Below are 139035 nucleotides of genomic sequence, written 5' to 3'. Positions count from 1 at the left end.
GACAACGGCGGCGTTTCATTAGCAGGTGACACTGACCGAGCCTCTCTTGATCAAGATCTTGATTTTTTTCTGCAGATGCTTTTGCAACCAGCGTTTTCCAACTTAACGCTTTGCTATCCCTGGAGTTGGATATTTTAATTAACTAGAATTGGAAATTGTGGTTTTAGAGGGGGGTAAGGAGTGGCTTTTCCTTGTTTTTGCACTGCCCAATCCATTGAGGGGGTGATAAATCCGTGAGAGTGATGTCATGATGTGAACAATGGCACAGCGTGAATATTTAAATTAATTACCAAAAAAAAAAAAAAAAAAGGGAATAAATTATCTGAATTACTTATTTCGCCTCATAGTTGAGATGGACAAAGAAGAATTTGAATTGCTCTTGCCTTAGATAGGGGAAAACCCTTTTATTTCTCCTCAAGGAATTGTTTCTGGTGGGCGAGAAAGGTCTGATCCATGGATTCCCCATCCCTGAGGTGTCCAAGGAACACTGGACGTGGCTCTGGGCTGGGTGACAAGGTGGGGATCAGTCACAAGTTGGACTCAGTGATCTCAGAGCTCTTGTCCGACCTCAGGAATTCTGGGATTCCGTGATCTGGAGGTTGGGATGGAGGCGGTTCCTGCACATCCCATTTGTCTCTCTGAACACAGGGAATTCCTGTGTCACCACTGCCGTGACGGGGACGCTCCGAGCTCCCCCCACACTGCACTGGGACGTTTGTGGTGGCTGCAAATCCTCCATCTGCTCCTTTCATTTGTGTCCCGTTCCTCCCTCCCTGCTTCTTGTACCAGAAGAGAAAACGGCCTCAGCGATTTCCTTTCCAGGACTCCATTGGCTTTTCCACTCGGTGATGCCAATTTTCCTCTTCTCTTAAATATCTTGGCATTTACCCCCTCTTAAAACCTTATCTCCTCTGACCCCTCGTGTTTTCTGCTGGAGGAAGAGCCTGAAAAAAATAAAGGTGGAAAAAACACTGAAACCAACATCAGATGTTTTTGAAAGGCAGAATTTTGCAAATCGTTTCCCCAACTTGAAGCTTCTCTCAACGTTTCAATTCCCAGAAGGACAAAAGAGGGTTGGGAATGTTTGCTGGTGTCAACAACCACAGTCTCCAGTCTGAGCCTCCCCCGGTGCAATTTGAGGCCATTTCCTCTCATCCTTTCCCTCTGGAATAGGGACCCGACCTCCCCTCTCTGCCCCCTCCTGTGAGGTTAAAAAGAATCCAATTTTTAACTTCTTTTGCCTCTCACACCTGACTGCGAGTCCTCCTCTCGATGCCATACATTTCTCAGTTTTCTTTTTTACATTTTTTTACTTCCTCTATCGTTGTTACTGAAGGGTGAGCACAGAAGAAGAGAAACCAAGCGGCTGAAGGGTACAAAGAGTGAAACAGAGCCCCGAAAAACATCTGCCAAACACAGATATCAAATAAACTGAAAAAGAAAAAGGACTTCTGCTCTCTGTTTCACTTCTCATACACAACACATTTAAAATTCAGCACAGACTAAAAAGGCTTGTTTATTTAGAATCACTGAATGGTTTGGGTTGGAGGGACCGCATGATGCCTTGGGAAGGCTGACCTGGAGCAAAGACTGGACAGAGCTAGAGATTAAAGATGATATTTATTAAAAAGCCTTAAAGGATTCACCTTGGGCAGGACAAGAGCCTGGCCAGGGCTACACCCAATGTGGACACAAAATGGACACAAAATGGTCACAAAATGGATGATTGGTCACAAGGTCTCACACTTTGATAAGTTTTGGTCCATTTGCACCTTGGGGTTTCATTGTCCAATTCCAGCTCCGGGTTCTGCAGTCCCATCCTTCTTGTTTTCTCCCCTCAGCCACCATTGTTTGTGCTTTTGGGCTGAACACTTGTCCCAGTTGTCCTTGGTGTGCAGCAGGAACAGGATTTGTTTTGTGTGGCTGCTGTGTGCAGAGAGCTGAGTGAGCCTGAGTGTGAGCTCAGAGCTGCACCTGGGCAGCACACAACATGGAACACAGCAAAGATAAAAATTAAGGCATCACCCAAAGCCCACCCATTCCCACCCCTGCCGTGGCAGGGACACCTCCCACTGTCCCAGGCTGCTCCCAGCCCCAGTGTCCAACCTGGCCCTGGGCACTGCCAGGGATCCAGGGGCAGCCACAGCTGCTCTGGGCACCCTGTGCCAGGGCCTCAGCACCCTGCCAGGGAACAATTCCTGATTCCCAATCTCGCATCCAGCCCTGCCCTCTGGCAGTTTAAAACCATTCCCCCTCTCTCTCATTGCCTATCTCTATAAAAAGTCCCTCTCTCTCTTTTCTATGAACCCCTTTAGGCCCTGGAAGGGTCTCTGGGGTCTCCTCAGAGCCTTCTCTTCTCTAGGCTGAGCATCCCCAGCTCCTCCAGCCTGGCTCTGTAGGAGAATAAACAGCCACAAACCCCACTGGAGCGCTCTGGGAGCAGGAACCCCATGGGAAAAGTTCAAAAGAACACATTTCTTTTCTGGCTGATCTGCTGCTGGTGGCTGAACAATGTGCACTTAAATCTGCCAGTGCTGCCCGTGTTTCCATCAGCTTGTGTCCCATTGTCCATTCTCCAATGTCATTCAGCCTTGTAACATCTGAACAAAACCAGGGCAGCAGGAGTGACACGTTGGGGCTGCTGGTGATTAACTGCCCGGGCCTTGTCACCACAGGGAAAGCAGAGATTGAGCTCAGGGAATTTCTTTTAATTAATTTTAACCTCACTGGCGTAAGATCTGCCTCTCCAAGTGCCGTGGTTTGGAAGGGCAGAGCTGGGAGCCAAGGGTTGATGTGGAGATATAAATTTATGTATTTATACATGGGCACAGCACTGGCTGGAAATTTCTTGGGGCCTTTTCTTATTTCTTAGGGGAGTTTCTGACACCAGCACTGATCCTCTTCGTGCCTCCAGCTCACTGGGGATGAGATTCCAGCCAGGAAATAGCCAGCGGGAAGGACCTGAGCACCACCTGGCAGCCTCAAAATAAGGTTTGGATGGCCCTGATTGGGATGGCAAAAGAGAATCCCAGGATCCCTGAGGCTGGAAAATCCCTTCCAGCCCAGGCAGTCCCAGCTGTGCCCCGTGCCCACCTTGTCCCCAGCCCAGAGCACTGAGTGCCACCTCCAGGTGCCACCTGCAGGGATGGGCACTGCAAAGCTCCCTGGGCAGCCCCTGCCAATGTTTAACAACCTTTTCCATGAAGAACCTCCTGCTGAATTCCTCCCTTTTCCCTGCCATACTCATTAATGCAAATCCAGCCTTTAGACATCTACACCAAGAGCAGAATTTTCCCCATTTTGGAGGCCAATAATGTTCAGCAACCTCCTTGAAGATGAAAACCAAAGGCAGAGATTATGTCCCAGTAAACCTTGCCGCTTCTCCAAAAATAAACTTTCACAGCGGCAAGTTTTGCCCTAAAACCATGAGCTGGTGATGCCTTAAGTTCTAGCTTTGAGGTTTTCAGGTTCTGTGCTGCCCAGGGTGCAGCTCTGAGCTCACACTCAGGCTCACTCAGCTCTCTGCACACAGCAGCCACACAAAACAAATCCTGCTCCTGCTGCACACCAAGGACAACTGGGACAAGTGTTCAGCCCAAAAGCACAAACAACGGTGGCTGAGGGGAGAAAACAAGAAGGATGGGACTGCAGAACCTGGAGCTGGAATTGGACAATGAAACCCCAAGGTGCAAATGGACCCAAACTTATCAAAGTGTGAGACCTCGTGATTTGGGCTCCATTTTGTGTCTATTTTGTTTCCATTTTGTGACCATTTTGGATCCATTTTGTGACCATTTTGTGACCATTTTGGGTCCATTTTGTGTCCACCTTGGGTGTAGCCCTGGCCGGGCTCTTGTCCTGCCCAAGGTGAATCCTTTAAAGCTTTTTAATAAATATTATCTTTAATCTCTAGCTCTATCCAGTTTTTGCTCCAGGTCAGCCTTCCCAAGGCATTACTGGAACATCAGGGGCTGCCCAGGGAGCTTTGCAGTGCCCATCCCTGCAGGTGTCACCTGGAGGTGGCACTCAGTGCTCTGGGCTGGGGATAGGGCACAGCTTGGCCTCAGTGGGCTGGGGGGGCTTTTCCAACCTCAGTAATTCCAGAATTCCTTGAGTTGCTTCTCCTTCCTTGGACCATCCTGTTCGGAAACAAGAGCCCCTCGTTCTCAGGTCCCACAGAGCTGCCCAGAGGTGTCCAGAATTTGTCCCCTTTTTAAAGCCTGGTGCACATCCTCGAGCTGTACAGAGAATTTGAGGAGGTGACTGAGCACCAGGAGTGAGGCAAACGTGCAACACCCTCCCAGCAGCTGGGCAACGAAGGGTAATGTTCTCTAATTTGTTAATTATGGAAGTTTTGCAGTTCAATGCCTCATATTGACCAAATTGCCAGTTTGGCTCTGCACAATTACTGTCTGCCTTGATAAATATCCCTTTAATTGGCCAAGCTTGCGTGAGATGAACTTTTAAATCACAGCATTTCCACACAATGCAGTGTGAAATTTCTTTCCTCCTTTTTTTTTTTTTTTTTTTTTAATTTCCCTTAGAAATGAGTCACAAAGAACTGTATTTAAGATATATTGCTATCTCCTCTTTAAGTGGAGTCAGAATGGCTGCACCAAAGCCGAAATGTTGCCAGCGTTTGGTGCCAACACTTTGATCCATCCACATGAACTGGATATAGACATAAGAGCTTACTAAACAAACTGGACAGAGTCCCAGTGGGAACACTCAAAAATGTATTAATCAAAGTCAAGCGGCAGAGCAAATTGAACCAGTTCATTAATTATGAAAATTCTCTCACCGAGTGACATGTTGTTAACTGTGTGAGGACTTAACACGTTTGAATCCGTGGGCTCCCCTCCCTACATGCAAAATTTAGTTGGAAGTTGGAGTTTGCTTTTTTTTTTCCTTGCCCTCCTTTGGGTTTTTAACCAGGGGAAAGGGCAGAGTCAGTAGCACGGACACAGCGCTCAGGAAGAGGCTTTGCGAAGGTCAGTGCTGAAAGGAGTCGAGGAAAAATGGGATGGTCAAGAATTTTGAGAAGAAAACTCTTGAAGGAAAGGTTGGAAAAGATCTTTGGGGCCATCCAGTCCCACCAGCCTCACCCCAAACCCTGTCCCCAAGGGCCACATCCAGATTCCTCTGGAACACTCCCACAGACAGTGACTGGAAACCTCCCTGGGCAGCTCATCCCAAGGCCTGACCACCCTTACAGGGAAAAATAACTTTAAATCTCTAATGTGAACCTAATTAGAGGGTTTATCTGGTCACCTGTTACCTCTTAAATAAAGACCAGAAACCCACAGGTGCTCACAATACCCACCCACATTGTTTTTCCTTGCTCCCAGCAATGGAACAGTTGCCTCCAGATTAAAACCTGGGGGAAAAAATATATTAAAAAAATAAAATAAAATAAAATAAAATAAAATAAAATAAAATAAAATAAAAGCAAAAAATAAAAATAAAAATAAAAATTAAAGTTAAAAAATAAAAACTAAAAAATAAAAATTAAAAAAATAAAAATTAAAAAATGTATTTTAAGGTGTCTTTTTCTGAATAGGGTCTCAGACCAAATGACAAGAGACAGCCTGAGATTCCCAGCTGGGTTGTAAAGCTGATTTATTTACAGTCCCTTTAGAATAGGAGAGCAAGGTGAGTGGGAATTATCAGGTGCTGGGGAGGAATATTGGGTTTGGGATGCTGGGATCACTTATGGATGCTGTAATTATCAGCCCTATAATATTGACATTTTCTCATCCTCTGGTTTTTAGCACCTCTGTAAATCACAGATTTCAGGAAAAAAATGAAAGAAAGTGGTTTCAGAGCTTTTTGCTTTTCAAAACTATTTAAATAAACGCATCTTTAGAGCGGAAAAGAAGAGAAAAGCTCAATTCCAACCTTCCAGAAGCTGGACATGAGGCAGCCACTTGGGATTCCTGTGTAATCAATAAGGACTGGCAGGCCCCAGGTGGATTCATCTCCCAGTCCCACTCACCTCTCATGGAATGGGATGAATCCAGAGCCAGGGAGGCTGAACTGCTGCCTAAGATTAAGGCCTGAATCTCAAGATAACCAAAGTTTTTCAGGAGGATTTTCACCCCCAGTGAGTATTCACATGATGTAAAATATCCCTGAGTTTGACCAAACAACATTTAAGCAAAGGAGGTGGGCATTTGAAATTTGCTCCTATAGTTGATCCAAAATTATTTCCATAAATTCTTTACTCCACACTGACTAATTTTTAAAAATTGTTCCGGGGTTTTCCTGATTTTTTTTGCCTTCATCTCCACATTTAAATTAAACTTAAGGCTGAGAGTTGAATATTTGGGGTGAAATTAAATTCACTTTTGCACAGCGCTGTTGACGAATTAGTATCCACTGAAACCCTCCACAAATTCCAAGCCGCATCACTCGTCCACAAAGTGAGGGTATGGGAAATATTCCAAGAAAAAGCATGTCCAGGAGTTAAATAAAAACCGTTTGTCACTTGTAAATTCAATATTTAGGGGAATTACCACACAGGAGGCTGAGCTTTGTTTAAACATTGACTGAGAGCCTGAGCTTTGAGTGAGATTTAAGGGGTTTTTCTGAGAATAACTGAATTTTATCCCTACAGGTGTCTGGCCAGGGAAAGGTGATCATCTTTTTGTTTTCCCTAAGGAACAGTCAGATAAAAGATGTTTGGTTTTTTTTTTTAATGTGTCCATCACCCATTATCCCTAAATCCTCCCCAAACCCACAACATTCCTATAAAATCCCCCCCTTTTTTTTAACAGCAGCAATCAGGAGTTAAAGCGACTGCTCAACATATTTAATTTTTATCTATTTTATATTATTATATTATATTACTATCAATAATATATATTATATAATATTCATTGTGTATTATTATATATAATGTAGCATGCATTAAAATATATATGTAATAATTATTTTATATTGTTATATAGAAAAGTATATGAGATTTTGTATATTTTTTATATTTTACTATGAATATGTATTCAATATTATTCCCAATTAATTGTTTTAATCTGCTTTTTTCCAGCAGTTCCCATCCTGGGAATATTAAACATGTTTTTTCTTGGGAAGGCACTGAGGAGAAATCCCAGGAAGGAAAATTGACTCTCCAAGACCCTGGGGGAAAGGGGAGAATTCCCTTGCTCCCACTGAAGAGCCAGGGCAAGGTCGTGCCTAAATGACAGTGCTCTTTGCCTAAATCCTTGGGGTTTTTTTACAGGGAAAATGGGATTTTCCTAAATATCTGAAGCGTTAAAAATATAAAAATCGAGTTTGGGGCAACAGAAAAACCTGCTTTGCTCCATAGAGTCCATGAACAGGGAAGGGTTTATCCTGAAATGAGGGAAGTGGGGGCTGGTTTGTTCGTGGAGTTAATAAATTGGGTGAAATCTCTCTTTGTGTGGGTACGGAGAAAAATGTTCATTTCTTACACCTACAAAATCCTCAAAGCCGCTGCTAACACAGACACGCAGCAACATCTAGTGACCACAGCAGGATAAGGCAGGAAAAAATTGGGAATGAGCTCCTATGCACACATTTAAGTCTGAAGATAAGCAAAATACCTGGATTTTATTCCCTTATTTCATCAAGGATTTGTTCCAGCTTAAAATTTACCTGTTCCTACAAAAAAAAACCCAAAAACAAAACCAAAAAACCATTAGATGGACAATCTCTCTCCATTAAAAAAAAATTAAAAATCAATTTTAAAAAACTTTCCCAGATCCCACACAACAAAAAATGATGACAAAAAGAACCTGAAATCCTTGGAAATTGTTGCTGTGTTAATAAAAAAATCTGCATTTCCCACCTTGCTTTTAAGCAGGTGTAAAACCATTGAGATCGCCGTGGTACAGAGTGAGAACTATTTGTGTCTTTATTTAAGGGTTCAGAAATAAGTCTAAAACCTCTTAAAATGCAGGAAATTAGATTTTTTTAAAATTAATCATTACAGTTAACAATTGCTGTCTACCCTGCCTGAGCGGATGAAGTTCTACTTCAGCACAATTATTTTTTCCTTTTTTTTTTTTTTTTTTCTTTTCACCTTTAAGTATTGCTTTTATTTCATGGAAAAAGCTAAGGAAGGCAGAACTTTTCCATCTGCTTTTTTTAACCACTTCCACGCTCCAGCTGCTTCCCAGATGATTTTTATCAGGGACCCACGGGGCAAAATGCACAATTCCTTGGGTAAACAAATTACAGGCAAAGAGACCAAAGTGGCCAATTTGTGGCTGTGGACATCAGCAATTTCAGATCTAAACCCCTGGGGGCTAATTTGGATCCATGCCCACAAACCTGGGAAAAATTCAACCCAACCGTGTTTGGATGGAAGTTGGAAGCGGGGTTGTCCATCTTGGGTTCCCACCCCACGTGTAGAACTCAGAGCTCAGGGAGGAATTCTGCAGGAATTTGTGGGTTTGGGGCGTAGGGAGAGGTTTTGGTGGTGGGACTGGCGGTGGTTTCTTCATGATCAATGATTTGAGGGATCTTTCCCCGCTTTTGTGGTTGGGTGATTCTCTGAATCAGCCGGGTTTGGAACCTTTCAAAGATGAGTCTTCCAGGAGGAACCTGGAAACAGGGAGTGAGTCCTGAGGGAGCAGAATTAAAACCACAAGGGGAAGGCAGAGAGGATCAGACCAGGAATAATGAAATCATATGGATTTGGGCTGGGAGGGAACTTAAAGCTCATCCCATTCCAGTTCCACCTTCCACTGTGCCAGGCTGCTCCAAGCCCCAGAGTCCAACCTGGCCTTGGGCACTGCCAGGGATCCAGGGGCAGCCACAGCTGCTCTGGGAATTCTATTCCAGGGCCTCAACACCCTCACAGGGAGGAAATTTTGCCTGAAATCTTATCTAAACCTGTTATTTTTCAGTTTGAAGCCATTCCCTGTGTCCTGCCCCTGCAGCCCTTGGGAATTGTCTCTCTCCAGCTTTCCTGGGGCTCCTCCAGGCCCTGCAAGGCCACCCTGAGCTCAGCCCAAAGCTTCTCCTGGCCAGGCTGAACAATGCCAGCTCTGCCAGCCTTTGCTCCCAGCAGAGCTGCTCCATTCCTCTGCTCATCCTGGTTCCAAAGCCCCTCCAATCCACCAAGGGTTTCACGCCAATCGTCCCCCCTGGTTTTCCCAAAGGATGCTCCAGGAGGTGAATGTTTAATCCCATTATTTCCTATTTCGTGGGTAATTTTCCCTCCCAGACCCATGGAACAACTCATTGAATCATTATTGTTCTCTTTAATTTCAGGTGACGGAGAGTTCCCGTGAAAATTCATCTGATTATTTAAAGGAATTAATTGAAAAGAATGACATTTTGGGGATCCAGGCTCCCCCAGTCTTTAGAAATTCCTAGACATGGGAAAGGAGCTGTTTTGAGGTATTTCTGTTATGATTTTGCCTGAAAATCACTCAAACTCAAAGGCTGATCTGTTTGCTAGAACACAAGAAACTCCAGTTTTGGGAAAGCAGAAAGATTCCCCTGAGTATTTGAACAGAAAGAAAGTAGGCTTAGGAAGAAAAAACATTAATTAAAAATTCAGGTAAAAGAAGTACCTGAGTTTATAAATAATTCCCTGTTAAGCCACCTATTTAAATAATATATCTGCCACAAAAAGCCATAATCCTCCCCTCAGAAAAGCAAAAAAACCCCCGAGTTAATTCTTGTGATTTTTTTTTTTTTTTTTGAGGGCAGGAAGGTGAAACCTCTCAAATTTTCCCAGCCAGATGCTTTCCTGACAACGTGAGGCTGCTCCCCGCCCTTGCAAGCGCCGTTTTGCGTCCACATGTGCCAATTTTGGCTCTTTGAAAGCCTTCAGAAGTCAGGCCGAGCGCACATGAGCGCAGCTGATGCCTTTGATGGAGGATATTGCTGTTGCGCTCCTGTCACATTCGCTCGCCGGAGAGCGCCCTCGGAGGAGTTTCCTGCAGCACAGGCCTCTCCCCCTGCTTGATTTTACACAGTGTTTGTTCTCCTGAAAGGCTTTTAGCCCTCAGGTGAGGATTAGACAACGATTTGGCCGCCTTAAAAGACAGGAGAAAAATAGACTCTGCTGTCATCCTCAGCAGCCAGAGGCCTTGCGGGGTTTTTTTTGCTGTGCTGGGGGTGCTGTTCCTTCCAGAGGATGAAAAACGGAATAATTTTGGTAAACTGAGGCACAGAATCGCAGCTTATGAGGTTGTTCCATGAGGATGAACGAGTCCAGCTCTTCGGGGTGTGGCCCAAACTGGGATCAACCCCACGGCCCCGGTGTTTTCAGCTCTAACTGGGATTTCCACCACAGCGCTGAGGGGAAATCTCACCCGGAAAATTCAGGTCTGGGGTCCTGGACACAAGGAAGGTTGTGCAGCTGTGGGAGCAGTTCCAGAGGAGGGCAAAGATTGATCCCAGGGCTGGAGAGCTCTGGAGCCAGGCTGGAGAGCTGGAGGTGCTGGAGAGGAGAAGATCCAGGGAGAGCTCCGAGCCCCTGGCAGGGCCTGAAGGGATCCAGGAGAGCTGCAGAGGGACTGGGGACAAGGGATGGGGGGACAGGACACAGGGAATGGCTTCAAAGTAGGGTTTGATGGGAGATTGGGAATCAGGAATTGTTCCCAGGCCAGTGGGCAGGAGCTGGGATGGAATTCCCAGAGAAGCCGTGGCTGCCCCTGGATCCCTGGCAGTGCCCAAGGCCAGGTTGGACACTGGGGCTGGGAGCAGCCTGGTGATGCTTTGGGAAGGCTGAGCTGGAACAGAGACTGGACAGAGCTAGAAAATAAAATAGATATTTATTAAAAGTCTTCTAGGATACACCTTGGGCATGACAAGAGCCTGGCCAGGCCTACACCCAAGGTGGGCCCAAAATGGACCCAAAATGGTCACAAAATGGTCACACAATGGAGCCCCAGTCACGAGGTCTCACACTTCGATAAGTTTGGGTCCATTTGCACCTTGGGGTTTCATTGTCCAGTTCCAGCTCCAGGTTCTGCAGTCCCATCCTTCTTGTTTTCTCCCCTCAGCCACCGCTGTTTGTGCTTTTGGGCTGAACACTTGTCCCAGTTGTCCTTGGTGTGCAGCAGGAACAGGATTTGTTTTGTGTGGCTGCTGTGTGCAGAGAGCTGAGTGAGCCTGAGTGTGAGCTCAGAGCTGCACCTGGGCAGCACACAACATGGAACACAGGGAAGAGAAAAATTAAGGCATCACTGGGACAGTGGAGGTCCCTGCCCATGGCAGGGCTGGCACTGGTTTTTGTTGTCCTTTCCAACTCAAACTTCTCCACAATTTTATGATTCTGTCTTTGACAGCAGCACAACCCCAGCCCTGGGATCTCTGCCTGCACCAAATCAGGATTTTTGCAGAGGAAACCTGGATAGGAAATGACTCCCAGACAATTTGTACCTCAGGAGCAGCAGCAAGTGCAGGAGAAAATGTTCTCTGGATGAAACCCCTGACATGCCAACAAATGGTGTTAGAGATTAAATCTGTGATAAGTGGAGTTAATGCCCAGGTTTCACCAGAGGTGTGTAAGGAAGAAATTAAACTCCTTTAGGGAACCAGGTGACTAAAAAATGAAGCCCCCACTGTTGATCAAAGCATCAGCGCAGAGCTAACCGTGAGGAGGAACCATCTGGTTGAAAAACATTTGGTTTCAATATGGGAAAAAAAAAAAAAGAGAGTGAGAGAACTTGGGCTACTGATCAACAGATCTAGCTTTCCTTCTGCTGTTTTATTAGGAATTACAGCAGAGAAAATCAGAAAAGCCAACAAAGAAAGCAAAAAAGGAAGCACCAAACAGAAGCTGTGGCAGGGTGATGCAGAGAAAAAGCTGAGAGAGTGATTTTTTTTTAATGCCAGCACTGTCAGAAAAGCCTGGAATCTGTTGCAAAGATGCTTCTCCTGCTTCAGCCAGAGACATCAGACATTGATTCAAGCCTCTGTTTCAAACTGGAAACACCTGGCAGGGCTCAAGCTTCTTCCCAGATGCTTGAGGCTGAAAAGGGGACAACAGGGTGTTCTCACCCACTTTTGGGAGAGGCTCCAGAGCATTATTTTCCAGAGAACGTTGCTTTAGGTGTTGTAATAAATAGGTAGAGCTCAGTTAGGCCATAGAGGTGGTCAGGGAGTCACCCTTGGTGCTGTCCCTGGGGCCTGCCAGGCTCTAAATGAGCTCAGCAGAGCCTCAGTCCGGGATGTCCTGTTTTTCCACCACAGTGGTCGCAGTCCAACGTGTCACCGACAAAATCCGCAGAGTAAAAAATATTTAACTTTGTTTTTTCCTCAGCGAAAAGCAGGAAGAACCCTCTGTGCCAAAATCACTGGTTCTTCCATGAAGTTCAGCCACTTTTTGAGTTCTTTTAGCCTGGAAGAGAATAAGGATTTGTCTAGTGATGTTGCCACATTTTAGAGATAATTACATTGTTAATGATGATCTGATGGATTGCTGTTGAGGAGGGGAAGGAAATCTCAAATAATTCAGCTTGGAAGGACCTGGGGAAGAAGATGAAGTTTCAGGGAGTCCTCACTGCAGCCTTGCAGAACCTCAAAGGGGCTGTAAAAAGGAGGGAGAGGGGATTTTTATAGGGGCAGAGAGAGACAGGACAAAGGGCAAAGGTGGCTTAATGGTCTCGGACACTGCCAGGGATCCAGGGGCAGCCACAGCTGCTCTTGGGAATTCCAGCCCAGCCGTTCACCACCCTGCCAGGGAACAATTCCTGATTCCCAATCTCCCATCCAGCCCTGCCCTCTGGCACTGGGAGCCATTCCCTGTGTCCTGTCCCTGCAGCCCTTGGGAATTGTCTCTCTCCAGCTTTCCTGGGGCTCCTTCAGGCCCTGCAAGGCCACCCTGAGCTCAGCCCAAAGCTTCTCCTGGCCAGGCTGAACAATGCCAGCTCTGCCAGCCTTTCCTCCCAGCAGAGCTGCTCCATCCCTCTGCTCATCCTCCTGCCTCCTCTGGGCTCTCTCCAGCAGCTCCACGTCCTCCCTGTGCTGGGATGCCAGGTTTGGATGCAGCAGGAATTTGGAATGCTCTTGTTCACCTCAGTGGAGCTTTGGAAGCATCTGCAGCTGACAGGAATTCACACTGAATTAATATCATGCCTTGGCATAGCTGAAAATTCCTGTATTTCCACAATTAGCTGCCGGCACGAACTCCCCTGAAATGTTTTGATCCAATCACATCTCTTCTGGGAAACACCTCTACTTTCGTAGTTTCTGTGGTTGATTTTACTGCTGGGGCTTTTTCCTGCTCTGTGGCTCAAACCAATGAATTGACTCCACGCTGGGGATAAAAGCTTGGAGCTGGAGAAATCCCACTGTCCTGGTGGATCAGGGCAGCTCTGCCTCCCAGACTGAATGTAGTGGTTTCACGTTCACTATATTTTGGTCTTAGTACTTACTTTTTCTGTGGGAGAGAGACTAGGAGAAAAACAAAGCAGGCTCAGCCTTAAAATTAACAAATAGGTTTATTATTATACACTAAAAGAATAGAAAAAAGAAATTTGGAAAAAAAACCAAAACAGAATGAAACTTCAAAAACCCTCTTCCCTCCCCTTACCAAATGTTCACTTTCTTACAAAACAACATAAAGAGACAAAACTTGTAATTTTCAGTCAGTTTCACTATCTGACAATAGTCTTTCATCAATTCTTTAGGGGAAGAGTCTCTCTTAGAGTCATGGATCTCACTGACAACTTAGAACAGTTAGTGAGGGGAGGGAAGAGTGTTTTTGAAGTTTCATTCTGTTTTGGTTTTTCTCCAACTTTCTTTTTTCTATTCTTTTAGTGTATAGTAATAAACCTATTTGTTAATTTTAAAGTTTAGCCTGATTTGTTTTTCTCCCACAGAAAAAGTAAGTACTAAGACCAAAATTTAGTGAACGTGAAACCACTACATTAATTGGTGTTTCTGCCCTGTTTCAAAATTAAAACTATGACACTGAACTAATGGGAAAAGATGAAAGCAGCTCATTCCCATCCTTTCTACTTCCCTGAGGAGAAAATATCCCTGGAGCCTTGCAAGAAGTGGGTGTCAACCCTTATGAAAATCTGACTGTCATGAGCTGGCAAAGCCACTGCTATTGGCTGCATGAACAGCACAAGACTGACATGTAAACAAAACTGAACATTTTGATTTTTAAACCCAGATTAAAGTCGGTTTTCAGTGATCAGGACTCTTGGCACAGAGTGCTCCCAACACCACCTCAGACATTTTTCCTTCCCTTTCGTTTATTAAGGCATCAAAATGAGATTTCAACGTGAGATTTCTGGGTAAACATAACCTTAGGACAGCACTTAGGAGCCAGCCTTTGTTCAGCTCTGTTCTCTTGAGCTTCTCGCTCTGTTCTGGCTGTCCTTAGGGAGACTGAGGTGTTCCTTTTCTGTGCCCTGTTTGTTTTCGACCTTCAGGCTCCAAAGCCATAGCAAAGGTGAGATTTACTGTACCAAAACACCAGCTCGGCGTTGTTTGAGGGACACAATGCAGGGAGTCTTTGTACACTCAGCCAGTGACACATTAACCCTAATTTGGAATTATTCCATGTGCTTATTTCAGCCCCCAGGAGCCTAAATTTACAGATTTCCAAGAGTAGCCACAGCTCAATTGTTGTGTGGTTTTTTTGTCTTTCTTCTTCTGGGGTGTGCAGGATCAGAGTTTTACCTGTGCATTCAGATGCAATGTGATAAAAATCATAAAATCACAGAATGTTTTGGGTTTAATCCATGAAGTAAAAGAAGATATTAAAAAGTCTTTTGTGGAGAACAAATTCATCCATTCCTCATCTTGTATCCAAAAAATAAAAAGCTAAAAACATCTCAGAGCTGCAACGGGGAGTTGAGGCCCAGCTCAGTGTCTCAGTTGGCAAACACCTGAAAACCGATGCCTCAAAAAATTTCCTTTAAAACTGAAACCTGCCCTGTTTTTTAATACCATGAGCCCTGGGAGGAGGGCTACCCAAATTCAGATATTGCAGGAGTAGCAACTGACATCTGGCAGAATAAATTAATTCCTGCTTTTCTTCTGAGCCTCAGTTTTAAGCAGCTGGTCCTGGCCTGGAGGACGAGATCCTAAAATCCAGCGAGTCCATGTATACAAAAATAAAGTTGTCAGCCTTGAAAGTGATGTGAAGAGGATGTGGGGTGAGAGGAATCTCAGAGGGAGGCTTGATTTTTATTTTTCCTATTAAAAGCACAAAGCATTTTTGCCATAGCTCCGTTGTTTCTCACCGCGCTCCTCGTGCGCCCTCGCTCCGAGTTTTTCCTCATGGAATAATAAATTGCAAATTTTTTTTTTTTTTTTTTTTCACTCCCAAGATATTTCCAAAGAGAAAAAAAAAACGCAAAAAACCCAAACCCTGACATTTAAAATCTGCATGCTTAGCAGGTCATTAATTACCTCATTTAAGAGCTGACAGGTCTCATGTCAGGCTCGACGCTGTTTTTCAAGCTGTCACACCCACGCTCTGCCTAAAAGCTGTGCAGTACAAGCGTCATCATTTATAATGCAAAAAAAGGGGATCATTGATTATGCCCCGATTATTCATCATAATGCTTTCTTTCATGTCTACTTAAATCATTGTGGTTTCTTGGAATATGCAAACCTTTCAGGCAAATCTTACTGCAGGAGCAATCCAAACAGAGCTGGGAGCTGACACCAGCTGGGCAAACAGGGCAAAAACAGGGAACAATGCAGGGCACACACCCCACCTCTGCAGGAGGAAGGTGGGGTCAGGGAGGAAGGACCTGCAGGACCTGCAGGGCTGAGACCCAGTGCTGGAGAAATTCCTGCCTCGGGCTCCGTGTTGGCTTTGGGACGATTGTGGCAAATCGCACAGAGGATCAGCCAGCAAGAGTGAAAGCGTCGGGAGAAGAGAGTTCACAGGTGGGAAATCCAGGCACAGAAAATTCTCAGAACCTCGTGCAGAGGATACGGGGTTGGACTTGAGGCCTTGGGAAAGACTTCCAGCTTTAGGGACCATGAGCAGGAATGTGGGTTTGTAGTTCAAGCAGAGACACATTACGCTAGGTAGAGGAGAGTTTAAGGTTTTAAATTTAGGATATAGAAGTAGTTCTAAAGGCAATAAGAAGTTTTAGGGTGCAGTTCTGTAGGATTGTGTGTCACTGTATGAGTTGATTAAAACGTCCTCATTGCGGCAGGACGTGTGATACAGTTTAATTGGCCCTTGGTGTGAAAGTTCACACAATCTGTGTGGCAGCAGATTATTGGTTAATAAACCTTTAAAACCCCTTGGAACCTGTGGCCTTGCGAGCACTGACCACAAACTCCTGGCTTATGCAGTAAAGACATTCTCGCTCCTTGAGATCGAGGCAATAAATCACATTTTAAGATGTCTCCTGGTGGTCCCATCTCCCTTAAAAATCCCAAAAGTCACAGAATTCACAAAATCTTTTTCGTTAAGGTTGGAAAATCCCTCCCAGCCCAGGCAGTGCCAGCTGTGCCCAGCCCAGAGCACTGAGTGCCACCTCCAGGTGCCACCTGCAGGGATGGGCACTGCCAAGCTCCCTGGGCAGCCCCTCCCAAGGCCTGAGCCCCCTTTCCATGGGGAAATTCCTGCTGCTGTCCGAGCTGAGCCTCCCCTGGCCCAGGCTGAGGCCGTTCCCTCTGCTCCTGTCCCTGTTCCCTGGGAGCACAGCCCGACCCCCCCGGCTGTCCCCTCCTGTCAGGGGCTTGTGCAGAGCCACAAGGTTCCCCCTGAGCCTCCTCTTCTCTCTTTTCTCCTCCTTTTCTCTTATCTTTTGTCATTTCTAGATGTAACAGTGAGGTCAGATTGTTGCTTTGGGAAGGCTGACCTGGAACAGGGACTGGACAGAACTGGAGAATAAAGCAGATATTTATTAAAAGCCTTTAAAGATACACCTTGCGCAGGACAAGAGCCTGGCCACCCAAGGTGAACACAAAATGGTCACAAAATGGACCCAAAATGGACACAGAATGGACACAAAATGGAGCCCCAGTCACGAGGTCTCACACTTTGATAAGTTTGGGTCCATTTGCACCTTGGGGTTTCATTGTCCAATTCCAGCTCCAGGTTCTGCAGTCCCATCCTTCTTGTTTTCTCCCCTCAGCCACCGTTGTTTGTGCTTTTGGGCTGAACACTTGTCCCAGTTGTCCTTGGTGTGCAGCAGGAACAGGATTTGTTTTGTGTGGCTGCTGTGTGCAGGGAGCTGAGTGAGCCTGAGTGTGAGCTCAGAGCTGCGCCTGGGCAGCACAGAACAGGGAACACTGCAAAGAGAAAAATTAAGGCATTAAATAATGATTTCCACCACAAAATTCCCTTCATCACTATTAATATGTCATTTCTAGGAACAGCTGATGGAGCAGCCAAGTCTATCCATATCTGACCTCCGAAGGGTTTTATTCCACTAAGGAGTTTGGGGGTGGCCAACACCTTCCAGGAACCCTGTGGATTTTCTGGTTCTTGGGGCTGTTGTTGCTGCCAGGCTGATTTGTTGAGGCACTGGTGCTCCCCACTCGTGCTGCACACCAAGGACATGGGGCTGGCAGTGCCACCAGCAGTGTCCCCAGTGTCACAGGCCATTCCCACCGCCTTGGGCTCACGCTGAGCTGCCCCCAAAATGAGATCCACTGTGCTTGGAGCTCCAGCTTTGCTCCTGTGAACGCGTTCTTCAGCAGAAAGCTCAAACCTTAAAATATTAATCAGTGAGAGGAGCAGAGCCCTGAGGGCCCAAGCGCTTTGGAGCTGTTCTTCTCCATCTTCCAAACTTTGGAACTTCTCCTCATCCAGACTTTGAGGAGCCTGTTTTTCCCCATCTAAAAAAAAGGATGTGAGGGCATCTCCAAACTCTGGCTCTGGCAGTGCCTCAGCCAGCGGAGAAGGAATTCACAAAATCACAGAATGAAATAGCCTGGAAAAGACTTCTGAGATCATCAAGTCCAACCCATGACCTAACCTAACCCCTCCTCATCAACTAACCACATCCAGGCTTCTTTCAAACACATCCAGGTGACTCCATCACCTCCCTGGGCAGACAATTCCATTGCCCAAGGATTTATCCAAAGAATTATCCCCAGGGGAGCTCTGTTTCCCCTACTAAAACCTTCTGGCTTTTTCACCTCTGTGATCTCGGGCTGTTTGGCAGATGGACAACAGAGTCCTTGGAAAGGCAGAGCCTCGTTTTGTGGGATCCTGTGGGTTTTGGGATCACTGTGCGGCACAAGTCGGAGCAGGAGGCACCCAAAGCATGGGTGGAACCTTTCCTCTGGTGTGGGATGCAAAGAGGGAGGGGGGACTTGGAGTTTGGATCCTACAGAGCTCCTTGTCACCTCAGGCAGGTCCAAAAATGCAGCTCCTCCAAGAGTGGCCAAAGATGTTTTATGATGTAAAAATGTTCTGGAACATCTGCTGTACCTTTACTAAAAACAGTGGCATTTCAAACCATCTTCTTTTTCCTGAAGAGGCCACAGCAGCAGGAGTTTTAGGATTTGATTAGATGAAATTTAGATTAGATTAGATTAGATTAGATTAGATTAGATTAGATTAGATTAGACAAATTTCCCTGTAAGGGTGGTCAGGCCTTGGGATGAGCTGCCCAGGGAGGTTTGGAGTGTTCAGGAGGAGTCTGGATGTGGCCTGTGGGGACAGGGTTTGGGGTGATGCTGGTGGGATCTTGCAAAGTTTGTATTCCTTCCTTGAATAAAACCTGCTTATGGAAAGGAATATCCACCTACAATACATTTATTTTTCTGTGGGTAATTCTACACTCCTCGGAATGGAGTTTTCCAGTTCTACAAAGGAAAACTGAGGCACACAAATACCGAAAGGCTGCACAAAATCCATGGAGAAAAATCAAGGAGCTGAACAATCAGTGCCCAGTTTGCTGCCTGACCAACAAAACTTCCTCCTTTGCAAAATGCAGTTTTGGGGACAATGAGAAGCCGCTGAGGAGTCTCCCAAAACCTGCAGGCCGAGAAGATCGCCACCTTTAAACCCTGAAGTGCCTGAAGCAGTGTCAATGTTGAGATTAAAACCCAGAACGGCGTAAAAGTTCATAATGGCAGAAAAATTGAGAGCTGATAACATTATCTGTGAGGTTAATTAATGCATAATCATTCCTGGGAAGCCTTTTCCTTTTGTTCCAGAGAGGGTTGTTTGCCAAGCAAACGCCAGGAGATGTGTGAACCACCTACAGCAAATGTTCCTACAATGAATTTCTCAGCAGTGTGTGGGGATGTTTGCTCAGGTTTGGTTTCCACCACCTGTGCTGGGTTTACCAAGCGGGCTGGGAGCCCTGCCTATCTTTTGTGTTCCCAGCTTTTGTTGCTCGGCTGCCACAGCTCCTTCCCAACTGTGGGAATGAAAATGGACCTGGCTGGTTTCTCCCTCTGCCTGAAGCTCGGGGAAGGGGAAAGGGAGCGTGGAAAGGCGACTCCCTGCTTTGAACTCTGTCAGACGCTGTGGTTTGAGAGCCACGGCAGTGATTGTGGAAGGGGGGATCCCAGCATCCCGGGATTCCGGAATCATCAGGGCTGGAAGAGGCCTCCAGGATCACCCAGTGCCACCCCAGCATCACCCCAAATGCTGTCCCCAAGGGCCACATCCAGACTGTCACCCTAAAGCTCAGCTTAACTCCATCTCACCTCTTTGGCTTTGCAGGAACCTGACCTTTGGCTGGGAGGGACCATCCTGGAGACTCCTCACAGCCCTCGAGGTGCTGAGTCTGGGAGCAGATGAACTGTGAGTTGTGGCACCCTGGATATTTGCTGGATGTGCAGGTGCCTCCTGCTTTTATTTCATGGAATCACCAAGGTGGGAAGGATCCCTCAGGATCACCCAGTGCCACCCCAGTGCCACCAGCATCACCCAAACCCTGTCCCCAGGGGCCACATCCAGACTGCTCCTGAGCACTGCCACAGACAGTGACTGCAAACCTCCCTGGGCAGCTCAGCCCAAGGCCTGAGCACTCTGACAGGGAAATTTTCTGTCCCAGTCTCCACCCTGAGCCTGCCCTGGTGCGATTTGAGGCCATTTCCTCTCCTCCTTTCCTTTGGGACACAGCAGCAGAGCCTGACCCCCCCTCACTGCCCCTCGTGTCAGGAGTTCCTATCCATATTTTTTTTCTATTCCTTCAGAAGAGCAGTGCACCCTTTTGTTATTGTCATTTTATTTTATTGTCAAACGTGGTATTTACCAGAGCACCTTCAAAACAAACACACCCTCATGCTCAGCCCAATTCTCTGTGCCTGCTGCAATATAAAAAAGGATAAAGAACTGGCTGGAGCAGATCTTGGGGTAAATAAGTGCTGGGCTTAAGGTGAGAGCTGCTGCAGTGCTGCTCAAGATTTCTTTGAGCTTCTGGTCTTTATTTAAGGGGTAACAGGTAACCAGATAATCATCTAAATGTTCAGAATGGAGATTGGGACAGAAAATTTCCCTGTCAGAGTGCTCAGGCCTTGGGCTGAGCTGCCCAGGGAGGTTTGCAGTCACTGTCTGTGGCAGTGCTCAGGAGCAGTCTGGATGTGGCATTTGGGGACTGCTGGAGTCCAGGACATTCCTTTGGTTGCCCTGGAGGGTCAGAGACCTGGACAGGGGGGTCTTGGACCCCAGCCCAGAGCTCAGAGAGACACTGGCTCTGATCTCAGTCCATGGGAAAGGCTTCCTGCACTGAGAGATGAATTACAGGCCACAAGAGTGTGAAAGATTGTAGTTTAGTATATCACAGGGTGAAAAAACAGCAAGTTTAGATTTATAGCATTGAAGTGAATGGGGGCAAGATGGAGAATTTGGGGCATTGTCTCCTTCTTCTTCTTTCTTCTTCCCTCCCTCCATTTCAGCAGTGACGGTGGCACAAAGTAGTTTAATGGGGATTGGGTCAGAATAGAGATGGCCTGTTCAGTATTAGGGATAGACATTGGTAAGAAATGGTAAATAAGAAATAAGTAGCAATTAGTATAAAAGATAAAGACAGCCCTGGGATGGGAGGAGTCATGGGAAGTCCAGGCAGCTGCAAACATCTTTGTTGGGCACTGAGAAAATTGTAAGATAAGAAAAATAAACGAAGCATGCAACCTTGAAAAATCTAAACTTGAAGACTCCGTCTCTTTCATCCGTTTGGCACAGAGCTGTGCAGGAGGGCAAAGGACTCTAAAACCACCTGAATGCCGGGGAACAAACCTGACAGGGGACAGGGTTTGGGGTGATGCTGGTGGCACTGGGTGATCCTGGAGGGCTCATCCCACCTTGATATCTCTGTAATTCTGTGTGATTCTCCCAGGATAATCTCACCTGCAAACACAAATTAACCCTCATCCTGGTGAGTCAGAGATCCACCTCCCTAATCCAGGTCAGCTCCTGCTGCCCGAACACAAATCTTGCTGCACTTTTTGCAATCCCTTCACTGGTTTCTTGCGGCCAGCTCGACACCACGACTGCACATGTGGTCCTGATCCCATTCCCTGCCCCTTCCTGCCCTTCCTGGGATGCAGAGCTCCCCACAGCTGCCCCGGAAGGAGGATGTCCCGTCCAGAGAGCACTTCCTCAGCCAGGCTGGCAGCTGCTCCACGTGCAGAGCTGAGAGCACAGGACACCTGCGATCCTCCACTGCAGAAAACCCCCTCGTGTCATCAAAGATCTCATCATCAAGGAGGTTTTTGCTCTTCAGAGTGGAAACCTGCAGTTGTCTTCAAATATTCAGGAGGCGTGGTGCCCACATTCCTGCAGAAGGAGTGGAAACAGATGGAAACCTCAGCACAGGAAGAGGAGCTCTGGCCTGAGTTGCTTTTCCTCATCCCGACACATGTTCAGCCTGGTGCTCTGCAGGCTTGAAACACTGGGTGGGCCACAGGAGGGGCTGCTGCTGCTTCAGAAGTTGGCCAGGGTTTTTATTCCTTCTTCAGGCTGAAGAAGTTCGGGTTTTACAGTCCCGAGGTCAGAGCTGCTGCCAGCGACAGCCTGAAGAGCACAGACAGGACAGGTCCTGCAGGAAAGGGCGACAGAGCCCTGGGGGATGTTAAAGGCAGAGAATTACAGAGTTCCCAGGGTGGGAAGAGCCCTCAGGATCACCCAGTGCCACCCCAGTGCCACCAGCATCACCCAAACCCTGTCCCCAGGGGCCACATCCAGACTGCTCCTGAGCACTGCCACAGACAGTGACTGCAAACCTCCCTGGGCAGCTCAGCCCAAGGCCTGAGCACTCTGACAGGGAAATTTTCTGTCCCAATCTCCACCCTGAGCCTGCCCTGGTGCGATTTGAGGCCATTTCCTCTCCTCCTGTCCCTGCCCCTCCTGTCAGGGGCTTGTGCAGAGCCACAAGGTTCCCCCTGAGCCTCCTTTTCTCCAGGCTCAGCCCTTTCCCAGCTCCCTCAGCCCCTCCTGGGGCTCCAGCCCCTTCCCCAGCTCCCTTCCCTGCCCTGGACACGCTCCAGCCCCTCCAGGGCTCTCCAGAACTGGACACAGCCCTGGAGCACAGAGGGACAATCCCTGCCCTGCTCCTGCTGCACACACAATTTCTCGTGCAGCTGGACCAACCCTGCAGTGCTCAATGCCAGGTGAACACCCAGAGCCCCCAAATCCCCCAGATTTCGCACAAAAACCTCTCACAGAGTGAAGATGTCCCAGGAAAGAAAAACACCCTGAAGCGGTTGGTTTGTGATTCTCGCAGAGCTCCAGGTGTGTGCAACATGGAAATGCAGTGGAGTCATGGAATGTTTTAGTTGGGAAAACCCTCCAAGACCATCGAGCCCAACCATTCCCCAGCACTGCCAGGCCACCACTAACCCAAGATGTCCCCAAGTGCCACATCTGCACGGCTTTAAATCCCTACAGGAACGGTGATTCCAACACTTCCCTGGGCTGGATGATCCCTCCTCTCACCTGGCACGCTTGAACCCTGCACAGGCTGGACAAGGCAGAGCGAGGCTCAAGGCAGCATCTCCTGCAGATCCATGGTGTGATGTGTGTTTTGAGATAAATCCGTGTTTTAAGTGTGTTGTATGCTATAACCTATAAACTGGATGTGTGATGTGTGTTTTGAGATAAATCCGTGTTTTAAGTGTGTTGTATGCTATAACCTATAAACAAGCAGAGGTTTCCAAAAGCTGCGGGGACATTTCTGGCTGCCGAGACCAATTTGCAATTGTAGAGGTTCCAGACAACGGCAGGGCGAAATCCAAATTAACAACCAAAAGGAATGGCCAGACAGGAGATGTCCCATCCATTAAGGGATGGTCCACTGCCTCCTCCGGTGATTAACACATGGTACCAATCTAGAAGTGGAAAACCCGGAGATGCCGCTATCTGCATCCCAAAGCCGATTTCTCGGCATCCAAGCGCTCGATTCTGCCGGGAAGAAGCATTCCAGAAAGAAAATACATGAATATGCGCGGCAGATAGGAACTAACAATAAAACTGCCTCGGGGAAGGAAAACTGTATAAAACCTGCTCCCTGGATCTAGGAGAATGTGAACGGGGAGGATTGGTTCAGTTGTGGCCGTCCCTGCGTTCACCCAACTTCGACAACCCGGCATCGAGGTTGTCTCTTTGATTGTGGCTGTTTCAGATTGTTCTTTTTAAAATGGCAGAATACAATTGCTTTGTATCGAATTGGCTATTTATCGTCCATAACGATGGGATCATGAATATCCCGAATATCTGGGAAAGCATCCCGGAGCGGTGCTGCAGGATGCTCTCCCCAGGTATTTTTGGCAGAAAAGTCTCGACACACATCCCCTGCCTTATTCCCTTGGTGAGATTCCCTATAAATCAGTCAGAAGTGTAATAAAAATTATCCTTACAGGGGAAAAGCTGTAAAACTCCCGTCTTGAAGACATTTCTTTGGCTCTGCACCGATGCTGGGGGAATTATCCATGAGATCACCTTTGTTTTGGGCTCTCCAAGGTGCCAAAGGGAATGAGGCAGTTGAAATGTTGATTTTCTTTGGGCAAACCTTTGAAAACTCCAGCTGGATTTTTTTTTATTTTTATTTTTCCAAGCAGATACATCCCCCTGGGAGCATGACCATGCCGGGAAAACCTCCCAGCGTGGATTTGCAGCTCCTTTACACCTCTCAGTGACTTGCATTAATTCCTCTGCAGGAATGTATCAGCGCTGAGGTTTTCGTGGTGAGCTGGGAGAGGAGTTTGACAGCGCTATCAAACCTCGGTTGTTTTATCCCAACACGGCTGTGGTTTGGTCTTCAAACAAAGCCAAAGATAAGGAAATATCTGCTGTGACCCCTCTTGCATCATGGATATTTGATGAGAGCAAATAGCACTGTGTAATGGGTGATTCGCACCACAAAAGGTGTTTTTATCCCTCCTCCAGGGGGTTTTTATCCCTCCCCAAAAAGCGCTGGGATCAGCTGCCCGGGGAGGTTTGGGGTCAGGGTCTCTGGGATTGTTCCCGAGGTGTCTGGATGTGTCCCTAGGGACACAGTTTGGGGTGATGATGATGATGATGATGATGATGGTGGGGCTGGATGATGCTAACGGGCTCTACCAGCCTTGATTTTGGGAATCTGCTCTCCCTACAGCCACAAGAGCAGCCAGAGGATCCTGTACTGGCTTTGCTCCAATTCACACAGTGAATTCCTCGTGAAAAACCTGGGAAAAGTCAGCTTTTCTCATCCTATTCCCCTATTAGTTCCCTCTCTGGCACCCCAGTTAAAATCCCGTATCTGATGATTTGGTTTTGCCTTAAAACAACACCAGGACTACACGAAGAGGAGAATTTTATTTCAGAGGAATTGCAAAAGGATCCTGACAAGAGCAGGAAGAGGCACAAACCCCCATTCACGTCATGAATCACACAAGTCCAGATCCTAAAACAATTGCAATATTTCTCAACTCCCTCCAGACCTGACATTTAAAGCTCACATACATTTCCTGCAAGCCTCACAAGAGCTTTTAAAAATATTCTTGGCTTCAGATAAGTGGTGAAGCATCAGATCCAAGCCATCCACACCAAGAAATTTAACCCAAATATTCCTTAGCCTTTACTCTTTCTAAAAACAAAATTAATTAAGGAATAAAAAAATCAGCGTAAGACACAGAGTGAGCCACATCTGGAGGTTTATAAGGGAGTAATAAAACATCACTTGGTTTTGAGATGGATGTTAGGGATCTTAAGGTCCTGAAATGCCACTAAAATCCACTAAACAGATCATGGTTTTCTTTTAAACCCTCTAGGATTTTAAATTATGTGCAGTTGAAGGAGTAGGACACGGTGCCACTGCTTTTCCCTTAAAAGCTCGCCACGACTAAGTCAAACTTGCAAACCCAGAAAGGATTTGCCCAAGAAAGGGTTCCTAAGACTGAAATAATGGAAGTGTTGAACAGCTGTTAGGCCTGGCCTTAAGTCACAAAGTCAGAGAGCTTAGAACAGACCCAGGGATTTGTACCAGGAAATTCCCTGTGAGGCTGGGGAGGCCCTGGCACAGAATTCCCAGAGAAATTGTGGATGTCCCATCCCTGGAAGTGTCCAAGGCCAGGCTGGATGGGGCTTGGAGCAGCCTGCGATAGGGGAAGGTGTTGGAAAAAGATGAACTTCAATTTCCCTTCCAACCAGAACCATTCCGTGATTCTCTCCACTGAGGAAGTGGAAATCCCACCCAGTGTCCAATTTGTGGCTCCCAGGCATGTCACACACCTTTAGTGGGGACAGAACTTGTTAGGAAAATTAACCCACGAGCACCAGAGGTTTATGTCCAAGAAGGAGACAGAGGAGTCCTTTTGCTTTATTCCAATAAAGGGAGAGGCCATGGGGCATTTCCCCTGGGCTCTCTCAGTTTTTCGGAGGACGCAGCCTCCTTTTTATCCCAGTTTCCCGGCCTCATTTCCCTCTCTCTTTCCCCATGGGCTGAGGCACTTGAGGGGTGCAGACTTCCCGGAATGCCTAAGATTCCCCTTTTAATGTATAAACCCCCTAATTTTTAACTTTTATGGGATTTATGGGTTTTCCCCATTGTTGCTTTCACCTTTCAATATTAAATTTCATTCATCAAAATTCATTCAATATTAAATTTCATTTCATTACAGACAAACCTACAGTCTGTTTGTAAAGGCAAATTTCTTCTTTTCCATCCATCAATCAGTAGGATCCTTCCCGTTGTTTCTCTCATCTCTCAGTGCTGGTTTTATCCACCAGCAGACCCAGGGCTTGTTTGGAACGACAAATCTTGTCATTCCTCTCAAACTCGACGAGAGTGAGCAGCAAAAGCACCAGGGCTGAGGAAACCATCTGGCAGCTTCCCAGCACAGAGGGAGAAACGGCAATTCCGTATGGGAATGGAGAGGATCCATCGCAAACTCCAGCCAGGGCATTGTCCAGGACAGAGGCTCCAGGGAAAAGCCTAAAACAGAGAACAAAGTGATGCTCATGCTCCAGTGTGCATCCAGACCTTTGGCGCTGTCCTTGCCTCGACCCTTTTGGAAACCGTTTCTTCTTTTGGCCTCCAGGACATGTTGAGGCAATAAATCTCCGTGAGCCAATTCCACGCTGCTGGGAAAAGCTCTTCCCTTTTGTTTTTGGCTTTATAATCCCACCAGGCACCCCCCACTGCTTGTGTTTTGGGAAAGAAGATTTCAGCTCTCCCTGTCTGCCTTCTCTGGGCTATTCAGGATTTTATAGGCACCCATCGTGACCCTGTCCTACCCCATTTGTCCGTTTTCCCAAACTTTAGGAAATTTCTATCTTTAATCTTAATTTCTGCAGGGATCACTTCACTCTCTGCTCTTCTCTTTACTTCTGCTGGGTTCAAGAAGTGGTGCCCAAAGCAGTGTTTGTTTTATTATTTATATTATATCGTATCATATCATATCTTGGTTATATTATATTATATTATATTATATTATATTATATTATATTATATATTAATTCTATTCTATTCTATTCTATTCTATTCTATTCTATTCTATTCTATTCTATTCCATTCCATTCCATTCTATTCTATTCTATTCTACTATATTTGTTATATTTATTATATTTATTATATATGTTATATTGTATTATATTGTATTGTATTATATTATATATTTTTTTACAATTTATTTTATTTTATTTTATTTTATTTTATTTTATTTTATACCTGTCTAAAAGGCTGCATATCCATGAGTTATAAAGGGCACAAAAATTGCTCTCTTCATTCGTTTTTGGCTCAGCCACCACAATCCGACTATCCCAAGGTGACACCTATACCCTGCAGGCAGCCAAATCCCCAAATTAAATTGGCCAGTGAACTCCCAAGTGGCTCAGGCGAAGGATAAATGTGTAATGGGGTAAATCCATTCCTGAAGAAAAGGCTGGAATGTGGCCAGGGCATCTGGGCTGGATCAGGACAGGCTGGATCCATGGGATGGGGCCAGCGGTGTGAGGGTGAACCAGGCCGAGGGCCAGGTCCTGTCCCTGGGTCACAACAGCTCCGTGGAGCTCCAGGCTGGGCAGAGGGGCTGGAAAAGATGGAAAAGCCCTGGGGGTGCTGGTGGCAGGGGCTGGACACGAGCCCAGGGGTGCCCAGGTGGGCAAGAGGCCCCTGGCACCTGGGCTGGATGAGGAATTGTGTGTGCAGCAGGAGCAGGGCAGGGATTGTCCCTCTGTGCTCCAGGGCTGTGTCCAGCTCTGGCTCCTGCAGGAGAGCCCTGGAGGGGCTGGAGCGTGTCCAGGGCAGGGAAGGGAGCTGGGGAAGGGGCTGGAGCCCCAGGAGGGGCTGAGGGAGCTGGGAAAGGGCTGAGCCTGGAGAAAAGGAGGCTCAGGGGGAACCTTGTGGCTCTGCACAAGCCCCTGACAGGAGGGGACAGCCGGGGGGGTCGGGCTGTGCTCCCAGGGCACAGGGACAGGAGCAGAGGGAACGGCCTCAGCCTGGGCCAGGGGAGGCTCAGCTCGGACAGCAGCAGGAATTTCCCCATGGAAAGGGGGCTCAGGCCTTGGCAGGGGCTGCCCAGGGAGCTCTGCAGTGCCCATCCCTGCAGGTGGCACCTGGAGGTGGCACTCAGTGCTCTGGGCTGGGGACGAGGTGGGCACGGGGCACAGCTGGGACTCCACGACCTTGGAAATCTTTTCCAGCCTCAGGGATCCTGGGATTCTCTGATTTGCTGGATGCTCCATCTCCTCCCTGGGCTCCCCTCTGCCTTCTCTCTGACCATGCAGCCCTGCACACAGTCAGAATTAAGTGACACTCTGTGGGGTCTGGCGTTCCACTCTCTCCTTCTGGTGGAAAGACGTTTTTAATAAAATCCCGATCATTTCTCATCCCCATCACCGAGCCCTCAGCTCCTCATGTCAGCAGAAGGGAGAAAAACAAAGGGTTCTTTGTGCATTTAATGTTCTGCTGATTGGTGACAAAAATAAAGCAACACATCCCTGAATACTCTTAATAGGATTTAAAAGAAGACAACAGTGACTGCTGGAGGATAATGACTAAACAGGCCCCACAAAACTTTTGGGGAAAGAAGACTGTCAGAGCTTGTCTTTAATTTTCCTCACAATCTCACATGGTTTTGTTCACTAATTGTGCTGTTGGCTTAGGAGTCTCTGGTGTGGCATTAATTTGGGAGCTGTGAAAAAGTGACAGTCAACAGAGCCACGGCAGATGTGGCTCAATAGCCACAAAAATAAATTTAAAAATAAATACTTTTACTGTTGAATTCTGCACTAAGTGTGTTATTGCACCAAGTTATTCCATAGGCAACAGAATTTTAAAAATCCTCTTTTCCGAGGGGTCTGAATCCGCCAGATCCACTGAGATGGGGATTGGTGTCTCCTGCCAAGGGACAGGAGGAGAGGAAATGGCCTCAAATCGCACCAGGGCAGGCTCAGGGTGGAGATTGGGACAGAAAATTTCCCTGTCAGAGTGCTCAGGCCTTGGGCTGAGCTGCCCAGGGAGGTTTGCAGTCACTGTCTGTGGCAGTGCTCAGGAGGAGTCTGGATGTGGCCCTTGGGGACAGGGTTTGGGTGATGCTGGTGGCACTGGGTGATCCTGGAAGTCTCTTCCATTTTGATGATTCTGTGCCACTCCCAAGAGTCCGGAGAGGAGAAGCTCCAGGGAGAGCTCAGAGCCCCTGCCAGGGCCTAAAGGGGCTCCAGGAGAGCTGGAGAGAGACAATTCCCAAGGGCTGGAGGGACAGGACACGGGGAATGGCTCCCAGTGCCAGAGGGCAGGGCTGGATGGGAGATTGGGAATCAGGAATTGTTCCCTGGCAGGGTGAGGAGGGGCTGGGATGGAATTCCCAGGTTAGTTGTGGCTGCTGGCAGTGCCCAAGGCCAGGTTGGATATTTGGACTTGGGGCAGCCTGGAACAGTGCAAGGTGTCCCTGCCCATGGAACTGGCTGATCTTTAAGGTTCCTTCCAGCCCAAACCGCTCCACGATTCCACAATTCCACGGCAGCTCCGCAGTCGTGATCCACAGGGTTAACCCAACACTCTGCCTGTCCTTTCTCTGGGTGACCAAAACTCTCCGGGGCAGAGGTGACCGGGGCAGGGCCACACTTGTACAACTGCAATAGGGAAAACTGATTTATGGCCCAGGAATCTCAGAGCAGGACATCACCAGAAGAAATCCGTGTTTAAATCCAGACCCAGCTGAAATGCAATATCCACGGCTATCACTGAGACAATCTGCCACTTGCCAACGAGAAAACCACAATAAATGGCTAATAAAAGCCGACCTCTGCGGAGCACAGAAAGAAAATGTGCATTACTGTTATGTTGTGGTTAATTCCCAGACAATACTGCAAAATGAGGGCGAAGTGCTACTTCCTGTCACTGAAAGGCAGAGAAACCCAAACAGCGAGAATTCCTCGGGCTGAGGAATGCAGACATACATCATGTCTGCAGGAATCGTAAAAAAAAAAAAAAAAAAAAAAAAAAAAAAAAAAAAAAAAAAAAAGAAAAGATCAAATGCAATATTTTCTTTCGGCGCAGACAACAGCTTTGAGATTTTCCATCCAGACAGCCTCGAAAAGCGCCTCCAGCGTTGGCCAATTACTCCTGACAAAGAGCATTTGGTAGTGAGTGATGTTTTAAGTGAAATAAAGCAGCGGAGAAAACCGAACATGATGAAAGGGTTCTTTTCCTCCCTCTGAAGTGACTGGAAGTTCTGCGCTCACTGGGTTGGGTTTGCGCTTCCTGCCGGTGACAAATCCCACGGGATGCGAGCGGGGAGGTGAAGTTTGTTTGACAGTAATAGGAAAGGAACTGGTTTTCATGTTCTTTTAAGCAGCCAGAGAGTTTCTGGCTATAAACAAAGGAGGAGTTGCTGGGACCTCTGTTCCACATCACTCCTCAGAAATTTGAGTGCGTTAATGGAGGGAATGATTCCCCGGTGCTGGAGCGGGCAGAGGGCAAAAGAGGCTGGAGCTTTCTGCCACCAGCACTTGATTTACGAATCGGCTGCACCCAGTAACATTCCGCTTTTTCAAATTATTTATTAATCGTGGAGAGCCTCAAGACAGGTAAAAATAGCTCAGGCCCTCCAACTGTGTTTAAAGAATGATTTAAATAACTCGCTGTTCGCTCTCTCTTGACTTTTCTCCTTTCAGACAGCGGAGTTGGGTCCATTTAGCTGCACATTTATATCTCAGCTGTCAGGAGTGTTTGTCTCAGCCCTCGTGTCCTCTTTGCTGCCTGCTGGGCTCACACAGCGTCACAACCCTGCCGCCCCCGGAGCACCAAATTAGCAGAAATTTGCCTCTTCCTCCCGAGGGGAGCGGCATCTTCCAACTAACACAACCCAAGAGCAGCAGCTGCTTCGTGCATCACCCGAGGAGCGCTCCCATCTCCCCCTCCCTGACATTCAACAGTTGCATCCCGTCGTTGACTTGGGTCCAGACCTTGGAGCAGTGGGGAAGCTCCAGAGAATGTGGGTGCGTTAAGAACATTTTTTCACGCTGTTTCGTTTTGCAAGGCTCGGGGGTTTCTTTGTTTCACAACCCTCTGCCCGTTTTCTCCAACAAAAACATTTTATTTAGAAATTAGGAATGTTTAACCATCTGGTTTTTCAGCCTTGCTTCTCTTTTCTCTTTATTTTTCTTGCTCTCCACAGCTCCCGGACTGACTGTTCTAGTGGAAGATGTCCCTGCTCCTGACAGGGGTGGCACTGGATGGTCTTTAAGGTTGCTTCCAACCCCCAAAAATTCTGGAATTCTGGGATACGTTGATACAACAGAAACATGGAATGAGAAATGAGAGGTTTCCCACCTGTGGGAAGGGCACACAAATTCCCTGAAATTCCATCTGTGTCCATCCAGAGCTGACACAAAAAATTCCCTGAAATTCCATCTGTGTCCATCCAGAGCTCATCTCCTGGGAAGGACACATAAATTCCCTGAAATTCCTTCTCTGTCCGTGCAGAGCTCATCCTGTGGGAAGGACACACAAATGCCCTGAAATTCCATCTGTGTCCATGCAGAGCTCATCTCCTGGGAAGGACACACAAATTCTCTGAAATTCCATCTGTGTCCATGCAGAGCTGACACAAATATTCCCAAAATTCCATCTGTGTCCATGCAGAGCTCATCTCATGCAAAGGAGACACAAATTCCCTGCAATTCCTTGTTGGCTCCTTGTGGAGGAGCCCTGGATGCCAGCCCTGGCAGGCTGGTACAGCCAGGAGTGGCACCTCTCCTCTCTAGCCTCAGCAGGTCAATGTTCAATCCCATTATTTCCTATTTCGTGGGTAAATTTCCCTCCCAGACCCATGGAACAACTCATGGAATCATTATTGATCTCTTTAATTCTGGGTGACTGAGAGTTCCCATGAGAAGTCCATCTGACTCTGCCCTCTGGCACTGGGAGCCTTTCCCTGTGTCCTGTCCCTCCACTCCTTGGGAATTGTCTCTCTCCAGCTTTCCTGGGGCTCCTTCAGGCCACAATGAGATCACCCTGAAGTTTCTCTTCTCCAAAATCTCCTCAGTCAGAGGAAATGCTTCAATCCGCTCCATCCAAGGGCACTGTTGGGAGGGATCCGTGCCAAAGATCCATCCAGGCCCTGACTCTGAAGGAATAAAACACAGGAGCTGACGCTCCTCCCCTGCAATCCCCAAAATGAAACCGTCAGAGTGGAGTTCATGGAATCACAGAATCACCAAGGTTGGAAGAGACCTTCAAGATCATCCAGTGCCATGATCTGAACTCTGTCCTGAGTGACAATTCCAAAGGGAATGGCTGAACCTGAGAGAGGAACAGCTCCAGCAAAGTCAAAATCCAGTAAAACTGAGGGAAGACAACAGGCCACAAAACTTCAAGTTTCACTTGGAAGCAGCAGGAAGAAAATGACATTTTTAACTATCCGATCTATTTATCTAGATTAAGTCGTGGTGTAACATCGAAGACATTACTTTTTACTGTTAAAAAAAATGTAATGCAGTGAATTGGATTATAACCGGAACGCCTGCAATTCCTTATTTCTCTGCAGTACAGCTGCATCATCTAGTGGACAGCGCGGAGATTGCATTGCTTTTACGTTTCATACGATTGATTTGGGGTTAATTATCTTTGGTTTTCCCCTGAATGCACTTCATGCAGCGCTTTCTAAACCTGAATTCTGGGATTCTAGATATCCACTAGAACATACAGTGAAATGAGATGGAAATGTAATTTCTTTTTTTTTTTTTTTTTTTTTCCACTTTTGGAATGGTTTGGTTTGGAAGAGACACAAATTATTCCAAATTACTCCACCCCCTGCCAGGTTACCCCAAATTCCATCCAGCCTGGCCTTGGACACTTCCAGGGATCCGGGGGCAACCCCAGCTTCTCTGAGAAACCTGATCCTCTTACTTTTAAAGAAACCCATAAAGGTTTTTTTGGGATATCTCCCTGTGTCCCAGAGAACGTTAAATCCATCACCTGAATCACCAACCGCAAACAAACACTTCAAATTCTTCCCAAGTGTGGCACTTTTTGGGCAACATCATTTTCCAAATCTCGTCCTCTGGGAACGGCAATGTTTTCATAGCTTATTTAAAAGCTTTAATTATCAGGTTATGAAGTTGATATTCCCTTATCTTGTCCCAAACCAGACAGGCCTGAGGGCACTGGGCACTGATGGATGAGCTCCACACATTACAGAGGAAAACTCTCAACTGGGAGCCACTTTCTGCAGAAGATCAAAGAAAACCCACGTTTCATTGACTTAAATTGACACAGCAAAGGTCTTGTCAGGAGATTTCATGTTTATAATTTTTCAGTGACTCCAGTGACTGCACTCAATCAACACCTCTCTCAAAAAATACAAAAATCAAGCTGTGCTGTTTCTGCCTCGTGCTGTTACCACGTGGAATCTCGTGGCTCTTATTACCTGAACAAACCCAGGGTCTTTGCTGCAGCAGCTGAGTGCATTCCCACTTTGGCTTTCCTTGAATCCCAGAATCATCAGGGCTGGAAGAGGCCTCCAGGATCACCCAGTGCCACCAGCACCACCCCAAACCCTGTCCCCAAGGGTCATATCCAGACTGTCACCCTAAAGCTCAGCTTAACTCCATCTCACCTCTTTGGCTTTGCAGGAACCTGACCTTTGGCTGGGAGGAACCATCCTGGAGACTCCTCACAGCCCTCGAGGTGCTGAGTCTGGGAGCAGATGAACTGTGAGTTGTGGCACCCTGGATATTTGCTGGATGTGCAGGTGCCTCCTGCTTTTATTTCATGGAATCACCGGGGTGGGAAGAGCCCCTCAGGATCACCCAGTGCCACCCCAGTGCCACCAGCATCACCCAAACCCTGTCCCCAAGGGCCACATCCAGACTGCTCCTGAGCACTGCCACAGACAGTGACTGCAAACCTCCCTGGGCAGCTCAGCCCAAGGCCTGAGCACTCTGCCAGGGAAATTTTCTGTCCCAATCTCCACCCTGAGCCTGCCCTGGTGCGATTTGAGGCCATTTCCTCTCCTCCTGTCCCTGCCCCTCCTGTCAGGGGCTTGTGCAGAGCCACAGGGTTCCCCCGAGCCTCCTTTTCTCCAGGCTCAGCCCTCTCCCAGTTCAGCTGTTCCCTCCAGGATTTGTTTCCCAGCCCCTTCCCATTTTTTTTGCCCTTCTCTGGCCTCGCTCCAACCCCTCAATGTCATTTTTTGGGTAACACTGCACAAGCTGGAAGAGAATCCAACTCCTCGCCCTGCTCTGGATCAGGTTTGTACCATTCCTGGGCAGAAGCTGAGTTTATTCCCACTGTTGTTCAGATTTCCAGGTTCAGTTTGAAAGGGAATTTATACCAGGAGGGAAATCAAGCTTTTTTTTTCCCTACAGCAAGGTCCCAGCTCAATCTTTTCTCAGGGAACAGAGAGCCAGAGTGAAATGTTAACAGCACATCGCTGAGATGCTGTTTGCAGCTCAAAGGAGAGGCTGAGGGAGAATTTTGACTCTGAAAACTTTATCTGGTGTCCTGTAAAACAGGGAGAGCACTCCCAGGGCTGCTGCTTCCTCAGAAACCTCAGCTCTCAGCTCAGCCTGGGATCCCCTGTCTCGCACAAAGTTTAGGTTGAATCAAAAAGTTTAAGCTTAAGTTTAAGGTATATTTTTATATATACACATAAATTGCTGTGCTCTGCCTTCTTTCCTGCCCTTCCAGACCCCCTTTCCTGCTCTCCCTGGAGGGTGTGTAGGAGTTCCAGGAGCACAGCTCATATCCAAACCACCTGGAATAAATGTGGAGCTCCCAGAAAAAGCAAATCAGCTTCTGTCAAACTCATATTCACCTCGCCAGACACACTGGACAGGAGCTGTTCTTAAAATAACCATCCTCAAGAAAAACCAGAGAAATAAAGCAGCCAAACATCCTCATCTCCTTTAACTCTGGCACCACTTTGTGATAAAATGGTAAAATGGTAAAATTAGAAACACAGCTGGGGCTGGAGAATGAAAAGGGGTTTATGAAAGGAAGGTCAAAGAGTCACAGGGGCAGGGGCTGAGCCAGGCAGCGGCGCAGAAGGATCTGCAGGCAAACTGGTGAGAATCCCCTACAGAACAGCATCCCCAAATCCCAAAAAGGAATCTCAGGAGGCACTCCAGAGGCAGAAAGTCCCAGAATTCTTAAGGCTTTAAGCTCAAAGTCCAACCATCACCCCATGGTCACCATCAAACCAAGCCCTCAAGTGCCACCTGCACATTTTTGAACACTCCCAGGGATGGGTGACTCTTCCCCGGGTATCCTGTCCCATGTTTTACAACCCTTCCCATGAAAATAAATTCCTGATAGCCAATCTAAACTGATCAGGGCTTAATGAGACTGATTAAAGTGTAAAATGTGGCGGGGAGTGAGTTAAAAACATAATCCTGGAGGTAAACTGGCCTCAGGGATGTAAGAAATGGAGTTTCAGCTGCAGAAAGCATTTTAGAAAAATAAAAGAGACGAGTCTTGTAGAAAATGGTGTCATGTATTTACAAAAAATAAACACTGCTTAAAATCACGTCATGGAAAATAATCACAAGAGAATCACAATTCCAAATGGAGTTTCTGCAGTTTAAATAAGGGTCCTGCCCTGAAATGCCCTCTTAAAAAAAAAATTCTCTTTTATCCAAACCAAGGAGCTCGAGCTCTCCACTTCAGCAGAACCTTCTGTGTGAGGGTCAGCAAAGAACAAAATTATTCTGATGAATTTTTAAATTATTCCTTTGCTGCTCAGGTCCATATAAAGAGTAATAATCCGGCAATAATCCCTGACCAACCAGAGCTGTCATAGCTCCAGGGAGCTCAAGTTGCTCCTGAATTCAAGTTGCAAAGAATCTCAGCTGATTTTTGAAGGATCTTGAGGTCCTCTGAGCGCAGCATTTCCACCAAAGCCAGGTGGGATTTGAGGTTCTCTTTGTCCCTTTTCAACTGGGAAATCTGCAGTTGAGACAAGTGGGATGAAATGATTTTGAGTATTTAATAGGACATGAAGGGAATATTTGTGGAAATCTGTAAGGATTCTATTGATTACGTTGAAATAGTGGGGTTTTTTTTAATTCCACATGAGAAACTTTAATAGTAAAAAGGAAAGGAAAAAGAAGAGGGAATGGGAAAAATCATCAAAATTCTCACCCAGAAAATGACATTGTTCTGAGAAAGCAAAGAATCTGAGCTCCTTTGTTTTCCCAAATTACCTGGAGAAGGACACGCTGGGTCTCCTCTGTTAAAAACTGACAAATTTTTGCTGCTGTAGCCAAAGCCTGCTGCTCATTCCTGGCTGAAGGGACATCACCAAGCAGGATCCTCCTCCAGCAGGCACTGGAACCAAAATGTTTAAAGGACACAGAATTATTTGCTGCACTCCCCAGCTGGATGCCAAACGTGGTTCTGCTGCCCTGCCCCTCACCTGGGCTCGTAACCCACCCCAGGGATTTATTTTTAGCTCTTAGATCAATTTATTCCACTCAGCAATGAATCTTCAAAGCACAAACAATTTTAATTTATTCCCTCATTTCATTTCTTCCAAGCAAAGTGCAGGTAAGCATTTTCCATCCCTGACGTTTGAGGCAGATTTGCCATTTGGAATAAATGCTCCAAGTGAACTGACAGTCCCTGGAGATGAATTTCAGCAACTTCCTTGGCCCTGGAATTGCAGCCTGTGGAACACATGATTCAAGGAAATCAAGCCAGGCAAAGAGCATTTAAAGTTTCATCAAACCAACAGGAAAAAGGGCCTGGAGCTGAACCTTGAAAGAATATCTGGGGCTTGAAATAGAATGGGAAAAAAAAAAAAATACAAGAAAATCATGAAAGCAGCAATAAGGGAGTGAGTTCACAGGCAATGATGTTCTCTGCCTTTCTTCTTTTCACTTCTCACCTGGGGTCAGTAAAACAGACACAGGAGATCCAAAAATTGTCCCAGAATGTCACTCACAGCCAGCAGAGAGCAAAGAGTGAAGGGAAAGAGAAAAGGGTCTGGCAAACAAATCCTGGGAGGAGCAGCTGAACTGGGGAAGGGCTGAGCCTGGAGAAAAGGAGGCTCAGGGGGAACCTTGTGGCTCTGACAGGAGGGGCAGGGACAGGAGGAGAGGAAATGGCCTCAAATCGCACCAGGGCAGGCTCAGGGTGGAGATTGGGACAGAAAATTTCCCTGGCAGAGTGCTCAGGCCTTGGGCTGAGCTGCCCAGGGAGGTTTGCAGTCACTGTCTGTGGCAGTGCTCAGGAGCAGTCTGGATGTGGCCCTTGGGGACAGGGTTTGGGTGATGCTGGTGGCACTGGGGTGGCTCTGGGTGATCCTGAGGGGCTCTTCCCACCCCGGTCATTCCATGAAATAAAAGCAGGAGGCACCTGCACATCCAGCAAATATCCAGGGTGCCACAACTCACAATTCATCTGCTCCCAGACTCAGCACCTCGAGGGCTGTGAGGAGTCTCCAGGATGGTCCCTCCCAGCCAAAGGTCAGGTTCCTGCAAAGCCAAAGAGGTGAGGTGGAGTTAAGCTGAGCTTTAAGGTGACAGTTTTCTTCCTGAGACCCATCAGCCACAGAAGATCTCCAGCTTTGAGAGTGGTGTTTACAACTTCTCCATCTCTCCCAAACAGTGAGTTTGCTAAAAAACAAATAATTTTATTTTTTTTAGCTGGATTTTGATACTAGAAGCAAAGTTTGACTTCCAGAAAAACTGAATAAAAACCTCACCAGGAAACAAAAAACTCCAGATACTCACTCCAGGAAACCACGATCCTTTAGAATGGAAATTTTGGCCTTTCTCTGCTTGTCCAGTGGTGAGAAATATTTGAGGAGAGTATCTGCAGAAAAATGCAATTTAAATATTTAAATAAACTGTATGCCAGAGAAACCACAATCATCAATTCTGAAATAAGATTTCAACCATATTTCTCACGCAGGACTAAGATCAAAACCTGTTAATTTCTGGTGAACTTCCCAGAATTCTCAAAAGCTTTCAGCAATCTCCAGGATTGTGTCCTTATAACAGAAATCCTGGCTCAAACTGAAGTCATGAAACACTCCAGGCAAGTTCAGTTTGTGGAGATCAGGACTTTAATCCTGAGGTCAGCAGTGCAATCTAACACATCCAGCTGGAATCTCTACACAGATGTTGCTAATAATCATGATTTTTTAAAATAAAATGGTAAGGAAAAAAACCCCATTTTTGATTAAAAAAATTAAATCATTAAAGTCTATGCAACCAGGTACGGAACTCCTTGAGAATTTCTGTGTTCAGTTCTGTTATTGTGTCTTTCAAAGCGCAGAAAATCCATGAATCCAACCTGTTGAGACATAAACACTGCTGTGGGGGTTATCCGTGGCAACAAATCCATACTCCAGCAGCAGCCTCTGATTATCATGAGGTCCATAGCAGATAAAAACTTCCTGATATTTCTCACACCGTGAATTTGTCCGAATTTCGTAGCTCCTCGTCTGCTCGTTAAACACAGCCTTGACCTTCAGGGAGCGAAAAAAGAAAAGGTTTTTTGCTCTTGGCAGGGTGAAAAAGGAAACAAACCTTGGAATTTTGAAACCTCAGAGGATTGAACTTCTTTAACTGTGGGGACTTCTTGGAGAGACCCCAAATCTGCAAACAGAGGTGGTTCCATGCAGAGTTGGCCTCTCCTGCTCCGTGGTGGCACCCAGAGCCTGACAGAGGTGGAAATTCTCTCTGCATTCCCCTCAGGCTGCTCTGAGGCTTCAGCCAGAGGTGAAGTAACACAGGGACCGTGGAACTTGGAATTTGTGGCAGGACAAGGAATTTGTCTTGCTTTTAGGAGCAGATCAGGGGGGTGTTTGCAAGTGGCTCTTGCCAAAAGCTGCTCTGGATGCAAATCTCCCTCAGCCACTGCGGGCTCTTCCTGCACTTCGGCTTTGCTGCATAAACTGAAATATTTGAATTATAGAATCACCAAATGTTTGGGGTTGGAAGGGACATTAAACATCCTGTTACACCCCCTGCCAAGGGCAGGGACACCTTCCACTGTCCCAGGCTGCTCCAAGCTCCAATGTCCACTTGGACACTGCCAGGGATCCAGGGGCAGCCACAGCTGCTCTGGGAATTCCAGCCCAGCCCCTCCTCACCCTCCCAGGGCAGAATTTTTTCCCAATATCCCACTTAACCCTGCCCTCAGGCACTGGGAAGCCATTCCCTGTCTCCTGGCACTCCAGTTCCTGAGGATCTGAGACATTTTTTCCCCTGTGAGATCTCTCCCTGATCTCCCCACGCTCCTCATCCATCACAAAAATGCGGACGGCATTGACAGAGTGCACTTAAAAATAACAAAATTTACTGATCTGTTTTCAGCTTCCTACCTGAACGTTTGGGCTGTGGTTTAGCAAATCTAAATACGGTGCCAATGCATAAACATCTGGCTCCAGGGAAAAACACTCCCTGTGTGGATGTTTCATGTAGACTGTCCTGGTGTTTACAGTGCACCAAGCCCACTCCAAAGCACTGTAATTAAAAATTGTTCCCGTGCTCTCAGCAAATAAAGGCTGCAGCGAAGAGAAGAAAGCTTTGGAAGACCTGAACAGCTCTTGGATGGTCACTTTTTGCTCCTGAGCCTTCTTTTTTAAGGGTTTTGGGAGGAGATTTATTACATCAGGTTCCAAACAAGCAGGGCAAGTGTAAGTCTTGGGCAGAACATCCAGGTAGGGCTTCCATGGGGATTTCTCCCCGGCGTGTTTCTCTGCTATCAGAAACGTGCACAGAGCCAGCAAAGGAGACACGGGGGGCTTCCACCTGTTGGAAGATAAAATTAAAATTAAAATTGAAATTGAAATTGAAATTAAAATTAAAGTACCTGTGCAGCAGCCCTGCAGAGGTAAGATGGGAAACAGACACTGCAGTGTTTTACCTCTCTCAGAGCTCTTTAATTATAAATAAGTTTTGTTTGAAGCTCCTTTGTTGTGCATCTCCACGTCCTTTGGCTGATTTCAAAGGGGCAATAAAAGCTGGTTTGTAATAACAATTCCAGGTTCACCCCTTGGGTTGGGGTTTTTTTAGGATACACAAGGATTCAATGCCCAGCATGGGGCTTTGTTCCCAATTTTCCATATTTCCAATTTGTTCCAAATTTTCTAAAAGGCCCTGGCTTTGTAGCTCAGTTTTGTCTTCCTTCCCCTATTGAAGCTGACTCCTAAATTCCCAAAAAAACATTCCTAATTGACATTTAGGGCCAAGCAGGCTCTGAGGCAGCTCCAGCTGCAGCCTGTGCTCTCTCTCCAGCTCTGCCAAGCTAAAAGGGGAAGCTCAGTATTAAAACTTTTTCCCTATCTGAGCATTCCACATCCCTGAAATGCTGGCACCACTCAGGATATTCAGGTGAAAGCTCCACCACCCCTTCAGAGGATTCCTTACTGCTGAAAAAACCCCACTGAGGGGCCATCAAGTGTCACTTGTCACTTACTTCACAATGTGTCCTCCCAAGCAGCTGCTGAGCACAGTGTCCGTGGTGAGCAAACACTTCTCAGGCAATGAAATAATCAGATCTCCTGCCTTGGAGGGAGGAGGGAAAAAAAATTACACACAAGGAAGAGTAAAAATCAAGTGTAAAGGACTCAGTACTGTGGGGACTGGATGTTTCACATTATGGCAGGAGCAGTCTAAAAGTCAGAAATTACATCCATGACAGAATTCTGAGCTTTGCTTGTTGCAAAAATCATTAAATGTCAAAAAATCCCTGAAGAGCTCCTGCACTGGAAACAACACCACTCACCTGAAGAGCTTTTGTTGTCATCAATCCTCTTCCTGTCTCTGAAGAAGGAACAAAGAGCAGGAAATGTAAATAAATGTAGACATGGAAAATCAGCGATCAGGTCAGCAAGGAAAAGCTCCAAAAGAACAGACACCATGTCTTAAAAACATAAATTCAATTATGGGCTGCTCCAGATAGATCTCATCCCTTTGTTCTCCAATTCTCTTTATTTTTCAGGATCTTTTCCCTGCAGCATTTGCTGTCCAGTTCTAGCAATTATTCAGGGGTTTTTTTTTCTCCCACTTACAGCAATTATTCACCTTCTTTTTCTCCATTTTTTCCTCAAACACATCTTTCATCAGCAGCTGCAGCTCTTGGTTTCAGAGTTTTAGCTACGCTTTAGCATTTCCAGTCACAATATTTTTCTCCAATCCATTCCATTTTTTTCTACTCTGTCTATAGTATTACAAAATGTTTTAAATATAACCTACATCAAGAGAAAAAAGAGAAGTATAAATCTTTACTGTAAACATTATTAAGTAAACCTCAGCTCTCTGCTGAATTTGCTTGGGGATAAAACTTAAAGGTTAAATTCCAATAACTGTTTTATTACCACTTCAAATTTTGGCTTTTTCCGGCCTCCAGATCTACTTTTTCACATTAAATTGACCTCACAAGAACCCTTGGAAGAGTTATCAGTAACTTTTTTTTTTGCCTGATGCCAGACAGGTGCATAATTCAAAATAAAAGCAGGAATCTAAAATCCTTAGAAGATTCAGATTTGTACCATCATCAATAAATAAATAAAGCATTACCACAGAACTCTGCTGGCCTTAAATTACTGTCTTCAAATCCTCTCTCTTTTAGCCACTTCTTAAGTTTAATGTATTCCAGCTTGTGACTGCAGTTGACTAGAAACAGAAAAAAATAATTAATGCTATTAAAGAGCATTCTGTTGGGAAATAAAGGAAATATAAACATTTTACTGTATAATCAGAAAAACTGTATTTTGGACATTTTAAAGCATAACAGGATAGCAAGAAAGACTCCCACTGAACTAAAAAAAATTTGGGTCTCTGGGCACTGGGAGGCCTCAGAAATGTGCGAGTTATTCAGCATATCCAAGGAATTTTAGAATAATGTAATATTTGCCATTAGGCAGAAAAGAGAGCTCAGAAAATTCACCATGCACTGCTTGGAACTGTAAACTAATGCTCAGATATTTGCATATTTTAAAAAAAATAACATTTATGAATGCAATTTTCCAAGCACAAAGGCTTTTGAAAATATAAATAATAAAAAGACATCTTGAGAAACAATTGGTTATTTTATTATTTAACTTCCAGGTACGATGATACCTCCATCCATAAAACTCTTCAAGTGTTTTCTTCTTCTTTTTCGACTTGTCCGACCTCTGCTTTTCTTCATATTAAGCAACAGATTTCGCCTTGTTTGGACAACCTGAATTAAAAAATAAATTAAAAATAACAGATTTAGAAATATCTAAAGTCACTTTCAAATTTATTACTGTGAAGGTGGGGAAGCCTTGGCACAGGGTGCCCAGAGCAGCTGTGGCTGCCCCTGGATCCCTGGCAGTGCCCAGGGCCAGGTTGGACACTGGGGCTGGGAGCAGCCTGGGACAGTGGGAGCTGTCCCTGCCCGTGGAACTGGATGGGATGGGATGATTTTTCACAGACTTATGGAATATCCTGAGTTGGGAAAGGTCCACAAGGATCTTCCAGTCCAAGCCCTGTCCCTGCCCAGAGCTCCCAACAATCCCAGCCCGTGCATCTCTGGCAGCGCTGTCCAAAGGCTCCTGGAGCTCTGGCAGCCTCGGGGCCGTGCCCATTCCCTGGGGAGCCTGGGCAGTGCCAGCACCCTCTGGGGGAAGAACCTTTCCCTGATCTCCTTGCTCTTGCCAAAACTGCCCTGAACTGAACCTCAGAGCGCAGCTTTCCTTGCAGGAGGAGGGAGGGCCTCAGGGAGCCGGGATCACGCACAGGCTCCTCCAGAGCCCGGCCCTCCATCCCACTCAGCGGGGTTGAAAAGATCTCCGAGACCATCGAGTCCAAATCCCACCCCATACCATCCCCATCCCACCGCCAGAACTGGGAATCCTGCGCTAACCAGACCCCCATTCCCCGCTCGGCACAAAGCCCCGGGAATGGAAGGAGAGAAGCGGCCCCGGCAGCGCTGCGAGAGCGGGAACTTCCTGAGGGACCGCCCGAGCCCCGCGCACTCTCCCCGGGAGCCCCAACCGCATCCTCCCCTGCGAGCCCACATGGTGATTCCCGAGTCTCTCCCGGGCTGGAACTGCTGCCCGGTGTCCCAAACCCACCTCCTGAGAGGCCACAAGCACCGACATTCGCCCGCTGTCCCTCTCCGTGAGTCCCCGCCTGCTCTCCCTCCCCTGAGGCGGGGCTGCCCCGCCATCTTAGAGGCGTCCCCACCTCCCTTCCGTCAGCATTGGGAGTGGGTCTGCCTCGGTCGTTACGGGTCCCGTCCTCGCTGTGCGGAGCTGAGGGACCAGGGAGAGGCGCCTGCGGTGCTGGAGGTGGGTGCTGGGGTGCTGGGTGTCCCCCCGGAGCCTTCACCCCGCGTTCTCCCTGAGGGTGTCGGGGTTCATGGCGGCCCGCGGGTTCGCTCCCCGTGAGGGGGACGCGGGAAGGAAGCGGGGAGAGGGGGAGACTGGCGGGGAGGTGGGAAGGGCGCTCCTGTCCCTGGGGAGTCACTCTGGACATTCTTGGGGTGTTATATAATCGCTGGGTGCCTCCTTAGGGTTGCAAGTAAATTTGGGGGAGAGATGGTAATGATGCCTAAAGGGAGCAAATCCAGAGTTTAATTTTGCTTTTGTGGGGGAGATGGAGTTTCTTTAAATGCCCTATGTCTGTTAGAAAAGCAGCAAGCAAGTTTTCTGATGTGTTACACAACCAACCATTGTAGTCAGCCTGTGGTCTGCTGTTTTTTTTCCGAAAAGGCTGTAATTGCTCCTCCTGCCTGGCGCTGGAAGATAAAGCTACTCCATCCTTTTTTTTTTTTTTTTTTTATGGTTTGGGACCTTAAAGATCATCCAGTTCCAATCCTTGCCATAGACAGCGATACCTTGCCATACCAGCGATACTAGACCAGGTTGCTCAGGTTTTGAGCCTGAGGTTTTCAGCCAAACTTGAGCTGAACCGCATGAATATTCCCAAAAGATGGAAAGTTTTTCTGTGAGGTGTAAGTGCAGAAAAGCTTACTCCTACAGCAAGTTAATTTAGTACTGAAGATTAGTCACTGACATTTTTTGGTCGAGACATTTGTTTCTTCTTTTCGCCCATCACGGGTTGGCTTTTCTTCAGAACACTTAACACCAGATTTCTCTGTGAATACCTCGTGCTACCTCAGGAATTTACACGGCTTGCACAGGAATGTAATTTCAAGGTAATCCAAGGTGGAATTTTAAATAGTATTTTAAAGAAAGAAAAAGCACTTAACCAGGGAGGCTGTGGACTCCACGCTGCTGGTGACTTATTAAAGAAAATACGGGTACTGATCTAGTATCGATACCCAACTGAGACGGACAAAAACTCTCTAACAGTTTAAAGTTAGAAAGTATATGTTCATTACGGCGCTGGACAGTGTGCAGGATGGCTCCCAAATACACACCACAATTTACAGGTGATCACAGAGTCCTTTTATTTACAAAAGTATTGAATGCCCAAAACACAAATGGATATTCATAACCCTGGTACATCCCCTTCCCCTCTTCGTATGGTAATTAGCTCAAAAGCTATTAAGCACGCGTAGTTTGTTCTTTGAAATGGGTCGGTGGTCCTTTTCTTGGGGAGAGGTCCCCAAAATGAGGAAGTAAAGAAGTCTTCCTCGTTCTGACCTTTCTACCTTTTCAATGCAAATGTGATAAATGAACCCTTGGTAGGACTCCTGTTTCCTGTCTTTGTGACTGTTCAATGGGTTTCTGGGCAGGGGAGGCCTACACTTGTCTTATGTTCCTAAAAGCTGTTTCATCAGTTTCTGTATTCTTCATTATAAACACAGCTAACCAAACATAAAGTTGACAAGTAATCAGTTATTCTAATATGGAAGCGTGATCCCAAACCCAGTTTCTCTTAGTTAATTACTAACTTTTAATTTCAGCAAAGCCTACCCATCTACTTTAGTTAATTTCAGCAAAGCTTATCTCTAATTAAAATCTTAACTGTCACCGAGACACACAAAGAAATCACACGCAGGCAAGAGATTTTCGCAGAGGTTCTTCTGATCCAGCTCCCAGCTGAAAGAGCGGAGAGAAGAGACCCCTTTGTTTATTCTTTTACTTTTTATACATTTGTGGGTCTAGCAGAAGATTGGCTTTTTGGGGTTTCCACCCCTCAGCCTCAGTGGCCAGACGAATTGTCAGTTACAATTGTTTTCAGGTTAGAAATATGCAAACAAAAGACAAAGAATGAAAAACAAAGGATTTGTTTATATTACTTCTGTGGGAAAGGTAGAAAAACTGCTCTAATATTCTACAGTAACTAAAAGATCTGACTCCATTCATGAAAATCAAAAGGCTAATAAAGAAACTCAGAAAAACCAGGGTAACATCTTAACCCCTCTAAAAATCCTTAATTCTCTAAAGTTTATGTCTCCCTGGAAATGTTCTAGGCCGGGTTAGATGGGGCTTGGAGCTTGGGACAGTTGAAGGTATCTATGGCAGTGAGATGATTTTTAGCGTCCCTTCCAACCCAGACCATCGCACGGTTCCGATTCCTCTCCAAACAGCCATTTTGTCTGTCTGAGCGAACTTTTCCTTTGCTGTTTGCAGTTGCTGTGACCTCGCCTGGCGTTCCGAGGGGACGATGGCCGACGTGCCGGTGGCGGTGGTGACGGGGTCCAACAAAGGGATTGGCTTGGCCATCGTGCGGGCCCTGTGCAAACAATTCCCGGGGGACGTGTACCTGACGTCCCGGGATGCCGGCCGTGGCCAGGCTGCCGTGGCACAGCTCCAGCAGGAAGGGCTGCGCCCGCTCTTCCACCAGCTGGACATCGATGACCCGCAGAGCATCCGAGCGCTGCGGGATTTCCTGAAGGAGAAGTATGGGGGGCTCAACGTGCTGGTGAACAACGCTGGCATCGCTTTCAAAGGTGGGAGGTGCTCTCCTGGGATAGTTCTGTGTTCTGGAGAGGGAGATGGATGCATCCAGCGCTGCTGTGCTGCGTTTTCTCTTGGGCAGACTTCCTGATCTCGAGTGTGATGTGAGAACAGTGTGGCAGGGGAGGCTCAGCTCGGACAGCAGCAGGAATTTCCCCATGGAAAGGGGGCTCAGGCCTTGGCAGGGGCTGCCCAGGGAGCTCTGCAGTGCCCATCCCTGCAGGTGGCACCTGGAGGTGGCACTCGGTGCTCTGGGCTGGGGACAAGGTGGGCACGGGGCACGGCTGGCACTGCCTGGGCTGGGAGGGATTTGCCAGAATCAGGAATTCTGTAATGAGCTGAGGAAGGGGATGGAGCCCCAGGAGAGGCTGAGGGAGCTGGGAAAGGGCTGAGCCTGGAGAAAAGGAGGCTCAGGGGGAGCCTTGTGGCCCTGCACAAGCCCCTGACAGGAGGGGACAGCCGGGGGGGTTGGGCTGTGCTCCCAGGGAACAGGGACAAGAGCAGAGGGAACGGCCTCAGCCTGGGCCAGGGGAGGCTCAGCTTGGACAGCAGCAGGAATTTCCCCATGGAAAGGGGGCTCAGGCCTTGGCAGGGGCTGCCCAGGGAGCTCTGCAGTGCCCATCCCTGCAGGTGGCACCTGGAGGTGGCACTCAGTGCTCTGGGCTGGGGACAAGGTGGGCACGGGGCACGGCTGGGACTGCCTGGGCTGGGAGGGATTTTCCAGCTGTAACAGTTCCATGGTTCTATACACATGCTTCCCCGGAGGGTTGTCTTTGCACCACGTGGAAATGTTGAGGTGAGCTGGGTTGGATTAATTGCCTCCGTGCCCAGGAGTTCCAGCAGGGCCGGGGAGCCCATCTCCGTTGGGAATATCAGCCCTGTGCCTCAGGGAGCTGTGTTTTCTCTCTTCTCCACCCTCGTGCTTTGTTCTGTGCGTTGTCTGCTCAGGGATTCCAGCTGATAAAAAAGCACCTTTTCCCCTGGGTGGGTTTTGCTGTCTTGAACTTTCTGAGGCCATTCAGTCACCTCTAAACCAGTTCATTCCAATCCTGCTGTGCTGAGCAAAAATTTAACCCCTTCACCTTCCAGTGGGCAGAAAGGCAGGGAAAGTGAGAAAGGCACAGCAGTTTCAAGGTGGAAGGAAGCATTTTTGTTGTGGGTATGAAATCCAGAATCTTGTTAGCTCCAGGCAGAGCAAATGACAACTCTGGCTGGTGGTTTTGTGGAGGAGATTGTGCCCCCTGGGGTGAGAGCCCAGCTGCAGAGCTGGGACCCAGCACAGGGAGGACGTGGAGCTGCTGGAGAGAGCCCAGAGGAGGCAGCAGGATGAGCAGAGGGATGGAGCAGCTCTGCTGGGAGCAAAGGCTGGCAGAGCTGGCATTGTTCAGCCTGGCCAGGAGAAGCTTTGGGCTGAGCTCAGGGTGGCCTTCCGAGGGGGAATGGCTTCACACTGAGAGAGAGTAGGGAAGTTCTCATGGAGTGGGAATGCAGTGATGACATGGTGAAGCTCAGTCACTTCTACTGCCTGTTAACTTTATAGGAAAATTGCTTAAGATCAGCTTATTAGGAGGCAGCTCTTAATAGAATTGTCTGAGCTTCGGGGTGTGCTCAGGAAAGATTCCAGCAGCAGTTAAAATATCACTTCCAGATGTTGGGCCTTGGCTTTCCTCAAGCTGCCAACATCTGAGTCAGCAGTAGATCCCACCGTTTAAGATGTGATAAAGGACCCTATGAGTATCAAGCACAGAGGGTGTAACATCTGTGTAAGAACTTGCTGTGATGCTTCTCTCATAGTTTTAATTCTTGCTTCCCAGATTGGTATTGCTGTCCCAGCTTGCTTCTTGCCTCGCCAAGTTTTTGCTGCCATCCCAGAACTTATGCTTTCCTTTCTTAGTTTTAGCATTATGTGCTATTGCAGTCCGCCAAAGATTAAATTTGCCAATAAGTTTTGTTATTTTGGTTTTGTGCTGCATTTGTCCAGCAAAAACTTCCCGTACCAAGTGGTGGTGGAGCTGTGGTTGGCTTCTGGAAGAACCTCTCTGGGAAGAGCTGTCTGATAAAGCTTCTTAAATCAGGGAGTTCAGGATGTTACAATGCATCCTGTCAGACACGTGGGTGGGGTGTGGAGCGTAAGGAAGCTCCCTCTCACAAGGAAGGGAGGATGGGGAAGCCGGAGTTTGGGGTTCTGTAGGATTTCCGTTTTCCCCCTGCCATAACCCTGGCCATGGGTCGTGATCTGACTTCCCGTGTGAGATTTAAACACCAGTGAGTGATTTACAAATGATGTGGGTCATTAAATGTGTTCTGCAATAAAAAACCACACCAAAACAACCCTGTTACATTTTCTCTTTTGAATTCTCCTGGATTTGGAGACAAGTGAGCACCTGCCCAGTCCCTGCAGGCTCCATCCCTGCTCAGATGGAGCCTGGAGCAGCAGAGCAGCAATGCTGGGACTTCAACTCTTGTTCCCCCTCCAAGGAGGATGCAGAGCAGTGGATTTGCTGCTGAGCCCACAGCAATCCCACCCCACCTGTGGTGGTGCCAAGCTGCCACTTCTGTGTGATGAAATCATCCCCTTCCAGAGCAGTTCCATGCATTCCTTAGCTCAGCCAGCTCCTTTTCCTGCCTCCAGTTCCCACATTTCACTCTTCACTCGTATTAGCACAGGTCCCTCACTCAGGGTATTGCTCAGCTTTGGGCATAGTTGGGGATTTTTGTTTGTTAGTTTGGTCAGACTGCACCAAAATCCTGCCTCTGCCATTTCTTATATTTTTTAAATTGGTCATATGCCTGTTTTCTAATTATTAAAAACAGTAACTAAGATAAACTTCTGGGGTTTGGTAACTTCTATTCAAATTCTACAATTCTAATTTTGGGGTGTTTTTTTTCCCTTCCTTCCTACCTCTTTTCACCAGTTCATGACACCACTCCATTTGCAGTCCAAGCTGAGGTTACACTGAAGACAAACTTTTTTGGAACCAGGAATGTTTGCACAGAATTGCTGCCTCTTATGAAGCCTTACGGTAAGTGAAACACAACAGATAGAGAAAGAAGGGGTTTTTTGAATTTTGGCCCTTTTAAGTAGGAAATCCTCTCCAGTTGCAGGCACTGCACCGATGTTTCAGAGTTTGATGTGATGCTGGGATTGTGAAGTTGCTTCCTGGAGGTTCACACCTTAAACTACCTCTCATGGTATTTCCTAGAAATATGAACGTTGGGTTATTCTGATTTTCCAGGAGCTCTGCAAAACCACCCACCTATAATAATTTACAGATATTCAGCTGAGGAGTGAGTCCAGAACTGGAGAGCAGCCCCAGTTCAGTGTGTGTCGGCGATTGAGAGAGAGACAGGAAGACTGGGGGTCAGATTTCACTTCTACTGTGATTTCCAAATGCTTGTATATTCTAGGAGGGCTAGTAATTTTTTACTACAATCACACAAACAAACTTGTACTTTTTACAACATCTCTTGCAGAGATCGATTCAATCTTCTTTTCCTGTCACCAGTCTTGATCCAGTCTTCTTGTAACCATCAAAGCTCTGTTCTTCCAAGGCTTCTTGGTTATCAAAGTGATTAAATCCAGTGCTGATTAGATCCACAGTACCCTCTGTCCTATGCCCATACCTCCCCCGTTTCTGTTATTTTTTATTAATTTTTATACACTGTAAAGTACAAGGAATAGTTATAACAATACATAATATAATGCCTGATACCTATACCCCTATTTTAACTAAATTTCTCCTCCACCCATTGAGTCCCCACTCTCCCAGAAGTGGATTCAGCCAATCAAAGCCATCATCTGCTTGCAGTTTGTTTTTTGCACCCTCTTTCAGGGCTGATGCTTCAGCTCTCATCAACGATTCCTGCAACATAAGCTGAATCTGTTACTAGATTAAAAGGAACAAAAGATTTTTGAAAAGCTTTGACAACAGCAGCAAGTTCAACAATTTGGGGGGTGGATCCCTCAGCTGTGGATACATCTGATCTCTAGATCAGATCTAGAAGAGTGTTCTCTCCATAGTGTTACTGATTGATGAGAGCCACCAGAACCATCTGTGAGTACTGTTAAGGCTTGAAGTGGAACCTCACTTCTCTTTGGTTTTTGTATTAGTTGAAGTAAAGGTGTTAAAAGCTTGTTGTTTAGGAGGGTGCATTGAGATTTGTCTGTTGAGCTCAGCAAAGGCCATTTGAATAGCCTCAGATTCCTGAAATATCCAATTCAAATTAAAGGTGAAAAGAGGCAGGAGAACAATGGAAAATTCCACTCCTGCAAGAGAAGTGAGTCTCTGTGGGGCTTTAACAACCAGCTGGGCCATCATTCCATGCTGGGTACTGATGGGTTTGGCTGCTTGCTGTGGTAAAAAAATCCATTGATAAGCAGAGGGTCTGGTGCCTTGGAGTCCCACTGAAATATCAAAAGCGTGGGGCTGTTGTTGGACACAAAATTATTAAAAGGAAAGGCACTCAGGTGCCCAGCGTGCCAGCTAAGGCGTCAGATACACCTTGCAGCACCTGCTGAGCTTGTAAATTGATCCTCTGGGTGATCCAAGGTGTGAATCTCCCTTTAGCAGTTCAAACAAAGGACTAGGTTCTGGCTTGGGGATTCCTAACAGGGAGCACACCCAGTTAATTGCTCCCAGAAGTTTTTTGTGCACCGTGTAAAGTGCAAATGTTTGTCTGAATTTGCAGATTTTGGGAAGGGATTGAGTGGACTCCAGTGTGCCACCCCAAATACCTCCAAGGAGGGTATTGGGTTGTTGTGCCTTTTCAGGAGCTGTGTAAAGCCCTGCCTGCCTTACAGCTTTGGTGGCACGGGCTAAGGCTTTCTCAGACATTAGGGTTTGGTTGGTTAACAGGCTGTGTCTGAGCACTAGAAACAATTCTCAGTAAGTACCATAATATTTGGGAAATCATCATTAATCCTTATTCTCAGCAGCAATAAAGCCACTGCTCCGGAGTAATTTCCAATGGTTCATTAGACCAGACTTATACCCACGCATTAATTGTTGAATTTGTGCATTATTTCTGCTGTGTCCCAGTGGATCACATTGACAGCATGTACCTCATCTTTTACGAGATCCACAGTATCCCACATTTAACACATTTGCTTTTGACCCAGGCTTGATGATGCCCAGTATGACAAACTAAACAAGGGAAGGAGAGAAGCAGTCCTGCGTCAGGTTCTGTCTCAAAGGCAGTAACTGTTTGGCTAGGGTCTGAAAAGAGCAATTCAAGAAGTTGAAAACATAAAAGGGCTTTCTGCAGTCTCTCATCGCTGGCTCCCTCCCCTCCACTAAGAACTTAAAAGACATTGATGCACTCAAACTGGGGTTTTTTTGGCTTTCTAGGTTAGATTTAAAGTGCTGTTTGCTTCAGTGACCCCCACTGTGTCGAGATATCCCTCCCCACAAAGCCAGGACAGACAGCACAGAGGGTTTGGCTGCAGCAGTCTGCCCCTTTGCACCTCTGTAGGCTTTGACTGTTCCTGCCCACGCCTGAGAGCATCTGAGGCAGTTATTAATGGCCAATTGTTGGAGCCCCGGGCTCTGAGAATTGCAGAGTTCCTGTGCTGCCAGGCACCGAGCCCCCAGCAAACACTGCACTGAGGCCGTGGAACAGCTCCCAAAATGGAGTGACAGCACTGGGATTGTGGCTGTGGGGTTGGGATAGAAGTGTGTGACAGCACAGGGGGCAAAACTCAGAGCTGAAGGGTTTAGAACACAGGAATAGAGAGAAAGCAAGGTGGAGGATTTAGGGCAGAGGCTGAGTCCTTCTTTTTCACCTTCTTCATGGCTCTGGGTGGGATTTTGGAATTGGGTAGAAAAGTCCCCATTGCGGGCCAGGGGTGGTTGGTTATTGGGTTAAAAGTCAAAATAATTCAGGTGTCATTTCTTAATTGAACAATTTGGGCTTAAAAGACCTTGGAAAGAGATAGAGAGCCATTTTCACTTTGTTACTCACGGCTTGTGAGACTGTGCTATAGATAAGCATTAATAAAATCTGAGCCTGAACACAGAAACTGCCCCTCTCGAGCGTTTCACCCCAGCTCTAAGAGAAAAAGAGAAGATAAAAACCCCACAGCCAATCACTAAGCCACTGGCTTTTTGAGATAACAGTCACATTTGCACCAGTATCAATGAGAGATATGAGCAAGGCATTGCTTCCAAGAGTCCATAGATTCCTGTGGAGCAGGATTCCAGGAGCAGAGGGTAAAAGCAGAAGGGATGGTGTTGGGGAACGCGTGTGACACTCATCGTAGGAGCGACTTAAGGTCCTGCTTTAGGATGGGCATCCTTGCTTGCTCAGAAGGGTGAGCGTGGTTTCACAGACGTCTCTTTCAGACCTCTTCTGTCCCATACTTCGTTCCCCTGGCTCCCGTCACGTCACGGTGTGATTGTGGCCCCAAACGCGGTTCTCTCACCGTCACCATCAGTCCCAAGGCTCATCCACTGCCATCAGCTAGCCGGTCCTTCTCCTGTCACAGAGTACCATTGAGAGAGAGATGGGAGCACCGATTCTCCGATCAGAATTCAGTTTTACTGTGATTTCCAAAGCCTTGTATTGAAAATATACTTCCCTCTAGCCACCCCCCGGCTCTCGCTAGCTCAGTTATTCAGGGGTTTTAGGGAAATATATTTCAGAGAGACAGAATAGAGATTTCAAAAGACTGGCTCTCACCCCCAGCTTCCGTCCAAGCTTTATTCTCGATGTGATGTTCCAGGAGGCCGAGGAGAGAGAGAGAGAACCAGGAAGAAACAGGGGTTTATCTAGTTTTGGGCCAAGGAAAGATATTGGCCCTGAGCCAATAGGGTCAGGAGTAGGTATGATAGGGAAAAAGGGTTGAACTACATAGCACAGGTTTCAGGGGGACTCTGAGGGGAAAAACCATTCCTCAGAGGAACACAACATTGTATGTTATTCTAGGAAAGCCGGTAATTTTTTACGACGATGAGGTTAAACATCACACAAACAAACTTGCACATTTTACAACATTTCCTGCTTGCAGAGATCATTTCAATCTTCTTTTCCTGTCACCAGTCTCGATCCAATCTTCTCGTAATCATCAAAGCTCTGTTTGTTCTTGCCGAGGCATCTTGGTTATCAAAGTGGCTATGCTGATTAAATTCACTCTGGCCTGTGTCCGCAAGTGTGGTCTTAAAATGTGTGAAAATAATCAGCTTTTACTCTCTTTTCAGGTCGGGTGGTGAATGTCTCCAGCATGGTGAGCAACTCGGCGCTGCGAGGCTGCAGCCAGGAGCTGCAGCAGAAATTCCGCAGTGACGCCATCACTGAGGATGAGCTGGTGCAGCTCATGAACAAATTCGTGGAAGACACCAAGAAAAGCGTCCATGAGAAAGAGGGTTGGCCAAACACCGCCTACGGGGTGTCCAAAATCGGGGTCACCGTCCTGTCCAGGATCCAAGCCCGGCTGTTAAATGAGCAGAGGAAAGGGGATCACATCCTCCTCAACGCCTGCTGCCCTGGCTGGGTGAGGACAGACATGGCAGGTCCCAAAGCCACCAAGTCCCCAGAAGAGGGGGCTGAGACCCCCGTTTATTTGGCCCTTTTGCCTTCCAATGCTGATGCTCCCCACGGCCAATTTGTCAGTGACAAAACTGTCAGACCCTGGTGAGCTCAGGGGGTGGGGAAGGAAAGGGGCCTGAGCTCCTTTTCCTGGTTCCTCTCCTAATTCCATCGTTGCCAGCCCTTTTCCCTCTCCCCTGGCATGGAGCACAGACATGGAGCTGGGCTGAGGAAACAGGTGCCTTATCTCTCATCACAGGAGATTTTTCCAGGCTCCAGAGCTGTTCTGGAGGCTGCACAGGGTTTTCTAAAGAGGATGGAGTGGTTTTAGAGCTGCTGTGATCTGTCTGGGGGGAGACTCGAGACCAGAATCACTGTTGGACAGACATTCCTTGCTATCAGAACTAAATGGAATTAGGTGAAAATAAAAACAGCACTGATGCACCATTTATAGACAGACATAATCCGCTGTTGTTATTAATATATCAATAAATAATTACTGATTTATATTCTGGTACGAAATTAATTCTGGTACTAAAAACTTAGCTGGCAAAGATATTTTCATTTCCTGCACTAAGTTTGTGGCTGGGATTTGTGATGTCTGCATAGAGAGAAAATAAACTACAGGCCTGACACAGCAAAGCGTTCCTCAGTTCCTTTATTGCAGAGCCAGAAGTTTCCTTAATAAAATCTGAATTAAGTGCTCTCCATGTAGCAGCAGTAAGAACTGTAAGGGGTGTGGAGAGCTCTGCGTTTGTTTCAATGCTGCTTATTGCCTTTGATACTCTCAGAGTTGAAAAATTGCCCATAAAGCTGTTGTTAGCGATGACAAATCAACAGTGGGCTTGTTAATTGTTAATCAGGAGTCGGGGAGGTGATGCTGGCTGGCTTTGGCATTGGCCTCCCCCAGAACAGGTTGGCTCGGGAAGCCTTGCAGTGGAAGGCATTGGGAATAAATATTGTGGGGGGTTATTAATTGTTTATCAGCGCAGAACAAAGGGCTGGTGATAAATCAGTTTTTTAAGCATGCAGGAGCATTGTTTCTGCGAAGAATTGCCTCATCGGTCATGCACTAGAGCTCCTTGAAGGGAAAGCCAAAAGTTCTCTGGGAAGAAAAAAAAACACTCGGAGGTCTTGGGTTTAGGGGAAAAAAAAATTACAAACTGTGTGAAGTTTTGGCTGCTACGCTGTCACTTAACCCTCCTGATGTGCCACAGAGAAAAACCAGTTTGTGTTGTGCCCTTCCAGCTGTGTTACTGGGATCCTGGGTTTAGTCAGAGCTTTTAAGAGACTTAATCCAGCAGTGGGGAATCCTGCTGAATTCTTCATCCCTCAAGTGCTGCCTGAGTCACTGAGCTTCCCAAGCTCTGTGTCCATCTGTGTGGCATCTCCAAACATTCCAAACACGCCTTGGCCTGCGTTTGGTGCAAGGACCAGACTGGAAGGATCCTGGCTGGAAATATCCAGTGCTGAATACAAATCAGTTTTTAACTCTCCCCTGGGATCTGGAAAAGCTCCTGCTTAAGTCAAATTCAGGAGCTGCTCTGTTCGGGTTTTGCTTTAGCTTCACCCGAATTCAAGGTTTGCAAGTTTTACAAAAGGCCTTGGACTCATCCTGGAGAGTTTTGTTGGGCTGTAAAACTTTGTGTAGAGCCCAGGCTGGAGAAGAGAAGGCTCTGGAGTGACCTCAGAGCAGTTCTCAGTGCCTAAAGGGGTTACAGGGGAGCCAGAGAGGGATTTTCCGTGGGGCCAGGGAGTCAGAGCAAGGGGGAATGGCCTGGACTGGAAAGAGAGCAGGTGTTGCTTTTTACTTTCTCTGTTAGAGTCAGGATTAAATGCACGAGACAGTATTTGTTGTTTGGGCTCAGATGTTTATTAATTCTTATCTTTGTTACAGTCTCACAAGCTGTGAGATCTGCAGCACTTCTGGCTAACAAAGTAAAAATGGCTTTGTCTCTCTCTCTCTACAAGGCCTTTTGAGGATAAACTGTCCAATTATGAAATGACACCTAAATTATTTTGATTTTTAACCCAATAACCAAATCCATGACCCGCAATGGGGACTTTTCTACCCAAGTACAAAATCCCACCCAGAGCCATGAAGGTGAAAAAGAAGGACTCAGCCTCTGCCCTAAATCCTCCACCTTGCTTTCTCTCTATTCCTGTATTCTAAACCCTTCAGCTCTGAGTTTTGCCCCCTGTGCTGTGATAGGGACACGCAAAGCAATCACACGGAGACGAGAGATTTGCAGGGCAGAGCTGTTCCTCTGAGAGAGCTCAAGGCTGAGCCAAGCCCAGAGCCCCTCTGCCTGTTTATTTCTTACTTTTTATACATTTGTGGGTCTGGCTGTGGATTGGCTTCTGGAGCTTTCACCTCCCAGCTGAATGGCCAGAGCAGCTGTCAGTTACAATTGTTTTCAGGTTAGAAATATGCAAACAAAGGACAGGGAACGAAAAACAAAGGATTTGTTTATGTTACATGTGTGAGAAAAGGCAAAAACTGCTCCTAATATTGTACAGTAGCTAAAATGTCTGACTCCATCTTATGAACAATCAAAAGGGTTTAAGAACTCAGAAAAACCAGGGTGGCACTGTGCTGTCACACACTTCTATCCCAGCTGCACAGCCACAATCCCAGTGCTGTCACTCCATTTTGGGAGCTGTTCCACGGCCTCAGGTCAGTGCAGTGTTTGCTGGGGGCTCGGTGCCTGGCAGCACAGGAACTCTGCAATTCTCAGTGCCCAGGGCTCCAACAAGCAGGTTTGGATTGGATATTGGGAGGAAATCCTTTATGTGAGCATGGCAAAGGTTGTCCAGAGAGGTTGTAAATTCCCCTGGATCCCTGGCAGTGCCCAAGGCCAGGTTGGACACGGGCTTGGAGCAGCCTGGGCCAGTGGAAGGTGTCCCTGCCCATGGGGTTGGAATTGGATGATCTTTAAGATCCCTTCCACCCCAAACCACTTTTTCTGATAACTTCTGTACATTCCAAATCTTTAAATTAAGCTCTTTATTAAACCAACTTCCTCCGTGCCAGGGTGAGGAAGCAAAGTGGGAGGTGATGGCTGGGAAGTCACTGTCATTCCTCACGGAGGTGTTGATCCTAAACAGCTTCCCGTGGTTTGAGCAGAAGGAAGGAACAGGGGGCAGAGGTTTTTGCAGCTGTGCTGGGGGGCTCAGGGGAGGAGAAGCAGCAGCTGGGGGTGGGAACAAGAGGCAGAACGTTGGGTAGTCAGGAAAGAGCGTGCACCCATTCCCTGCCGCCCTGGAAGAGGGAACGTGCCCTGGGAAGGGGCAGAGCGCCAGGGCAGGTCATGGCAGCGGCTGTGCCAGGCCGGGGCTCTGCACAGGGCTTGCATTGTCCAACCCAAATGTATCAATTTTTTATTTCCTTCCTCTTTTTTTTTATTATTTTTACTGCCTCCCCGGCTTCTCTCCCAGGTCTGCTGCGTGGGAGTTGTTTCGTTGCTCCCAGATTCTCACGCCCGTGCTGAGTGTGAGGTTTAAGTGTTAGGAAGGGATGAAATAAAAATGAAATAACCGTGGGCTCCTGTCCTGTACAACACTTCTCCACGTGATTTACTGCTATTTTCATGGCATGTCAGTGCCACTGAAGGAGAATCACGGAACATCTGGGTTGGAAGGGACTTTAAAGATCATCCAGCTCTAACCCCTGAGAAAATAATTGGAAAACATCCTAAGAAATACTCCGTGCTTTAGGACATAAGCGTTATGTCTCAAGGAAATCATCCCAAATACAAATTCTTTGCTCGGTCAGGCACATGCTCAGTCTGACCAGCATTTCCGAGAGTAATTCTAAATTTTAGAAACTGAAACTTGAATTGGTGGCACTGCAGTTTAGAAAGGTTCAATTCCTAAAATCCAGCCAGGAAGGGGAGAGGCAGGCGCTACCAAGAAAAGAAAACAGTATATTAATGTACTTATTGTACATAATGTCATGTAACTTAATATTTAATGTGGTTCTTAATACTTAATGTAATCAGGGGTCATTGCTGAAACAGTATCCATCCAAATCTGAACAGTTCCTCTTCTCTCACCTTGAATAACTGAATAAATGCAGTTTCCTTGATTTTTTTTTTTTTTTTTTTCCCTTTTTTTCCCCCCCAGCCAGGATTTTCTGCCTGGCATATTAAAAAAGAAAAAAAAGAAAAAAAAAAGAAAAATAAAAAGAGAGAGAGAAGGGGAAGAGAGAAAAAAAGGGAAGGAGAAAAGGGAGGGAAGATAGGAAGGGATGGCAAAGGGAAAAAAAAAAGAAAAAAAGGGAAAGGGAAAGGGAAACTGAGGTTAAATAATATATTTCCACAGTATCGGAATCGTTGTCGGGCGCGATCCTGTGTTTTACTGCCCACGGGTATTTTGATGTTGTTTGGTTTGTTTGTTCCTTGGGTTTGCTGTCACGGGAATAAAAACCCTGCAGCACGATCGCTTCCTGCCGGGCACAGATGGCTCCTCACATCGAACTCGAGCCCGCCGTAAATGCCACACCCGACCTCTCGTAAAAACAAAAAAAAAAATCCCGAAAACTTTTTTTTTTTTTTTCCCACCCTAAATCCAGCTGGACCGGGAGCGAAGCTGGAAGCGCTGGCGCTCCTTTACCTGCAGGGCGGGTCCCGGCGGGGCGGGGACAGCGCCGGTGCATCCCGGGGTTCTCCCGGTGCATCCCGGGGCTGTCCCGGTGCATCCCGGGTCTCTCCCGGTGCATCCCGGGGTTCTCCCGGTGCATCCCGGGGCTGTCCCGGTGCATCCCGGAGCTATCTCGGTGCATTCCGGGGCTCTCCCGGTGCAACCCGGGGCTCTCCCGGTGCATCCCGGGGTTCTCCCAGTGCATCCCGGGGTCTCTCCCGGTGTATCCCGGGGCTCTCCCAGTGCATCCCGGGGTTCTCCCGGTGCACCCCTGGGCTGTCCCGGTGCATCCCGGGTCTCTCCCGGTGCATTCCGGGTCTCTCCCAGTGCATCCCGGGGTTCTCCCGGTGCATCCCGGGGCTGTCCCGGTGCATCCGGGGTTCTCCCGGTGCATCCCGGGTCTCTCCCGGTGCATTCCGGGTCTCTCCCGGTGCATCCCGGGTCTCTCCCGGTGCACCCCGGGTCTCTCCCGGTGCATCCCGGAGCTATCTCGGTGCATCCCGGGTCTCTCCCGGTGCATCCCGGGTCTCTCCCGGTGCATCCCGGGGCTGTCCCGGTGCATCCCGGGTCTCTCCCAGTGCATCCCGGGGCTCTCCCGGTGCATCCCGGAGCTGTCCCGGTGCACCCCGGGTCTCTCCCGGTGCATCCCGGGTCTCTCCCGGTGCATCCCGGGTCTCTCCCGGTGCATCCCGGGGCTCTCCCGGTGCATCCCGGGGTTCTCCCTGTTCGGGCGGCCGCGGGGGGAGCGCGGAGCCGCCGTCCCCGCCATCGCCGCTAGAGGGAGCTCAGCGCCCCGTTGGGTTCGCCGGCCTGTACCATCTCCCCGTAGCGGGGGGGGGGGGGGGGGGGGGGGGGGGGGGGGGGGGAGGCAGATGACGCGCTGCGGGCTGTGGCGCGACGCGACGGCGGGTGACACCGGGAGGAAGGTGACAGCGACAGCGCGCGTCAGCCACAGCGAGCGACAAGGCCGGCGGCCTCGGCTTGCAGGGATAACCGGAGCTCTCCCGCACCGCGATGCCTCGGCGCTCCCCGCGCGGCGCTCGGTGGCGCGGCCCCGCTGTGGGCCTGGCGGCGCGGGCGGGGGCGGCGTTCCGTACGACCGGCGATCCATAGGGACTGCGGGCTTCCATAGGGACTGCGGGCTTCCATAGGGCCGGCCATCCACAGGGTCTGCGGGCTTCCATGGGGCGGTGTTCCATAGGGCCGGCTCTCCATAGGGCCGGCTCGCCTTAGGGGCTGCGGGAGCCGCTCCCGCCCCGCCACCGCCCGGGCTCCCACACGAAGGCGGCGGGAGGCGCGGGCGCCCTGCGCAGGTAGGCGGCGGCGGGGAGGGGACGGGAGGGGACCCGGCTGAGGGGACAGCGCTGCCCCGGGACGGTGCCGGGATCCCCGAATGGCCGCGTTTGGGAAGGGATCACCCACTCCACCCCTGCCGAGGCGCCGTCACCCGCTGCAGGTGACACGGGAGGGGTTGGAATGGCTCCAGCCAGGGAGATCCGCGGCATTCCCAGGGAATGGGCACGGCCCCGAGGCTGCCAGAGCTCCGGAGGGTTTGGGCAGCGCTGCCAGGGGTTGGGATTGTTGGGGGATCTTCGCGGGGCTTGGACTGGATGATCCTTGTTGGATCTTCCCTAACTCAGAGTATTCCACGGCTCTCCCTGGGCAGCTGTTCCAGTGCTCCGCCACCTCCGCGGAAAGAAGCCGCTCTTCCTCATGCCGAGGTGGAATTTCTTGTTTTAATTTATGGCCGCTGCTCCTCGTCCTGGCACCATCAGTGGTGGAAGCTGATGAATAGTTATTTACATCAGGATTTACTGAGAAGGTTTGTGACCTGGGATTTGGGTTACCTCCCTAAAGGTCACTGGCAAGTGGCTTTTGTATGGCTTTTTAATAATTTTATATTGTTATTTCTTTTCCTGCTTTTGCGTCCAAGCACAAACGAGATCTACTTGCCTTATTTAGATTGTTGGATTTTATCAAACCTTGCTGACATCTGGCAGCCGAGGTGCAGGAAGATCAATCCACACTAAACCATTACTTCCATCCCTGCTTTCCTGCGTGGAAATCAACTATTTCCCTGTCTTTTCACTGAAAAAAAAAAAAAAAAAAAAAATCCAAATTAAATATCTCGAGAACCGATGTATCCTGTCAGCAAACCAGCTGCCTGATTCTAAGTGCTCCAGACAAATCTCTTCCTCATGGAAGTGGGAGCAGCCCTGACTTGGCAGAGAGCTGCTGGAAAAACTTCCCAGCTCCTGCTTTGTTGTCAGGAGTAGAAACAATCCCATGATTAAGATCCTTAGATGAGATGAAGGAATTTTTTTTGCCCAGTGTTTGTATCAGATTGCTCTTCATTTTTGCTGACGGTATCTTGCAGCTTTTCCGCTTTGTTGGGTTTTATGGGAGGCTTGACTTTGCTTTGATTTCAGAACGGGGAGAGCTGGATCCCAGATAAATGTCATTCCCTGATTTCCCTCTCTCTGCTGTGAGAGGCACTGCAAACATCCTGATGAAAGACAAAATTAAATCCTCTCTCGTAGCCAAACAAACCGACCCGATCTGGCCCTGATGGCATTGTGTGATAATTTTATTTTTCCACGGAGGTGGATCTGGCGTGGCTGGCACAGGGTGGTTTTCTTGGCAATGCCTCAGTCCTGCTCAGGGGAGTGCAAAGGTGCCTTAAACCTGCATTTAAAATCCTTTCTGTTTTTTCATTTCACCCGGCATTTTTCTGGTTTTGAGAGTTCCCTACCAAACCCCTTCTATTGGTGGAGTTAAAGCTGTTTATTACAGCATATTTAATGTTTTGAGGGACGTGGAGGATGGCTTGGGTTTATTTTCGTGTCCTAACAGGAGGAGACCGACTGCAAATGTCCTTCAGAAATGTAAAATACTTTGTAACAGATCCGTGACTTCTTTTCTGTATCAGTGATGCAGCAGGGATTGACCCAAACCTAAACCTAGAGCATATTTAAACTATTCCAGAAGAATATTTTTATGTTTTCTAACAGAACTGCTGCCAGAGGTGGCAAAGGAGAGAAGGAAGGATTTTTTTAAGTAGGGAAAATCCAACCGTGCTTGGATTCCATTGTTCCAAACCAGGTGCATTTGAATTTTTCGCCTGAATGCCTTGCAAAACACAGGGAAATCGGGTCTGAGCAGCTGATCTTTAAATATAAAAATACGTGGATGTGTTTTGCTGAAGTACGGGAAGATTACAATGCATGGCTTGGCATTTTGGCACAACACCTTGGACATGGACGCTGCCAGGTTGAGCTGCAGAGCTCCGAGAGCTCCTTCTGCTGCGGGTTGAGAGCCCTGGAGCAGGATTCCTCTAGGAAAGCAGTTTGCACAGGGAATATTTCTCATTCCATGCTCCAGGTGACCTTGCGGAGCACAGGGGAGGAGTTAGGGAGGCAATTCCCAGCTCCTTGTCAGTGCTCCGAGGGAGGCTTTGGGATCCCCCCCTTTGTTACTGTGGGACATCCACGTGCATGGAAAGGAAAAACACGTGCCAGAAATAGGAAAAAGCTGCTGAAAATCGTTTGGAAGAGGCACTGGGGAATCAAAGTCATGCCCAGGGGATTATTTTTAACCTTGTGTTGAAATTTTCATCTGGTGACCTGTTTGTCGTGCCGTCGGTGCCTCTCCGTATTTATTTACATTTATTAATGCCGAAATTCGGGGGATTTTTGTAACTCTTCGCATGTTTTAGTTCACCAGGAGGTTCCACCTTGCTATGAGAAGCCAAGATGGATCCAGAAGAGCAGGATTTACTTGGGGATTACAGGTACAGGAATTACTCTTCAGCAATCGAGAAAGCTCTGAGGAACTTCGAATCATCCAGCGAATGGGCAGATCTGATCTCTTCCCTCGGCAAACTCAATAAGGTAGAGTGTGAGAGGAATTTTCATCATTTATTTGTGATATCTGTAATGTCAGGAATTTTTCTGTCACTTCCAGCACTTGGAAAAATTGAAAATTCACTCAGGGAAAACAATGGAAGGAGCTAAGTCAGTGTTTTTTTATAAAGATGTGAGAAATTCTGGTGAAACCAGAACGATGTTTGCTGTCTTTATGCTGCTAAGCTAACTGAATTTTTGCATCAAAGAAACTCTCACTCTAGAGCAGCTAAAAAACTTTCCAAGAAAACAGGAAGAGACAAGTTTTGGAAAATTTCCTCAGTCAAAGCCTTTGTTTAAAGGTCACATTTACTTGGCTGTGCCCTCCCCTTGGATTTGGGGAAATTTGGTGTCATTTGACCGTGGAGAGAGAGAGAAACATTGTTTTTCAAGAGGAGCTCCACATTTCTGCCTTGACTCTTTCATCATGATCCTGGCTCTCATCAAGAGCCAGGGGCCTTCAAAATGTTTTTCTCCAAAGGGAAAATATGAAATAAATTAGAGTGAGAGTAGGCTTTGATCTTTTATCTTGACCTAGATGAGCACTGAACTGCTGAGCGCCGACCTGAGCCTCTTATTCAGGTACAGAATTGCCAAAACCTGTGCCAGCACAGGAGAAACCAAAGGGATCCAGCAGTCCATCTGCTGTGGGGTTTTATGGATTTAATCTTTTTAGGAGCTTAACAATTGGTGGAGCAAATCATCCCCTGTGTTCATCCCTGTCCGTTAGCTGAAAATCAGGATGCACGTGGCAGGGGAAGGTGTTTCCAGAAGGAAAACAAGGTGACAGTAACCATTCCCTGAACTCCTGGGGTTGCTTGGTCTCTGACAGCCTCAAATATAAATGTTAATGTGGAGTTTTAGCAGGGCTGGGGGAGGTGTTTCTGACAGAAAAACCCCGCTTTTCCTGCAGGCAGTGGTGGAGGTGGATGAGCAGGGAGGAGACCAGCGATAAAATTGTTTTTACAAACTGCACGTGGTTATATCAGACATCCTGGGGGTCACTTGTGTGCAGAGATAACTGAGATCACTCACACATCAAAGTGCTGAGAAAGGGAAGGGCAAAACACAAGAAATCAAGAAGCTGAGAAGTTCTTCTCCAGAGCGCTGTGAAATCTCTTCTTGCCCATGTGGCTGTAATATTTTTTAAGACCTTTTCTCCTGCGGGCATTATTGAGACACAAACACTCTCTTATTTCCACAAAGCTCGGTGGCATCACCCTCCAGGTAATCCAAGGTCTGGGAAAAAGCAAGGCAGGCTCTTATTCCTTAAAAATGAGCCCCAAAAAAATGGAGCTTGGTGAAGAGAAACAACCCTGCTGCTTCTCTGTTGCTCCTCAGCGATCTTAAAATTTCTTCCAGCCTCAATGATTCTGCTCAGGATCAGCTGGAGGCTGTTTCTGAGTTTCTCTGTTGCTTCCACAGCTCAAAATGATAAAATAATAATTTCCTGGTGACTTGTGGAACCAGGGAAGCAGCATCTGAATGCTCAGCTTGCAGAATTGCAGGGATTTGATTTTATCATTTGAGGGTGATGAGCTTTGTGTGATTTGACACCACTTCAGCACTGACAGCTTCACCTCGGATTGCTTTTAGACAGGCAGAGGAATAAAGGGGTTTATTTGTTTTGTTTTGTTTTGTTTTGTTTTGTTTTGTTTTGTTTTGTTTTGTTTTGTTTTGTTTTGTGACTCATCTCTTTGCTTAAAGTAGGTCAGAGGAATGTTGTCCTAAAACTGTGTGTGTTCCTCCTGGGTTTTATGGGGAGCCTGAGGAGCTGCTGCAGTGTTACCCAATTTTTTAGGGGCTGGTTTTTTTTGGTTTCTGAGGTCAGCAGAGACGAATCTCCCCTTCAGAGGTAAAAAAACAGCAGGTACCAGGTGTGAGCTTGAGAGAATTGGCATAATTTGCACATTTATTTCACACCCCAAACTTCTGAGGGAAAGATCTTGGGGTGGGGGGGGATTATTTTGAGTGATGTGGGTGTAATAATTCATTGTGGGAAGTGAGAAACAGTGGAAAGTATTATTTCTGATGAGGATAAAAACGGGCAGGTGCAAACAGGTGGATGAAACAGTAAATATGAATGTCAGTGTTCATTTCCAGTGAGAAATCACTTTCATATTTTGATTAAAGAGCTGCTGGGGTGGAGGGATGTTGCCTTTTAAATTTAAAAATAGCTGGTGGTTCAGGATAGGTGATTTTTGTCAAAGGAACAGGAGCTTTTAACATCGTTTTTATATCCAAAATGCCTGTCACTGTATTCGGAGCGTAAACAGAAAATACGTATAAAATGTTCATGTACAGGGAGCTTCAGGCAGTTAAGAGGATAAAAATAGGATGAAGTTAGGGAAATCCAAATGCACAGTTTGCTTTAGGGTTTTTTTAATCCTTTTTATAGATTTGTGTTCTCCATCAATTTCAGCTCTGGGTGTAGGCAAGCGGAAGATAAGTGGCACAATTGGCAAAATGAAGGGCTGAGGAGTAGAAAATACTGGATTTTGGGCTTGTAAGGAAATAAGGAAAGGAGTGGTTTCAAAAAATCCCTGAAATTTGTGGTGGTGAGGCCTTACACAGAATTCCCAGAGAAGCTGTGGGTGCCCCTGGATTCCTGGAAGTGTCCAAGGACAGCGTGGAAGGGCTTGGAGCAGCCTGGGACAGTGGAAAGTGTCCCTGCCATGGCAAAGGTTGCAGCAAAATAATCTTTAAGGTCCCTTCCAACCCAGTCCATCCAGGAATTTTAATATTATTTGCTCTAAAAGAGCATTTCCAAACTGTTTTTTGTCCTTGGGTATAACACAGCTCTGTAAATCCAAGCTCTAACCTTTCCTCTGCAATTTCAAAGCGATTTTTTTTTTTTTTTTGAAAATCAAACTTTCCAACAGAAAAGAAATCTGGGATTTTTTTTGGTTCTGAAGGTTTTTCTTGCCTCAGAAACTTCGAGGTGAACCTGATCTCACCCAAATCCTCGTTCTGTTTGGAGGGGGAAAGGAAAACAAAACCCCAGGGCTCCTTGCAGCTGCACACCGATTGTGCGAGCAGCAATTGGGTGTCACAATCTGGCTGTTCTTGAGGGAGAGGAGGATTCTTCTGCAAAGGGATTTAATGAGTGCAGCCATTAATTAACCTCTTGCTCCTCGTGAAAACTCAGACATGCAGGGCTTTCTACCAGCTGCTGGCTCAGTTATAGATTTCTGCTGGAAACAAACCTTATTTCTGCTTTTGAGAAGTTCCTTTATTTTTTTTCTTCTTTTTTTTTTTTTTTTTTCCCCAAACCCAATGGACAAATGCAATGTGCAGGATTTGGGATAATTTATACACATTTCCTCCCCTTTTTTAGTACAACTCCAGCTCCTACTTTCCTTACACCCAGCTTTAAAATTAATTCTCTTCCTCTAAAATTCATTCTGTTCATGGTATTTCTGTGGAAGCTGGAGCTCTGTTTGGAATTTTTTTCTTTACCTGGAAAAATGAATCAGTGGAAAATGGAATCACAGGTTCTTCTTCTCCCCCTCTCCTCACAAGCACTGTTGTTTGAACAGGAATTATGGTGTCTCCTAATTGAAGATCATCTCAGAAACTGATGCTGCCTTTTCCTGGAATTCTGGTGATGGAAATAAAATAGATTTGCGTGGAGGTTTTTTTTTATCATTATTTTTAACAGATTTCCAGTGCGGAAGGAATTAAACCAGGAACTGAGGAAATGCAAATATTCCTGTGTGAGTGTGGTTTGCTTTTAAGGCAGAAAATAGCAAGTTTTCCTTTTGCAGACGATTCTGTACTTTTATAGCCCAATTTCAGAGAAATTCTGAGCATCCTTAGGTGTTAGTGTTGGGGAAAAAGGTGTGGGATGGGATCTTGAGCCAAAGTTATAATCCCAGCACTCCTGGATCCTGATTCTCTGTTGTTTTTTCTCTTGTGGAAGCTCAGGGTGTTTAAAAATCCAACTTCTCAACTTTGCCTGTCAGCTCGAGGAGATCAGTTAGCATTTAGAAATCAGTCTGTTATCACCTCACTTTTATTCCAGTGAAATAAGCTTTTATAAATTGAGTGATCTTAGAGTTCCCTTCCAAACCATTCCACGCTTCTAAATATTCAATTTATCTCTCCCTGATGTTTGGTTTTTTTTGTGATTAACTCCTTTTACATCCATAAATATACAGAGAGGGTGTGGGCAAACACATGCCAAGTAATAGAAAATAGAAAATTTCAAAGTCCAGCTTTGCAGAAACGTTCAAAGTTCTTACAGCTCTTGAGGATTTTGATGCTAAAATGACATTCCTCACGTAACACGCGGGTAAACGCCTCCAGTGTAGAAAACTAACTCCACAAATGCGTGAAATGCTGGTTTATTTTCTGGATTCTGGTTTTTATCAGCCATTAAATGCTGCTCTGCCCGTGCTGCGGGAGGGAAGGAAGGCAGTGAGGTGGCTCTGGGTGACAGCTGCGTGTCTGCCAGCATGGGGTGACATTTCTGCTCGCTGTTGGCACCAACTCTCCGCCTTGTTTTTTCCTCTCCAGTAAATTTCCTGCTCTTACTGGAAGGTGTGGATTTGATCTCCTCCCCTTCTTGCTCAGGGTTAAGTGACCAGGAAGGGTGATTCCACTTTCTGCTGCTTTTCCAAGCAAAATGGAAGAGCCTCAAGTTGAAAATAATTCCATAGGATAAGACCACGTTTTAATTTGGGGAAGAGACAGGAATTTGCCTGATCCTGAAAATATCCCAAATGTCCACGTGCTCTGGAACATCTCTTTGTGTTTGCACATTGAGCAGAGCCTGAAGTGCCCTTCACTTGCAAATTTTCTTTTTAATTGTCTCCGACTCGGAGAGAAAACTTCTTTATTTCCCTGCTGAAACGCTCTGGTGGCTCAAGGAAAGGAGTTTCCTTTCCCAAGAAGAGAGGCACAGTTTCTCCTAAAACCTGAGCCGGCAGCAAATCTTACTGAAGTTTATTTATCTCCCGTCCTAAACATCTTTTACTTGCACGTGGATGCAGTGAGTTATTCATCTCAGTGAATGTAGCCACAGAGAATTCCACATCAGAGGCGTTTGTCCCATTTCATCACCTCTGCTTGGGTTATTTCAGATATTGGGAGAAAAATTGTTCCCTGTGAGGGAGGGGAGGCCCTGGCCCAGGTTTTCCAGGGAAGCTGTGGCCTCCTCATCCCTGGAAATGTCCGAGGCCAGGTTGGAGAGGGCTTGGAGCACCCTGGGGTGGTGGGAGGTGTTGGAACAAGAGGATCTTCAGGGTTTCTTCCAAGCCATGCCACGATTCCATACATGAGAGAATTTATGAGGAAACAGCAATCTTTAATTCTTTCTTTATTCCATAAAAGCTGAGATGCTCTTCTGGTCACTTCCCTTTTTCCCCTGAGATGGGATAAGGATCCCCTGTCCCAGTCCTGTTCTTTGACTTCCTTTTGCCTCAGACTGGGCTTCTCTAAATTTTCCATGGCTGATCCCAAATCAAAACTCAGCTGCAGAGTTCTGCTGTAACTAAATTCAGTTAGGAGTTAAAACTCTTCTCAACATTCTCCTCAACCTTTTAACAAACAGCCATTAGATATTTTCTATTTCCCATTATAACTGTTTTCTTCTCCTCTCCTTTCTCGCCCAGGCTCTGCAGAGTAACCTGAAATATTCTCTGCTGCCCAGGAGATTGATCATCAGTAAAAGATTATCGCAGTGCTTGCACCCAGCCCTGCCCAGTGGGGTGCACTTGAAAGCTTTAGAAACCTACGAAATCATCTTTAAAATCATCGGCACTAAATGGCTTGCCAAGGATTTGTTCTTGTACAGGTAATGGGAATTGGTTTTTGGTTTTTCTAAGCCACGAAACTGCTCACTGGTACATGTGATTTGAATTTTTTTTTTTTTTTTTCCCTAAGGCATAACCGTCTCCATCTATTTCAATTAACTCTCATTTTGTCTTTCTTTTGGATTCAAAGCTCTGGTTTGTTCCCTCTGCTGGCAAATGCAGCGATGTCAGTGAGACCTGTTCTCCTGGGCTTGTATGAGAAATATTTCCTCCCTCTCCAAAAATCCCTCCTGCCCGGTCTCCAGGCCTTTGTAATTGGGCTGCTGCCTGGCTTGGAAGAAGGATCAGAAATTTATGACAGGTAATATTAATTATTCCATATTCATTGAAGCAATATCCAGGATTTTGATTTTTCTAGGGAATCCTCAAGGAATTTCTGTCCGATTTCCAGAGATAAAAGAGCTTCTAAAGCGGGGGGGATGAGTGGTGGGACCTGGAAAGATGTTGAAGTAAAAAAAACCCTTTGCCCTCTATTTTCATCCCAGGAGGAGATGAGAAGAGGAAAAGGAGGATTAAAAAAAAAGAGGAAAAGGAGGGTTTAAAAAAGAGAAGAGGAAAAGGAGGGGTAAAAATAGAAATGCTGAGAGAAAAGAATAAAAAAAAATTCTTAAAACTCCTCTGACTGCTAAATAATTCACCTGACTCCCCAAACCACTGCTCTGGAGATAAATTCTGTTTGAATTCTGTAACATGAGAGAGCAGCTGAATTCTTTGCAATGTTTCTGTATGAGCTGACAAAAGCACGGAGCAGGGAGTGAATGGGAGCTGCAGGTGAACTCCCAAGAGCTGACCTCTGGTTTTACACCTTTTTTTTTTCCTATTTTTGAAGGCATCATTTTCCTCTTCGCCTTCAACAAACAGGATCTGACAGGGAAAATATATTTCATAAATTCCATAGATTTATTACATAAATGCATATATTTCATAAATCTTGGGAAATATTTATGTTCAAATGAATTTAATGGGGTTTTTTTTTTGTGAAATACCGATTTGCATGAGGGAGTTTTCCTTTTGTTTGCTTGTTCTGTGTTAAGAATGTCTTGTCAGAGGATGTGTTAGGTTAATTTTCAATTCTTTTTCATGAGATGCTCTCCACTGAGTGTTTTCAGAACCTTCAATATTGAGGGCTGAAATGAATCCATCTCCTGCTGTTCCTGCAAGAGAACAACGTGCTGAGGCTGTGCTTCAGCCTAGACACTATTTCCAGCTCCAAATTTCCCTGACTTCGTGCACTCACACAGAAAATGAAAAAGGAAAACTGCTTTGAGGGTTTTTTTTTTTGTATAAAGAAATGACAAAAAAGCATCACGCTGAGAGGGGGGAGTTCTCTTTGGAGCTGGGCTTTTTCCTCTTTTTCTCAATCTCAAATTCTTCAGGTGAGGTTTGAATTCCTCCTTTTGTGGTAAAATGCCGAAGTATTCCAGAGCAGGGAATGTGCTCCAGTCACAGGATTTTCAGTGGGATGCTCTGGAATTCATCGCAGGGTCTCCTGTGTGCAGTCTGTTGTTTTATCCCGTGGAATTATGAAATGGTTTGGGTTGGGAGGGACTTTAAAGCTCATCCAGATCCATGGGACACTTCCAACCTGGGACTCTTCCAGGGATCCAGGGGACTTCACATCTCTTTTTTTTATTCCTTCATCCACTGCCTTAAAAATGAACCCTGTTGGCTTGAAAGCGGGAATTTTTAGGATAACCTCCAGCTCCCAGACTGATAAAATTAGCTTTCAGACTTCAGCACCTGCTTAAATGTCTTGCCACTGAGCTTTTCACACCTCTGGCAATAAACATTCTGCAGTCAGGGGTGCTGCAGTTGTTTGGTCAGAGCTGAATGTTTGCAGAGAATTTCCCAGCGTGGGGACAGAGACTTTGTGTCTTGTGGGTTTGATTATTTTTGTACACTGAGATTCATCCCTCCCCACCTGGGATAGGGGAAGGTTCCCTGCTCGTGGCAGGGGGTGGAATGAGGTGATTTTTTAAAATCCCTTCCAACCCAAACCATCCTGAGATTCTGTGAAAAAGGGAAACGCTGACGACGCGAAGCCGCAAAACGTCGAATAAATTATATTTATTTATCACTCCATCTCTTTGGTATAAAATCAGCTAACAGAGGGGTTTTTTTTTCTCTGTCTGTGTACAGAACAGATGCTCTGCTGGTGAAGCTGTCCCTGCTGATGGGTCAGGAGGTGTTTTATGGAGCTCTGTGGGGCAGTGTCCTGGGCAGCCCCTCCATCAGGCTCCCTGCTTCCCTCTTCGTTGTCAGCCACATCAACAGGGAGCTCTCGGGCAAACAGCAGAAATTCATGCTCGGCACCGATTATAAACTCACAGTGAGTTCACTTCACACCCCATCATCCCAACCTCCTCTGGATTCGGTCAGGATTAGAATTAAAATTGATGTTTTGAGAAGGGAAGCTGCCGGCTCAGTGCTCTGAAATGGTTTCACCCATTTAATTGGAGCAGCAGCTTTTCTGGTTTCACTGTTTAAGGTGCAGCTCCCAAAGTTCTGTTCTGAAATTTGGTGTCTTTTTTGGTTTTTTTATCCTTCCATTCAGATGGAAATCTTCTGTAAATTTGTGCTGAGTGATGGAATAAATGTAAGGCTAAATTAGAGTAATGTCTGCATTTTGGGAGGTTTTACATCTCCTAGCTCTGGAACATTCTGTACTGTTACAAACCCAGTATTAACAATTCTTTTAAAAGCCATAAAAATTGGTCTTAACTCACTTTGGGTGCAGGAGTTTAATTGTAATTATCCTCTTATTTAAACAAAGTATTGTTCGTAGGTAACCAATTTTTCTTCCATTCCTTCCCCTGAATATTTGATAGTGAAATCAAATAAAAACGTTGTGTTTTCCTTTTCCAGATAAAGTCTTTGTGCGTGTCAGTGCTGGATTCCAACGTCCTTGTGCAGAGGAACACTCTGGAAGCAATCCTCTTCTTTTTCCCGTTTTATACAGCTTTGGTAAGGGGATTATTATGGGATTGTCCCATGGAAGGTGTGTTCTGTGCAAGCAGCCCAGCTCCTGTTCTTGCCAAATGGCTGAATTTTAAACCTTCAAAATCCATGAATTTTAGGGTTTTTTGTGCCCCATCATCAGTTTGAGGAGTGGAGGAGACTCTGCAGCTTCTCAGAGTCTTTACAGCTCCCAAAGCTGAGGAAATGATTTCACAGGGGATTTTGGGGGATGTTTGGGATGTGCTTGAAGTATTCAGGCCTGAGCAGCTCATGTGGAAAAAAAACACGGAGTTTATTCGAGTAGGATTTTAGAATTTAGAATTGTCCAGGTGAAAGAACAATTTGTTTCTGGTAAAGCCCAGGGGGAAAAATCTTACTTAAAACAAAAGTTGTTCCCATTGTTTCCTCACCTCCCTGTAGGACAGGCAGGGTTTAGGATGGAGGAAGGATTTTTAAGTCTTAAGGAGAGGAGAAGCTTTGGGCTGAGCTCCGGGTGGCCTTGCAGGGCCTGAAGGAGCCCCAGGGAACCTGGAGAGAGACAATTCCCAAGGAATGGAGGGACAGGACACAGGGAATGGCCTCAAACTGAAAGATTGTAGCATTAGGTGGGTGTCCTGGTTTGGGACAAATTTGGGAGAAAACCCCTGTGTAGGATCCCTCTAAGGAAGCAAACCCAAGTGACCCCTCCCTCCAACCGGTCCGGTAAAAAAACCTCTTTGGAGAAAAGTGGAAAAAACTATTTTACTAAACAAATGAAGTGCATACAAGTATAAAGAATGAATAACATGAAACAATAAAACCTCTCGTTCTGAAGTGAGATGGCAAATTGAGAAAGTCCTTGCCGTGGGTGTAGCTCGGCTCTCTCTCAGTCTCTCCTCAGTCCCAGTCTCTCTGGCGCTGCTGAAAAATGCCGAGGTCCAGGCCCCGGTGGGCCGCAGGTGCAGCCCCCAGTGCTCCCCTGGGTTTTCAGTCCAGAGCAGGTTTAAACAGTTCCAAGGAAAGGGGAAAAAAACCGTCCAGGGAATTTCTCTGCCCTAGCTAGCTGAAACTAACTGAAAGCAAAAAAATAAATCTCTGTCCTGCAGTCTCTCCAAGCCTCCGCCGAACACCCCATCCAGAGGAGAACGTGGAGGAGTCAGGCAGTTTTCTCAAAACAAACTCCGCGCTTCTCCTTGCTCTTAGAACCAGTCTTAAAGGCACAGGACTCAATATACAGCACAAACAGAACAGACAATTGGGGATACAAGCATCATACAGTTACCCTAGGACAGTGGGATAGTGGGGGGAAAAAATCATCCCTGGGAGGGTGGGGAGAGGCTGGGCTGGAATTCCCAGAGCGGCTGTGGCTGCCCCTGGATCCCTGGCAGTGCCCAAGGCCAGGCTGGAGCAGCCTGGGACAGTGGAAGGTGTCCCTGCCATGGCAGGGGGAGGAACTGGATCTTTCAAATCCATCCCAACCCATCTTGCGACTCCATGATCTGTGAGGCTGTGTCACATTTCTTGACATTTTTTCTTGATGCTTTGTTAACCTTTTCCCCAAAACATCGATATGCCCGGTTCAAAAAACCCAACCCATCACCAATTTGACTCCTTTCAGTGCTGAAAAACCTCTGTGTGTTTCCCACCCTAGGACTGCAAGGAAAGCACCATCCTGCTGAGGAGGGCTGATCTGGTTTATATCCTGTCAGCAGCCACGCAGACACTGCTGAGGAGAGACATGTCCCTCAACAGGAGATTGTATGCATGGCTGCTAGGTACTGTGCAAAATCCGGGGATTTTCGACAGTCTGGAGACCTGAGGGCAAAGCAAAAAGTAAAAATCAGTGTTTAAAATTGAAATGCACTTCTTTAGCTGTTAAAGACTGGCGATAAAGTGAAATGGTGTTTGTTTGTCACGTGCTAAGTGCCTTAATCCAGTGAAACCTTTGGCTTCTCTTCAGAGGTGGGTTTATTTCTCTCTGAATCCCAGGGTGTCTGGTAAATTCTGGTTCCGCTCACAGCTTTTTGTGAAGTGCTTCAGTGGAATAAAAGGACTAAAAGTTACTATTTTAACCTTAGTTTTGTGGAAGAAACAGTGATTCCCACTGTGTTTGGCCTTGGTTTTGATTTATCTGCTGTGCTGAAAATCTGGATGCCTTCAAAGTGGTCATTTTGTGGAAATGCCAAAGGTCAAAAATTCAGTGTGATTTCAGTACAAACCCCTCAGTGCTCTGTGCTGCTGTCTGAGCTCCTCCTGCCTCTGTTTTTCTCGCAGGCTCTGATATTAAAGGTGGCACTTTTGCTCCAGACTCCACCACTTCTGAAGACCATGCTGTTTATTTCTTTGGAAAATACTCTAAAGATCTTCTGGTTGAGGTTGGTGTTCATTTCATACAGATCCACTCCAGATAAATTCATGATCCTTTAAATTTTAGCTCAAACTGTGTCCAGAATTATTCCCAATTTTTGGTTTGTCCTTCTCTCTCTGTCCCTGTGGTTACATTTCCATCTGTCTCAAAGCCTCTGTGCTGTATTGATCCCAATATTGGACTGCTTGTGGAATCTTAAGGAAACCAAAGGGAAGCATCTTGGCTGAAGTACCTGAATTATTTAAAAATGTTTTCCCCTTGAGCAGAGATGATGGGAAGATGGAATTGATTTGTTTACCCTGGATGGGAAATTGGAGTTCATTTGTACTCGGTCCTGAACAAAATCAAATTTAGAAACACTTCAGCTCTTAATAAGATGACAGTCCGTCTCTGATGGATAACACTGTGATGTTTTCCTTTTCCTAGAGTTTGATTGTGATTCTGCATCAGAAATTCCCAGAGTCTGACCCAGAGGAAAAGCACCAGGCTTATCTCAAACCCTTCCGGATCCTCATCAGCCTCCTGGACAAACCTGAAATAGGTGAAGTGTTTGTCCCAAAGCTGAGCGGGACTTAACAAAACCCTGCACAATCCTAATCCTGACTCTGTTGTGTGGGAGCGTGCAGGAGGCTGTTCCTTGCCTTGGCCCTGCTCTGGAACAAATCCCTTCTCCAGGTTCCCTCTGGCTGCCCCACGGAGCACGGATGGATCCCAGGGAGGGAAATGCAAATCTGTGCCCTCCTGCAGGGTCAGCACAAGCCAGGCTGGGAGCTGTGCCAACCCCAACCCTACAGCCTGGGGACAGAGAGTCCTGAGAGCTGCTCAGGCAGGAGGGGCCCTGGGGGTGCTGGTGACAGGGGCTGGACACGAGCCCAGGGGTGCCCAGGTGGGCAAGAGGCCCCTGGCACCTGGGCTGGATGAGGAATTGTGTGTCCAGCAGGAGCAGGGCAGGGATTGTCCCTCTGTGCTCCAGGGCTGTGTCCAGCTCTGGCTCCTGCAGGAGAGCCCTGGAGGGGCTGGAGCGTGTCCAGGGCAGGGAAGGGAGCTGGGGAAGGGGCTGGAGCCCCAGGAGGGGCTGAGGGAGCTGGGAAAGGGCTGAGCCTGGAGAAAAGGAGGCTCAGGGGGAACCTTGTGGCTCTGCACAAGCCCCTGACAGGAGGGGCAGGGACAGGAGGAGAGGAAATGGCCTCAAATCGCACCAGGGCAGGCTCAGGGTGGAGATTGGGACAGAAAATTTCCCTGTCAGAGTGCTCAGGCCTTGGGCTGAGCTGCCCAGGGAGGTTTGCAGTCACTGTCTGTGGCAGTGCTCAGGAGCAGTCTGGATGTGGCCCTTGGGGACAGGGTTGGGGTGGCACTGGGTGATCCTGAGGGCTTTTCCCACCCTGATAATTCTGTGATTCAGTGCCTCTGAGGGGCATTCAGAAAGAAGCACTTCCACCCTTGTCTCAACACTGAGCTCAATTTGTCCCTTGGAGTTTTTCTGCTCCTCCCTCTCCCGTGTCTGTCCTGCTGTGTCCCTGCAGCAGCAGAAGGATGAGGCTCTGCCCATCCTTATTTCAAGGGCAAATTCACCTTTCTGCACTCAAGATTTAAACCAAAGTGACTTGACAAATTTTTTTTAAAATATTTTGGGTGGGGAGCGATGTTGCCAAAGAGGTTGTTCCCGTTATAAATGCATTGATTAATCTAATTTGGAAAGTAAATGAGAGATGTGGAGTGGCTGTGGATGTTTAGCTTGGCTGCCTGACAATCTGCATTAATCCAAAGTACAAATAAAGGGATAATAAATCCCTTTTAAATCAGGGATATTTAGCTCAACTGCATTATCCAGTTTAATCTTTCCAGTCAGCACATAAAGTCTGACTCCTTGTGCCTTAAGCCATTAAGACTTTTACTCCCTGTAGAAGTGGATTTAACAATGTAACAATTATTTAAAGGTATCAGATCAAACAAAACAAGCTTTTCTGCTGTTCTTGGTCACTTGAACTTTTATATTTTCATTTTTTTTAAATCCCTCATTGCAATGCTTTATACACTTGTTTTTAATTATTCCAAGTTTAGGGCACTGAAATTATTGTTTCTTCCCCTCTTCTGTAGACAACTCCTGGATTCTTTTTTTTCCCTTTCCTTGCAGGGCCACAGGTTGTTGGGGATCTGTTCCTGGAAGTCCTTAGAGCTTTTTATTCCTACTGCAAAGACACCCTGGGTTCTGATCTCAAACTCAGCTACAATCAAAGTGGCAACACCCTGGCAAGGTAGGACAGATTTCCAGCTCTGAGCTGAAACTGGATCATTTTTTTTTTTAAGCTAAATGGTTAAAATGAAGGGGTTCAATGAAGTTTTGGGTTGTAACAAAGTGACTTTCTGGACAGAGGGTGAAGTTTTTTTTCTCTGGCTTCCCCTTTCCCTGTACACAATGAATTTTCTCTTGGATTAGCAGAGAAAAAAAGAAGTTTGCCGCATGTGATGGGTGTTGAGTAACCACAGGGACGTCAGGCTGCTGACAGAGCTCAGCCTTGTGATCTCCATCATCTGAAAGACGCTCCAGCTGTTCCAGAATGATTTACTCTTTGATTTAAAAAAAAAAAAACAACGTTTTTTTTTAGTTTGTGGAGAAAAGGGAAAAGAGATTTTAGAGTCCCTCAGCTCATGTGATGTGAGTCCTCGCTGACATCCGCTTTTCTTTTCCTTCTCTTTCCCTTCCAGTGCAATCAAAGAGAACAAAAACGCTTCAGAAATTGTCAAAACGGTGAATTTGCTGATCACGTCCTTAAGCACCGATTTCCTCTGGGATTATCTGACCAAATGCTTTGAAGATTGTTTCAGGTGCTTATGTTGTGCTCTCAAAAATGCCGTGTGTTCGGGATAATAACATTTACTGAGGCTTTTAAGGGACATCACACATGGTAGAAGCAGCCAGATCTGTAAGTTGTGTCCACAAATAATTCAGGAAACCAACCAGGTAAACAATCAGATGGAAATTTCAACCTGGGAACAAAAGGAATTCCTTTCAGAAGAAGGAAAAAGGGTTGGGAAGGGAGGTGGAGAGGTTCTTTATAGAAGAAAAAAATAAAGATATTAAATGGGCTTTAAGGACTCTTCCAACCCTCAGATTCTATAGCTTTTTATCACTTTCTAACTCTAAGAAAGAAGATTCTGCCATCTAAAAACCAACAGTTCTTCATCTCATCACGCAGAGTCGAGGTTGTTTTGACAGAATGTTTTCTCCTGCTCTGTTAGAAGCCCTTTGCCTCAGAGCTGTTCAGTATTTTGCGCTGATTTTTGTGAAGCTTTTTGCTTGTGACCGGAATTTCGCCGTGAGAACCGAAAGAACCCCGCGGCTTACGTAAGAATGTTTCTTTCACTCCAGAAACAAATCCACGGGGATGAGGTATCCTCTGGAAAATGTGAGCGCTCCTCCTAGCATTTCAGAGCTCTGCACGCTGCTGGTGTTCCTGCTGGACGTGATCCCTCTGGTAAGGCTGGCTTTAGCAATCCCTGCTCAGTGATGGCGTGGGATCCGCTCCTTCAAAAACGTTCCTGATTTCTTTCAGGAGCTCTACTCAGAAGTGCAGACTCAGTACCTGCCCCAGATGCTCAGCTACATGGTGCAGTCCCTCCTGGAAAACCTGGAAGTGTTGGGATTGCCAGAGCTCACTCATGCCTTAAAAACCTGCTTTAAGGTGCTCAGCAAGGTGCAAATGCCCCCTTCCTACCTGGACACCGAGACAGGGAGTGACAACGGGGTAGGTGATTTTCAACCCCTCAGGGATGGGTAAAACCCTTTAAAACTCTGGGTTTAAAGAATTCTGGGACAGAATTTGAAACGCTAATCCTCCTTCAGCTTAGATGGCAATTGCATCTTCGAAGGGAGCCACAGGAAGAATGGAGAGAGGAAATTTCCAAGGGATGGAGGGACAGGACACAGGGGAATAGCTTTAAACTAAAGCAGATGGAATATTGGGAAGGAATTCATCCCTGTGAGGGTGGGGAGGGGCTGGGATGGAATTCCCAGAGCAGCTGTGGCTGCCCCTGGATCCCTGGCAGTGCCCAAGGCCAGCTTGGACAGGGTTTGGAGCAGCCTGGGACAGGGAAAGGTGGCCCTGCCCATGGCACTGGGTCATTTCTAAGATCCCCTCCAACCCAAACTTAAAATTCTAGGAAATTTTTAAGTACAATAATCAAGATTTTTCTTTTAAAATTCCCTTCTTTGGCTCCTTCCTGAGCACTCTGCTGCCTTGTTACTCTCTCTGGGTGTTCAGTTCTGGCCTGTTGGAATTATTTGTGGCACTGAGGGGGCTTAGCCTTGTCTGCCCCTCAGAAGGATGGGATCTAAATGGTTTTGGAAACAGAATGCAGTAGCTAAAACCTGGAGTTGCCGAACGCAGCCCAGCTTCACAGCTGGTTAGGTCTGCAGGGTTTCCAATTAATATTTCAGTGGAGCACAATGGGGCATTGTTGGTGTGCAAAGGACCATGCTGGGGAATGAGGAATAAATGGGATAAAGCAACCCCAGGAGCAGAGCCTGCCAAAATCTGCCAGCAGAACAAACACCTGCATTGGAGCAGAAATAATGCAACAGATGGAGCACTGCTCTGGGGGGAGAACTGCTTTGTAGGGGGCACATGCCTCTGTTTGGTGGGTCAGTCTGTGAGGTCTGTACAGAGATTTGTAGGGTTTTAAAGGGAATGAACAGAGCTGTTTATAAACAACTGTGATCCCCAAAACTGGAAATCACAAACAGGGATTTGGTTTTTTTTTCCTTTTTCTGTCGTTGCCGCTCTCCAAGTTAAATCTCCCTTGGCAGTGCCACGTTAACTACATCCCTATTGCTGTTGCAGAGCCCAGTGCCAAAGGAAGGTGTGGACATAACCCTGGAGACCAAACCTGTGCTGCAGGAGGAGGAGGAGGAGGAGGAGGAGGAGGCTCCATTCCCTCCCCTCAAGTCAGAGGACAGTGGCATTGGCCTGAGTGCCTCCTCCCCAGAGCTGTCCCAGCACCTGGGGGTGCCCACGGTGACCCTGGAGAGAGATGATGTCTGGAAAAAGGGAGGGAGCATCCAGAAAACTCTCTGTTGCATTCAGGAGCTGGTGGCCAAGTTCTCCAGCAAATACATTTTCGGGGTGCAGCTCCAAGAAATGAGTCCTGAAAGGATTGCAGCGATCAAGGAGAAGAAAGAGAATGGCTACAGGTTACCTGAGAGTGGCAACAAGAAAAAGAGTCCCTGGGATGCCAAGCAGATCACTGTGCCTCAGGTCAAACAAATGCTCTCCGAGCTGTTCTCAGCCCGGGGCTCGCCCTTCAGGAGCAAGAATTCCACCCCTCTCCTCTCTGAACACAGCTCTGGTCACAAAAAGGAGAGGGAGAAGGAGGAGGAGGAGGAGTGGGACCTGGAGCTGGTGTTGGGACCCCTCAGAGGGGACTGCAGGGAAGCTTTTTCTGCAGCTTGTCACCTGCTGCTGGATTGTACCACGTTCCCGGTTTACCTGTCGCAGGAGGAGATGGAACACTTGTACCTCTCTCTGTTTCAGGGGCCTGGTAAGAAAAGCTTCCTTTCCCCAGCGTTTTTAGGATGCAAAGAGTCAGAGCTTGGCTTTTTTCGAGGCCAGAGTCAGTAAAAACCCTTGGACAGGGCTGAAGGCAAATTGTGAGTTAAAGCCTCACTCGACTCAGCATCTGGGGTGTGTCTGGCAGCTGAGTTTTGCCAAGCTTTTTAAATTCAAATTTTTTGGGGGGGGAAAAGTTCCACTAGAAAACTTGGGGCTGAAGAGATACAAAGACCTCCTGGCCTGCACAGTCTTGTGTGGTTCAGGATTTTCAGGATATCCATCCCTCTTTGTCCATGGGTTGTGTCCCTGAAAAAGGATGTTTCAGATGGGTGTAGGTGGCAAATTTGAGCTCTAAACCATAGCAGAGGCAGAACCATCTCTTATCCCAAACCCTCAGGATTCAACGGAGTTCAGTGTAACAAATAAGAATAATTTGGTATAACTGCAGGGCCTGTTTGTTCTTGGATTTCCAGTTCATTCCTTAGCTTTAGCAGGAGCTGTTAATGGACCTGAAGGTTCACTCACAGATAGGTTTGTGGGGAATGGAGAGGTGGGAAACTGGGAAATTGGGTTCTGTTCCTCGCCTCTCTCCACGTTCCTGCTGTCTGATGAGATTCCCATCATCTCCATGGCTGAGCATGGCATGGACATGGAACAATTCCATTGTTCCCTCAGGAAAAGATGGCTTGGACTGATGTCACTTATAAATTCCTAAATCCTGAAACGAGGGGCCTCAGGTGCTACTGGAAGAGCATCCATGGATCCCAAGCCCTCTGGAGCTGACAGCAGCTCCAAAGAATGGTTGGGAAGGAACAGAGAGGAGAAAGCAAAAATCCTGTAGGTGCTGGGCTCCTGCAGGAGCTTTCTGCTGGGAGAAATAGGGAAAACATGGAGAGGTTGTGGCTGCCTCATCCCTGGAAGTGTGGGAGGTATCCCTGCCACCTTCAAGGTCCCTTCCAGCCCAAACCTGTGATTCCAGCTGTCTTTTTGGTCCTGTGACCTCACGTAAAGGATTTTGGGGAGTGTGACCCCAGCCCTGAGGCTGTCTCAGACCCTCTCTGTCCCTTCCCTTGGGAGCAGGAGGTGATCCCAGCTTCCCTGCGTGGCTGAAGTCGCTGATGACGATCTGCTGCTGTGTGGACGACTGCCACGTGCAGAACGTGTCCATCTTCACCCTCCTGGAGGTCATCAACCACTCCCAGTCCCTGGCACTGGTGATTGAGGACAGGATGAAGAGGTACAAAGTGTCTGGCCACAACCCTTTCCTTGGCAAGCTGCAGATGGTCACCCTTCCTCCCATTGCTCCTGCAGTCCTGAAGATGATCTCAGAGAAGACAGATTTCTACCAGGTGTCCGTTTTCTTTTCCTTTTTTACTGCCCAGCTACACTGACCCTCTGATTCATACAATCCTGGGATTCTGAGGCAATTTGGGGGATGCCTTCTGAGTGACAGGAAGCCAAGAAAGAAATTACTTATTGTTATTATTAATAGAATTCTAATTCTCTTTCCTCGTTTGCTCTTTTTCCCTAGAGAGTCGCCTGTGTGCTCTGGAATCAGCTGAACAAGGAGACTCGGGAGCACCACATTGCCTGTGTGGAATTGTTCTACAGACTTCACTGCCTGGCTCCCTCAGCCAATATCTGTGAGGACATCATCTGCCAGGCCCTTCTGGATCGGGATAAAGTGAGTCCTGGATGCACTGCAGCCCCTCCAGCACCGTGCAATTGTTCCAGTTGTTCCCCAGGTTTCCTGCTGTTCCCTTCTCCATGTCTTCACTCCCGTGGCTGTTGTGTTTTCCAAGAGTCTGACAGGCTCTGTCCACGCTTTTCCAATTCCCTGGGATTTGTTCAGCGTGGGATTAGTGCTGGGCTTAATCCCTGGATACAAAATCTATCACTTGATGTTAAGCTCCGGCCCAAATCCTGGAGTTTTTGTGGGTATTTCCCACTGCCCCGGCTCCACCAATATCTGTAAAATCGCTTTCTTTTACCTTGATTTTATAATATTTGGTCTCACAATGAGCTGTGTTTTAAGTGAGCCAGTTGCTAATTATTTTCCTACCCTAATATGATGACAGCACAGTTCTGTAACAGCTGACAGTGCCTTTTGCACCGTAAAACTCTACCCAGGCTTTGCTCTCGTTTCCCTGCCCTTGCAATTTTACAACACAAAAGTTTGCAAACCTTTTTAAAGCTTTCCACCAATAACCTGAAACGTGTTCACATTTTCATCCAGCTTGGAAACCTCTCTAAATCTCCCTTTTTTTTTTCCTTGCCAAGGGGACAAGGCTGGAAGCTCTGTACAGATTCTCTGTCATGTGGCACCTGACCAGAGAGATCCAAGGCAGCAGAGTGTCATCCCACAATCGCTCCTTTGATAGGTATTTCCACTTCCATTTGCATTCTTATGTTTATGTCCTGCTTTATTCTCTTTTCTGAGGAGGGGAGGAGTTCTCTGTAAGGACAATTTCACCAAAAAAGGAACAAAAGGAACATTTTCCACTTCCTTGGAGTTTATCTTTGCAGGGCACTCTGTGCATGCTGTGGCTTTTTTGGGTGAGGGAAGCTGCTGTAAAAATAGAAGGAGAAATAAAAACAAAAATAATAAAGGAGGAGCAGCTTTTCTGGAAAGCAGATTTTTTTTTTTATCTTGGAGTGAATTAAATTTCCCTTCCAAAGAAAATAACACCAGCTCCTCGTAAAAATAAAAAAAAACTTAGTTTTCCTTCCTGTGGGATAAAATGAGATAAAAGCAAATAAATATGGGAAAGAACTTAAAAAGTGGGAGGATTTGTGTGGCCTTGCTTGTACAGTTCCTGAACTCAGTCCAGGAGAAGCTGCTTGGCCAAAGCTGCTGTGAGCAGACCTGAGCCATCGGCTGACGCTTCCTCGAGCGCGCTCTGGGCGAGTTCCCTGCCAGGGTTTTATTGCCTGATTTAACTTTTATTTTAGGGATTTCAGCTGTCCTTGGTGCTGGTGGTGCCTTGGAGTGGCTGCCTAGAGCAGAGACAGGATAAAGAGAATAAGAGCAGGGATTTATGAAAGGCTTTCCACAGAGGCACCTCGGGCACTCAGAGGCCTCTGAGGCTCCACACAAGTTGGACAATGGTCACGAGTTTTTCTGACAATGAAAAGTTATGTCCATTCACATATCAGGGGTGAGTTAATCCTCCAATTACAGCTTCAGGTAATGAAGTCACATCCCTCCTGTTTGCTCCCCCCCAAGTCAGTTTTTGTTCCTTTTTTATCTTTTCTGCTAGAGTTGGGATGAAATGCTCGAGAGACGGTGTTTTGTGTTCGGACTCTGAGTTTATTAATTCTTATCTATGTTACACTCTCACAAGCTGTGAGTTCCAGCTAACAAAGTGAAAAATGGCTGCGTCTCTCTCTCTACAAGGCCTTTTCAGAACAAACTGTCCAATTGTGAAATGACACCTAAATTATTTTGACTTTTAACCCAATAACCAACCACCCCTGGCCCGCAATGTGGATTTTTCTACCCAAGTACAAAATCCCACCCAGAGCCATGGAGAAGAAGGTGAAAAAGAAGGACTCAGCCTCTGCCCTAAATCCTCCACCTTGCTTTCTCTCTATTCCTGCATTCTAAACTGTCCTGGTTTGGGACAAATTTGGGAGAAAACCCCTGTATAGGATCCCTCCAAGGAAGCAAACCCACGTGGCCCCTCCCTCCAACCGGTCCAGAAAAAAAAACCAAAACCCTCTTTGGAGAAAAGTGGAAAGAACTATTTTACTAAACAAATGAAGTGCATACAAGTATAAAGAATGAATAGTATGAAACAATAAAACCTCTCCTTCTGAAGTGAGATGGCAAACTGAGAAAGTCCTTGCCGTGGGTGTAGCTCAGCTCTCTCTCTCAGTCTCTCCTCAGTCCCAGTCCCTCCGGCGCTGCTGGAAAATGCCGAGGTCCAGGCCCCGGTGGGCCGCAGGTGCAGCCCCCAGTGCTCCGCTGGGTTTTCAGTCCAGAGCAGGTTTAAACAGTTCCAAGAAAAAGGAAAAAAAACAGTCCAGGGAAATTCTCTGCTCTAGCTAGCTGAAACTAACTAAAAGCAAAGAAAAAAAAATCTCTGTTCTGCAGTCTCTCCAAGCCTCTGCCGAACACCTGTCTGCAGAAGAATGTGGAGGAGTCGGGCAGTTTTCTCAAAACAAACTCCGCGCTTCTCCTTGCTCTTAGAACCAGTCTTAAAGGCACAGGACTCAATACACAGCACAAACAGAACAGACGATTGGGGATACAGGCATCATAAAGTTACCCTAGGACATAAACCCTTCAGCTCTGAGTTTTGCCCCCTGTGCTGTCACACACTTCTATCCCAACTGCACAGCCACAATCCCAGTGCTGTCACTCCATTTTGGGAGCTGTTCCACGGCCTCAGGTCAGTGCAGTGTTTGCTTGGGGCTCAGTGCCTGGCAGCACAGAAACTCTGATATTTTGAAAGTCTGAAGCCCAGTGCCCAGGGTTCCAAACCCTTTTGTTTACACTTTTCAGGGCTGAGGCTGTAGGGTGCTCTTGGTTTTCAGGCCTAGAGAAGGATTCTTTGCCTGACCAAAACGTGAGGACGTTAACTAACGCTTCATGAGGAGTTCAGAGCTATGCACTGAGGCAGTGCAGGATTTGAAAAAGATGAAAGCTGAAATCCTTAAGGCATCACCTTCTTCGTCCCTCAGGTCTCTGTTTGTGGTGCTGGACAGCCTGAACTGCTCGGACGGGGCCATCGGGGCGGCGGCTCAGGGCTGGCTGATCCGGGCGCTGTCCCTCAGCGACGTGGCGCGGATCCTGGAGCCCGTGCTGCTGCTGCTGCTGCACCCCCGCACCCAGCGCACCTCCATCACCTACATCAAGCACAGGAGCCCCCCAGGTAGAGCTGGGCCCTGCTTGGAACTTGCCACAGCCGCTGGCTCGCCCTCCCCTGCTGCGGCCGGGAAAATAATTAGCGAGGGTTTTGTGGGTGAGATGAGAATGGGGAGAAGTGTTTTAGGGGGAAAATAGGCTCAGCTTAAGCTGCAAAGGGAATTTATTGCTAACGGAGTCAGAGGAGGATAATGGGAAGCGAAATAAGCCCTTAAAAACCACTTTTCCTTCCCCAGCCCCTCCTTCCCACCGACAGCACGTGGGGGTTTTGGACAGTTCATCACTGAGATTTTCTTCCACTGCCCAGGGAGAGGAGCCCTTCCCCTGCTGCACCACGGGTCCCTCCCACAGGAGACAGTTCTCTGTGAACTTCTCCAGCTTGGCTCCACTCTCACAGTCCTGACAAAACTATGGGAAGGGGAATTCTCCCCACGGGCCAGCAGTCCTCCAGAACTGCTGTGGCGTGGGTCTCTCTTTCCATGGGGTGCAATCCTCCAAGGACAGGCTGCTCCAGCCTGGAAGCAAAGGCACTCTCTCTCCACTGGGTCTAACACTGGATCAGAGCCTCCTCCACTGGCTCTGGCATGGGCACGTCTCCCAGGGGCTGTGCATGGATCTGTGCATGGACCTGTGCATCCCCTGTGGATCTCCAGGGGCTGTGGATGGATCTGTGCATCCCCTGTGGATCTCCAGGGGCTGTGGATGGATCTGTGCATGGATCTGTGCATCCCCTGTGGATCTCCAGGGGCTGTGGATGGATCTGTGCATCCCCTGTGGATCTCCAGGGGCTGTGCATGGATCTCTGCATGGATCTCTGCATGGATCTCTGCATCCCCTGTGCATCCCCAGGAGCTGTGCATGGATCTCTGCATCCCATGTGGATCCCCAGGGGCTGTGGATGGATCTGTGCATCCCCTGTGGATCTCCAGGGGCTGTGGATGGATCTGTGCATGGATCTGTGCATCCCCTGTGGATCCCCAGGGGCTGTGGGTGGATCTCTGCATCCCCTGTGGATCCCCAGGAGCTGTGGGTGGATCTGTGCATCCCATGTGCATCCCCAGAGGCTGTGCATGGATCTCTGCATCCCCTGTGGATCCCCAGGGGCTGTGGGTGGATCTCTGCATCCCCTGTGGATCTCCAGGGGCATTTATTTGTCAACTGAGACATTTTTTGGTGTAAGTTGACAAATAAATATCACAACATTACAGCATCCACAGCGCCACTATAGAAACACAGAGCTCATCTGTTCCCTCTTTGTTCCACAGCATTTCATCAAGGAAAACATTTAATCAAGAAAAACATTTAAGCAAGGAAAACATCTTCAATTAATTAATAATTCAGTCCCTCTGTTGTCGTCCTTCTTACTGCCCTCCCAATCTCCACAAATATTTGTTGTTCAGGAAGCACAAAAAAAAAGCCAATTGTCACTCCTAGGGAGTCTCAGCCTAAAGGTGCTTTGTGTTTTGATCCTGTTCTTTTTGCAGTAGGTCAGCACTGCTCTTTAACCGCTTCAAAAGAGAAACAATTCTTGCCTTAAGAATAATTCTTGCCCGTTTTTTCAGCCCCAGTCTTTACAATTAATAGTGGACTGGAGCAAAGTAGCTTTATGAACTTCTTTTAAAATTATTTATTGAATGTAAATTTATATCGAATATAAATTATCCTTTATAATTTTAAAGGATTTCATTGACTGTGTATAGTTGTGTCGACTGAATGACCCTTGAAGGTCCATTTCAAGCCAGCCTGCGACGTGATTTCACGCGCCAAATAGAAATTAAATGGAAACAATCTTCTTTTCAGACTACGTTCGTGATTGGCTTTGCAAGAAAAAGACCCCTCTGAAAGAGTCCGGCATCTCTGAGAGCAGTTCTGAGGAGAACCTGCCCCTGAGCCAGTTCACGACTGTGGACAGGGAAGCGATTTGGGCAGAGGTGGAGAACGACCCGGACAAAGCGGAGCCGAAAGCCGAGCAGCCGGAAAACGACGACGGATCCTGCCAGGACGCGGAGGGCGACCGGGACGCCAGCGAGCACACGGAGTCTGCGGACAGCAGCACGGGCCGTGACAGCGACAACACCTCCTCCTTCTCCCCTTCCCTGGAGCTCCGCCGCGGCGAGGAGGCCGCCAGCCCCGGGAATTCCCGCAGCGCCTCCCTGTCCGACAGCTCCAGGTGCAGCGCCGGGCCCAACCTGGCGAGGGCCGACTCGGAGAGGACTCAGGCCTCGGAGTCTCTGTCCAGCGACGAGGAGGCGGACTTGGAGCTGCAGGAAATCGCGCACTGCAGGCTGCTGAGGCGGCAGAAGGAGAAGCAGGAGGTGGCGGAGGCCCTGTTCAAGCACATGCTGCTCTACCTGCAGCCCTACGACTCGCGGCGGGTGCTCTACGCCTTCTCCGTGCTGGAGGCCGTGCTCAAAACCAACCCCAAGGAATTCATCGAGGCCGTGGCCACCACCAGCATGGACACCAGCTCCACGGCGCACCTGAACCTCATCTACAACCTCTTGGCTCGCCACCAGGAAGCTCTGGTGGGGCAGAGCTTCTACGGGAAGCTGCGGCCTCAGTCGCCCGCGGTGTGTCCCCACTCGCTGCTGATCGAGCTGCTCACCTACCTGTGCCTCAGTTTCCTGCGCTCCTACTACCCCTGCTGCCTGCAGCTCGGCCACAGGGACCTCCTGGGCAACAGGGACGTGCAGGTGAAGAGCGTGGAGGTGCTCATCAGGATGATGGCCCAGCTGGCCGGCGCGGCCAAGGCCGGCGAGCCCAAGAGCGCCGAGCTGATCCGGGATCTGCTGGCGAGGTGCAAAGTGCAGGAGTTCGTTCTGCTCTCGCTGTCGGCCTCCATGTACGTCAGCCGCAGGCGCCGCGCGCTGCTCGTGGCCGACGGGCCCGGCCCCGCCGAGGAGGAGCTGCTGGAGGAGAGCCTCATCAACTTCGGCCACGATCAGATCTGGAGCGAGCACCCGCTGCAGATCGAGCTGCTGAAGCTGCTGCAGGTGTTGATCGTCTTGGAGCACCACCTGGGCCAGAGCCCCGAGGAGCAGGAGAACCAGCCCGACCTCTCCAAGGAGTGGCAGCGGGCTCTGAACTTCCAGCAGGCCATCGGGGCCATGCAGTACGTGTACCCACACCCCATCACCTCCCAGGGCCTGTTCGTCTCGGCCGTGGTGAGGGGGCTGCAGCCCGAGTACGGCCACGGGATGCACCCCACCTGGGTGGCCTTGGTCACCGGCTCCCTGCCCTATTTTGGGAAGTCCTTAGGCTGGACCGTGGCTCCGTTTGTGGTGCAGATCTGTAAGAACCTGGATGAGCTCGTCAAGCAGTACGAAAACGAAGCCGTCAAGGCGTCTGCCAAAACATCTGCCGGGTAAGAGCCGCCTGTCGTCCCAAAAATTCCCCTTTCCACGGAGCACTGAGCCTGTAGGAGCTCCCTGGGGTCAGCACTGCGGCTCCCAGAGCTGGAGCTTTAATTCCTGCTGCACCTGTCCCTGGGGTGAGCTGGAGGAAGAGAGGAAAGAGGAGCTTTGATATTTCCACCCAAAAAGCTCCCAGTTTTATGGATCCTTTTGATATTCCCGATATTCACTCCAATTTTAGCTCTGGAACAGAAACAGGGTTTTTTTAATCAAGGAATTACCACTTGGCTTATTAACATGTTTGGGTTTGTTCTCCCCTTCCAAAGCTTCACTTCCAAAAGAGAAAATGTGACTCCTGATTACCCCCTCACCCTTCTGGAAGGGCTGACAACCATCGGGCACTTCTGCCTTCTGGATCATCCCAATCCAACAAAAAAGGTAACGTGGCAATCCCCTGAGGAGAGTCACATCCCTTTTCCTTCCAGGTGAATATAAACAGTGAACTGTGCAAGAAAATCACCTTAGGGAGGCTTCAGAGCACACCCACACTCTGAACTGACTCAAAGTGAGAGGACTGAGCTTAAGTTTTCTGTATTTGAAGCCTGCAAAGTGAATTTTAAGTGTTCATGAGGATCTTGAGATGCAAACATCGGTCCTCTGTCCTTAGTGAACTTGTTTATTTTCTGTTGAGTTGATAATGTTTTGATGTGTTCCATACAATTTCTAGGCTCTTGTGCATAAGAAATTATTTTAACATTGATATTTTGGGGGTTTTTTTTCCCCCCAGTCATCCTGTTCAGCTGAACCTGCCAACCTGAGGAACGCCAGGAATGCCATCCTGGAGGAGCTGCCTCGAATTATGAACACCATGAGCCTCCTCTGGAGTGTCATAAAGAGGGAAGACTCCCAGAAAAGACCAACTGACTTCTTTGGGACAACTAAAGGCTCCTCTTCAGTCTACTTCAAAGCAACCAAAGTAGGAGCCCTTTTAAAATGCTGATTTTTTTTCTTTTAAATCTCCTCATCCTCCCCAGCGCATTTTACATGGAGCTCTTTTATTGTTATTTTCTGTATATCCTGGGAGAAGAAATATTTTACAAACTAGGAGATGGTCTTTGCCTCACATTGATGATTCTTTTCCCCCCTTTACAGACACTAAGAACAAAAATATTGGAATTCCTAAATCCCCTGACGGCACCGCTTGGAGTCCAGCTGATGGCAGCAATTGCAGCAGTGTGGAACAGCAAGAAACCTCACAGGAGTCACAGTAAAACCAAGGTGAAGCTGAAGAAAGGCACCCTTTTATTTCCTTTTATTTCCTTTTATTTCCTGTATGAAGGCAAATGTTACATTTATATGGACACTTCTCAACTCTGTCTGTAGAGTCTTTGGGGATTTTTAAATAGCGCTGAAAAATCTGGAATCTTCTTAGTTGGAAAAAGCATCAGGACTACAATTAATCCTCAATAAATGATCAGATAAAAGACACGTTGTGGGTTTAAATCTGAGAGTAGAAGCCATTTTTTATTCAATACTGGATTGCAATTGGACAATGATATTTTGAATCAGCTCAGTTTCCAGAGAAAATCAGAGCTGTATTCTCTGGAACTCATTGTTGATTCTGGGGAGAAGATTTTCCTTTGCTGCTTTAGGGGGAGCAGAATCCAGTTGTTTCCATAAGGTGTTGGGAAAAGATCTTTAAATGGCAAGGGCTTGATTCAGATTTACATTTGTACATGTAATTTACATTTCATTTGAGGGGTGTGTCTTTTGTTTTGGTTGGGGTTTTTTTTGTCAGATTCTCCCAGTGGCCAGTGCATCCCAGCTTATCCTCGTGGACTTAATTTGTGCCCTGGAGACCTTGAAAATTGACACCATATTGCATCTGGTCAAAGAGGTGGTCAGGAAACCGGCACAAATCAAGGGGGAGGAGGTAAGCAGGATGAGAATTCCATGTTCTTCTCGTGTTCCAGCCTGGATCTGTTTCAGTGTGTCTTTGAAGCATTGTTAGAAGGTTTTGCTTTTAAATGTGGGATTTACTTTGCTCCTGAATAAGTTTTGGTGTCCAGATTGTGCTTGATGCACAATAAGTAGATTCTTTAAAATACATCAGGGAAAAAATATAAAATGATGATGGGACAAGGGGAATTGTGTTAAACTATCAGAGGGCAGGGTTAGATGGGATTTTGGGATAAAATCCTTCCCTGTGAGGGCGGGGAGGGGCTGGGATGGAATTCCCAGAGAAGCTGTGACTGCCCCTGGATCTCTGGCAATGCCCAAAGCCAGCTTGGATTTTCTTTTTCCTTCAGATGACAAATGAGCGTGAGTTTGCTTTTGTTTTTCAGAAATCTTCTCTCGTGGATATCCCGGTGCTGCAGTTCAGTTATGCTTTCATTCAGAGGTAACTCAGTCCTTCTGAAAGAGAATTTTCTGTTTGACTGCAGGGAGGGAACAGCCACTATTGCCACCTCGGCTTTGCTTTAATCTCCACGTCCCAGCACACTGCTGTGCAGGAAATGTGCTGTCCCTTGGTTGTTGACACACACAGGGTGCCAGGGCTGTGACACTGGAAGGGGAAGTGACTCTGACAGTCAGGAAGGGCAGGACTGATCCTGAAGCTTTCAGGCCACCAAGTTCCTCTTATCTGTGGGGTTTTGTTCTTTCCTTAACTCTGCCTTCGCTCAGGTGTGCTTTGGTTTTATTTTTTTTGGCAGGCTCCCTGTGCCAGCCCTGCAGGAGAACTTCCAGCCCTTGTTAGGGCTCCTCAGAGAGTCTGTGCAGCTGAACTTGGCTCCTCCCGGCCACTTCCTCCTGCTCAGGTACTGCGTGGCAGAGGAGAGCTTCCACTGAGGTTTTACCCTCTGCAATTCCTAACTGAGAGTGCTCTCATCCCCCCACAGCACCCTGAACGACTTTGTGACAAGGACACCCACCCTGGAAAACAAAAAGGACCAGAAGGACCTGCAGGTACAGCGGGTTCAAAGGCACCTTTTAGTTCCTAAACCTGGCACTGTTCACGTGAGGCCAAGTGGAGATGTCCTTTGGATCCGAATTCCTGTGCTTTTGGGGATGTCTGGATGTGCATCCACACTTTTTGGCTGAGGCCTGGTGAACAGGGGAGGCTCAAACATGAGAGTCCCAGATGCTTGGGATCTTTTCAGAGCTGTTTTTCTCGTGCACTGTCTGGGTTTTTCTCAGCACTGAGCTCATAACACGAGTGGGACGCCGTGAGTTCATGCCCTGTGTGTGAATATTGAAATCTCCAAGCTGTCGAGGGAAATGAATTCACCCTTGGAGCTCCCAGCTGGCTTTGGCAGCGGGAATGGCCCTGAGCTCAGCCGTGTAAAGGAAGGAGCAGAGCAGGATTCTCCTGTTCTGCCTTATCTCACCATATTTCACCTTCAACACTGCTTACCTGCCTGGTTTTGGGCTGTGGCTACAGGACTTCATGTGCCCAACAGAGAAATTCAAACTCCCCTTCTGCTTCAGAGCAAAATGCCAACAGTGACAGAAAATGTAATTTCACAGCCTCTGCTTTGCTTTGGCTGGATGGGGTTTGGTTTCACTGCAGCTCCTCATTTCCCTGGGAATTCAGAAATACCAATTAAATATCTGATGCCACTTTGGCTACCTTACAGGAGGTGACCCAAAAGATCCTGGAGGCTGTGGGGACCGTTGCTGGCTCTTCCCTGGAGCAGACCAGTTGGCTGAGCAGGAACTTGGAAGTGAAAGCTCAGCCTCAGATTTTACCAGATGAATTCAACGTGGAGGATGCCAACGGTAACGTGGCTTTCCCTGACTCCTGCTGAAGGCAGCACCAGGGCTTCGGTGATGTGTGGTTTGCATGATTTTATATTTCAGTGCAACATGAACGTTCTGTTCAAATGTTCTCTTGGAGCAGCAGATTAGCAAACGGCCACATTTAAACCTGTCTGAAAACTCGGTTATTTTGCCTCTTTCAGACACGTCAGTGGCCCCGTCCTCGATGGTTTCTGCCTCTGCTCCTTCCATCTACAGCGTCCAAGCCCTTTCTCTCCTGGCAGAGGTCAGTGGGGTTACTGGGGTTATTAAACTGAGGAGGAGAGGCCGTTCCACTGGCCAGACTGCCATCCTGAGGCGTGGCGGGCTCTCCCCTTTGGCAGCGGTGCCAGCTGTGTGGCTGAGGAGCCCTGCTGTCGGTTTTGCAGGTGCTGGCCTCGCTGCTGGACGTGGTTTACCGCAGCGATGAGAAGGAGAAGGCCGTGCCCCTCATCTCCCGCCTGCTCTATTTCGTCTTCCCCTACCTGCGGAACCACAGGCCGGTCTCTCCCTGCTCCTGACGTTTTCCCTGCATGAGCCTTTCGGTTTTTCCCGTGGTTCTCCGTTCTCTGCTGCCGTTCTGATGGGTTTGAGCTGTGTTTGAGCGGTGTTTACCCAGGAGCTGAAGCTGTTGTTGTTCGAGCTCTGTGACAGTTTCTGCTCAGCTGTGGGGATTCCCTCACCTGGGATTTTTTGGGGTTTACTCAAATCTCCCCTTTCTGTGCCTGTCAGGGAATGGGGATGGGGCAGCAGAGCATGGGCAGGTCCCAGGATCCACCAGGAAGCAGGAAAAGCATCATCCATCCCTATCCCCTTCCTAGTTTTTCTCACAGATGTGGGAGAGAAGGATGATACCCAATGGACACGCAGGACATGGAATCCTGGAATGGTTTGGGATGGAAGGGACCTTAAATCCCACCCGGTGCCACCCCTGCCATGGCAGGGACACCTTCCACTGTCCCAGGCTGCTCCAAGCCCCAGTGTCCAGCCTGGCCTTGGGCACTGCCAGGGATCCAGGGGCAGCCACAGCTGCTCTGGGAATTCCAGCCCAGCCCCTGCCCACCTTACAGGGAACAATTCCTTCCTGAAGATCTCATTCAAACCAACCCTTTTGTGAGCTGGGATCTATTCCTGAACTATTAAAAAGCTCATATTGATCATTTCTGTCCTTTTCCCGCAGTGCCTACAATGTTCCCAGTTTCCGTGCTGGTGCTCAGCTGCTCAGCTCCCTGAGTGGATACGCCTACACCAAGAGGGCCTGGAAAAAAGAAGTGCTGGAATTGTACATGGATCCATCATTTTTCCAGATGGACACTTCCTGCACTCAGTAAGACGTGGAATTGCAGCTCTCCAAGCTCATATTCTGAATGTGCAAGGAAAGGCCTTAAAGGAGGAGAGTAACATTGGGAAGGAAATTCCATTTAGTGCTTTCTTTAATGTTAAAAATGGGTCCCACCACTAATTCTGCTCCAGACAAGAGTCTGCAGCACAAATCCCACCTGGAAACTGTTTCCTTGTGTGAAAAGTTTGGCCCAATTAATTTCTGAGGTGAATCCACACCACAGCTTTCCCTGGGTATCTAATAATTCCTTCTTTCTCTCCTGCAGCTGGAGATCCATCATTGATCACCTCCTCACACATGAGAAAACCATGTTTAAGGATTTGATGAGTAAGTATCAGCTGCTGATCATTTATTCCTACCCCAGTTTGAAACCTCTTTCCCTTTGAGCCATTTGAGTGCATTTTTATTCCACTGATTCATCCACGAAGTGCGGACTGTGCATAATCGACCGTTTTATTGACTTCATTCCCAGGTAAAACTGAGCTAAATCTGGGTTTTGGTCATGCCTAAAACACACCAGAGGAGGTTTTTGCTGTAGAGGTGCTTCTTTTGGGTTCCCACATTGACATTTTGCTGTAATTTTGAGTTGTCCACACGTGACCTTTCCCAGGAGGAGGCTTTGGCAAACTCTGCAGGCGTCTGCCGTGAGCAGTGCAGCTCAAACCTTCGGCTGATGTGCTGTGCCCTCCAATTCAGGCATGAGGAGGGAGTGCAAGAACAAATCCTGGGGGAAGGGGTGAGATAGAACCCCTTACGTTGGCCTCAAGCAGCTTCACTCTCTTTCTCAGCCTTTCCAAAAGAATAACTGAACAGCTACAACCCAAGACAGATTTTATCACACAACACGAATTCGCCATCGATGACCCAGAGAGAGCTGGGATTTTTTTTTTATTTTTTCTTTTTTTTTTTTTTTTGTGGGGGATTTCAGGACGCAGGGATTATGTGCAGCCCCAGAGCAGGCAGTTTTTGTGGGGTGGGTGATGGTGCTGTGTGTTGCAGCCATGCAGAGCGGCGCCCTGAAGCTGTACCCCAGCTTTGAGCAGAAGGCCATGCTGCTGAAGCGCCAGGCGTTCGCCGTCTTCAGCGGGGAGATCGACCAGTACCACCTGTACCTGCCCCTGATCCAAGGTGAGCACCATCCCTGCCCCTCCCCTCAGCTGGGACACAAAATCCCTTTGCCCACAGAAGCTGTGCCTGCCCCTGGATCCCCGGGAAGTGTCCAAGGGGCTTGGAGCAGCCTGGGCTAGATGGAGGTGTCCCCTGCCCATGGATCTGGCTGATCTTTAATGTCCCTCCCAACCCAAAGCATTCCGTGATGTAAATTCTGTAAGAGAGCAAAGTCGCCTCTTTTCCAACAAATGCTTCTGGTTTTTTGGTTTTGGTTTGGTTTTTTTTTTTTTTCATTTTGAACAAAGTTTATAAATCTCTGAATTCCAACAGGTAAATGATCTCAGCAAGGAGAGACAGGGATCTTGGTTCCAAGGGCTTTGGTCTGGAAATGTGATTATTTCATCACAACCTTCCAGCCACTCTTGACCTGTGGTTGTTTTCCTTAAATGCCAGTTTTGGTCACGTTCTGTGCACCATAAACCCACTCAGGCTGTGCCTGAATTACAATTTAATCAATGCAATGGGAGGAACTCAGCCCAAAACTGATGATAAAGTAAAAATTGTGTTTCGCCACTTTCTACAAGGTGGAGAGGGACCTTTCACAAGGGAGGGAGGGGCAGGACAAGGGGAATGGCCTTCGACTGAAAGAGGCAGGGCTGGATGGGAGATTGGGCAGGAATTGTTCCCTTGGAAGGGCTGGGATGGAATTCCCAGAGCGGCTGTGGCTGCCCCTGGATCCCTGGCAGTGCCCAAGGCCAGGTTGGAGCAGCCTGGCACGGTGGAAGGTGTCCCTGCCATGGCAGGGGTGGCACTGGGTGGGATTTAAGGTCCCTTCCAACCCAAACCATCCCATGATTCCACGCTTTAATTCCCAAACCAACACAAATCCAGGGAAATGCTGCCTTCATTTTGCTTTTTCCCTTCCTTTCTGCTTCCTCCAGAGCGCCTGACTGAGAACCTGCGCGTGGGCCAGACTTCTCTGGTGGCTGCCCAGATGTTCCTCTTCTTCAGGGTTCTTTTGTTGAGGATTTCCCCTCAACATCTCACCTCTCTGTGGCCAATCATGGTCACAGAACTGGTAAGAAAGAAGGTTTGAACTTATATTTGAAAAAAAAAAAAAAAATAAATCAGCCTGTGGTTTTTCCCAGCTGACCTTTTTCCTCTTCCCTGCTTGGAAATGTTTCCAGAGTTTTACGTTAATGTGATAATTTGAGGGGTTAAATGGTCATTGGGAGATTCCTTTTGGATTAATTTTTGTGTTTCAGGGAACCTCTTGCCTGAATTATTAATTTGTTACAAGTCATGAGGGTTCCTTTTCGATGTAAATCATCACTTCTAGTTTGGGATTGAGTTGTGGGAACATTTCAGCATCTCCATAATTATTTCTTTAAAGATCCAGACGTTTCTACAGCTGGAGGAAGATTTAACTGAGGAAGAGGAACCAGCAAAGTAAGAGTTGCCATTTGAGAGAATTCCTTAAAATCAATTGATTTAATTAATTCTCTGGCATAGGGAGGAGCCAACAGGACATTTTGCTATTGCACTTTTACATTTCTGCTACTAATAAATCTAATAAATCGTAATAAATCAATTCAGATTTTTTTTCCCTACAAACTACAATGGCGAGATGCTTAAAAATATACGTACTAATTAGTGGCTGCGTACAAAAATAAAGTTAAATGTTAAGTTGGTGTTGGAATCCTAGAAACTTAGAATTTGGGGTTTTGGTGTGTAGTGGCACATGTGAGTCAAGATGGAGGATTTGGGGTGTTGTTGGCAGTTGAATATTTTAATGTGGTGCTTTTTTTTAAAAATATTTTCGATTATTTTGCTCCTACAGAGCAAAAATTAAATAAAAATACTCGTACAACAGCTCCTTTGTGGGCATTCCTCTTGTGCTGACTGAAAAACCTTGGCTGGATTGGAGTTTTAATGGCTTTTTTTTTTTTTTTTTTTTTTAATTTAAACACAGGAGCAGCAGCAAAATCAGCAAAGCCAAAGGCTCTGGGGACGGCAGCGGGGCCGAGATCCAGCCCAACGAGCTGTGCCTGTACCTGGCAGCCTGCAAATTCCTGGACACTGCTCTTTCCTTCCCCCCTGACAGGATGCAGCTCTTCCAAATGTGAGCCCCTCTTCTCCTCTTGCTCCCTTCTCCTTTAAAATAATTGTGTTTTCCCTCCAGGTTTCGTTTTGCCTTCCGTCGGCTCCTTTTAGGAGCGGTGGCGTTCAGAGAAATGGGATTTTTGGTTCTTGGTGTAGGAGGATTTCACCGTCCTCTTTAGCTGGATTTCTTTAACTTGGAAAGTTGGGAGGGGGAGAAAATTGGAGGTTGTTTTCCATCTGCACGCACCTGGGAATGGATTGGAGCTGGTTGTATTTAAATGTTGACAAATCAGCGATGGAATAATTCATCGATAGCAAAAGACAACGTTTAGGACAGGTTTTTGTAGAAACAACCCGTGCTGCACTAAACTAGGCGTGATCCAAATGAGGATTTGCATCTTTTTTAAGGAATTAATCCATTTATTCCAGGTACAAATGGGCCTTTGTGCCAGAGGTGGACACAGAATCACCTCCTGTCACCTCCCACCTGGTGGAAAACCACCAGGAATGCCAGCCACACATCGTGAGGATCATGGATCTGCTCAAGATGAAATACGGGGTAAAGAAACTTCTCCTTTTCTTTGAATCCATTCATTTCCTTTTCCAAACACAAGATTCTAAATTATTCAAGGGATTTTTCGATATCCCCTGTGAGGAAAAGGAAAAGGCTTCCCAGAGAAGCTGCGGCTGCCTCTGGATCCCCGGAATGCCCGAGGCCAGGTTGGACAGGGCTTGGAACACCCAGGGATAATGGAAGAGCTCATGGATGAGCTGGATGATCTTTAAGGTCCTTCTCCAACCTTTACCTTTAATAAACCCCAGCTTTTTCCTTCCCTTTCAGGAGCCAAAGCCCCCCGAGGGAACTCCCAGGAATCCCAAATTCCCCCTGCTGAGCCTGCGCTCCGTGTCCAGCATCACGCAGCTGATGCCTTTCTTCCAGACTCTGTGCTGGGCATTCACAGCCCGCGGCAGTGACTCCCAAAATTCCCAACCCTCCGCAGCTGCCTCCGTGGATTCCCTGGGCAGCAACAGCATCAGGATCCTGCAGCAGCTGGAGGACAGCGTGGAATGTGATTTCCTGGAAAATATGGAAAGCTGAGCTTCGCCTGGGACACTGGTGCTGGATCAACAGCAAACACAGGGAAAGCTTGGCTGAAATTCCTTTTTTTTTAACCCCCCAGATTTCCAGCTCCAGTTTGGGATTTCTCCCTGCTGTTGCAGAGTGCTCTTCAGTTATTCGGGAGCTGGTGGTAAAAAGCGGGAATCTCCCGTTCCTGTGGTGGGGGAAAAGGGCGGTTTGGTGGGGATTTCTCAGAGTTGCTGTGTTTTATTTGCTTTCCATGGGAAGGATTAAAGACGTTTTGTAAATAAGGGAAGAATATTTTGGACCTGGTGGAAGTAGCGGCTGCCCTGGGACTTCTCCAGTACTTTCGAGTGCTTTTGGAACCGTGTCCTGAGGGAAAATCCAATATTGCATGTCGGTGTACAATCACTTTGCAGTGAGTCATTGCCTGAGGTGAAAGCCCCTTAATTTGGCCTAAATTGATCAAATTCTAAACAAATCCCCCAAATTCCTCACAGATGGATTTTCTGTGTCGCAGCTTTGCCCTGGCTGTGATTTCAGCTCTGTCCTACATCAGTATCCTCAGGCTTAGCAATTCCTAATCAGTCAGAAATGTGCATAAAACACAAACCTGTGCAGGAACACTCAGTAATTAGCGTTACTTGAGGGGGTTTTGATTTTAATTCGTCGATTAAAAGGTTTCAATTCAGATTTTTTAAAATTAAAACCTTTGGTTCTTTCAGTGACTCAGGTGGCTGCAGCTTCTGAAATGCATCTAAATGCAGATAATGCTGTAAAAATAGAAGCTGCTTAACTAAAATGAAAATATTATGGGGTTTGGTTTTTTTTTGTAAGAACATTTTTTTTGTACAAAAGAATGTATTTGGCTGTTCCTGGATGCTGAGAGAGGCAGGGGGATCACCCCGGTGCTTTTCCTAAATTAAAAAGGACGTGGGAAATGTTTGGTTGGGAGTCAGGGATTTCTTTTTCCCAAACTCCCATATCAAGCACAGGAGCTTTCTCTGCATTGGGTTTTAGATACAGATGGGTGAGATTTTCATCTTGGGTTTATAAACTAAAAACTTAAACGTCCTTTACTCTCATACTGTACAAAAATAATACCACAGCAGGCTCGTGCTAAACTTATTTAAATCCTCTGCGTTTTTACAGTGAAGTAATGGGGCGGACTGAGGCGTGGTCATTAAGAATGTGAATTATTTCTATTAATGTAATTTATTAATGGTCTCTAATGCTGTCGGAATGAGCACAAGTGAAAAGGCACCCTTTGAAAGCATTACTTGAATTATTGGAGCAGGCCACTTTTAAAATGTTGGGTGTTCATTTCCTGTTATCTTCAATAATTTTTACGGATAAGCCGAGTTCTCAGGATGGTTTGGTACTTTGACTTTCGGTTTCCTGCTGGTTGCATTCCATGCTTGGATATTTCCCTTCAAATGCTGATAAAGGAGAGTGAGATGGGATATTGGGCAGGAATTCCTGGCTGTGAGGGTGAGGAGGGGCTGGGCTGGAATTCCCAGAGATGTGGCTGTCCCTGGATCCCTGGCAGTGCCCAAGGCCAGGTTGGAGCAGCCTGGGACAGTGGGAGGTGTCCCTGCCGTGGCAGGGGTGGCACTGGATGGGCTTTAGGGTCCTTTCCAACCCAAACCATTCCAGCATTCCATGATCGTGGTATTCCGTGATTCTGTCAAATAAATGGCTGTTAAAATCTAAGACAACAGACGTTTAAAGGACTGGCATAATCCTTCCACTTCAGAAAAAAAAAAAGTTCTTTAAAATTCAGTATTGCAGCAGATCTTTTATAATTATAAATAACCCGTGAAAAAGGAGGAAAGGGCTTCAACGAAAAGTCCTGCTTGAGTGCTGGAGGGGCACAGTTCCACAGGCCCAAAGGGGAATATTTTATTCCTGTATTTTATCCCTTTATTTTATCCCTTTATTCCATAACTTTATTTACTTTTCCACGTGGGGCTAACTGTGGTTGTTTCCTCCTTGCGCTCCTTCTGCTAAATCCTCTGAGGAAGCACAGCAGGTTCCGTCCTGCTCCAAGCTGGTCCTGCCAAAGCAGAGCAGCCTCGCTGTCCATGAGTCTGGAAATGTTTTTGCCTGGAACTCCAGACGTTCTCTCCTTTTCCAGGAGAGGAAATGCTTTTGCTTTGCTGTGTTTTTGCGTTTCAGTCTAACCAAGCTCAGCTTTATCTTTCGGATACTTCAGCTCCGATACAGCAGAGCCGCAGTGCACGGAGGGAGGCTTGGAAATATTCCAGAGGATTTCATTGTCCTGAATGAAAAAATCAGGAGGTGCAACCAAGGTAAATGGCTGAAGGGCAGCAGGACTTGAAGTGTAGAGCATTAAGTGATGGTTGTGCATCCTGTACCATACATGAATGTAATTCTTCTAATATTAAATGTTATTTTGCAATGCCTTTTCAAAACGCAGCTCTTATTTTTCAACCTGCCTTCACTGCTCACTCGCCAACTTTAATTTTTATCTGACTCTGGCAAAGCTGCCAAATTCAATCACGGAGTAATTGAGGTCGGAAAAGATCTCCGAGATCATCCGGTCCCAGCTGTGCCCTGTGCCCACCTTGTCCCCAGCCCAGAGCACTGAGTGCCACCTCCAGGTGCCACCTGCAGGGATGGGCACTGCAGAGCTCCCTGGGCAGCCCCTGCCAAGGCCTGAGCCCCCTTTCCATGGGGAAATTCCTGGTGAAAATCCCGTGTCAGGGGAGGAGGGCTGTGGATCCCAGCAGGACTCGCTGCTGGCCCCTGCCTTGGGAGAGGCTGTGCTGCTGCCTCTCCTCCCCTCTCACCCCACGGTCCTGCTGCTCCAGCTCCTGTATCCCGGCTTTCACAGCCCTGCAATTCCCACACTGGGATCCCTGGAACACGGAGCTGCTGCTGCAGGGATCTTGGCTCGACCCTGGATGGAGGCAGAGACTCCCCAGGGAATCGGGAGCTGCTGCTGCACAACTCCAGCCCGGACATTTTCACATTTCCAGGGGAATGTCCTGGAAGTGCAGCTTTTCATCCAGAGGGAAGAAAACTCTCCTGTAGCACAAGCTCTAACACCTCAGGCTGGAGGAGTGTGGTTTAAATGGCTGGGGAAGCTGCTGCTGACATTTCACCCCTCCCTGGAACACGGGCTGAGGGATTGATGTGGATGTGCCGGGAGCTGTGGAGCCATCCAAGGATTGTGGCGAGGACACGCTCTGAGAAGGGCCAGGATGTGTCTGGGGAAGAGGCCACGAGGAGGCGGGACAGCAATTTCTGGGACAAACGTCCTTGTTCTGGCACGGGGATGAGGTCAGGGAGTGTCAGACAAAATTCCCAGACGCTCCTCCAGGGTCATCCCGCTCTGCTCCAGGAGACAACCTTGGCTGCTGGGGTCAAAGAAGAGAATTGAATCATCAAGGCTGGGAAAGACCTTCAGGCTCTGCCAAGATCCAGTTATTAAAGTTATTAAAAATGCCTCTGCCTGAATTAAGGTGTAAACGAAACCATCTGCCAGTGACTACCGTATGGGTTTTATTGGATAGTAAATATGAGAGAGAGGAAATACAAATAGAAAATAGGTGAAGGGGGACGGGGACAGGATAAAGAAAATATCAGCCCTCCATGGATCCCAGTGATGTTCTGCTGATCCTCTCCAGCTGCTCTTGGTGGAGATGATCCCACAAAAGCACAGAATCCCATGGGTTAATGCAGCTCCGGTGGGAATGGCCAGTGCTCTCCTGCAGCACGCTCTGGATCTGTTGCATCCTGTGCAGTCCTGTGGTTCGGGACTTCGGGAATGACCCTGGGGGGCACTTTGGGGGGTCTTGGATGGATTATTCTGGCATCCCCTGAGGTGTCCCTCCTGTGAACGTCCCGTGGATGTCACCTGTTGGCTTGGGGGTTTGTGGAAGGTGTCCGGTGCCTCTGAGCACCCCAAACCTCCTCCCCTCCTGGTTTTGGGGGAGGCTGTGGGAACCTGGCCACCGTGGGCTGAGGTCTCCACACCCCAAACCCAGCCAGGGCAGGATCTCTGTTGTGTTTGGTTCTTTTCGTGGGTGCGTTCCTCTCCCTCAGTCCTGTTTGTTTATCCCTGGGCTGGGACAGTTGAACAATAGCACTCCTAGGGGTTCAGCTTACAGTCCAAAGTCCCACTCGGGTATCTTCAGGGAGGTTTCTGTGGTCGTGGCTTCTTTACACAGTTTTTGTTATAATGGGCAAACCCCTTTCATAACAATGTTCAAGGCATGAATCATTTCAGTCCCTGACAGGCTCGTCATGTCCAACCATGACCCTGTCCTCAAGTGCCACATCCACCAGTTTTTGGAACATTTCCAGGGATGGTGACTCCACCACAACCCCTGGGCATCCTGTTCCAGTGTTTTACCACCATTTCCAGGAAGAATTGTTCCCAGTATCCAAGCTGAGCCTCCCCTGGCCCAGGCTGAGGCCGTTCCCTCTGCTCCTGTCCCTGTTCCCTGGGAGCACAGCCCGACCCCCCCGGCTGTCCCCTCCTGTCAGGGGCTTGTGCAGAGCCACAAGGTTCCCCCTGAGCCTCCTTTGCTCCAGGCTCAGCCCTTTCCCAGCTCCCTCAGCCTCTCCTGGGGCTCCAGCCCCTTTCCTGGGCACCTGGACTCAGCAGTAAGGCAGAAGTAGAAACTGTGCTGGGGAGCCAGACAGGAACACTCTGAGTGCCTGGAGTGCAGGAACGCTGTGGGGAAGGGCCTCAGTGGGAAAAGCCCTGGGGGTGCTGGTGACAGGGGCTGGACACGAGCCCAGGGGTGCCCAGGTGGGCAAGAGGCCCCTGGCACTGGGCTGGATGAGGAATTGTGTGTGCAGCAGGAGCAGGGCAGGGATTGTCCCTCTGTGCTCCAGGGCTGTGTCCAGCTCTGGCTCCTGCAGGAGTGCCCTGGAGGGGCTGGAGCGTGTCCAGGGCAGGGAAGGGAGCTGGGAAGGGGCTGGAGCCCCAGGAGGGGCTGAGGGAGCTGGGAAAGGGCTGAGCCTGGAGAAAAGGAGGCTCAGGGGGAACCCTGTGGCTCTGCACAAGCCCCTGACAGGAGGGGACAGCCGGGGGGGTCGGGCTGTGCTCCCAGGGAACAGGGACAGGAGCAGAGGGAACGGCCTCAGCCTGGGCCAGGGGAGGCTCAGCTCGGACAGCAGCAGGAATTTCCCCATGGAAAGGGGGCCCAGGGAGCTTTGCAGCGCCCATCCCTGCAGGTGCCCAAGACAGGGCTGGACGAAGCACTCAGTGCACCGCGCTAGGTGACAAGGCGGAGACCGGGCACAGCTGATTCCCAAGCTCTTTTCCCATATAAGCAACCCCCTGAGGCCGCTCCGCCGCCCTCCCCTCACGGCTCCCTCAGCCCCAGCCCCGCCCGTACCGGCGGGGGCGTGGCCCCGCCCCCAGCCCCGCCCCCCGGGGCGCGCGCCCGCTGCCGGAAGCGCGAAAGGGCCGCGGGGAGGCGGAAGCGCGCGCGGGGCCGCGGCCCGAAGATGGCGGCGAAAACACAGGGCGGGATCCGGCTGAGCGCGGTGAGTGTGAGCGGGCGGCGGGGCCGCGGCCGGCCGGGGGAGCGCACCCGAGGGACCCGACCCGAGGGACCGGCTCGGTCCGACCCGCTGCCGGGGGCAGGGACGCCTGCCGCCCTGCCGGGCTGCTCTGAGCCCCGTCTGAGCTGGCCTTGGGCGCTCCCGGGGTCACTCCCTCAGCGAGGGCGGGGAGCGCCGCCTCGTCTCTCCCGGGGGAACGTGGGGCCGGGGGCTTTGCCGCTCTTATCCCGGCTCACATCCTGGAAAATGAACTTCTCTCGGTCCGGCCGGGCTGTGCCGGGGGGAAGGCGAGGGCTGGGGGTGGGCTCGGTGTTGAGGGCGGGATTTGCCAGCCTCTGGTGAGCGCCGTGACCTCTAATTGCCGGCTTATAACTTCGAATCTTAACTACTTTTATTGCAAGCGGCCTAATTACATTTTAACCCTGATTACATCTGTGTGGGATGAGTGTTCGCGCAGTTAAATGCTGCCGTGTTGTGCTTTTCGGTCGCGGTGTTGTTGCCGAGCTGTTGTGGCGATCGCTCGTTTGTTTGTGCTGATGTAAATGAAGTTAAAGCCGCTTTTCCAGGTGAAACAGGAGGGGTTTTATAAAGTCAATGCCTCTAAACCTCACCTAGAGCTACACCTGGCTCGTTACCTTGCTTATAGAATAGTAGAAAGAAGCAGGAGTACTATGATGAGTAACTTGGCAAATATTTGAGTGAAAAAAGGTGTGTTCGAATTTGCTCAGCACTGCCGGAATGACGGAATCATTCAGGGTGGGAAAGACCTCCGAGATCATTGAGTCCAACCTCTGGCTGAAATTATATCACAGAATATCAACTTCTGTTACCTTAATATGAATTTATATCGCCCTGATAAAAGTTGCCGTGGTTCTAGAGGTGAGCCCTAGACGTCACCTCCTCAAAGTTCCAAAACTGGGTTTTGATTTTGATTTCAGGCCTTTAATTCTTGCAAGTGCTTGAAATCCACAGTTGGCGTGGTAATTTGTTGCAGCAGGGTTGTCCTGCTTTTTAGATGAAGATTTGGATTTGTTGTTACTTTTTGGACATAGTATTGGTCTTCTCGGGAAGAAAAAGTATCCAAAACTCAGCCTTTGCATCTGGCAGATGAGAGTTTGAAATCATTCTCAGCTTGAAATCACTTTGCCAGGCTGAGCTCTCAGAGGCAAGAACGAAACAAGACACGCTTGGTCACTTTCTGAATTATTTTCAGGCTCCTCTTCAGTTTTCTCCTGTTGCAGGCACAGAGAATTTGCATTCAGTGGCTTTCCAGTGAAAGCTGTGAGTTCTGTAGGGTTTTTCTTTTTCTTTTTTTGGCTCAGGTGAAGCAGCTGAGTCAGCTTTGACCAGGTCTGTAAAAGGCTTCTTAATGCAGAGAATGGTGGGGAGAGCTGATGGTCACAGCTTTTTGGGAGTATAAAGTACTTCCCGTGCTTTCAGAGACACTGGGAGGGCCTGGGAACTCCTTCCCACGCTGGAATTTATCTCCTGCTGTTGCTCTGGCAATATTTTTTTATCCAGCTGAACAATGAAGCAGCTCGGGGAAGTGATCCAGGTTAATATTTTAAGAGTGGTTTTTAATTTGGATCGGTCCCTTGATGTGGTTCATTGCACAGTCGTGGAGCTGGGATTGTGTAGGTGGGAGGAGAAATTTCGGGAAGTTTCAGGAGGAATTTTCCCGTGGATAGGGGGCTCAGGCCTTGGGAAGAGCTGCCCAGGGAGGTTTGCAGTGCCCATCCCTGCAGGTGTCACCTGGGCTGGGGACAAGGTGGGCGCCAGGCACAGCTGGGAGGGATTTTCCAGCCTAAACAATTCCATGAAAATGGCAGCGTTGTTCCCAAGAAGTTGTTAAATAAATGCAGGATAAACCAAGATGTGGTTTTTTGGGTTTTTTTTTCCACTCAAATGCACGAATCAGTGCAACGATGATTGGTAACACAACAAAAAACTATTTTGTGCAAGCAATCAGTTCCTAAGATGAGGGAAACTCTGCAGGGCTTTGGGATTTGTGCACTCCCGAGGATCTGCAGGGGCTGGGACAGTTCAGGTTTGCTTGGAAAACTGAAGTTCCCGAAGCTGCCTGCCGTTTTTGAGAGATAAACTGCTTTATTCTTCAGTATTTGCTGGTTATAACTGCAGGAGGTGCTGCTCTCAAGACAGCTGAGTTTCAGACACGCTCAGCTGGAAGAAGTTGGGTTGTATTTGGCTGCGCTTGGTCTCAGCAGAAAAAAGGAAATTACTAAACAAAACCCGCTTAGTAACGAAATGTTTTTGGCTGAGCGAGCAAAACAGCTGGATTGGCCAAGTGAGTGCTCAGCTCTTACTGAACCTCAATTAATTATGAGCTAATTAAAGCGGCACATTGATGAATGAAGTGCAAGGGGACAAACGGACTCGAATATTTCTTGATGAGTTCATCAGGAATTAGGGAGTGGTTGCTGACAGCTGGATTGCTCTGGAGGAAACTACAAAACTGCTGGCCTTAAAGCACTGTTCTCCTGGTTTTAATCTGGTTTTTGTGCTCTTGTTTCAATGCCTGGCACGAGGAAGGCCAGGCTGGATGGGGCTTGGGGCATCCTGCTCTGGTGGCAAGTGTCCCTGCCCGTGGCAGGGCTTGGAACTGGGTGGTCTTTAAGGTCCCTTCCAACCCGGTCCAGTCTGGAATCCTGTGATCAGGTGGTGCTGTCTGCTCTGAGGTAACTTTCCCATCAATTTCCTCTGGCAGACTCGTTCACCTTTTGGGGTGGGAGCTGTGAGAGCCGAGGCCCCGTTTGCTCCAGTTCCCATCTTCCAGCCCTTCCTACACCTGCTGCAATTCCCAGTCCTGTGAACACTCTCCAGCCTCTCTCAAACCCTCCCCAAGCAGTGATCCAGAGAATAAAGGCAGGATTCCTGCGATGTTTTCAGAATCCCCAGAGGTTCACAGCACTGACACGAGGGGGGTGGAGCTGTTGCCTTACACAGGCAAGGTTTGGTTGCTGTGCACACAGAAGGATTTGGTTCACGGGCAAAAAAGGACATTTATTGCTGATGCTGCCACTGTGGGCGACACTGAGGTTCTTTCTGTCCTTCCTCAGCGTTGTCTGATGGTCAGGGGAGCTGCTTCTTCCTTTCCAGAAGGAATTTTCTTCCTGGAAAGAGTGCTCAGGGAGGTTTGGAGTGCCCATCCCTGGAGGTGGCACTCAGTGCTCTGGGCTGGGGACAAGGTGGATCAAGGATTCCATGAGATTCCCAAGTGTGAGTTGATGCCTCTGTCAAAGCCACAGTCAGGACTTCTTGGCAAGTCTGTTTTCCAGGGAATCCAGCAGGAAATCCAGCATTTCCAGCCTCCTGTGTGGCTGGAGCTGTTCAGTGTTTCAGCAGGGAGCTGAGCAGATGCCAGATCCCTGAACGTGCAGCCCTGTGGTGGGTTGGGATTTTATAAATACCGTTTTGTTTTGCCGGGGAGGGGATTTCAGGTGGGACAAAACCCCACCAGTTGTTTCTGGTGGATTTTGATCCCAAAGCTTAGAAAACAAAGGAGCAGATGCTGCCGGCTCTGTGCAAGTGAAGAGAATCACGCAGAGCTCTGAGGATCCCCCGAGTTCCTTACAGCAGAGGGAGAGATCCAAAGATCCTTTTTGCCCACGTGTCGTGGCACATGAGAGCTTTCCATTAATAGCCCAGAGGAATTTTCTTTTGGATTCAGGATTACTTGGAGGTGTTTGGGAGCACTCTGCTGGCTTAGGCTGACTCGGTGCACCAGGCTTTGTGAACCTGGAGCTCTGGAGCGCAGATGGCAGCGAGGAGCGCGGTGTCTGTTCCCCCCGGCGCTCCGTGGAGAAGCGCAGGGATTAAGTTGCAGTTGGGAGCGAGAGTCATGTGCTGCTGTGACCTGAGCATCGAGGTGACGCCTCTTGGCACTTCGTGTCGCTCTGAACCGCGGCTGCTGCTTCTCCCTGTGCCTTCCTCCCGCTCTGGTGCCCTCCCTGTGGCTCTAGGATTTGCTTTTAGCATCGTTCCTTTTCACCTTGGAGCTTTGAAGTGGCTGCTCGCTTTTATTTGATTTGCACTTGACTTTTTGTTTGCACTTCATATCTTTACAAAAGCGCTGGTCAACGAGTAGCCCCGTAAAAATTAGGCAATACTGCCTAATGGATCTGTACAGAGCATTTTAAAGTACCTCTCAGATTTTCTCTGTCTGTGTTCTGGTGTCTGTGTAACTCAGTGGTTCAGGGGCTGTTTTCAGTGTTGTGTTCAGAGGTGCTGCTTTTTCCTGCTGTCACCACAGCCCTGGCAGGGGGGCTTGAGCAAATCCCTGCGGGGGGTTTGTGTTAAAGGCTTTGTGGGAGTGTAACCGTGGATTTCCTCAGGGATAATGCGAACACAAGTACCAGCTGCAGCAGTTAAAATTACTCCAGGTCCTTAACTTACATGGATATTTAGTTCTGGTTTTCCAAACCTTGAAGTGAATATATGTGAGCCTGGGCTGGGGCTGCTTGGCAGTTCTTTTGTCACTGACATCTCCAAGTTACATCCCATAAAGAAGTGCTTTATTTGTATACTTTCATCTAATTCTGCGCCTTTGGGTCCATCAAATGTGTGGGATCCATCTGCTAAAAGCACAAAGCACCCCTTGGGAGGGTCTGAGAGGGGATTTTAGTCACTGTGAGCACAGAGGGTGTTGGGTGCTGCTCACTCTTCACGTGAAGTTTGAATCCTCCTGGTTGAAGATGGGAGTTTTTAACATCTGGGAGCTTCTGTTACTGGCTTTGATGTTTTCTGTAGCCTCTGGCATCATTAGATAGCAATGGTTTTTATGCTCAGAATACGCTGAGACTGTGCTGAATTTCCTCTTCAAGAGCTGTGTTAATGTTCCCTGCCAATACCCAGAAATCATTTCAATCACAACCTTTGGGGAGTGTTGTCCAAACCAGCTTCCTGGAATCTTCCTTTATTTAACAGAAACAGCTTTCTGCCTTGGAGAGCACAAACTAATGCCCCTGCTTGTGCTTTATTCCAGCTGTGCCCAAAGTTCTTGCACACCAACTCCACCAGTCACACCTGGCCCTTCAGTGCAATTGCAGAACTCATAGGTAGGTGATCAACAGCTTGGAATAATTCTTGTTTCTCGTTACAAAACCTTTTTCCAGCAGGTAGGGGAAGACCTGGCTCAGCACCCTCAGTGTTTTCTCTTTGTTCTGGTCCTGTTCCCTGCGTTACCTGGGGCCTGTGCAGCTGTTCATTAGCTCCTGTTGTTCATCTTGCCTTTCCCTCTCCTTTCCGCCCCCCAACAGAGGAAAACATGGATTTTTCAGCTGGATAAACCCGAAGCTGTCCCACAGGAGGAAACCAGAGCTCTGTGGCTGTGGGAAGGCCTGGCTGTTTTGAGAGTACAATCTGTTAAATCATCTCATCTCTTTTCACACTCCAAATCCTTCCAAACTTACAGCTGTACCTGTATGTCCTCTTTTGTGACGCTGAAATACATTTTATGAAATATTTCGCTGTGATACACTTTGGACTTGAAGAAACCTGCCGAGCTCTGGTTCCTTTTATTGGCTGGAGCTATTTTCTGTCTCTCAGCTGAAGCTGCAGAGAGGCAGAGGTGCCATCACATCCACCCTTCCTTCCCCTCCCAAATCCCAGGGGATGGAAGGAAGGTGCTGTTGGGGCAGCTGAGGCTGGGCCTGGCCAGGATTCTTTGCCAGGATCCTGGGCTTTGTGGAGCCCTGCTTTCTCTTTCACATCCTGTAAACAGAAAGTCGTGTCGAAAGCATTTTGCAGCTCCCTTCTCTAAGGGCTGTAAGGGAGAAAGAAGGCATTGCACCAGCTGCTCTGCAGGCAGGAAATGAAACTGGAACCTTGGCTTGCTTTCATTTTCTGTTCTCCTGTGAGCTGCTCACCTCCAGCTACATTTTTGGTCTCTGTGTTGCTGTCATTGATAATCCGGGGAATTTTGTGTTGTTTTGTGTGAGGTTCTCCTGGGTTGGATGCAGCTGTTCCGCTTGAGAATGTGTTTGCACTCAGTTGGTTTTTGTTTTCTGTCTCCCACGCTGTTCTGCTTGCCCTCAGATAATGCCTACGATCCGGACGTGAGCGCCAAGCAGATCTGGATCGACAAAACCGTCATCAACGACAACATCTGCCTGACATTCACCGATAACGGGAATGGGATGAACTCAGAGAAGCTGCACAAAATGCTCAGGTGAGCGCCCTCTTCACCTGTCCTGCACAGATCCCAGCTCTGGTTCTGTCAGTGCTCCGTTTACTCCTGTTTCTCCTACGTAATTCACTGATTTTGCCCATAAATTCAGCCTTTCTGAAGGTCCTGAATGTCCAGGTGAGACTCCAGAGCAGGCAGGTGCTGCTAAAGCTTCCCTGTGACTTTCAGGGAACTTTTACCACATCATTTCCTTTTATCCTTTCTCTCAGCCTTCCCTTTACACTGGAAACTCTCTGTAGTGCCTGCTAATGGAGATAAGAAGAATTCAAATATTTTATTTTTACTGTCACCATAATCATTATTATTATTAGTTACTTTAGTTTAAGTTAGTGAATGAGAGGAAAAGGGAGATTGAGCTCAAACCCACTGGAATGTTAATAATAGAATGTATTGTAGAAAAATCAATGAATTTTCTATTTTGTAAATAATTGTTTATCTTTAAATATTCTGTAAGGTTGGAACTGATTTTTCTCTTATTTCTACTGTAGCAGGAAGCTTTCTGTGCAGTTTCTCTCAGTGTAAAAAATTGCTCTGCCTGCAGATTTAAATTTGAGCGAGCTTGAATTCAAACTGTTATTTTTCTGTTAGATGCCATAATGAATAGCTTCCTAAATTCCACGTGCAGTTCCCTGTTTTACTTGAAGTGTGATACGGAAATGGAAAACTTGGAGATTAAATATTTTCTAGGAAGTGGAGTGGAGAAAAATACAGGGTTGGGGGCTTTTATTAGTATTTACTGTGAGACTACAGGATAACTATCAGAATCCCATAAGAATATTTTTCACCTAATTCCAGATTCAATATTTTTGCTCCATACTTAAAAGCTGGAAGCAGATTTTCCCGAGTGTGGTTTTAGCAGTGTTGTCCAGGTGATTTTAGGATTTAATTGTTGAAGAGTCCCTGATCTCTTAAACAAGAGGGTTGGATTAAGTAACTTGGCAAGTCCTGCACTTGCATCCCTTGAACCCTCAAGTCTTCCAGGGATTTTTTCCCCACCCTCCTCTCACGTTTTCCACGTTGCAGCTTCGGCTTCAGCGACAAGTCGGTGATGAACGGCCGCGTCCCGGTGGGGCTGTACGGGAACGGCTTCAAGTCGGGATCCATGCGCCTGGGCAAGGACGCCATCGTCTTCACCAAGAACGGGGACACCATGAGCGTGGGCATGCTGTCCCAGACTTTCCTGGAAGTCACCAACGCAGAGCATGTCATGGTTCCCATCGTGACGTTCACCAACCAACATATCCTTTCGGCATTCCCGGTGAACAGGGGATGGGTGCATGGATGGGCAGGGTCTGACAAGATGAAGTTTAATAAGTCCAAGTGCCGAGTCCTGGATTTTGGTCACAAGAACCTCAGTGTTATAGGTTGGGATGGTGTGGCTGGACAGTGCCCAGGAGGAAAGGGACCTGGGGGTGCTGGTGACAGCAGCTCGACGTGTGCCCAGGTGGCCAAGGTGACCAATGGCACCTGGCCTGGATCAGGAGTGGTGTGGCCAGCAGGAGCAGGGAGGTCATTCTGTCCCCTCCATTTAGGATGGACACTGAGTGCTGTGTCCAGTGTAGGAAGGACATTGAGTGCTGTGTCCAGCTCTGGCCCCTCAGTTCAGGAAGGACATTGAGTGCTGTGTCCAGTGTAGGAAGGACATTGAGTGCTGTGTCCAGCTCTGTCCCCTCAGTTCAGGAAGGACATTGAGTGCTGTGTCCAGCTCTGGCCCCTCTGTTTAGGATGGACACTGAGTGCTGTGTCCAGTGTAGGAGGGACATTGAGTGCTGTGTCCAGCTCTGGCCCCTCAGTTTAGGATGGACATTGAGTGCTGTGTCCAGCTCTGGCCCCTCAGTTTAGGATGGACATTGCGTGCTGTGTCCAGCTCGGGCCCCTCAGTTTAGGATGGACATTGAGTGCTGTGTCCAGCTCTGGCCCCTCAGTTTAGGATGGACATTGAGTGCTGTGTCCAGCTCTGTCCCCTCAGTTTAGGATGGACATTGAGTGCTGTGTCCAGCTCTGGCCCCTCAGTTTAGGATGGACATTGAGACACATCCAGAGGAGGGAATGAGGCTGGTGAGGAGCACAAACCCTGTGAGGAAGGGCTGAGGGAGCTGGGGTTGTTCATCCTGGAGGAAAGGACACTCAGAGGTGACCTTATCACTCCCCACAGCTCCCTGAAAGGTGGCTGTGCTCAGCTGGGGTTGGGCTCTTTCTCCAGGCAGCACTGACAGAAGGAAAGGACACAGCCTTAAGCTGCACCAAGGGAAATGCAGGTTGGATATTAGGAAAAAGCTTTTTACAGAAAGGATGATAAAGTTCTGGCGTGATGTGCCCGGGGAGGTGGTGCAGTCACCATTCCTGGATGTGTTTAACAAAGCCTGGATGTGGCACTGGTGCCGTGGTTTAGTTGAGGAGTTGGGGCTGGGTTGCACTCGATGATCTTGGAGGTCTCTTCCAACACGGTGATTCTGTGAGAGTTGTGGGTACAACCCAGATTTGGGGAATAACATCACCTGAAGGAAATCCTTGGCTGCTTTTTTGGATGTTGATAGCAAGATTCTCTCCTTGGAGGGGAGACATAAGCCAGAAAATTCTGGGAGATGCTGTAATTGGTTAAAACCTTTAAATTTGAATGAGAAGCTGGGAACTGAGTCCAGAAACTTCCTCACTTTCTGCAATCTTTACTCCATTCCAAGTCCCTTGCCTTAACACAGAGCCCACGGCAGATCAGTGATCTGGCAGAATCCAGGAACAGCCTCAAAGCCATCCTGACACATTCCTTGTTCTCTACTGAGGAGAAATTACTGGCTGAGCTGGATGCCATCATGGGGAAAAAAGGCACCAGGATTATCATTTGGAATCTCAGAAAGTAAGATAAATCCAATCTCTTACCTCTCATTAATTTCACATTTTCTTTCAGTGTGTGCAAACCTAGAAGGATTTGGGGGTTCTTTGCGTGTAGAATGACTGGAACAAGCTGTGTGCAATTAAAAAAAAAAAAGGGAAGCTGGACTCAAATGTGTGTATTTTAGCAAATCTCTGAGGAATTCCCCTTTTTTTCCTTCCTTCCTGGCTCCACCACAACACCTCCTCTTGTATTTGTTTTTTTCCCCCCCTATAATTCATACATTTCCCCGTCTTCGTTCTTAGAGATAAAAACAACAGACCAGAATTTGACTTTGACAAGGATAAATACGACATCAGAATTCCAGAAGACTTGGATGAAACAGGCAAGAGAGGCTACAAAAAACAGGAGAGACTGGACCAGATTGTTCCAGAAAGCGATTATTCCCTCAGAGTACGTGTTGGGTTTTTAAAATTGGGTTTGTTTTTGGGAGCTGGAGGGTTGTAAATGTTTGAATTTTAATAATGTGTGTTTTATAGGCTTACTGCAGTATTTTGTACCTGAAGCCAACCATGCAGATCATCCTGAGAGGACAGAAAGTGAAAACACAGCTGGTTTCCAAAAGTTTGGCCTTCATCGAGAAGGATATTTACAGACCCAAATTTCTCAGTGTATCCTTTCATATTTCCATTGCAGAACTGAATTCTGGGACTGGATTCTGTTGCTGTTACATTCATGAATTTGGGGTTATTTTTGTTGTTTTTTTGGGTTTTTTTTAAGTCATACTGAAGGAATTATCTCAATATAAGAAAAGAAACCTCAAGGACCTGCTCAGAATAACTCTTTATTTTTTGTGTTCCATGAGATTCACTCTGGTTTTCCTTAATATCTGCTCAAAGGCCAAAACAGTCAGAATTACTTTTGGATTTAACTGCAGGAACAAAGACCATTATGGAATAATGATGTACCACAAAAACAGGCTCATCAAAGCTTATGAAAGAGTTGGCTGTCAGTTAAAGGTAAGAAATTGAGGCTTCAGAATATTTTGACATCTTGACAAATTTCATTCAAACACTGATTTTAAAAAAGAACTGGGATGAAAAGCAAGATATTGATGTGTACTTTATAAAAATCACCTTTTTTTTGCTGTATGCAGCAGTTTAAAATTGTATTAAATTGTTTGCTTTTGAGTCTTTTTGATACAAAAGTATGAATCTGAGCATCTCTTACAGGACTGGAACAGAGGATTTATTTGGGGGGTTTATATCAAGATCCTCTCCTTGGAGAGGAGTCAGAAGCCAGAAAATCCTTTTTTACCCAATGCAGATACAGTTAATAATTACCTCCAGCAAACTCTTGCAGTATTGGCATGGATTTTGTGTTGGTTTTCCTGATAAACTTTAATTCCTCGCAGGCAAACAACATGGGTGTGGGTGTTGTTGGGATTATTGAATGCAACTTCCTAAAACCAACTCACAACAAGCAAGATTTCGACTACACCAATGAATACAGGTATTTTTTATCTGCATTTTCTACCCCTGTGTTGTCATTTCCTGGGAAATACTTTGATAAAGCTGCTTCTTTTTAATAGGAAAAATAAAAGTATCAGGTGCTCTGGCCAAACCTGGTTTAAATGCAAAAATGCAAACAGCTCCTTTTAGACACTTTTTTTATCTGTCCTCTCTTTGTCTCTTTCCTTATAAATATTTTTCCCACAATATCCACACCTGCCTTTTCCCCATGTTTTTTCCTGGATATTCTTTTGTGGCTGTTCAGGAGGAGGCATTTTTCCACGTGCCCAACCAACAGTGCTTTGAATGTGGATTTTAATGTGGAAATTTTGGGCATGGATTGCAAACGTTGGTGATGCTGAACCATTTCCTGCGTGTGGCACCACCAGTTCCTTTGGCAGAGGGGCAGGAATTGGGAATGCCCTTGGCAGGCACAGTGAGCAGGGAATGTTTTCCACTTGTTGGGGTTTTTTGAACACTTCACGTGAAAAAAAGGGGTGTTTCCTCAATCCCTTGGGTTTGATTTGAATGTCAGCACCCCAGGAAATCTGGGAACTTTGTGCCTAACCAGTCTGTCCAAAAAAAATATAATTAAATCAATATCCAGACAAGTGGAGGATCACAGGATCATTAAGGCTGGAAAAGGTCTCCAAGCATTTGAGTGCCACATCCAGCTGTTCCTGGCCATAGCTTTGGGGTGGAGGTGTGAGTTCGTCTCACAATTAAATTGCAATGAGCCAAGTTCATCTGAGGAGAGGGATTTCACCCCAGCAAAACAGCTTCTCCTCTCCTGGCTGCTGTGTGTTCTATCAGCTCCATGGAGTTCCCATTCCTGCAGGGATTCCAGCAGGACCTGGCTGTGCTGTCTCCACTCTGCTGGATGTTTTATCAGCCAGGAACAGATTCCCCATAACTGCATTTCCCCTCTGATTTCAGGGCTGTTACAATGGGAATGTAACTTCCCAGCTTCCTCTGATTTTCCCCCCCCTAGCACTTGGGATGTGGGTGAACGGTGATACCACACTTGAAACATCTTCTGGGAAGGTTTTTCTGCCAGGAGCGCTCCAGGCTTTGACAAGATGTTTTTGTTCTGGGCTGGAAAGTTGTGAACCTGATGGGAAGGTGCCCTGCACTTCCTCCCTCCCCAGAAAAGGGATGTGGTCCCATCCCTGCCTCAGTGCTCGTTTCTGCCCTTCTGGTGCCCCGTGGGGCAGCAATCCCTGCCCGGGGTTCAGAGGTGACCTGGATCCGAGCTCTGGGTCACAGCCCTGCACAAACATTTGTGCTGGTTCAAGGCCTGGGGCTGAGCCAGGCCAGGGAGGGCTGGGCCTGGTTACTCACCGCTGCATTGCTCAGAGGTGAATTGCACGGGCTGACAGGGGCTGTCCTCACCTCCAGCTCACCTGGGAGCTCGGTGCTTGTTCCTCGCCTCTCCCTTCTGGGTGTGCCAGCTCTGGGAGTCCCTGAGCAGGAAACAAAACCGAAAATTCCCCTGGGTGAGACTGACCTGCTCCTTTTTATCACACTGAGGTGATCAAATGTTTGCCAGCTCCTTGTTATCAGCACTCGGGATGTACAGGCGCAGCCAAAACCAGGGTGAGGTGCTGGATTGGTTTTGTGCTTTTTTTGAATTCTCTGGTTGAGGCTGAGCTGCTGAAGCCCCTCCAGGATTTGCTTTGTCCATCAACAGCACTCTTGATTTCTTTGTGCTCTGACCCATATTTCCAGGAATTCATCTGCTGACAAACACGACTTGGGACAATTCCTCAATTCTCCAGGTTTCTAAATTAAAAAAAACAAAACAAACAAACTTTTTATAAAAGGAAAAACTTCTAGAAAAGCTTTTTCCTCGCTCTTGTGCAATTAGAAATATTAAAGTGGTTCGTGCACTAATTCTGTCACTGGAGTTTACAAAGGTTCTTTCTGTGCTAGAACTGGATTATTCAAGGTGATCTTTGAATTCCTTCCTTCGTAGGCTCACGATAGCAGCACTGGGAGAGAAGCTCAACGATTACTGGAACGAGATGAAAACCAAGAAAAACGAGGAATATCCCTTAGCTCTGCCCGTCGAGGAGATCCAGTGAGTCCCACTGCGACAGCAGAGAGCTGAACACGCTGTCACTGGTTTATCTGATGTGCAGAGCCTGATCTGTTTTGCTTTTTTTGCCCAGGAAACAGCCTGACCAGACGTGGGTGCAGTGTGACGCGTGCCTCAAGTGGCGGAAGCTCCCGGACGGAATCGATCACCTGCCGGAGAAGTGGTACTGCTCCCTCAACCCTGACCCACAATTCCGGTAAGGACGGCCCAGGGACGCCTGAGGGGGTGTTCAGCTCCTTCTCTTGGGGGTTATTGCCTGTCCCCTTCCTTCCCTCAGGAATTGTAACGTGCCAGAAGAACCGGAGGATGACGATTTGATACATCCCACGTACGAGAAAACCTACAAGAAAAAGTGAGTTCTGGAGGCTTTCACAAAGCTCTCAGCACCAAAAACCGGCAAGGAGAGCTGTGCGGCAGCTGGGGTGAAAGTCCAGCTCCCAGAGGGATGATGTTCCACAGGATTTGGCAGTGTGGGAATAGTTTGGGATGTCCCAGAAGCAAACTGAGGGCTGTTAGGAGACCTTGGCCGTGAAACTTTCAAGGTCCGCATTGCAGCATATTGAAAAGATCAATGCATTTATTTAGGAATGAAAGGGTTCTTAGTTAAAGTGTATGACAAAAACTGGTTCGGGTAACTGTGTCTGTAATTTGGGTTGTTTCAAATATTTTCATAAGTAATCTAGAAGGAACTTGTTGGAAGTTAAGCTGACCTCAGACAAGCTTCCAGCTTCCTGAGGCAATTGTCATTCAGTAAACTGGGATTATTGTATGGAGTATTGTGTTAGCTTTCAGTGCTTAGATTTAGTTTTTATAGCCAATGAACAGTTTGAATCTAAGCTCTCCATTTCTGTTTTTCCCTTGCTGCTGTGCAGGGACAGGGAAAAACTGAAGAGGCGACTGGAGTACAGCCCCCAGGTAACTCCTGAAGCTGGCAGGAGCCTGCCCTGGCTCCCAGTGTCTGCTTTAACATCCAGTTCTGTACTCTGATGGCTCTGCAGGATTTGCTCCCCATGAGGAAACCCCAAATGGCCTTTCCTTGCTGCCCAGTGATGGAAAATCCACCATTTCTTTCTCCTTAGGAAGGAGTTTGAGAGGGACAGAGGCCAAAACTAGAAGAGATGTCAGTCACTCGTGGCTGTTTTTATGGCAGGACACCCAGTTCCTGAAAGGGGATTTGTTGGAGAGAGAAGTGATGAGGATGTGAAGGCAAAGATGCCCTTAAAGGTGGGGATAGATAGAGGTAGAACAGCTGCACTTGTGCAGGGAGACACTCAAATTCAGATTAAATCCAGATGCAGAACGAGATGTTTGATGGGAATGTCCGGATTGTAACTGAGAATCAAATTTTTTAAGTGGGATTTCGTTTCAGTTGCATTCAAAGTCAATTTCTGACCTAAGACCACTTCATTTTTGGAGGAGAAATGCTGCGTGTTCTGTTCTAACCTATTTGTTTCATTCTGTTGTTTCTCTGCCATTACATCTCCCCCAGCACAAAAGTAATTTCTAAAAGTGAAATAATTGCTCATTTTGGGCCAACTGAATCAACTCTGAGCAGCTTTCCTGGGGATGTCCCAAAATCCTGAGCCTGGGTTCATGGAGGTACTTGGATATGGAAATTTCAGAATTTTAGGTATTGGTACATAAAAAACTGCTCAAATCTATCCTGAAGAATCTACTAATACCTGTTTATTTCCATTCTTAACTTACACTGTCTTCTAGATCAATAATGAAATACTTTTAAAAACATCTGTTTCTTCAAGCAAAGACTTCAAAGCGTTCTCAGCTCCGAATACAAAGGAAGCTCTTCCAAGGTTAATTATACCAAAATCATCAGATGCTTCTGTTAGGAGATCTCTGCCCATTTTAATTCAAGTCTCTTCCCCTCACGTGGATGCTGATAGCAGGTGAGTGGGCCTCTACAAAGGAGATTCCTGTTTGTTTCTAAAATTAATAACTTAGTGATGGTGTTAGGGGCAGCCTGTGGGAATTCTGGGAAGCTCCAGGTGAAAGGTGTCGGGGGCTTACCCCAACATTGAGGTGGTTTCAGGGTCCTTTGCTCCCCTGCACAGCTCCGAGCCGAGCCGAAGGAAGAGACGGAGTTCTCAGGTTTAGATTTTTCAGTGTTGCATACTTCTTTTATTGTTTCTTATCTTACAATTTTCTCGGAGTCCGACAAGATGTTCGCAGCTGCATGGACTCCTCACGTCTCCCCCCTGAGCTGGGCTGTCCTTATCTTTTATACTAATTACTACGTATTTCTTATTTACTATTTCTTACCAATGTCTGTCACTATTACTAAAAAGGTCATCTTTACTTTGACCCAATCTGTGCCACGTCAATGCAGCAATGGAGTGAGGGAAGGAGAAGGAGGCAACGCCCCAGATTCTCCATCTTGTCCCCATTCACTTCAATGCTAGGAACCTAAAACTACTATTTTCTCATTCTGTGATAAGCTAAACTACTATTTCTCACATTCTTGTGGCCTGTAAACCTTCTCTCAGTGTAGGAAGTTTTTCCCATGGACTGAGATCAAAGCCAGTGTCTCTCTGAGCTCTGGGCTGGGGTCCCAGACCCCCCTGCCCAGGTCCCTGACCCTCCAGGGCAGCCAAAGGAGTGCCCTAGACTCCAACAGAAAGGGACCTGGAGCCTTTGTCAAGTACAAAAGTGAGTGCAAGAAAATGACAAAGGAACTGGTTTTGGTGATTTGTCTGCTCAGGAGCAGAGTCTGTGCTCTCCACGCTCCACAGGCTGTTTTCCTGAAGCTCTGTGGGGATGTTCTGGGAATACTGAGTGTTTCAGAGCAATGTGGGAGTGTGTGGATGGCAGGCACTTGTCCTTACAGGAGTTTACTCCAGCCACACAAATTAAAATCCCGTGCGGGGGATTTTCTGGAGTGGTAATTTTTGAACAGCGTTCAGAGGAACGCCGCACGTGGTTGGAAACAAATGATCTGACAGCATTTAAGCAAATAAACCGATTCTTTTAATATTTTAATATTCGAATATTTTCCTCCTCAGCCTCAAAAGGAGGACGCAGAGCTGTGTGACGCCCGTGTCCCTAAAGACGCCTCGGCTCAGCGACAAAACATTCAACAGCCACGAGGAGGATGACGATGATGAAGATGTCATCATCTTGGAGGAGAGCAGCACTCCGAAGCCTTCAGCAGATGCCGACGTTGCGGCGGTAAAAGCGGAATGCATCAATCTGGATCAGGACGAGAAGCAGAAGGAGAACTCCGCCGTGGGGGAACCTTGCAGCGCAAGCACTTCGGAACCGAGGAACGAGCAGCTGAGCTCAGCAACGCAGACAGAGCTCCCGCAGCTGGTGGTGAAAAAGGAAGAGGTGGAGGACATCCCAGTCCAGATTCCTGGGGCAGCGATGGAAAAGGAACAGCAAAAGGTCAATGGCGTTCCTGAGACGTCCGCGGAGGTGGAAAATGAACTGAAAAATCAGCTGCAGTTGTTGAACAGAGAAAAAGAAATGTACCAAAGCAAATGTGAAGCGTTAAGCAAACAGGTGGAAACGCTGGAACAGCAGCTCTTGGAGATGAATAATAAATATGTAAAAAAGGAAATGTGCCATCAGGCAACAGAGACAGTCCCCTCCTTTGGAGAGGAACACGCTGACGGGAGGAGCTTGGCGGAGGTGACGGCTCTCTATGAGCAGGCCCTGGGGGAAATAGCAACGCTCAAGGAGCAGTGCAGCACCCTGCAGAACCTAAAGACTGAGTGCAGCAGATGTGCTGATGGCGAGAGCAAGAGCGAGGTGGAGGAGATGGCAGTGCAGCTGGATGACGTTTTCAGGCAGCTGGACAAGTGCACCATTGAGAGAGACAGGTACAAAAGCGAGGTACGTCCGGCCAAACGCTCCCAGCACTTAAATCGCCTCCATTTTTTACACAGCGCTTCTGCCCCACCGTGTTTGCAATGGTTCTCACAGCTTTATTTTTCTTTGGATTGGCAGATTGAGGTCCTAGAAGCGGAGAAGAATCAAATGGCCTGTCAGTGTGAGGAGCTCAAGGCAGAGCTGGCTCAGTTAAAAGCTTCGATCCCACAGGCTGTAGCACGTGCAAACGATTCTACCACCAGTAATGTAGAAGACTCTGTAAATTTTTCTGATGGAGAAAGGTATCAGTTTTGTTCTTTCTAGATGTTCTTTCAAGATTTTTGTTTGTTGGTTGTATTTGAAATGTTTTGGTGAAGGTTATGTCTGATAATAAAATGTGATGCTCAGAATTCTTTTGTGACTCCTAACTAATGTTTTGTTTTTTTTTTTAATCAAGTGATGTTTGTGATTTATGATTTATTTGTGTGAGCAGCACTGGCCACTGCACAATAGAATGGCAAACTGATTCTTCTTAAAATATCCAAAACGTTGTATAACTTCTAAACACAACTTGCAAACCAAGGAGAGAAAAGGGAGGCAGGAAAGAGGGTGATCGTTATTTTCCTGCTGTGTAATGACCTTCACTTTGAGGTTTTTCTGTCTTGAATCAACTGAAGAGTTTGTATTTGAAACTTTCCTGTAAGAACTCCTTAGTGCATGCAAATCCTGTGAAATCAGGCTCCAGGCTGTGTCTTGGAATTAAACAAAGGTTGAAACTTCCAGCTGGAGAGCTGGGAGCTTTGGGAAGTGGGAATAGCACACACACAAAAAAACCCAGAGCAGGTGGAAGCAGAGTGAGCTGAGGTCTCTGCCAGGGGTGAAGCATCACCTGTGATAGAAGGGAACTCAGTTAAGGGAGCAATTCAGCAAATTGATCCCTGGGACCCGATGAGAGGCATTTCAGAGGGAGCTGAGGGCCTTGTAGTATCTCCACAAGTTAACATTCCTGGGAAAAGGCAGTTGTTCTGCCCATATTTAGGACAGCCAGAGCTCCATCCTGGCACTGCAGCCTCAATCCCAGGGAAAACATGGAATGAATCTACCTGGAAGGCACCTGCAGCCCCACGAGAGTCAAAAGGGAGTAAGGACAAACCAGCATGGGCTGACTGAGGGCAGATTGGGGATCAGCAGCCAAGGCCAAGACCGGAAAAGGCTTTTGCACCTCAAATCCTGCTTCCAGTTCTGTGCCACTTTAAAATGACATTGAGGGGCTGGAGCATGGCCAGGGAAGGGAACAGAGCTGGGAAGGGGCTGGAAAACACAACCTGGGAGGAGCAGCTGGGAAAGAGCTGAGCCTGGAGAAAAGGAGGCTCAGGGGGAACCTTGTGGCTCTGCACAAGCCCCTGACAGGAGGGGCAGGGACAGGAGGAGAGGAAATGGCCTCAAATGGCACCAGGGCAGGCTCAGGGTGGAGACTGGGACAGAAAATTTCCCTGGCAGAGTGCTCAGGCCTTGGGCTGAGCTGCCCAGGGAGGTTTGCAGTCACTGTCTGTGGGAGTGCTCAGGAGGAGTCTGGATGTGGCCCCTGGGGATGGCATTTTGGGGTGGTTGTTGGACTGGATAATCCCAAAGATCTCTTCCAACCCTGGGGATTCTGGGGTTCATGGCCTGGGTGACCAATCCAAGTAAACTCAATAAATTCCTGATGCCATCAGATTGGAAGGAACTCATGAGGGCAGAGCTGCTGCTGAGAGACTTTGACAAATTGGACAAAAATGGGCTGGGGGAAAAAAAAAAAAAACCCTGAAAATTCCACAAAGGCACCTGTGAATTCCATGCAGGAGCTGGAGCCAGCTCCTGGGAAAGCAGCTGGAGGAAGGTGCCCATGGTGCTGGGAGTGGCAGTGCGGTGTGAGCCCTCTGCAGCACAGAGTGGCCCTGCTCTCTGCTGGTGCCACAAACCAGCTCCTGCCGGGCTGGACTGGGGAAGAGCCCAACCAGGGAGTGCTGGATCCACCTCTGGACACTCCGGCAGGAGCGTGGAGAATGAGCTGGATAATTTCCAGAGACCCCTTTCAGTCTTAAAAAAAAAGAAACTGACTCGTATTAAAAATGATCTGTCAGCATTTAATTTTATTTTTCCTTATAGCTCTGACTTGTGTTTGCTAAAAGAATTAGGAAATAAATGCAGGACTTGGAGGTAACTTCCCTCTCCCACAAGTTGATGGAGATATGGCAGCACTGGGAGAACTGGTCATGGAGATGATAAAAGGATCTGAGAGTAGAAGGAAATGGGCCACAGAAGGGATGGCTCATGGCAAAACAATTTGATCAGGAAGAGGACACAGCAAGGACATCCAGGAAAGAAACCAAAAAAAGGGAGGCACAGCATTTTCCCTGGGCTATAACTCTTATTTCCTGTTTATATTTTAAAGACTTCGGACAAACTCCTCTTTCTTGCCTTCTCCTCTTTTTTTCTCTCCTCTCGTTCCCATGGGTTGTGGTAGTTTGGATTTCTAAAAGGATTAAAATACCAGGGCTTAATATTGCTTTGAGAAATGCAGGTGGTGTGGGATAAAGGATTGTACTAATGCTTATTCTGAAATATTTCAGATGGGAATTCAGTTTATATTGGTTTGAAACTGAGGGAATATTCCCCTTCGAGTTGAAAGCTGAAGAGAAGCTTGGAAAAACGAGTAGATTCAGAAATAATCTTGGTACACCTTTGCTTGCATCGGTTTTTTTGTGGGGTTTGTTTGGTTTTGTTGTTGTTGTTGTTGGTTTATGGGAGTCACGGAGCATCTCCAGCCTGGATTGCCAGTCCAGCTTTGTTGGGTGAACTCTGAAGACGGAATTCCACCTCCACCTAATCCCGTGCCGTTCTCTCCCCAGCCTGAAGCTCCGCTCCCTCCGGGTGAACGTGGGACAGCTCCTGGCCACCATCATGCCCGACCTGGACCTGCAGCAGGTGAATTACGACATCGACGTGGTGGATGAGATCTTAGGGCAGGTGGTGGAACAAATGCATGAAATCAGCAGCACTTAAAATCTCGATGTTTTTAGCAGGGTTTTATTGCTCTTCCATGATAAACCTGTAGGTTCCAGACTGTAAATAGGGCTGCTTCACTTTATATATTTGACATAGGTGGATCTCTCAGTGTAAATATTCCACATTTGGCTGTTCACTTCCTCCTCAAGGAACACTGTCAATAGTGACCCCCACCCTGATGGACTTAATTAAGGATTTTGCTTTGGAAATGTATTTGTAAGTAAATTTGCAGATATTTTTACTATTAGGAATCTTAATACTTTTCTACAGACACCTTTTGGTTGACTTTGGATCTTATATAAGCATTAATACCTGTGAGTATTTCCTCTTCGAAAGTAGTGGAATATCTTAGAAATGCAAAGAAAAAAAAAAACCCAACCCAGAATTTCCTTGATTTCCTTCCCAGAGTTGTTGTATCCCACGGTGTTGTTCCATTGCTCCCAGCAGTGTTCTGTGTTGCATTCATGGGATAGAAATGTAAGTAGTAGGTGAGAATTTGGGCCATATTTGGGGAATATTTGTGTGGTACTACCAAAAGAAGGTTTCTTTAAGGGTTTTATCCTGAAAACTGGGGATGGACCAGTTGGATGGGAGCACTTGAAAAGAGGGATGTTTCTTTATCCATGGTGTAAACTACAGGGTGAGCTAGAGCTGAAAATGTTCAGCTTCAACAGCTTTAGACAGTTTTTAGTATAGGCAAGAAAAAGGAATTCCTCTTTTTCACATCTCCCCTTTTAGAGTTGTGTCACCCTGGTTTTTCTGAGTTTTTTAAAGCCTTTTGATTGTTCATAAAACGGAGTCAGACTTTTAGCTACTGCACAATTTTAGGAGCAGTTTCTGCTCTTTCTCACACATGTAACACAAACAAATCCTTTATTTTTCATTCTCTGTCCTTTGTTTGCATATTCCTAACCTGAAAACAATTGTAACTGACAGCTGGTCTGGCCATTCGGCTGAGGGGTGAAAACTCCAGAAGCCAACCCACAGCCAGACCCACAAACGTATAAAAAGTAAGATATAAACAGGCAGAGGGGCGCTGGGCTTGGCTCAGCCTTGGGCTCACTCGGAGGAACTCTCTGCCCTGCAAATCTCTCGTCTCCATGTGATTGCTTTGCATGTCCCAATCACAGAGTTGTGTGCTCTAAATCTTCCCAGTTTTCCATGGCCATGGAAAAGCTGGGAGCAACGGTACCAAGAGAAATTCCCAGCCAGCTGCAGGGATTTCTTTCCAAGTCATTGGGAATGACAAACTGGGTGGCAAAGACAGCAGATCCATCTTTTCCTCTGTGGTGGGATTGGTCACCCAAAGAGCTATCCAGAAAAATGAGTCTTGCTTTAAGATATAAAAAATAAATTTTAAAAAAATCGTTTAATTAGTGTTCAGTATGTTAATTCATAGGAAGTATCTATTTTTATTTTATTTTTTTTTTTTAATAAAGCCAATATTGTTGGCTTTTGCACTGCTACTGTCCTGAGTTAATCCCTTGGTGTCCCTTTTAGTTCAGTGGAATCCTTTCCATGGACAGTATTTCTATGGAAGATCTCTCTCTATGCCAATAATAGGAATGCACTACTGTTGTACTTTATAAAGCAGAAATTGAATGTTTGATTTGGGAAGAGGTGGCTGTAATATAACTACGTATGACTTTTGCAAAGTTTATATTTCCCACTTCTCGGTGTGTAGCTTTTCCATTTCTTAATCATTATTTATTGCATCAGACCGTAGCTGAATTTCTTGTAGACAACTGGCAAAATAGAGCACGTCTATGAATTTCTTGTAGACAGCTGGCAAAAATAGAGCACATGTCTATATTAAAAATGGTAAATTTACAATGTACATTTACACTTTGGACAACGGTGGACTTACGGAAATGGTTTCTATTTACTTGTTAAAATGTATTTTTTGTAAAAAATAAAGAGATTTAAATCAGAGTTTGCAGGATCCCCCAAATTGTGTTTGTTTCCTAATAAACCCTGTGCAGAATGGGCTGAAGTGTTGGGTGTCAGAAGAAAGGCCTGGCTCAGTGTGGCGTTGGGCTGGGCACACCAGGATGGAAATGGCGTGGGAAATGTCCTGGATATGGAAAAAGCAGCGCTGTTAGAATCCAGGGGGTGTTGGTGGAATGCAGCTGAATTTCAGAAGTTCTGCTCTTGGTGCTTGGATGAGCCTTCCTTGCCTTTAGAAGTTCACCGAGCACGTGGCCTTGCACCATCCTGGCTTCCTAAGGCGGTTCCTCAGGATTTCTGTAAAACTCATTTTAAAACCCCCTGTTCCACACACATCCTTCTCCCTCAGCTGGAAAGAGATGGATAAGGAAGGATGGTGGGGAGCAGGATTGGGGGTCCCTGGGGTGTGGGGACTGGGATTGATGGAGATGGATGAGGAGAGGACTGGATCTGTCAGGCCTTAGTTCTATAAATGGTCTCAAACATTGCCAGAGGAGAGTTCCCACGGGATAACTCGCCCAAGACAGGCACAGCTGGCAAGCAGGAAAGGGAAAGGTTTGGAGTGAGCACAGCACAGGACAAAATTCCAGTGTGCAGGCGATGGAAAAAGTGCAGATGCGACACCAGGAACGTGCCAAGGCTCGGTGTGGCAGATCTGGGTGGCCTGTTCGGGCAAAAACTCCCACCGTGGCAAACTGGGGGAAAAGGAAGCAACAACTTCCACACAGCCCATGCCAAGCTGTGAAGGGAAGGGCAGCTGGAGCCAGGCCACAGCCCTCAGTGGGGACAGGCTGCCACCTCTGCCACCTCTCAAGGGACACTCACAGCTGGGGCACGGAGGTGAGGAGCACAAGGGAGATGGAGCCACAGCCCCCGAGCCCATCCCGGGCTTCTGCAGCTCAACACTCTGCGCTTGGGGTGTTACTGTCCCCATGAGGGTGGCACAGGAGGGCACAGCCACTGTGTCCCCTGCCATAGAGCACCGGCACAGCACAAAGCTGGGAAGGATCTGAGCGTTGTGTTGGGCCCTGGCACAGCTTGGGCTGTCCCGAGGAGAATCCAGAATTCAAGGATTGTCCAGACAGTAGGAGGACAGTGACAGTGAGCCGTGCCACAGGGTTGACAACGAAGAGTTCTCCCATGGGAATAGAAAGGCTGAGAGAATTGGGATTGTGCAGCCTGGGGAAGGTTTTAAAGTGACCTAATTGTGGCCTTCCAGTACCCGAAGGGAGGTGACAAAAAGATGGAGAGAGATAAAAGGATGGAGTGACAGGACAACAGCGAGTGGCTTCAAACTAAGAGAGGTGGTTCAGACTGAATATTAGGATTAAATTCTTCCCTGAGAGGGTGGGGAGAAGCTGTGGCTGCCCCTGGATCCCTGGCAGTGCCCAAGGCCAGGTTGGACACTGGGGCTTGGAGCAGCCTGGGACAGTGGAAGGTGTCCCTGCCATGGCAGGGGATGGAATGGGATGAGCTTTAAGGTCCCTTTCTAACCCAAACAATTCCACGATTCTGTGATATAGAATTAATCTTCCTTTGTCCTCTGCTGCTCCCTCGCCTGCTCTGTAAGGCCGTGCCGGGTTTGGGGAACTCTCAGAGCACCATTTTGGGCTTCAGCTCCCCACCCAGAGGCTCTTCTTCCCGTGGGCAAGAAGTGAAAGCAGAATCCCTTTTCTCACGATGTAATCTTTCATTATCATTATTATTATTATTATTATTATTATTATTATTATCATTATTAATAATATTAATATTATTATTAATAATAATGTTTTTAAGGCAAAAGGTTTGCATTTGAAACAGGGAAGTCTGAGGACACGTTACCCTTTAGGACTTCTATATATTTACACCGGTCAAGCACAGCAATGCCTGTGAAATTAAATTTCAAAAACAAACAAACGAAAAACAACAACAACAAGACAAGACAAAACAAAACAAAACAATCCGCACAAACACTCTTTAGAGGAGGTGCGAGCTTTGCGCTTTTTTCCGTTTTAGGTTTATTTTGATGCTTTTGCGTGTTTCGCCCCGCCCCGGCCGCCCCTGAGGGCTCCTGAGGCGGCGCGCGGGGCGGGCGCGCGCATGCGCGGGGCGGGCGAAGGCGGGAGCGCGCGGGAGCCGCGGGCGGGCCGCAGGTGAGGGAACGGAGTCGGGGGAACAGGAGCGGTGGGTAACCGCGTCCTGGTTTGGGGTTTTGGGGCTCTGGAGAATGGGATTGGGGGTTCCCGCGGTCTGGAGAGCGAGATTGGGGATCCTCGGGGCTCCGGGAGCGGCAAGAGGCGCCTCTGCCTTTCCCTGCCCGCGCCGGGCCGCCAGTGCCCGCTCGTCGTTTGGATTCCGGATGGGGTTGTTTACCCTAAAAAAAGTTTTTCTCTCCAGTCTTAAACCTGTGCACAGGGCTTGATGCCGTCCTCATGCTGTCCCCGAACAAGAACTTTAGCCGTAATAATCACAACTTTTAGAAACAGCCTTCCTCAAAGCATCCTGTCAATGGCTGCAGTGCAGTTCCAGGCTCTGCCAGCGGTGCCTGGGAAATCCGCGCAAAGTTCGGCCGCCTGAGCCATAAGGAGCAAGAACTGATGTGAGGTTTGTTCTGCTTTCTCCAGGAAACATGAAGGTGATCACGTGTGAAATAGTGTGGCATAACAAGGAGCCGGTTTACAGCTTGGACTTCCAGCATGGAGCGGACGGGAGGATCAATCGCCTGGCCTCGGCAGGGGTGGACACGGCCGTGAGGGTGAGTTCAGCCCGGGCCCGGAGCGTGCGCGGGCCCTGGGGGTTTGTTAGCCAGAATATCGGGTTGGTTTCGTTATCCAAAATGTCGTGTCGGTTTTGTTATCCGAAATACCGGGTTGGTTTCCCAGTTATTGTCCAAATTTCTCATTATTATCCGAAATATGTGGTTGTTGGAAGGTACGTGCTACAGGGAGCGGGTGGTTTCAGGAAAGAGTGTAAGATTGTATAGCTGGCTCTAGAATTATAGGGTGGATTGGGTTCCAAAGGGACTTAAAGCCCATCCAGTGCCACCCCTGCCATGGCAGGGGCACCTCCCAATGTCCAACCTGGCCTTGGGCACTGCCAGGGATCCAGGGGCAGCCACAGCTGCTCTGGGAATTCCATCCCAGCCTCTCCCCACCCTCCCAGGGCAGAATTTCATCCTAGTATTCAATCTAAACCTGTCTCTTAGTTTGAAGCCACTCCCCCTTGTCATTACATACTCTTGTAAATAGTCTCTGTAGTAGTTTATTCCACTAGTCTCAGATAAAACTTTTTCCTTCCTCACTGGTGAATCAGCCTCTTCTTCCCTGATGGTGCATATGTTTCAGGGATTTTTTAATTCGTATTTTAGGACTAGAAAAATGTCGGTTTACTTTGACATAAAAGAAGCTCCCTGACAGGAGGGGACAGCTGGGGGGGTCAGGCTCTGCTGCTGTGTCCCAAGGGAAAGGAGGAGAGGGAACGGCCTCAAATGGCACCAGGGCAGGCTCAGGGTGGAGATTGGGACAGAAAATTTCCCTGGCAGAGTGCTCAGGCCTTGGGCTGAGCTGCCCAGGGAGGTTTGCAGTCGCTGTCTGTGGCAGTGCTCAGGAGCAGTCTGGACGTGGCCCTTGGGGACAGGGTTTGGGTGATGCTGGTGGCACTGGGGTGGCTCTGGGAGATCCTGGAGGTCCCTTCCCACGTGGATGATCCTATGACAGCCCTCCAAAGCTGTAACGCTCTCGTAACCAGATCTGGAAGGTGGAGAAAGGCCCGGATGGAAAAGCCATCGTGGAATTCCTGTCCAACCTGGCGCGCCACACCAAGGCCGTGAACGTCGTGCGCTTCTCCCCCAGCGGGGAGATCCTGGCCTCAGGAGGGGATGGTGAGAGCTTCTCCTCTGTCTCCTCACTTTGAAGTTAAACTAAACAAAACCCACCTGCGTTACGGTTTGTATGAACAAAAGGGAGTGGGGAAATTAAAGGAGCTTGCTCTGGTTGCTTCCACAGATGCTGTCATTTTGCTGTGGAAGCTGAATGACAGCAAAGAGTTGGAGCCGTTGGTTTTTCAGGATGAAGATGAAGCTCAGCTCAACAAGGAGAACTGGGCAGTCGTTAAAACTTTGAGGTGATTAATTATTTGATGAGTTTGGTTTTCTTTTCAGTGTTTCCTCAGTGGCTTTTATTGCGTGGTGCAGCTTTCGGTGTGTGCGGAACTCCAGTGCTGTCTGCAGTTTGCTTGCTCTGTTATTAATCCTTTTAACTCCCTGTTAATGGGACTCAGAAAAAGGAGGGAGAGGGACATTTTAAATAATCAGGTGGTGCCAGGACAAGGGGTGATTGCTCTAAGCTGAAGGAGCAGTTCCCAGCAGCTGCTGAGGTTGATGTGAGAAGAGTCGGAGAAGTGCTTGAAGCACCAGCAGGAGCCTTTATTTGCCTCTTGATATATGTATTTTTTTTAACCTAAAAATTGATAAAGCTCACATTTACGCGTAGCTTTTAATTTTCAAACGAATAACTGGTTTCCCCTGCCTTCTAGAGGCCACTTGGAAGATGTGTATGATATTTGTTGGACCTCAGATGGAAATTTCATGGCTTCTGCTTCTGTGGATAACACAGCAATCATGTGGGATGTCAGTAAAGGTAAGTGCTGCAGTTTTCCCTTGGAATTCCAGATCTGCTGGAAGTGCCTCATGGCATTTCCCTCCCTCCCTCAAAAAAATGGGAGACATCTTTTTTTGTCATTGTTTTTTTGTGTGTGTGTGATTTTCTGGGTTTGTGAGGCCCTTCTGTAAAGAGATACAAAATATTCTCAGGCCAACAAAATTTACACCTGAAGAATTTGTTCACCTTGGAGTGTTTAGGAAATAACTTCACACATTTTTTACCCCCCAAAACTTGCACAATCATCTCCTATATCCCTTGCTCCACTTTTTGGTGTTGTACAGCACGGCCTCAGCTCTGTTTGTGTCTTCCTTTTGAAAAGCTGTTTATTTTCTTTGAAACTTGTCAGCTTCTGGTATTTCTTTGCAAGAAAGCAACACTTAAATAACAGGAAAAATCCCACCTGTGGCCAGTATTCAACAAAGTATTTCTAGAACTCTCTGTAACTTCATCTCATCAAAGGATTTCTGAAATTCTCCATAGCTTTGTCCCATCAATGTTTTGGCTCTGAGACCTTCCCTTGTGGAACATCACTGGGGTCAGAGAGCTCCTGCCTTTGCTTATCTGAGTTCTAATATTAATCAAATATTAATTCTAGTTCATTATTAAGTTTGTAGTGAGCAAACCTTAAACTGGCACTCAGAAAGTAACTTCTGCTGATGTTCTTATCAGCCACCATCCCGTGAACGCTTTTATGTTTAAAGAATTATTTCCCTACATTTTTGAAGCATTTTCTTTGTCTTGTTTTACGCCTGAGATGTTTGGAAACACGTTTGAATTTATGACCTGAAAGCTGTTTGTGATTTCAGGACAGAAAGTTTCAATATTTAATGAGCACAAGAGTTATGTCCAAGGAGTAACCTGGGATCCTCTAGGCCAGTATATTGCAACCCTGAGCTGTGACAGGTGAGCTGTTGGTCTGAGAGTTTTTCCTGAATATTCCTTTCTCCAGGAGGATGAATTAAAAGGAAGTGTGCCGGATAAACATGAGGTTTTGTTGTGTAAGCAGGTTGATGTGAAAGTAAAGTGATATTTTAGTTAATTCTTTGGCTTGTGCTAAACGATTCCTGGAGTCTCTTTCAGCAGCAAATAAACTTTTGTAGGAGTCTTCCTTTAGGAAGTAAGTTTTCATGTTATTGATCATTATTGATACTCTTAAGAGAGTGCTGCTCTTAATGGTCGTGTTAATGAGCGGATAAATTCATCCTGGGACAGTGGGAAGGTGTCTCTGCTCAATTTAATGATGGAATGAAATGATCTTTAAGGGATCTTCAATGATCCCTTCCAGCCCAAAGCATTCCATGGTGATGTGACTGATGGGGATGTAGTTGATTGTTTTTAAGGTGAGTTCCCACTCTTGAGGAACCTACAGTGCAGGTAGGAGCAGCCTGGCAATTCCCTAATTCCCTTTTTCCTCCATGAACCCACGTGCTGGGACTTGCCAAACCTTGTGGAGTCCAAGCATTGCCAGGGGTTCATCGCTTCTTTAATCATTAAAACGTGATGCTGGTGCTGTCTTGTGAGGAGAATTTTAATTAATGGTTAATTGGTGGTCCAGATTTATATTTTGAGGTGCTGACTGAGAAGGGAGGTCCTGGGGCATTTTTGGGGTGAAAGGAAGCTGCTGATAGGGAAAGGCTGGGAGAGCTGGGACAGGAGGAGCTTTGGGCTGAGCTCGGGGTGGCCTTGCAGGGCCTGAAGGTGTTGGAGTCCAGGGCATTCTTTTGGCTGCCCTGGAGGGTCAGGGACCTGGGCAGGGGGGTCTGGGACCCCAGCCCAGAGCTCAGAGAGACACTGGCTTTGATCTCAGTCCATGGGAAAAACTTCCTTCACTGCGAGAGGGTTTACAGGCCACAAGAGTGTGAAAAATAGTAGTTTAGCTTATCACAGGGTGAAAAAACAGTAAATTTAGGTTTCTAGCATTGAAGTGAATGGGGGCAAGATGGAGAATTTGGGGCGTTGTCTCCTCCTTCTTTCTTCTTCTTCTCTCACTCCATTTCGGCAGTGACGTTGGCACAAAGTAGTTTAATGGGGATTGGGTCAGAATAGAGATGGCCTGTTCAGTATTAGGGATAGACATTGGTAAGAAATGGTAAATAAGAAATAAGTAGCAATTAGTATAAAAGATAAAGACAGCCCTGGGATGGGAGGAGTCGTGGGAAGTCCAGGCAGCTGCAAAGATCTAGTTGGACTGAGAAAATTATAAGATAAGAAACAATAAACGAAGTTTGCAACCTTGAAAAATCTAAACGTGAAGACTCCGTCTCTTTCATCAGTTTGGCACAGAACTCTGCAGGAGGGCAAAGGACTCTAAAACCACCTGAATCTCGGGGAAAAGCCCTGACACCTGGTGTCCCTGGGTGGGCTCTTTCCTTGCAGGGCCTGAAGGAACCCCAGGAAACCTGGAGAGAGACAATTCCCAAGGAACAGAGGGACGGGACACAGGGAATGGCTCCCAGTGCCAGAGGGCAGGGCTGGATGGGAGCTTGGGAATCAGGAATTGCTCCCTGGCAGGGTGTGGAAATCCTGGAATAGAATTCCCAGAGCAGCTGTGGCTTCCCCTGGGGCCTGGGACAGTGGAAGGTCTGGTTCCCTGCCCATGGAAGTGGCTGGTGCCTCATGCCCCCTTCCCACCCAAAGCATTCCATGATTCCCTGTGGCTGACTCTGCTCTCCCACGCAGGGTCCTGCGAGTTTACAGCACCCAGACCAAGCGAGTGGCCTTCAACGTCACCAAGATGCCATCGGGGTCAGGAGCTGAAGGAGAGGTACGTGGCTCTTCTGGGGCTGGAATCGCTGCTGGGGGCTGTTTTGTCTGAACTTTGTGTGCCATGAAACCAAAGGATGGAACATTTTCCATCCCGATAATTCCCGCAGAATCATCGAGGTCGGAAGAGACCTTCGCGCTCATCCGCTGCCACCGTCAGCACCCCGAAGCCACATCCCCAAAATTTCTTGCTGGTTGAGGCAGTAACACAATCCCTTGGTTGTAAAAGTTAAAAATAGTGCGGAAAAAAATAGTTCCTAACAGGGAAAAGCTTCAAACATACCTGGCAGGATTAATGGATGTGACATAGTAATAATATTTTAAAGTGAACAGCCTGGAGTTTTTGAGAAGGTAGTTAGATTTTGAAGAAAAAAGTGAGTTAGGGATAATTTAAGAAATTCTAACCCTAAGAGGGAAAACAGAGAGCTTTATTTTTTTTCCCTCCCAAACAGCTTTTAAGTGATAATAAAATAACACCTCCGAGCTGGCTATAACTTGATTCCTTCTATTCACTCCTTTTCTTTTTGGGGAAAACATTTGTGAGAATTTTATAGACACCGAAGAACAGGCCTGAGAGCAGGCGCTTTGCCCTGAGAGAAATTCTCTTTCAGCCTCTAATCCTGGGGTTAGAATGAAATGCCTCAGCAACGCTGGGTGTTAAATAATGCTGTTCTCCAGGTTATGACTATTTTTTGATGCCTGGTTTAAGCTGACAGCTCTGGGGCTGTTTTGCTTTGCAGCTCGAGTGGGATCAAGCACTATTTTTCTTAGCTGTGAAGAATTTATAGAGAGCTTGAAGGAGCCATGGCTTTTAAAGAGGTTTTATTGAAAAAGTTCCATCAGGCTGGGGTGTCCAAGGGGGTGTTTTGTCTCGCTGGGATCGCACTGGCACATTCCTGGCTTTTCCCACGATCCCGTTTTCCGCGTTGCAGGCGAGGAGCTTTCGGATGTTTCACGACGACAGCATGAAGTCGTTTTTCCGCAGGCTCAGCTTCACTCCTGATGGCTCCTATCTGCTCACTCCAGGTGTGGGGACATCTCCTGTGGCTTGGCTTGTGTCACTGAGGTTGGAAAAGATTCCCAAGGTCACGGAATCCAGGCTTGTGGGAAAAGATTCCCAAGGTCATGGAATCCAAGCTCTGCCCCGTGCCCACCTTGTCACCCTGAGTGCCACCTCCAGGTGACACCTCCAAAGCTCCCTGGGCAGCCCCTGCCAAGGCCTGAGCCCCCTTTCCATGGGGAAATTCCTGCTGCTGTCCGAGCTGAGCCTCCCCTGGCCCAGGCTGAGGCCGTTCCCTCTGCTCCTGTCCCTGTTCCCTGGGAGCACAGCCCGACCCCCCCCGGCTGTCCCCTCCTGTCAGGGGCTTGTGCAGAGCCACAAGGTTCCCCCTGAGCCTCCTCTTCTCCAGGCTCAGCCCTTTTCCAGCTCCCTTGATCTATTGTATCCTAATTTTAACGTTCTTTAATATTTCCTACACCTCAGGGATGCTGATTTATCCTGATTAAGCCCTTTCCTCATTCTCCCTATTGGAAAAAATTAAAAACTCCACAATACTCTCCATTAACGATCCACAACATCAACTTTCTCCTGTGATAAAAGTGATATTTATGGCATTTTGTTGAATCAATTGCAACACCTGAAGTCTTAAGATAGAAACGAAGGGTAATGAGTGGGGGTTTTTTGACTGGTCTCTGCTTGGGTCCTTCCCTCAGAATATTCTGCACCTGGAGTCAGAACAGCCCTGCCAGGAGGGATCAGTGTGTGGCTGATCCAAACCCTGCTTTTATTGATGTCTGGCAACATCAAAAAGCACCTTTGAAGAGGGAAGGGCGTAAGGGAAACAAAACCAGCACTGAATAAATATTTGGGATGCTTTTTTAAGTTGTATTCAGCTTTTGCCCGGCTGACAAGCCTAATTCCTGGGAATGAGAACGTTTATGGAAAAGCCTAATTCCCAGGAATTGGAAAGTTGATGGACACAAGGTGCTCAGGAGCTCTCTGAGGTGACGAGTAACTTTGGAACTTCTGTTTTTGCAGCTGGCTGCGTGGAATCGGGAGAGAACGTTACAAACACCACCTATGTTTTCTCCAGAAACAATCTCAAAAGGTAAGGGTTTGGCGAGGTAAAAACCTGCTTTTGTTTAAAAGTAAACAATTCAAAGGGTACAAATCAGTTTTCTGAGCTCCTGGTTCTCTCCGAAGGCCCGTGGGTCACCTGCCCTGTCCTGGCAAGGGAACTCTGGCTGTTCGCTGCTGTCCTGTGTACTTTGAGCTGAGAGGAGCCTCTGCTAAAGGTATGGGAAGCTTCAGGGAGTGGGAACTCCCAGCAAATCTGGGAAAAGATGTGGCTGGACACTGTTTTATACCCCAGGCTGTCAGCATTCCTCTCAGACAATGCTGTACCACATCCGAGAAGCCGTTTCCTGATTCTGAGTTCACCTCAAGTCCCTCGTGAGTGGCTTTTGGTCGAGTGGATAAATGTTGTTCCTCAGCCTCTCAGACTGCAGAAACACTGTGAAATATTTCCCTTGAAGTGTTAACCATTTTGTGTTCAAAATAAATAACCTGGTTTAGCACCAGAGGGGCGAAGCAGTGAAATAATTCCTGTTAGTGTCAGCCTCCCACATCACAGGGAGTTGGAATAGTTTGCTACAACCACGGGTGTTTATTCAAGGAAGCAGTGCTGGTGTTACTGGGCAGAACAAGAATTCTGAGCTGGGCACAGGATTGTGTGAAATTGCACGAGAATTTATCTTTTATTCATTTAATCCAGCTTTCTTGTGGGTCCAGGAGCGTTTGTATTTTAACAAGACTGACATTGTTCTGGTGAAAAGGCAGAGCCTGGCTCCTTTCTTTAAAGGCTGCATTTGTAATATTCCTTACAGGATTTACCTGTTCTATTTCCACCATAATTCTAGATCCATGGTGTTGCAAAGGAAGGAGGTGAGGGTCTGCAGTTGGTCTCTGTAGCTCCTCTAAAGGGAGACTTTAACATTAAAGTTCATATAAATACACTGAAAAATTCCAGCTGGAAAATAGAGGGGAAAAATTACATTAAAAAACAGTAACAATCCAGAGGGAGAAAGAAATCCATAAATTCATTTTTTTTACTCTTTATTTTCAAGAAAATACAGAGTAAATATCAGACAACAGAAACGTTAAATTTTACGTTCTATGCAAGAGCTGTCTGCTCAGTGTTTACACTGATAGATGACTTAATTTTATTTAAATTAATGGCTAAATGCAGTCGCTATCTTGCAGTGGATGCAAGAGAATTCTCCCTGTTCGTTTCTTTGCAGATGAAATCAGTCCCAAATCCCCCCCTGGCCTGTTTAACCTCCCCTATCGACTGGTGTTTGCTGTTGCTTCAGAAGATTCCGTGCTTTTTTATGACACTGAGCAGTCCTTCCCCTTTGGTTATGTCTCCAACATCCATTACCACACCCTGAGTGACATTTCGTGGTAAGGAATTGCATTCCTAAGGTTCCTTGTGGTGGGGGAAATCTCCTTTTTCCATGTCTGCGCAGCGCTTTGAGCCTTGCCTTGGGTTATTTTATTTCTGGCACAAATGTGGTCACTCATTGTCTGAGCAGCAGCCCATCCCTTTGTGCTCTGTTAATTAAAGAATTACGGCTCTTAATCAGTTAGGGGAGGGTTGAAGTAAAATCTTGGCCTTTAATGGGAAAAAACCCATAAATCCCAAACAGGTCCAGTGATGGATCCTTCCTGGCCATTTCTTCCACGGACGGGTACTGCTCCTTCGTCACCTTCGAGGAGGATGAGCTGGGAGTGCCCCTGAAGGAAAAGCCCCAGATCCCTGTCAGGACTCCTGGTGCAGCAGCAGACAAGAAAGCCAAGAAGAGCCAGTCCCACAAAGCGATTTCCCCAAGCTCCAGGCTGGCAGAGGGGACCCCTCCCAGCAAGGATCCCCCAGTGCAACCCCGAACCCCCGGCACCGCTGGGAAGGAGCTGCCTTCCACCCCTGCTGCCGTCAGAACCGCTCCAGGCTCATCCCCTTCCACCCCTGCTGCCGTCAGAACCGCTCCAGGCTCATCCCCTTCCACCCCTGCTGCCGTCAGAACCGCTCCAGGCTCATCCCCTTCCACCCCTGCTGCCGTCAGAACCGCTCCAGGCTCATCCCCTTCCACTCCTGCTGCCGTCAAAACTGCTCCAGGCTCATCCCCTTCCACCCCTGCTGCAGTCAGAACCGCTCCAGGCTCATCCCCAGAGGAGAGGAGAAGCAGCCAGAGCAGCAGAGCCCCCCAGCCCAGGAGGGTCACCCTCACCACGCTGCAGTCGTGTTTCAAAACACCCAGGTGAGATTTCTGCTGCCCCTTCCAGCTGTAAATACAGGGGCCGAGACAAAGCTGCGCTTGTGCTGCGTTTAAAGGCTGAGCTTTGCACGCGAATTCCCGGCCCTGGCTCCGAGTGGAAGCTCCCTTGATGTGGAGTTTTCTGTTGTGCTGCAAGTGAGGGGTCAAAATGTCTCCTAAATGTGGAGCTTTTAGGTTTCTGCCTGAAATGTGAGGCAGCAAATTCACCTGACCCCTCACAACAACTGGTCTTGGCCAGGAGTTGGATTTTGATCCTCGTGGGTTCTTTCCAGTTCCGAATATTCTGGGATTCTGTCTTCAGCTCCAGTTTTCTGTACAGAAATGGCACCTGAAGCCTTCAGCTGCCAAGAACCGTTAAAAAACCCTTCTGCCGAAGATTATTTTAAGAAGAGTGCAAGTCTAGACAGGCCCTCAGTGTGGGACTTAAAACCTTGATTAGGTGACTTCCTAAAAGTTGTTATTTTTTAAAAAAATTGCCAGTGATCCAGGTATTGATTGCACTGGGGCTCTGAGCACCCTGCTGCAGTGGAAGGTGGCTCTGCCCGTGGCAGGAGGTTGGAATTGGATAATGCTCCATTCAGCTGGTAAAAACAAGGGAAAATGAGCAGTAATATATATCTGAACTACCTTTGCAGCTATTTCATTCATTGCAGTTCATTCATTCATTCTGTGTGAATTAAATCTTTGCCTGAAATAGTCATGGAAATGGTCTATAAAGCAATTTAACTGTTTCTGCTCTTTTAAAGGAGAATAAACTTGATTTCCTTGAAGCCAGATACCCTATCCTCTGCATTTCCAGACCCAGCTCCCATCCCTCCTTCCTCAGAGCAGGAACATGGTGAGTTTTTGTGGCTCTTAATACCAGCCAAGTCTCTTCCCAGTCAGATATTTTTTCATTAGAGGTTTATGCTGTAAGAAAATCCTCACTCTGATTGCGAATCCTAAAGTTCCTTCATTGTTTTGATGTGTCTGAAGGGTGCCTTGGGCAGTATGAAATGTGTTCTCCCTGCCCTGGGGCAGCTGCTTATGAGTGTCCCTTCAGTTTTGTAGCAGTGAAACCAAGGGTAAATTCATGGGTGTGATGTTCTCCAGCTTTCAAAGACTTTTGTGCTTCCAGCTTAATGTTGTTGCAGGTGCTGGACTCTTCTCAGACCAGGGCTGGGGTTTTTTTTAATCTGAATTTATTAGTTTGAAATTATTTTCCTGTCTGCTTCTTCCAGAGAGGCCGTTGTCATCTGATGAGAGCCTCCAAGCTCCCCCAGCACCAAAACGTGCCAGGACTGAGGAATTGTCCCTTCCTGCACCTGCTGGAGACCAAACCAGCTGTGAGTCCAACAAGTAAAGGCTGAGCCAGACCCCTCACAGCCTGGAGTCAAGGCAGCCACATCTGAGTGCGTTTCTTCTTGAAAAATTCAACTTCCAATTCCCAGTTCAAGTTCCCGGTGCATATTTGATGTAGAACTGTGAAGAAACTGCCAGTAGAAGACCCAGGCTTCAGGAATGTGGTTCTACAGCAGGAAAAATAGTTGGGAAGTGACTTCAAGGATAAGGAAATCAGGGAAATCTGGGGATTAAAAATCCATCCAGTAAGATCTGAGTCTCCCTGAGTCCCTAAATCCATGTTTAGAAAGCATATTATGTCTTCCAGTAGCTCTCTGGCAAAAAGAATCGATTGCATTCGTAAGATTTGATGTGGTTCAAGACCTAAAAAAGGAGGAAATTGTGTCATTCCAGCGTTCTGCTGTATTTCTTGTACAAAACAATTCTCCCCAGTAGCTGTGGGCTGGAGCTGATTCTCTCTGAATGCAGCAGCAAAGCTCAGGACTGGATGTGGAAGCAGAAGTGGGAAGAGTTAACTGCAAGAAACGAGAAAGCAAAAGGAGGAGATCCTCTGAAGAGCTGCTGTAAGAATGAAACAGCAGAAAGTTCTCACTTGTTAAATTTCTGGACTTAGAAATGCAGGTGTGAGATTTTCCTGAGGCAGCAGGATTTGAGTGTGTACATTGAAATTTCCCCTTTCCTTTTCCCCCAGCTTAGCTCCCTTGGCAAATAAAACACAACCCAGTGGATGGGAAGCTTCTACACCCAAAATTTCTTTTTTTAGCATTTAATACTTCATAAAAGCAGAAATACAAATGTTCCAGAAGTGGCTCACAAAAGTCTCACAGGGAGGAAATATTAACAGACACCTCTGTCAGTCCTTCATGCAAATAAACTCTTGCCTCCAATTAAATTTCAACAATTAATAAGCAAAAAGTTGTAGGAAACTTGATGAGATCTTTGTTTTCTCACTGTGATGAGGATGGATCTTCATTAGACTTAATTAAAGTTTTCTTCTAGTGAAGAATTACAAAGAGTTAATTCTTACAATTATCTCTTCGCTTGCTCACAGATCTTTTGAAATATGATCTTTGTGTCCTAATTCAGCATTTTTTTTTTAATTAGCTATCCATTCTCTCCAAAATAATTGCATTTTATAGTTGACTGAGGAAAATTAGTCCATGCCTTGAGAGCGTTTCTCAGTTGGGAGACGCAGAATGATCATCCTGAAATGCCACAGGCAGCTCCAGCTTCTCCATGGATCATCTCCAGTGCAAACCCTCCCTCAAAAAACCACCTTGCCATGGTTAAAATCCCTTTCTCCTCAAAAAAACCCACGTGGACATCCCGCCCTAAAGTCCAAATATTTCTGTGAGCCACTGAACTGGGCAGGCTTTGTTCCACAGAGATTTTGAGGTAACTGCACCAGGGGTTTCAAACAGAATTTGCAAATTTTCGGATGGGTTTCAACCAGAAATTGCAAATTTTTACACGGGTTTCAAGTGGATTTTGCAATTTTTTTCAGATGGGTTTCAAATAGAAATTGCAATATTTTTAGGTGGGTTTCAAACAGAAATTGCAATTTTTCTAGATGAGTTTCAAGTGGATTTTTCAGGTGGGTTTCAAACAGATTTTGCAACTTTTTAGCTGGGTGAGGATTCATGATTTTCTTGTTCCTGAAAAGACTTTTTGCTGTATAATAATGTATAAGAATTTTGAGACAGCCAGACCTTGTGCTCCTGTGCTGTTGAAGGTTTAATTTTTAGCTACCCAGCCATCAATGTTAATTTATCTTGTCATATTTTGACCAGAAATTTGCTTGATCCCTGCCCACGGATTCCAAACAGACTCTGTATTTTGCCTGCACATTCCCTGTGTTTATATGAACGTTGTTATCAAATAAATAACACAAAGACCATCAAATTAATCAACAAAAACCCCAGACTTCTCGGGGAACTCTGGGTGTTTTTTGCTCTGACAGCTGCAGGATCCTGAAGAAGAGGCAGATGAATTATGCGCTAACAAAAATGTCAGGAATTAAATGACGTCAGGGATGTGATTCCACCACTTCCCTGAGCACCTTTCCTTTTCCAGGAAGAAATTTTTCCTGATACCCAATCTAAACTGGCCACAGCCCTCGAGTGCCCAGCGCAGGGACAATTTTTGGCAGTCCCAAATCTCTCAGCGCTCCCTGTGAGAAATGGAAATCGTGGATGTCGGCCAGGTTTGGGATGTTCCTGCCCTGTGGCAGCTCCTGATTTCCTCTGGCCTCATGGAAGGTGGGAGATTGTTGAAAAGGAGGAGGGGTGTCCATGGAAATGGAGGCGGCTGGGAGAGGAAAAGGGACAGGAATGGATTAATTGGAGCTGAGATGTGGAGAGAGGCTGGAGAAAGAGACAAAATGGTGTTTGAGGAAAATACGTGGATGGGAGGGAAGCTGGGAGAGAGTTTGGGAATTCCTGTGCAGGACCCTCAGCCCAATCAGGATCCCTCTTGTCCAAGAACACTTCGTTGTCCAGGCTGGGGTTTAGTTGAGAGGTTTTCGTGGGGATTTTTCCCGCTGGGATGGAGTGGGGTTTTATTTTTTGCCACGAAACTGATTTCTTACTCTCCTGCCAGCAGGTGACAGCATTCCCTAAAGCAAAGCAAACCGAGCAGAAACTCCCCTCTACTCCAGACCTCCATCCTTCTGGACAATTTTCATCCTCTTTGCTTTGTTTTCTTCTACAAATTGATAATTCCAGGCTTCTTTACACGTGGTGAAGAAGCAAATAGGGTTTTACAGGGAAGAGTTCTTCCAGGAGGGAAAACAGCAGGATGACTTCAGCCATGAAGTGAACAGAGCATGGCCTCTCCTACTCAGGGAATCCAGAGGATTTTTCCAGGAGGAATTGGCACTACAGAGTGTC

The 139035-nt window shown here is 47.4% G+C and overlaps 5 protein-coding genes across 9 annotated transcripts; 4 read left to right on the top strand and 1 right to left on the bottom strand.

Annotated features, from left to right (window-relative positions):
* Nucleotides 1-25991: 25991 nt before the first annotated feature.
* SETD4 (SET domain containing 4) lies at nucleotides 25992-42925 on the bottom strand. Of its 2 annotated transcripts, none has more exons than XM_040055611.2 (11): nucleotides 42868-42925; nucleotides 41888-41990; nucleotides 41345-41440; nucleotides 40551-40588; nucleotides 40242-40330; nucleotides 39145-39574; nucleotides 38112-38286; nucleotides 37547-37628; nucleotides 37208-37288; nucleotides 36017-36140; nucleotides 25992-26300 (listed from the first exon to the last, which is right to left on the bottom strand). In XM_040055611.2, exons 1-11 carry the CDS (start codon nucleotides 42892-42894, stop codon nucleotides 26139-26141), a joined length of 1407 nt encoding a protein of 468 aa, XP_039911545.1. In that variant the 5' UTR covers nucleotides 42895-42925; the 3' UTR covers nucleotides 25992-26138. The 2 variants fall into 2 exon arrangements, with proteins under 2 accessions (XP_039911545.1, XP_039911546.1); XM_040055612.2 differs by lacking the exon at nucleotides 25992-26300 and adding an exon at nucleotides 34814-35759.
* On the top strand, nucleotides 42925-53829 carry CBR1 (carbonyl reductase 1). Its single transcript, XM_040055613.2, has 4 exons — nucleotides 42925-43083; nucleotides 45337-45656; nucleotides 48579-48686; nucleotides 52860-53829. Exons 2-4 carry the CDS (start codon nucleotides 45371-45373, stop codon nucleotides 53294-53296), a joined length of 831 nt encoding a protein of 276 aa, XP_039911547.1. The 5' UTR covers nucleotides 42925-43083; nucleotides 45337-45370; the 3' UTR covers nucleotides 53297-53829.
* Nucleotides 53830-58927: 5098 nt separating this feature from the next.
* DOP1B (DOP1 leucine zipper like protein B) lies at nucleotides 58928-98488 on the top strand. 2 transcript variants are annotated; one of them, XM_040054862.2, is made up of 38 exons: nucleotides 58928-59141; nucleotides 59495-59650; nucleotides 61544-61718; nucleotides 67346-67527; nucleotides 67677-67847; nucleotides 69686-69875; nucleotides 70412-70510; nucleotides 72135-72258; nucleotides 72758-72858; nucleotides 73278-73392; nucleotides 74986-75106; nucleotides 75558-75677; nucleotides 76222-76327; nucleotides 76406-76597; nucleotides 77693-78389; nucleotides 79481-79749; nucleotides 79932-80084; nucleotides 80681-80781; nucleotides 83087-83277; nucleotides 85071-86634; nucleotides 86950-87061; nucleotides 87411-87599; nucleotides 87776-87901; nucleotides 88422-88556; nucleotides 88969-89024; nucleotides 89338-89442; nucleotides 89524-89590; nucleotides 90262-90403; nucleotides 90586-90668; nucleotides 90811-90920; nucleotides 91602-91748; nucleotides 92029-92090; nucleotides 92763-92891; nucleotides 93815-93951; nucleotides 94267-94322; nucleotides 94846-94995; nucleotides 95406-95535; nucleotides 95818-98461. In XM_040054862.2, exons 3-38 carry the CDS (start codon nucleotides 61581-61583, stop codon nucleotides 96073-96075), a joined length of 6828 nt encoding a protein of 2275 aa, XP_039910796.1. In that variant the 5' UTR covers nucleotides 58928-59141; nucleotides 59495-59650; nucleotides 61544-61580; the 3' UTR covers nucleotides 96076-98461. The 2 variants fall into 2 exon arrangements, with proteins under 2 accessions (XP_039910796.1, XP_039910795.1); XM_040054861.2 differs by lacking the exon at nucleotides 59495-59650 and having other exon boundaries at nucleotides 95818-98488.
* Nucleotides 98489-101492: 3004 nt separating this feature from the next.
* On the top strand, nucleotides 101493-123022 carry MORC3 (MORC family CW-type zinc finger 3). The gene is made up of 17 exons (XM_040056067.2): nucleotides 101493-101583; nucleotides 106604-106676; nucleotides 107656-107788; nucleotides 108830-109044; nucleotides 110513-110660; nucleotides 110942-111089; nucleotides 111176-111307; nucleotides 111536-111655; nucleotides 112051-112148; nucleotides 114123-114227; nucleotides 114319-114441; nucleotides 114523-114597; nucleotides 115118-115160; nucleotides 115965-116149; nucleotides 117263-118094; nucleotides 118209-118372; nucleotides 120962-123022. Exons 1-17 carry the CDS (start codon nucleotides 101545-101547, stop codon nucleotides 121113-121115), a joined length of 2787 nt encoding a protein of 928 aa, XP_039912001.1. The 5' UTR covers nucleotides 101493-101544; the 3' UTR covers nucleotides 121116-123022.
* A 2131-nt stretch (nucleotides 123023-125153) lies between these two features.
* On the top strand, nucleotides 125154-138645 carry CHAF1B (chromatin assembly factor 1 subunit B). Of its 3 annotated transcripts, none has more exons than XM_040056953.2 (14): nucleotides 125154-125200; nucleotides 125672-125802; nucleotides 126795-126927; nucleotides 127052-127169; nucleotides 127581-127684; nucleotides 128515-128611; nucleotides 130388-130472; nucleotides 131404-131497; nucleotides 132510-132579; nucleotides 132675-132766; nucleotides 133772-133934; nucleotides 134180-134788; nucleotides 135553-135644; nucleotides 136027-138645. In XM_040056953.2, the coding sequence occupies exons 2-14, from the start codon at nucleotides 125677-125679 to the stop codon at nucleotides 136146-136148; spliced, it is 1905 nt and encodes a 634-aa protein (XP_039912887.1). In that variant the 5' UTR covers nucleotides 125154-125200; nucleotides 125672-125676; the 3' UTR covers nucleotides 136149-138645. The 3 variants fall into 3 exon arrangements, with proteins under 3 accessions (XP_039912887.1, XP_039912890.1, XP_039912886.1); XM_040056956.2 differs by lacking the exon at nucleotides 125154-125200 and adding an exon at nucleotides 125294-125411; XM_040056952.2 differs by lacking the exon at nucleotides 125154-125200 and adding an exon at nucleotides 125433-125507.
* The last annotated feature ends 390 nt before the right edge of the window (nucleotides 138646-139035 follow it).

The sequence above is a fragment of the Hirundo rustica genome, chromosome 2 (assembly GCF_015227805.2).
Source record: "Hirundo rustica isolate bHirRus1 chromosome 2, bHirRus1.pri.v3, whole genome shotgun sequence".
Lineage (NCBI taxonomy): Eukaryota > Metazoa > Chordata > Aves > Passeriformes > Hirundinidae > Hirundo > Hirundo rustica.
Note: the sequence above shows the minus strand (reverse complement) of the source record. Positions and strands in the feature narration are given on the sequence as shown.

Coding starts and splice junctions, on each gene's coding strand:
- SETD4 (XM_040055611.2), bottom strand. CDS start 42,894: ATGTCGGTGCTTGTGGCCTCTCAGGAG. Junction 40,589..41,344: donor AAGGCCAGCAGAGTTCTGTG/GTAATGCTTTAT, acceptor TTCCTTCTTCAG/AGACAGGAAGAGGATTGATG. Junction 40,331..40,550: donor TGACAACAAAAGCTCTTCAG/GTGAGTGGTGTT, acceptor CCTCCCTCCAAG/GCAGGAGATCTGATTATTTC.
- CBR1 (XM_040055613.2), top strand. CDS start 45,371: ATGGCCGACGTGCCGGTGGCGGTGGTGACGGGGTCCAACAAAGGGATT. Junction 45,657..48,578: donor CGCTGGCATCGCTTTCAAAG/GTGGGAGGTGCT, acceptor TCTTTTCACCAG/TTCATGACACCACTCCATTT. Junction 48,687..52,859: donor GCCTCTTATGAAGCCTTACG/GTAAGTGAAACA, acceptor CTCTCTTTTCAG/GTCGGGTGGTGAATGTCTCC.
- DOP1B (XM_040054861.2), top strand. CDS start 61,581: ATGGATCCAGAAGAGCAGGATTTACTTGGGGATTACAGGTACAGGAAT. Junction 91,749..92,028: donor ATGGACACTTCCTGCACTCA/GTAAGACGTGGA, acceptor TCTCTCCTGCAG/CTGGAGATCCATCATTGATC. Junction 94,323..94,845: donor GAGGAAGAGGAACCAGCAAA/GTAAGAGTTGCC, acceptor ATTTAAACACAG/GAGCAGCAGCAAAATCAGCA.
- MORC3 (XM_040056067.2), top strand. CDS start 101,545: ATGGCGGCGAAAACACAGGGCGGGATCCGGCTGAGCGCG. Junction 107,789..108,829: donor AAGCTGCACAAAATGCTCAG/GTGAGCGCCCTC, acceptor TCCACGTTGCAG/CTTCGGCTTCAGCGACAAGT. Junction 114,598..115,117: donor GAGAAAACCTACAAGAAAAA/GTGAGTTCTGGA, acceptor GCTGCTGTGCAG/GGACAGGGAAAAACTGAAGA.
- CHAF1B (XM_040056952.2), top strand. CDS start 125,480: ATGCTGTCCCCGAACAAGAACTTTAGCC. Junction 125,508..125,671: donor CCCGAACAAGAACTTTAGCC/GTAATAATCACA, acceptor TGCTTTCTCCAG/GAAACATGAAGGTGATCACG. Junction 134,789..135,552: donor TCGTGTTTCAAAACACCCAG/GTGAGATTTCTG, acceptor GCTCTTTTAAAG/GAGAATAAACTTGATTTCCT.